Here is a 126,251-nt window from a genome sequence, read left to right on the forward strand (position 1 = left end):
TGAGATGGATTATAAACTAAATGTAAAACTCAAAACCATTGATGTGAAACCTAAAACCACTGAAATAAATCATAGACCATCTACGATTCACCATAGTCATAAAACCCCAAACCATAAAACTTCTGGAAGAAAATATGTTCTGTCAATAGTTTAGTGGTTGCCAGAGGGTAAGGGGGGCGGGGGGTGGGGGGTGGGAGATGAGGGTAAGGGGGATCGAATATATGGTGATGGAAGGAGAACTGACTCTGGGTGATGAACACACAATGGGATTTATAGATGATGTAATACAGAATTGTACACCTGAAATCTATGTAATTTTACTAACAATTGTCACCCCAATAAATTTAATAAAATAAAATTTAAAAAAAAAATATGTTCTGTATGACCTTGGGGGTCATAAAACCATAAGAGAAAATATTGATAAAGTGGACTTTATCAAAATAAAAATTTGTTTGTAAAAAGATCCCAGTAAGAAAGGAATAGATAAGCTACAGTCTACATAAATAAATAAATAAATAAATAAATAAATAAATAAATAAATAAAATATCACAGCATGTGTGTTTGTCAAAGGACTTGTATCCAGAATTCACAGAATAATAACCACAATAAAAAAGACAATCCAATTTTAAAGTGGGAAAAGACGTGAAAGACGCTTCATGAAAAAGACACAAATGTAAGATAGGCATGTGAAAAGTACTCAACATCGTCAGGGAAATGTAAATTAAAATCAGTTATTTCATATGCACAAAAATGACTAATATAAAAAACACTGACAACAGTAAATGTTGACAAAGACGTGGAGCTACTAGAACTCTCATACATCATTGGTGGGAGTACAAAATGGTAAAATCACTTTGGAGAGCAGGAAGGCGGTTTCTTCAAGTTAAATGTACACTTACCATAGAATTCAGCAATTTTCTACTCTTAGGTATTTATCCAAGAGAAATGAAAACATGTATCCACAAAACAAAATTTTATGTAAGAATTTATATAGCAGCCTTATTCATAACTGCACCAAACAGTAAATAACCTAAAAGTCTATGAATAGAATGGATTAATTGTGGTATATTAGAATAAAATACAGCTCAGCAATAAAGAATAATTTACTAATACATACAGTATGGATGTCTTTAAAGCATTATAAAGTGAAAGAAGCCAGATGCGAGAGAGTACATATTATATGAGTCCATTGATATGAAGTCCAAAAGCAGGCAAAATAAATCTTTAGTGATAAAAATCAGCAAATGATCATTGGTGTAGGGAGGGGAGCAGGGATGATTTGAAAGAGGCACAAGAGAACTCTCTGGGTTAATGTAATGTTCCATATCATCTTCTGAGTGGTTATCACCAGGTGTATACAATTATCAAAACATCAAACTGAACACTTTAAGAGGTGTGCATTTCATGATACATGTATTGATTTCTCTATCTCATCTTAAAACAAAGGTGGGTGGAGGATTTCTATTTCAGGTACATCTGTCCCAACCCTTTCCTGATCTGTTCTCCTCTGAGAGATCTTTGGGTTCTAATCTGTTCAGAGCTAGGAACTTGATTATGGAATTTATCTTAAAAAGTATACAATCCAGTGTTCCATCAAAGTAGTATTTAGAAATCTGTGAAGCCATTTTATTTCCATTGAATAGTGAGCAACACATGTGACCATTGTAAGGCACTGACTTGTAGTAATGTGATTTCAGCACGAATAGATTGTACAATACTTAACCTACTCTGTTGCAAGCTAGTCAAAATAATGGAGTAAAAATGAATTCTTCAAAGGCATATAGAACACTGTCACTCTTCATGAAACCCATTCTCTGGTATTTGCTGCCATGACCTTTACAATGCTTCAAAACAGTCGCAGGGTTTTTGGAGACAAAAATAATTTCCTATCCAAAGCTGGCATCTTTTCCAAAGCAGGTGGGCCCTTAAAGGGTCGTGCCTCCTCCTCTGTAGGAAACACTTTAGTATTTGCCCCAGTTATGTAGATATGGACAAGTCCATTGGGTCATATGGTAGGAATTTATTAACAAGCAAACAACCTTGTTCACACCAGAAGACTAGCAATTAGGTTACAAATGACCTGAGAGCAGGTGCAAGAACTTACAATTTGAGAGCATTCCATTAGAATGCCTACTGCCTAAGTGGGTCTGCAAGAGGTACTCCGTAAACGCTCCTTACCATTTTATGCCACACTCCCTCTGAGAAAATGATGTGACCTGCAAGGGGGGGGGGGTACACACAGGGAGCCCCCTGGAAAGGAAGCTGGGAAACCCAGTAAATAGGGGTGTTTTGGATAGGGCCCCTCAGAAGGCTGAGGATGAAATCCTGCTGTGTGCTCACTCCTCAGGAATCCCAACTTGACCAGTTGATTCCAGAGAGCCAGATCCTCACTGCACGAGCTCGAGTCCCAGTTCTAAAAAACAGCCATTTAAAGTGGCTTCTAGGACACCGCTTTGTTATTATGCACCCAGAGACCAATTTTAGCCGTCAAAAGGAAATAGAAAATCTATACAAGCAAGTTTTCACAACTTTCTGGAGAATTACCTATTACCGAGAATTCGTTTTCTATTTCTTTGATCACCTTTCAAATTCCCACCCAGAATATTCCGTGGTGAGAGGCAGGCAGCTTGAAAAGACCAAACTTTTACACAGGTGTAGTCAGTGAGGCGGGAGCTACAGGTGCCAAATAAGACACCAAGTCAGGAAATACTACTTTGTAACGTGAAGCCAAGTCATCAGCTCAAAATAGGTAGGACTGGCCTAGAGAGGATTTGGGAACACAGGGCTTACTTCTTAACTCTCATTAAAATGCTAGGGTAGCTCTCAAATGTGAGGGAAAAAGAGGCATTCACTGGGTCCTTTGCAGAGTATCTGAGGTCAACAACAAAAGGGACATGTTTTGAACAGAGAAGAGCCAAAAATAAAAACTAGTCATTGAGTCTCCAAGGCAACCTAAGGCTGGAAGTCTAATAATTTTAGCAGGTGCTGTTAGAAAGGCTGTTTGAGAAGCAGCTACAAATAATGCATAGTGGTGAACATGTGCCTCCAGCTATGCCATTAATGACTGGGTGACCTTGGCAGTCAATCCATGGTTGAGCGTCAGACAAAGCAACAGGCCCTTTTGATCACCGTTGTACCTCCTGCGTCCAGAGCGGTGCCTGCCGCTGTGGGTGTTGATTGAAGGAGCCTAGGTTTCAATCTTCATCCCACCACTTACACAGGATGACCTCGCGAACGTTACCCACCTTCTTTGAGCCTCTATTTTCTTATTTATAAAATGGAGATGGGAGCTGTCTCATAGGATTGTGAGTTTTAAAACGGTGGACATGAAGCATGTAGCAAAATTAGGTAAGTTAGCCATAATTATCTATTATATCATAATTCCTAACATTTATTTCATTTCAGTTTTGTCACAAGATACCTTTTGTGATTGCAGCCAGCGAACCACGATCTCCACGATCTGTCTCCCAACCCACAGGGGTAAGCCCCCCAGAACCACAATTGTACCAATGAGCTGCTCTCATGGCTGTTTGGTTCTCTCTGAACATGTCCGAACAGTTAACATGTAACACCTGGAGTTATGGGGCAGCTGTAGGAAAAGCGAAAGCTGTTAGAATGGTGTGGATAGACTGATGGCCTACAATGCCAGCTCCGAGTCCTGAACGGCTTTCTAGTTCCTGCTGCCGATCACGTCCTGTCTTTGGGAGTCTATGACACAGCGCTGTATCCTTATTTTTTGCCCAAATTTGTACTAGTGTACTTACTAGTTGTAACTAGGCTGTTTTCCCATTTTCTTTGCTCCTCACAATATTCCATATAATAGACAATATAGCAAGATAGAATGAACTCATGGGATCAGACAAGCACGACCCTACCACATACTCTCTGTAACTTCTGAGTTAGAACCAATGAACCTGTCTTTTCATTTATAAAGGAGAGCAATGCCGACTGCTTTAGGGCTGCTTAGAAGATACAGATAATATAAGTAAGGCATCTAACAAGAAGAACTCAACAAATTATAGCTGCTATTACTATCCCCATCTTACAAAAGGAAAACTATTGGTATTCTTTCCACTACATCACACTGGGAATGAAAAGAGAAAATTCCAGTCTTAACACATAAGAACATCACAAGAATGAAGTAACAGTGAGAAACTTGTGACTCTCAGGTGCTCTGAATTTAACTCGAAGTGGAATTGTGCACCAACTTGACAAAAATACATAATGACAGCTTTGCTCATAACCATTTAACTACCATGTCTCAGACTCTACACTAATTTCCTTTCCCAGATTTCTGTCCCTGGGGAAGAGAATCCATTGCCAGTTGATGTTGAGCATTCCATTCTGCTTGTCAGTCTTACAGTTGTTCTGGTTTTGGGAATTTCCTCCACTTACCATAAAACTGACAAAGCAGGCACTTCACACTAGACCCGGAGGCACCATGCCAGTCCCCATCAGCACTTTCCTGAGCCTGTGAATTTGCCCCAAGTCCTATTACCCAATGTCGCAGCATGCTCACCTTTACTCCCTTCGCAACTATGAAAGTGTCTTGATAAATGGCCTCAACTGTGTCTGCAGGCCTTAAACCACACTACAAACACCAGGGATGGGGATGGGGATGGGGACAGGGCTTTTCAAAAGTATTGATGCCCAGGCCACAGCCCAAATCAACTGAATCATCATCATCTCTACGGGGTGGGACTCAGGCATTAGTTTTTATGTTTTTGTTCTGTTGCAGCTTCTCAGTGATTCCACTGTGTGGCAGATGGGATAGTGACATTAAGTTGCAAGCCAAGACTAACACAAGTTGAAAAATGATCAGGCCCGAGTTTTCCTTTGACCCACATTTAATAATATGGCAAATTGTCAACATTTCAAAATTGAGAGAATTCACTTATCTCAGAGCCCACTTAACCCAGAGTAGTCTATTAAAATATTCACCTGGCTTTTGTAGACAGATCTGAGTTTGAGACTCCTGAACTACTGTAATAAAGTTGTTTTTGGCATTGTTAAAACTGCTACATATTAATGTGATTGATTTATATGCTAATTGGCGTGACTCTGAACACGCTTATCTATGGTTCATAGTCTGAAAACTGCTTTTCAAAAGAATCTCTTATTTTTCCCCACTGCTACTGACTGGAGAAAGATCAACAGTTGCCTTGAAAATTGGATTTAATTCCACAAAAATAAAAATTAAAGTTGAGAAGTAGTTTTACTTTGCTTACTCCTATAGTAGGCACAATTTGATTATTTCCAGTTGAGCATTTCCAAGTTAGCCACTTCACCTTAGGTAATTAGGTAGAGAAGCAAATTCCCTAAAATAAAGCTGAAATACACCAACTTTATCCCCAAAGAAATCTGAAAAAAAATCTGAGGGGCCCACACTTTTTCCTGAAGGAGCCAGGATTTCCCCATAATGCTCACCACGCATCTTCTTAAAGCCCCCTAAGTCATCCAGTTGCAAGAAATGCTGGGAACAGATGGATATCGGCTGTTCTGTTACCAGTTATAAAACAAATTCTGTAACATGTTCCAGACCACTATCTGAAATTGTTTACACTGGAAATTCATTTGAACAAAGAGCTAGACCAACAACTGCAAGCTGCTTGGTCATTATTGATCAAATCAAACGATGCAGAACCATTTAGTCTCAACTATTGCATATGGTGTTCTTCTTATAGGACTGTCCCAATCAACAAGACAGGAAGGGTTCTTCTATCCAGGCCTGGTTTCTGGATTAGGCAAACACAGCCACATTAGTTACACACTCTGCACTAGATTGAAGGTTAGAATAGTATAAATTAATAGTATTCCTCCAACAGTAGCAGCAACAGGCATTTATGTCTAGTCTTTGATGTGGTTTAGTACACCACCATAGCCAAGAACCACCTCTCCTGGTACTGAATGCTAGGTCATTCTGAGAACAGATTAAGAAAATATGACACAAAGAGGTAGTACAATGTTGATCGAGTCCCAGAGAAAAGAAAGTTTGAGTCCCAGATAGAAGAAATTGTAAAATCTTGGGCAAGTTACATTGAGCCTTCTCTTCTTCTGTAAAACAGACCAATTTCTACCCCCACTTGCTTTAGATGGTAATACAAGTTAAAGTGCTTTGAAGATAAATGAACTCTCATAATTTTGGATCCAAGTAAGACGAAGTTAAATTGTCCTAAAGTCTGGACTTGGCTAGACTATCAATGACAAAGATCTCCAACCTGGGACTTTCTTTAAAACAACTCTCCCTCCATCCCTATTGGAGATACCAGCTTCTAAAGAGGGAGCTAACGGGAAGTAACATGAATTTTGAAGTTGAGAATGACTTCTAAAACATTTTACCTTTAAAAAATTGACAAAGCATCTAATACTAAGCACATAATATGTATCACTGTTACAACACAAACAACCATCTAAATTCAATATTCAAGACACAGAAATCGGAAAGCTTTCAGAAAATGCTCTGAATGCTTCACTAACCAAGTTAATTGTTGGGGATGGTCTCATTCAGTTCCCTGCAAAGAAACTGAATCAAATCTTGACGTTTTATATTAAGTAGGAACAGTGAGTAAGGCACATAATACAGGTGACTGAGGTCACCTACTATAAAAATAAACATAAGTAACTAATGGAATAACAAAATAAAAGTTTATTTTATTAGAATTAGGAATGTTCTTTCCCTCTGGGCAACCTGAACAGTCCAGTTACAATGAAAATCTAAGAACAGTTATTTCCACAGCACAGGGTGCTCTATGCACAAAATTACAGGGTTAGGAGCATTTAATCAATTTTACGGATCTGATTGTCTCACCAACCCGCCCCCTCCCGTCCCCCAAGTGCTCTATACCGGGATTTGCAGCTAAAAGAATTTGTTACATCAAGTCCTTTTCTCTGTTGTACTGAATTTCAGTTCCTAATTATGGCTGAATCACATTTTACACTGAAGATTCAACCATGTCAAATCAAGTCAGTCAGTCTCGGATCTGTTATATATGTGTGTATGTATACACATGTGTATTTAATATATTTATTTAAACACACATAAAACACATACAATCTGGGTCTCAGCAAAGTACACAGAATTTAGTCTGATGTTATATGCTACTCAATTTTACCACTGTGGTTTGTGTCCTGAGCTTTGGATCAAAATTTCATGGTAAATAATTTAAAATCCATCTATTGCTCAATGAATTGTTCAAATGAAGCATACACTTTCCAAAAGACAATGTAACCTCCCTCAGGACAGGGAGACCCTGGCGCCTACCGTGAACAGAGCCCTCTTGACAGAAAGACTTAAGAAAGTGAAATGGGGAAGCTGTCTGTCATACAATATGGCTTGCCTATCCCAGCTGGAGTCACTGAAGCTACTAGCAGTGAAAGCAATTAACTCAAGGAAGTCCGGCAAATATGGAGATAGTCATTAAAAGCCCGGAAGTAGAAAAGGCCGGTTCACCTTGATCCATACAAATTAGGGAATGCACCCACAACTGCACTGCCCTCAGGTGATGAGCCACATGGAAACGAAAACCAGAAAGCATCTCTGAGAAGCACTGTACCTCCAGGGGCAGGGGCTGATGTTACGAAGTGCACAGTTTTTGGATACGCATTGTAAGGGGAGTATGTAAAGAGGATTTATGACACTCAAACTCAGACAATGCAGTTAACTGGTTAATATCTTTTTAAAAAAACACCACACATACACAAAACATTTCAAAGGAGCCACATATATCTAGATAGCAACTCTGGCTGCTTTACAAAGTTTCCAGGGAAAGGAACTTTTTCCAGCTTTCTTTTAAAAAAAAAAAAAACTCCTTAGTTTTGATAAATGCCTTTTAAGATTGATGCAGTTATTTAAAATGAAGTCAAATGGATGATGGGGGGAAAGAGAGAAGAGGATATGGAAGAAGCAGACACCAAGTTCAGATCTGCAGCTGAGCTGACAAAGGAGAGAGGGTAAAAGGGACAGGTAAAGTTGATCCTAAAGCAACAAGTGGTTTAAGGAAGCAGCATAATATACTCGGCAAACATTCACTGATTTTTGATGGGAAAAGAACAGTTGCAAGTACATCTCATGTAACAACCTTTTCTAAAAGGAAAAGTAGGGTGATTGAGCAAAGCCTAACTTAGGCAAAAGGCCAGAGGAAAGCAAACCTACTTCCCAATGGAGTAATAAGATGTACATTGCAAGGGCGGACAAAGTTGCCCCACAAACAGTAAACACCCCCTAGGCGCCAGACATTTAAAGGAAGACAAAGAGGTCATCAGCCCACACCGGTATTTGCTACTAAGACCTCTTAATATAGTTGCCTAGTTCACTCTGCACTCCTTTATAAAACTGAAAGATTTAGGGATGCTGACCTGTTGAAAAATACCACAGCTAGAATGGCCTAAACAGGTATATAGTTAATAAAACCACCACCATCCTTTACTTTTAACATAGCTCTTAGTAGAAATCTCATAAAAATGGACATCACAGCTAAAATGCATTATTAATCCTCCTATCTGCTGACACCAGAAAAGAAGCAAAGTCAGTGATTTCTGTTTAAATGCACTAGATGGGAGTACCATGTTCTAGGGGTGCTGGCCTTCAAACTGAACCCACAGCAACACACACAAGCAATTGCAGGATCTGCCATTTTAAATTCACAATCTGAAACTAAGTGAATGGCTATTTATTTATATTCATATTTATATTTAAAGCAACAATATTCTATTTGACACCCTAATGTAAAGAAGGGGTGAGAAAAGAGCCGTAACTAAAATCTTAAAAGGCTCAAAGCAGCAATTAAAGGAAAAAAGGAAAAATACTTGACATGTTTCCTCTGGATGGGATCGGGGGCCTAGGACGCCTTCACCTGTGCATGAATGGGCACAAGAGGCATAAGTAAATGCGTGAGGCCATGAGAGGAACGAGGCTGGGGGCCGGGTCCCCGTGGACCTGCAGCCCTGGGGCCACATTAGTCAGAGCCTGACCTCTCTGGCCCTGATCACACGCTGGGAATTCAAGGCATGAGGCCCACGGCCAGGAACAGACACCAAAACCAGAAAGGGAAAAGGAACCTCAGGAAAGGGAAATCAAAGAGCTCTAGTTATGTCTTCCAGAGGTGCTAAACCGACACACTTTTTATCCCAACCCTCAACCCTAGAAAGATAAAGAAAACTGAAAGAAAATGCACAGCAAATAGACATAATCTTGAAGATTTTTAAAGAATAAATATTTTTGTAATTAAACATTATGCAAACACGTGCCACGCTTGCTTTGTCCATGCATATGCGCTATATACAATTTTGAAAAATACTGTGTTGTCCTCTTGTTTTAAAAGTCATATACAAAGTTTTTTGTTCTTGTTTAATTCCTCTTGCTGCCTACCCCCTTCCCCGCCCCAAGAATTTTCTTTATAAGGAACTAATCATCATTCACTCATGACCTTGGGGTATGAGAGAGAGCGAGCCCATCTGTGTGTGTGGGTATATTTGTGTGTGGAGGGGAGGAGGGGAAGAGGTCCTCTACCAAAGTACAACAAAATGGCTGGTTTGGACATGAAAAGCAGTGTCAAGGACCTGTTTTAAATTTTAACTGTACTACACTCAGGAAAAAGAAAAAAAGGAGTCAGCTTTGAGAATGAAGCTACGTTACAAGTTAAAGTTGGAGGGCTTTTAGTGTGTCTGTCACACTTTTGTTGGCGGCCTAGAATACTGTTGTACAATGGTTTATCTACCTTTTTTTATTACAATATAATTTACTTAAACTTTCTGTTAACAAAACAGAATTCTGGTACTACAGACCAGCGGTGTCAGAACAGGCTTATTGCCTCCTCGTGTGTTTGTTTTGTTGTGTGTGTTTTAATTGCATGAGCACTCTAGATGGTCAAGTTTTCAGAGTTCATTTTATGCAGGGCCATTCTCAGTCCTCAATGTACTCCCACAGGTCTTTTTCATAGCCTTCATGCACATGCTGTAACAAAACCCTTCGCCGACTCTCACAGTATCTGCAATCAAAGAGGAAAAAATGTTGTCAGCCTCTAGTAATTAAAAAAAATAGGCATTTACTTCTTTTTTAAGGCCCTCCTAGATTTTATCCAGACTTGGAATTAAGCACCTATTTTTAGTAACACCAATTTTAAAAAGGTATTTTTCAAAAGCCTGATTCCCAGTGTGGGGAATTAATTTTAGAGCAATACAATGTTAGAAATTCTTAAGGGCCTTAGAAATCATATGATTCAATCCTGTGATTCTACATAGAAGTAAAGAGTTCCAGATAGAAGTAATTTCAAGGGTTGTTCATTAACATTTTTAAAATCTTTGTTAACTATGAAAGTACGATAAACACAATGTAGTAGCTATAGTTGGCTAAGGGAAGTTAAAATATTATTTAGGACGAAATCTCCAAGTCTCCCAAATTCCCAAAGATTTTTACTACTATTAAAAAGATATTTGCCAGGAAACAACTTTAGGGGAAAGAGCTCCATGCTGAGAAAACAAACCATTTGAATCTTTGGCTTAAGAATCTTTTATCTTGAAGTACCATCTACCCTAGGACAAAGTAAATCTCTCCTTAGGAAAAAACTAAATCTAAGAAAAACTCAAGCAAGGCTGGGTAGCTCGCCTGTCAATAGCCACGACCCCCGGGGGCTCTAAACTACAGCTGGCATCCTAATCTCACCCCTCATCCTAACAGCCACTTGCCCTTTTACACTTTTCCTTGCAGGGAAGCTACTGAGCAGATAAAGCTGAAAGGAAGCAACAGAATCAGCTGGCGGGATGCATGACTGATTTCCTTTGCTCTGCTTAACTGGCACTACTATCTGCAATTTGTGGCCCAAAGGACAAAAGTAATCTATGAGAAACATGGCAGCAGCTCAATTACTGGATATGATAAACCCAACTTTCACCATCACCTAACTTTACCACTAAGGCATGCTAGACCACCAAGGGTAGAAACTTTAGCTCAAAAACTATTAAAAAAAAAAATCTCACCTGTACTTATCTTGTACTTTCTGCTTTATATCCTGTAGAGAATCTTGGGAAATATCTCGTTCGAGGTAGCCCGAAAGCACCTCCGTGGCATTTTCTAGGTCTGCTTGGTTATTCTGCAAGAAGAGGAAGAAATACATAGTAAATTTTGGTTTCAAAAGAAAGCTAAAAGGTAAATGAACTTAGCTGCTTCCATGCTTATAGGCTGCTCTCAACACTGACTCTAATTTTCGCAGGTGGCTTTAACTGTACCTGTAAAGCTCTTTATTGCTTTTGCCTCTAACAACTTGTTCTCTCTTTTCCAGGACAATTTGTTAAATGTTAAAAGAACTAAAGATTTACCCACTAACCTCTGGAAAAACATCAAGGGGAATTTGAAAGGTCTTAACGAGTCTTTTTTAGAAATCTAGAGTTCTGAGAACTGCTATTTGCTAAAACTCGAGGGAAAAATTGAAGCCCACTCTTGCCTACATCTGGCTGTACCTACTTCTTATAAGAGAACACTGTATGGAAGATTAAAATTTTGTTATCTTTTACTACAATGGCTACTTCCAGACATTTACCCACCTAAATGCCCATCTGCTAGTCTGTTATGTCTAGTCATCTATCGACATCAATGTTTCATTTCATGCATCAATTTTAAATGAACATCCCTAGTTGAAAAAACCTTTACTGCTAAAAGTCCCCCCTTTAGTCATTACGCCCCCACGAAAAGTAACCACCACATTAACTTCTAATATATTACTTTTGCCTGAATAAAGGCTGTTACTGAGAACGACTGATGCTACAGAAGCAACATTCATGGACTGTCTCACTTAAAGCTCAGAACACCCTAGGAAAGTAGTACCTCCATTCTAAAACAGAGATGGAGACGAGGGTAAGTAATGTGCTCCAAGTCAACAGAGCTCAAAAGTGATGAAGTCAAGCTTCAAAGTCAGGGCTGACCCCAGCGCCTGCACATGTCATCACTTGGTGGCTGCACTACATGCATTTGAATACAGTTGAAGACAAGAAGTCTAAATTTCTTGTACCTTCCTCATACTACACTTTTAACCCACATTTTCTGAGCAGTTAGGAACTTTTGAAACATTGTGCATATATCATATGTATGAAAGACCTAGCAGTCCTAGGACAACACGAGGGTTTTCCCCACGCAGTCACTACTCCTACCTCAAAGATAATGGACTGGTTATTCTTTTTGAGGTAGAAAGCGAAGACATAAGTGTACATGAGTGTGGCACGACACTGGCAGAGGACATCGACTGCTTTCTTCAGGAACTGCACCTCGATCCAGGACATGTTGTGCTGCTGCATCTCCTCCATCTTCTGCTTCACCTGAGCATATAGCTTATGCTCAAAGCGCAGACTCTGCATGTGGTTCATGTAGCGATTACAGTAGAACAGGTACCTCTGCAGGGCTGCCCTAGATCGCTGTCCCAGGAAGAAAAATTAAAGTCACAAAATTATAACGAGTGTATTATATATACACAAAAGCTGATAACATACTTACTGATAAAACACTATAGGCATTTGGCTAAAATCAGGAAGAGACAGACATTTTCTGCTAGCTTTGTTATTTAACTGCTTTGTATGGCCTACAGATGTACTTCCCAATATGGCAGCCACTAGGAACACATGGTTATTAAACTAAAATGAAAACTTCAGTTCCTCAGTGCTCAATAGCCACATGTAGTCAGTAGCTACCAAATTGGACAGTGGTGATAAAGCCCATTTCCACCATTACAGAACATTCTATTAGATATCACTGTTCTACAGTAGGCACTAAGGTGTAAAACAAGCAGTATTTTAAAGAAGACAACAGAGAGGCAACCAGACATCATATAACTCCTGACATACTGCAACAGAAAGTATACTGTCCCACCAGCAAAGTGTCTTGTGTCCTTTCCACCCACTCCCCCTTAAACTGAGTTTGAATTCAAGTACCTAGAATTAACCACCAGTTTCAGGAAATATGGGGATAGAACCTATTAAATGACACCAGGGAGTTGCAACCATCAAAATCCAGAATGTGGAAGATTCTACAGGACAAAATGACTTAATTTCTTCAACAAATAAATGGCATAGAGGAATAAAAAAGAAAAGAAAGGAAGAACTTAAAGATCAGGAGACTGGTCTGTTATCAAGAGATAGCAATCAAATTTGTGGACCTGTGTGGATCCTGATATGAACCAACTATTAAAGAAAATTTGGGACAAATGGGGACATCTGAACACTGGCGAGTTGATGATATTAACAAAGTATTGCTTTCAAAATATACAGAGGGTGCCAAAAAATATATATACACATTTTAAGAAAGGAAAAAGGTAATAATATATACCAATAACAAGAATACATGTCATGTGTATACATTTTTTTGGCACCCGTGGTATATATAAACATAATAAAGGTATTATAGTTTTATATTAAAATACTCTTTTAAAGATACATGAAATATTACCAAAGAAACAATATGATATCTGGTCTAGATTTGTTTTATATTATTTATTACACTGCAAAAATAATCCACATAGGTCTTTTCCATTACACTGTAAATCTCTAGAAGAGATAGGCTTTGAAAAGAGTAATCTTATCTCTAGTACCTAATATGCAGAAAATAAATGCTTGCTAAATGCAACCACTATAAAAGTGTTTCTCAACGCATACATAGTTCTTTTCTTTTATTATCACCTCCTCTTCCTCTCTTCAAGTCTTAAAGCCAACGAACATCACAGACACTACTAGGCCCTATGGTTGGTCTCTTGCTTAGAAATATTAACTCTGAACCACAGAACTAGCTAATCACATGATCTACTATCTTATAACATTGAAGCATCTCAAAAAACTTACACAAGACATGTTATTTCAAATCAGGTAGGTAACAAAATAAATTCTTATACATTGGAAAATTATGCCAATTATATCTAATCATTATTAGGTTAAATATTATTATATTATATAAGTGAATAATCTAAAAATTATACCAATTATATCTAAAAATATAACACACGGAAAGTAATCTGCTTGGCATTCTATTCCCCCCCACAAAAAGCATTAGTATTTTCAAGCCTGTCATATTCCCAAGATGAAATGGAAAACCTAAATTACCATATTAAAATGTAAGATATTAGAGAACTTTATTTAATATAACCAACAATTCTGTCTAGAAGATAAGAAAATTCAAATATCCCCCACTGTCAGCACTGTAGCACAGTATATTAAATCAAAAACTTTCTACAACACAGGTATACCTTCCCAAGGCACTCAAAGTACCACCAATGCTCTTTCTGGACTGTGTGCCAACCTTCTAGTACTTTTTTAAGACTATAATTCTTAGTAAACACTAGGCCAGAGTATGGAAGTGAAGAAAGTAAGAAGAGGCCAGATGGGGTATGCAATGGTGTGCTCTATTCTAGAAGGCATGGTTCCCACTAAATAAACAAATAAAGGTACTCTTATATACACCCATAAGATCAGAAGATTCTAATTTAGTCGAATAGATGTGAACTACAAAAATAGTGCATTCTATGGGCAGGCTAGGTGGCTCAGGTGGTTGGAGTGCCGTGCTCCTAATAGTTGGTTCGATTCCCACATGGGCCAGCGAGCTGCGCCCTTTACAGCTAAGATTGAGAACAATGGCTCTCCCTGGAGCTGGGCTGCCTTGAGCAGCTAGAGGTTGGCGTAAACTGCCATGAGCTGCCATGAGCTGCCCTGGGCTGCTGTGTGCCCTGGGCTACCATGTTTTGCCGAGAGCTGCCGTCAGCTGCTATGAGCGGCCTACCAACGAATGGCTACCGACTACCTCAGCCAGGGAGGGAGCGCAAGGCTCCTAATACCAGCATGGGCCAGGGAGCTGTGTCCTACACAACTAGACTGAGAAACAATGGCTTGAGCTGGAGTCTGTGTGTGGGGGGAAGGCGAATAAAGGGGGGGAATAATAATGCAGTCTAGCAGCTAAAATCTAGGAATTAGAAACTGGCTTAGAAACTATGCACAATAATCCACCCTCCGCTCTGCAGATCCCAGAAAGGGATTCTACCAGTACCCAAGTGAAAACCACATGAGGCCAAAGATAATCCATACATTTCCTCTATTGGCAAATACTGTATCTGGCTAGATCTAGCCGAGACTACTCTTCAGGATTAAGTACAAACTAAAAGCTCACTACAGTAATCAGGAAAAATATAATGCAACGTAAGAGAAAAACATTTCTTTGTGGACTCGAAAGAATTATCAAAATTAGAAAACAGTTTTAGGAAAGTTTATGGTCTCTTCAGAATGATCTAAGACAACCGTGATTGCTTAAAATAGAAGTAGAAAACCATAAGGGACAAAAGGCTAAGATAAACAAAAACGAAAACAAAAACAAAAACACAACAGAAGGAAATGCAATGACAAACTGAGGTAAATAAAAAATGCAACAGTAGAATCAAGTCCAAATGGAAGGCTGGAAAAGCATGACTGTGATTGCAGAACTTTTGTATCAAAATGACATGGGGTGATGTACCTCAAATCAGAATCTAAGGATATTAGATGTGACTTGGGTAAGGGTGCCAAATGATCTGATTTAAAAAGACCATGGGATTTAAAAATCTGATGATGATAACCTAAAACAACACAAACACTCTGGATCCTCTGAATGAACTTATAACTGAGAACCAAAATTTTATTTCAGGTCTTAACATTTGTGAAATGGCTAAAATTGGCATCAAGCAGTATTACTTTAACTACCAGGCGAATGAGAAAATTAAGTGATAAGAGAATACATCAATAGTGAATTCTGATCAAATCAAATCATACTGTACTGTAGGAATGAAGGTTTGCTATACTGAGATATAGAAAACAGGTAGGAGGACAAGTTACCACATAGCACTTAGTAGTATAATTACACTAAATTAAAAAAAAAACAGCCATATAACAGTCTATCAATAGTAATTTAAATTCAGCAAACAACTTATCTGTCAATTAATTTTAACTTGAGTTTCATTGGTTTTAGCATAATAGTTTATAACTGGTTTTGTTTCAACAGTAATATTATAATGAATATAATTTAAATCAACACTGGAATTTATGGAGAGTTTTCCCTTTAAAAGAACTGTAAATATTGTGAAAGTCTGTGAAACACCACTCATTTACAAATACAAAATATAATTTTCCAGTCTCTTAAAAAAGTGAGACACAGAACTTTTACTTCTAAAAATATAACAGACTAGGTTTATATGCATTCTTTTGTGTCTATGGTATTTTTAATTATAAATAAATTTATGCTATTTTAGTTAGAAATAAATTTTAAAGGAATGCTTAAAAAATAAAATAAGAAGAAACAGATCGTATTTTGGATTGTATCCTGGTAAGAAAAGCCATTTGAAAATATTTTGGGGACAATTTTGATTTGGAATGAATTCCAGGAGTCTACAATGATAGAATCACCATCCTGAAAGGAACTCAAAGTGCTGTTGAATCTAATCCACACCAAGTATTTGAATTCCCTCTGTAACAGTGGTTGTTTCCCTATCAGGTAACAGGGAATTAATTCCCCACCTCCTGAGGCAGTCCATTCCAAATGAACCCACCCATAATCATTAGCATACTTGATGAACAATGAAGTTAAAAAACAATAAAGAATCAAAAATAAGTGAGGCTGGGGGTGGCCGGTTAGCTCAAATTGGTTAGAGCGCGGTGCTAGTAACACCAACGTCGCCAGTTCGATCCTCACATGGGCTACTGTGAGCTGCGCTCTCTTTTAAAAAAAAAGGATAATGAAAAAATAAATAAATAAAATAAGTGGGACTGCATATAAATAGCAGCAGAGCTATTTAGAAAATACTGTTCTCTAACCTCCTTGCTGGGGAGGGAAAATCTTGACACCCTAACTACTGAAACCTGGAATTATACTACATGACTAGATTAATAAAAAAGAAAGCAAACAAACCTATAAATAGGAATGCTTCTGATAGGCATTTTGGATAAAATTCCCCTTCTAAATCTACGTATATACCCAGTATTCACTGGAGTGTATTTCCATAAATCTTTCAGAATTGAAAACTTCTGCTAATCTATTCCCCAATAAACACACAATGCACACCCTGTTGGATTGTTACCCCAATAAATGCACCTACCTCCTGAGCGTCTCTTGCCGCCTTTGCATCATCCTCATTATAGCGATTACAGTTGTACCTTAAAGTAAAGTAAGAGGATTCCATAAAGCCATAAATCAATGAAAAGGGAATAAAGCACAGAATTTTAGCCCGGATTAATACCTAGAACCAATATTCTCCTTTACAGAGACACACTGAGGGGTTGAAATGCCCAGGGTTCCACCACTATGACAGTCAGCAGGCTGAAGGGCACTCAGTGTTGTTGCCTCTCATGCACACCTAGAGCTGGAAACCTCTCTAGCACAGTCTATTGGTTCTCTATCCAGTAAAGGAATTCCCCACCTCCTGAGGCAGTCCATTCCAAATCAGCTCACCTATAATCATTAGAAAACACTATCATTCTAGAACTTCCATTTACTGACTGCAGTTTGAACTTCTAACTCAAATTTTTGAAGAAAGAGATCATCTCATCTCCTAGGCTGACTAGTATTTAGGCCAAATACTCCCGATTTTTTCAGAGTTACTCACCTTCTCATCTTCTCTTTTATAAACCAGAACACCAACAGCTGACAGACTACTGTATGACAGATACCGCGTTATGTGCTCTACACACTAATACAGTTTATACGTCCCTGAAATCCGAATGAACCAGCAAATGAGGAGCAGGGGGAAGCCTGCCCAGAGAGGCAGCAGGGTGGGCACGTCCCTGTCCTGCTTACTTGACCTCTTCCTGGATGGGAGCCTACACCGTGGAAGCAGCCGATATTTACTGAGTACTTACTATATGCAATCCACTCAGTAAGAACTTGAAATGTACTATCACATTTAATCCCCGCAATCACCTTATAAAATTTGCATTATTATCCTCATTGAGCCCATGAAGAACTAGGTTTTGAGAAGATAAGTAACATTCTCAAGGTCACAAAACTAGAGTTTCCCAGCTGGGAATTAAACTCATGCATGTCTGCCAACTGAGCCCCAGGCTCCCAACCAGTGAACATATTGTTCACATGCTGTTATCATGTCTCCAGAATCTTTTAACAGTGATCTTTGTAGAACTAAAGAAAGAATTTTGATTTTAATTTAAACCTTATTAAATTGGATCCAGTATTCTAGCTTGTCAAGTCCTTCAGGATTTTAGTGGTCTGTATATTCAATGTCCTTATTTGATGTTACCTCAAAATGCATGCAAGATTCTCATATTATTAGTTCAAGAATGTCATTAATAAAACTGACCAGAAAAGCAGTCTAGATTATGTAAAGTTAAAAAAAAAAAAAAGAAAAGAAAAAAGAGGACAAAGCTTTTCAGTAAACCATTAAAGCATTCTACCAGGAAGACACAAATCCATTAGCCATACTCCAAGAAATGATCCTTCAATTAATCCCAAATATTTCTCTGTCTGCATTCATAGCCTAGGCCACAAACTTCTCAGTCCACACTGAAATATTTTGCTGAGATCTACAAAACATTCCCTAATTCATCATCCTAATAATACCATTGGATTCTGATTATATGGGTCATACGTAGCTTGTGGAATCCATCATAAAATCTGGAATTAACATTTTGTTTGCTTCCAGTCTTTGGTTCCTCTCTATTTTCCAAAATTATTCAGAAATAACCAACAATGATTCACTGATCTCATCTTCAACTTTTTAAAGTAACCCAGACCACACTTCACCTGGCTCAGGAGATTTATTCATTTCTCCCAGCCTGGGTTATAATCCTCTCTTACCAATAATTACTCTACTTCATTTAGCCCCAAGATCGCCTCTCCTTGCCCTCTACTGGTCAACTAACACCTCTTCCTATCTGATACATCCTTAAGTATTTTCCTCTTGATGCTTTTTTAGATATCTATAAGTCTCAAATCAGTCTGAGCTTTACTCTGCCACCATCATTAAGGATTTTTAGGCCAGATGACTGGTTATGTTACTTGGAAGGCTATTTTGAGGGTTCTGAGGCATTTTCAGATTTAGACAAGCAAGCATGACTGATTTGCAATGTTAGCCATGAGGAAAGGCAAAACACAGGCAACACTTCGGACACTCCCGGCCCAGGCCATTCTTTATTCTTCTGTACCCATTTGTTTTGTGCCCTTTTCAGTTTTCACTACAGCTCATTCAAAATTTAAGCTGTGATCAGAGATCATCTTACACACAAAAATATATCGCTTTAATAACTCTTCTGCCCCACTCCCTCTCCTTCACTTTGCTTGTTTAAATAGAGTGGATTTAATTTCTGGGAACCCTAATCCTCCAATTTGCCTCCGTAAAATCCAGAATACCTGTCTGGCTAAAATCCAAATACCCTTCCTTGACTCTGACAGTGGCAAAATCACTTTCTGTACTTCCACTTAACCAATTAGTTTTTACCTAGTTCAGAATTCATTTCAGACAAGTAATCTCTCAAATTATTCCTAACTAATGAAAGTTTCAATGAAACTAAAAGGGAAGACTTGCCCTTGTGTTAAGTACCCTCCTCATCCTGTCCTGAACCTGCAGTTTCTTCCCCTCCCATCCACTCTCTACAAAGCAGCCACAATTATGAGACAATGTACGTAAAGAACATAATACAGAGCCTTCAATCATGTCACTCCCTTAAAATCCTTCTGATAATGTCCAAACTACTTAGGTCCCAGTGCACGTTATCTTTTTTCCTATTTCCTACAACTTATGAGGGGCCACAAACTCAAATGCCAATAGGAAACAGGCTGGTAACTTAAATTAGTGAAACAGGCCTTTTGCATATTATAAGACTCAGAAATATTTCACTTTTACCAAGACATGTGCACGCTCCCGTTTTTCTCAAAATTCAAGGAACCCTCACTGTAACTTGCATTTTCCCAAATTGATGCATGGAGCAAAGGTATATATCGCTACTAAATGTGGTTAGTGTCAGCGTGATACATGCGAATACCATTCAATCTTGGAGAGACATATCAAACTAGAAAGTAAAGGCCCCACTGAAAAGACTAATCAAGTCCAGGTGATTTCTGCCAAGCAGAAACTGCAGGCCTGTTCCTATTTCAAAGAGAAGCTAAAAGTCTGGACTGTGTTGGGCAACTTTCCAATTTTCAAAGTTTGGGACAAATTTGTTGTCTGATAGTGGGCAGGGTAAGTAAAACACAACTGCACTCTGGGTTCTGTCAACAGTCTCTTTGTTTTCAACTATTGCGTAGGGAGACATATTAGACAATGCAACTCTCCTCTGAATAAGTCACGAACGTTCCGATCATCCCCCATTTGTTCATGCTGCTCCTTTTGACCTGAATGTTTTTCCTAACACTTTTTCAACAAATGAACTCTGAGTCCTCCTTAATTCATCTCAGTTATTACCTCCTCTGTGAAATATGCCCAATTAATCCCTCTCTCTGGATATCTTGTATCTACTTCTAACACTGATCACACAGTGTGTGTATTCATTTAGCTAGCACCCAAGTTAGATGGTGACTTCCATGAGGTAGAAACCTTATTCATGATACGCGGCATAGAGCACATACTTATGTGAACATATTCTTCCCTTCATTTCCCCAACCTACCAGGCAGATCCATGTGGTTCCCAAGGGCCAAGACACACCCAGCAAAACTCTGCTTTACAGTTCTGGTTACGACAGACCATGTGATTACAACCGCCATCCTTCTCAATTGTGACATGGCATTTGGGACATTCCTATGAAGAGAAACTATAAAGTTGGTGTCAATGCTACACTAGGTTGTATTACTACCACCGAGGAGAAGCCAGTTCTAGATTTGGTTTATTTTTAAATACCACATTTAATGGGATTAATACATGTAAAACACTTAGAACAGTGTCAAACACTTAATAAGTACTACTGAAAATGAGATGTTATCATCATTACTGGCTTTACTGGCTTTTAAGTTATACAACAACTTAAGGATTTGTTTTAGTGGGATTGGAGTACAAAAACATTTTAAGCGCTTTTAACCATACACATAGTAATAATAGTTTTTATGGGAGGTAAAATATTTTGTTCATGTAAATATATTCTCTAGTGTCATCTAGAAATAATTACGTACTTTCTGTATCTCACACTGTTCTCAGTGTTTTATATGCATTAACTCATAATCCTTACAGTGGTGCTACTCCTATTTCTACTGGTCAGATGAATAAACTAAGGGAGAGAAAAATAACAAAGTAACTACTAGTCCAAGGTCACACAGGTAGCAAATGGTAGAGTCAGGATTCAAACCTAAGCAATTTGGTCTCAAGAGTCAGGCAAGTGGGACTGGTAAATTCTTTTTGGGGTTATTGAATTTTTCAACTTTCTTCTGCCAAAACTCTTGTTTTAAATTCTTTTCATTGTGGTCCATTTACAACTGTGCTACAGAGATCACGTTTTTATCCCCCGCCTGTTTTCTTGGTTGCTAATGGTCAAAGTTATTACCCTGAAGGCCTACTGTTTTTTTCTTTCAAAAAAATCAAACTTATTATTTTTAATAAAATTATAAATAAGATATAAAGCTTATATTTTTGCTATATTTGTTTGATGTCTATAACTCCCACAAGGGGGGAGCAGCACCCATTATATTATTTGTACAATTCAGCCTTTGTGAAACAGACTGCAATGCCCATCAGCTACGGTCATTTTAAATAAGTCAACATGGGAATTTTTAATCACACATTTTGAATCAAATTTTTGAAATGACTCACATATGTTTTATGTTTCCCCAAAGAAGCAAGTTCAAGGCCTAAAATATCTGTTTCATTCCACATTTCTTGGTTATACCGTGTTTCCCCCAAAATTAGACCTAGCCAGGCAATCAGCTCTAATGCGCCTTTTAGAGCAAAAATAAATATAAAACCCGGTCTTATTTTACTGTATTGTATTGTATTGTACTGTACTGTACTATACTATAATATAATATACTACTGGGTGTTATATTAATTTTTGCTCCAAAAGACGCATTAGAGCTGATTGTCCAGCTAGGTCTAATTTTCGGGGAAACACGGTAATTAACCAAATAGTAGTAGCTCTCGGTATGTTAGGATACCATCGACAATCTGTAAATGTGTTTAAGGAGCTAATAATAATAAATAAAAGATTCTGACACCTCCCAAGAGAAAATCTCTTCAGTTTCACTTCAAAACTACCAAGTAGATAAATTAGTTATTACAAATTGCCATTCTTCCTCAACAATCTACCTTCTAAACAAAGTCAAATATATCCAAGCCTCCATACCCCCTATTAAACATCTTGGGGTTTAGAGTATTTGGGGACTTCTCTAGATGCAGAAAGAAGGCCAGAGTTTAATGAAACTACTTAGTGAAATACAGCCGCCCTGTTCTAAATACTAGGTTTAGCAAAGCATATTTAAGGATTCTGGGGCTTTAACTGGCAGGGAAATCTTCAATTTTCAAAAAAGATGGCTTGGTTGGAAATTTTTTAAGATAACAAAAGTAACCACTTTCTGACATTATAGTAAGGTTTTCATGAATGACATGACTAATGTTTATCATGATGGCTTTAGAGAGCACAAAAATATTACTTAATTTCAACCACACACTGCTCAAAGACGTGGGCATTTGTACTATGTGACAGGACTATGTGACTGTTTTACTGCTAATGCTTTCTGAAGAGAGAAATGAATACGTATTTTTTAATCTTTTAGGGTAGAGCAGGGTAGGAATGGTGTGAAACTGTGTGTTAGTCTTCATCATTTAAGCACTCCGTATTGTTACTGTCTTGTAATTGAATGATGGAATAGTACAAAGCTGTAACTAACACTGGTCAAACAACTCAGTATTATTTAAAGCACCATCTTCACATGTGAAAGACAATACTAAAAATGAATAGTCCATGAATAACCCTATCATTCATTACCCAAGTCACTTCCTATATGGATGAAATGTTAAGACTGAATTAAATAAAAATTGGATATTTATACAATTTCCTATTAAGAGATTGGCTAGTATATATCTGGGATTCAAATGCCTGCTTATTACTTAGTGATAGAAAACAAGGGTGCTCAAGATTATTTACATTTGTAAGATATTTGTCTAGTGTTAAAAAAGTCTTAATGGTCATAAAAAGTTTGAATTTTGAATCTAGTATCCTGAGCAATGCCCTTCAAAAAATTAAAAACAAAAAAACCAAGGGATACCCACATTACCCCCAAACTTCTATTTCTCAAGAGTCAAGTCTCTTAATAAATCATATTATAGAAGTTTAACATGTTCAAGATTTACATAATAAAGTTACTCAGTTATTCTGACTGAATGCTGCTCAAAAGAATGATTCCTTAAAAGTTAAACACTGGGGATTTTTAAAAGCAGAGATGCAAATTAGACTAGTAAAACCAAGCTAGGTGGCGTAAACTCTACATTTGTATGCTAAAAAGTAGCCAAGAACTGTATGAAAGGGCATTATTATATCAAATGCCAGGGTAGAAAAATTATCAGCCTTTTCTTCTATAGGAAACTGTTTTTCCAAAAAGGAAAACTTCCAGAGTACTGTGCATATTACAGTATAGTATTCAGTAAAATAAATTCAAACACTAAAATAAAGAAAATTCATTAATAGGCAATTATTCCGGGAAAAAAACCAAAACAAACCTTAATCATTTAAGGGAAAACAAGGTCCATAACCAGGTAAACTTACTGCTCTTGCTAATGCTGATGCACCTATCCTTATCAGCTCCTCATTACCAAGAGTTCACTGAAGGAAAATACCAACCTTTGTGTTGGCTGCAATCCAGTTAGAGGTTTCACTGTCATCATCACACTTTTTAATCCACTTCTTCAACCACTGTTTGAAAACAACAACTGTTAGGGTACAACAGAAGACTTAAGAAGGAGGACAGCAAATTACTTCAACACTTAAATGCAGTGAAGCTTAAATATAAAAGCCAAAGGACAGCATTATCACTGGGTTTACTTCCTTTTAAAATCAAGGAAATCCTGTAATTCTCATGTTCAGTTTATACAAAATCAACCAAAGGAGGACCTTCGCTGGCTGAAGCTGAACGGGGAACCTGGAGTTTGATGAGAAGCCCAGCTCCAAGGTGTGTCACTTCCCTTAGCTAATTACAAAGCCTGGCGAGGGAGCTGACTTAACCATGCTTGTTTATCCTGATTATGTCAGGAGCTGGCTTATTCCTAAGGAATCCTCCCTGAATACTTGTAATGATCACCTTGTGGGCTGTGGTTCTCAGTCACCAAGCCTTAGAAGTGCTCTACCACAATATTTACAAATGAAAATGCCAGACAAACTTACCTTACATTTAACTGGATCATGCCAATTTTCTCCACAGTTAAAGCTGTTAAGTGACACAAGAGTTAAAAGAATTAAGTCCTACTTACTGTAAGTATGTAAACAAACAAACAAACCGTTTCATGCTTTATAGTTCCTCAATATTTTCACCAGTTTTTGGTGACTGGCAAATATATGGGCAGGAACCATCTCTATTTTATTCTACAGTAAATCATTTAGAATTTAGTGTCAGGACCAGCGTGTACCGGTGTACGCGTGTGAATGCAGAATGACTGTAAGCATGAAGGCATGCTTTGATGACAATTTCGTAATAAATGACGATCTAAACAGCTACAAACTGTTAAGGAAAAAAAATCAGTTTAGTTACATCTGTATTTTTTCTGATCATTTTTAATATGTATGGTTCCTTGCTACAACCATTCTCTAACTGAAGCCAAATTAAAATCATTTTCACTAATTTGAACTTAAATTTCAACCACTCAGCATATGTTAAATCGTGCACTTAATGTCTCAAGTGTCTCACTTTGTGGGGTAATAATTTAGTACGAATGCACAGTACACAATTTGAGAAAAGCAAACAGGCCACATCTTTGCATGATACAGAAAAATGAACCTCAGTCTAATAGAGATAAACTGTACCAAATAAGGTATAAAACAAGAGTGTGACCAAATATTCTCTAAAAATACACTAATTGCTAATGCCTTTCTGTTTTCTAAGTACATGGTATACATATTTGTTTAAAAAGTATAAACTGAGAATAAACAAACACAAATGTTTATGAAAAAGTAACCATGGAATGGCTAATAAATTAGCTAATAAAGTAAGTTAGGAATGCCAAAAATTCTTTGCACATGAGAGGAACAAAGTGCTATCAATTTAAATGAAGTCAGGATAATGGCTACTTCTGGAAAAGAAGACGAGGAATGGGATGGATGGAGAAGGGAACCAAGGGGTTGCAAATGTATCTGTTTTATTTCTTAATAAAAGCAAACAAAATACTGATTTTGATTAAGCTGGGTTATAGCTACATAAGTACTCATTGCTGCTATTCTCTATGCTTTAGTCTGTATTCGAGTTATTTCACACCGGAAATACATTTAAAGGTAGGTATGGAATCAGACTCCACCCTCTGTCTACCTGGTAAACTCTGAAACAACAATGTATTGTTTAATAATTACCAAAACAGCATGTATTTTACACATATTTAATGTCTGTGAGTTTACCTGCTCTTTTTGGAAATATTAATACGAATGATGTGTAAGTCTAATTCTACAGCTATTTGGAGAAGATGGTACGGAATACCAATAAAATGTCTGTCTGCTAGTTCAGAGCCCCTTGGCTTGACTGGCTTCTCATTCCTAAAAGAGCCACAAAGGATTATCTTAACTTTCTAATATGTGAGATTATTGGAAATTCTCCGGTAAGTCGAAATCTAGAATTCAAAGGCTGAAGAATATGCAATAGAACTCCAAGAACCCAGGTTACCGAGAAAGCTGGGGCCAGAGGAGCCATAGGAAAACTGTTAGTTAAAAAACATATCTAATCAACCATGTTTTATCTTTCCAAATTTATCTGCACATTTTCTTTCTAGAAATAAGATTAAACTTGAACTAAGAAAGCTTAAAAAAAAAAAGGCCTCGTTTCAAGTAAGAGATAACTTGAAAACAGAGCAAGAGTCATAAAGGAACCAAATATAATTTGACAAAATAAGTCAATCAGAAATGAGAATAACTGAGTTCTCGGTCCCAGATCTCCAAGTTAGCTTCCATTTAAGTTCCACTGGCACACAACAAGAAAATGTGATTACAGCTGCACTCTTTCCCCTAAGAAAATATATCCAAAAGTTACAGCAACAAGGAAAGAAGAAAATTATTTCAGATGTGATTTCTAAATCCAATTCTTATTTAAAAGAAATACACAATACTTTATATCAATACCACCCACATCCCTACCTGAGGTAAAAAAAAATGTTTCTACTATTATTCTACCATGAATAAACATAAAAGCTCTGTGCACTATTCCAATGTTGGAAATCATTTGCTCACCAGAACTGGCGCCCACATTTGCAGCGAACTGGTTTCGCATCAGGATATTGGACTTTAACAACATGGTGGCAATCTGGGGCGGGACACCACTTTAACAGCCGATTGCACTGAAACACAAGTTAGAAAGTAAAAAATGACAGTAAATTAAATCACCATTCCAGATTTCCTAGCACACCAAGCAATTATTTATATTGCTTTCCCAGTGCAAGGGCCAAAGGGGGGTTGGTGACACAAGCACATAAAAACCTGCCATCATTACTTAGTCTTCTACAGCAATGCTTTTGGATGTACTGTTTTTCCAAGGTTATAGATCCCATGAAGACTTGGTTTTATATATAAAATATATAAGTGTTTCTTGTTCTATGCTCAAAATCCCACTGAGAAACTTTTTAAACAATTACCCATTATGTGATCATTAACAAATATCAATTTGTTTATGGCTCTATCTCAGGGCAATTTTCAAAGATGCAGGAAAACAAGATATGCTCCACAAGGAAGTAGAACTTTTAAAGCATTTTGTTATGGAAGGAAACATGGATCAACACTGTAGCAGAATTCAAGTTTACTGATCATTGAAAAAAACTACTATTCCTAAAATATACTACCTCTAATAGAAATGAAAATTACTTTCTAGAGTTAAAATATCACGTTACACTGACGCTCCCATGCAGGGGCTGGCAAACTTCCGTGAAGAGCCCGACAGTGAAGGTTTCTGGCTTTGCATGCTCACTGGCCTCTCTACCAACTACTCAGCTCTGCCGCTGTAGCACAAAGCAGGACAGAACAAAGGAGCATGTCCCAAGATAGCTTTATTTAGAAAGTCAGGCAGGCCATGGTTTGCAGATCTCTGTTCTGATAAAAGAAAGACATCTCCTAAAAACGTAATTATTGCATTCTTTATTAACAAAGTTTACTGGTAATGGAAGCTAAAACAAGCAGAGACCTAGTGGAGTTAGAGTGCCAAACATAATTAAATATGACATAATTAATAATCAGCTACAACACCTGAAATCTATGTAACTTTACTAACAACTGTCACCCCAATAAACTTTAAAAAAAAATAACAACCATCAGCTATAATTCTCTGCGAGGGATAAAGAAAGAAGACTATAAAAATAATTTTATTATCAAAGTTTAAGATTTATGAAGAGATATCTACTTATTGCTTTGTCACATTCCTGAGAATAAAGGTGTTTAGTATGCTTCATAAATAAAGTCCATCACCCACGTTTATAAAGGTGTAGCTTATTGTCAAGAGTATTTTAACATGACAAAAACTAATATTTTTATTAATAAACAATTCTTTTTATTAAAAGAAGGAAAACTTAAGAGAAATCACTTACCTCTACAAAGCTATTTGTTATTAAATGCTGATACTTTAATTTAACTTTTGAATCTGTGATCAGGCGCCTGAAAGCAAGAATAAAAATAGTTTCTTAGGAAGGTTTCAGCCAAGAGTATTTCCCACACTTATAAAATTTCAATGCTATAGCTAAAAAACTGCCCTAAATTAAAAATATTAAAATGCACATAGACTATCCACAAATGTAACTGTAGTAATCAAAACAGTAATTTCAAAGTTTCTATAGTTTCATTTTGGTAGGCATTTTCCCATATTTCTTACACTCTAAATATTCTATTTTTACACAGTTTGTATTATGATCTAATGACTTACCAACTATTGAAATTTTACACAGTTTGTATAATTATCTAATGACTTACCAACTATTGAAATTTTGGCCCCTCTGATATCAGATATCAGAGTCTTCTGATATCTTGCCTTAAGACCGTAAGTCTCAGCCAGCTTCCCTCAGACCCCTTCCCCAAAATCAGTGTGTGAAATAAGAGATCTTACAGATGTTAAAAAATGGATCCAGGTTTTGCTATATATAATTTTGAGGGCCCTCTTCTAAGCTCTCCTGAGATCTCTTGTTAATTTATAAGAAATGCTTACTAACTGCAACCTGGCTTCTCTTGTCCACCTAGAACACACTATAATTCACAACAATTTCTAGAAAACAGAGGAACCCGTGAAAATGAAGAACCCTGAAGCTCAAGTTTCATTAGTTTTAATGGTAAAGTGAGTATGTTTTAAGAAAATGGTGTTAAAGCAGAAAAAGATTAAGCAGTAACAAAGTCAGTAAGAACTGTATCAAACATGCACATAGTCCAACCTCATTAAAATCTTTAAAATGAACAAGAAAGTTTTGTACAATCTGGCCTCATCTAATTTTTGAGCTTATCACACGGTTCTCCTTCCACAAGACCACCCCAACCCCTCCGGCCTGTACCGCTTTCAGCGTACTCCTGTCACATCTGTATCCTTACAAAATAGTAAGCAGCACCCTTCCTTGGAGGCTTTTACTAGGAAAGGAAGGGGAAGAATGTCATGGTGGGGCTCTGAGGTAGGACAGCCTAGGTTTGAATACTGGCTTTACAACTTTCTCGCTATGAACTGAGGGTAAGTTCTTTGACTTCTCCATTTTTCAGCTTACTCATCTGTAAAATGGACAGTAGAAAGAGTTGGGAGACTAGACCGGTGCCTGGCAAATAGTAAGCACTCAATAAATATTAGATGCAATTACTATTATTATTATTTTATTTCATTCAATTAAAATGCAGTGGTACTCAAGGAGGCCGTTTCTGACAATTCTTCATCCCAGTCTAGATGTAGACACCCCTTTCTTAGTTCTCAGGGTACCTCATACACCTCTCCTTTAGAGAATTTGTCATAACTTGCATTAAAACATTATCTGTATAATCATTTGTTTAATATCTGTCTTCCTGCTCCCCTGTCTCCAACTAAGCAATAAGCTCCATGAATGGATCCCATGTGTCCGGCAGACTGCCTGGCCTGTAGAAAAGTGTTCAATAAGTATTTTTTAAATGAGTTAAACCTCCACATTTCACCAATGTTGGAACTGAGGTCTAAAAATAGTGTATTTGGCGATTCCTCAAAAAGTTAAACACAAAATTACCATATGATCCACCAATTCCGTTCCTAGGTACACATATCCAAGAGACGTAAAAACAAATGTTCAATAGAAAACTTGCCAACAAATGGTCATATAACAACATACGTTTCCACAAAAAGTGGAAATAACCCAAATATTCAAGAACTGATGAATGGAAAAACAAAATATGAAATATCCATATAATGGAATATTATTTAGCTACAAAAAAGAACAAAGTATTCTTTATTCATCCATGCTACAACATGGATGAACTGTGAAAATGTTATGTTAGGTGAAAGAAGCCAGAAGCAAAACATCACATATTGTATGACTCCATTTAAATGAAATATCCAGAATGAGCAAATCTGTGCAGACAGAAAACAGATGAGTGGTTGTCAGGGACTATGGGGAGGAGGGAATGGGAAGTGACTAATGGAGATGAGATTTCCTTTGGGAGTGGTGAGAATGTTCCGGAATTGGATAGTAGAGATGGTTGCACATTATGAACATACTAAAAGCCACTGAATTCTATACTTTAAAACAGTTAAAATGGTGAATATTACGTGAAATTTACATCAATTAGAAAAAAAGGAAAGAACCAGACCCCAAGTCAAATGCCCTGATTCCCAAACACATCTTACTTCTATTACCCATAATGTTTTTCCTGTGTGACAAACCCTAATGACTTCTTACATCTGACTCTAGCCTAAGTAGCCTAGTCTAACCCTTGCTTGGCCCACCAGGACTGGTGAGAACAAAGGTCAGCTATTAGGCCCAGGTTATTAGGTATTAGTTATTAGGCCATAGTTTATCTGGTGATACGGAAGAAAAAGAAAGTGATTTCCCATCCTTGAGAATTAAGCATTCTCAAGAAGGCAAATGTCATCCTGGCCATTAATAAGCTAATTGTCTTGACAAAGACCGTTGTCATCACTTATGCTGAAAACAGTTATTATGCCAACTCTCACAGGGAAGGCAGACAAAATGACTTCAACTGAAAGTCTATATACATTGCGAGCACCACATCAGATGCATTTAACCATCCCTGTGTTTTGGGATAATCCTCTGTTTTTACAAATGAAATAACTAGAGAGCTGTGATTTTTTTGATTTTTTTAAGTATGCCAGGTACTAAACCATGCCTTATGAACCTTGAGTATATCGACAATATTATGCTTCAATTTAAGAGTAATAAAATTTCTTTAAAAAGGTTTATTTTCTCTCAACATACCAAGTATACACAAGCATAAAAAAAGGAAATAAAAAACACCTGTAACTGTCACTTGGGAGGAATAGCCATTCAACATTTTTATAAATATGGACCTTTTCTCTCTCTGTATTTTTTTGGTAAATATATCATTTTAAGTAGAGGACTTACTACATATAATTTTATACCTTAGTTTTTTTCACTAACATTATTATAGGCATTTTTCAATGCATTTAAGTAATTCACAAATCTTTTAAATGGCTGTATTGCATCCCACCTTCTCCGACTGTTGGGCATTTGAATGGTAGGTTATGACAATGTGATGTTAACATCTTTTTTTTTTTTTTTTTTTTTCAGGACTTTTATTGGGGAACAATGGTCAAATTGTTGTCCTTTCAGTCTTAGTTGTGGAGGGTTCTGTTCAGCTTCAAGTTGTTCTTTCAGTCTTAGTTGTGGAGGGCGCAGCTCAGCTCCAGGTCCAGTTGCCGTTGCTAGTTGCAGGGGGCACAGCCCACCATCCCTTGCGGGAGTCGAACCGGCAACCTTGTGGTTGAGAGGACAGGCTCCAACCAACTGAGCCATCCGGGAGCTCAGCGGCAGCTCAGCTCAGGGTGCCGTGTTCAATTTTAGTTGCAGGGGGCGCTGCCCACCATCCCTTGCGGGAGTCGAGGAATTGAACTGGCAACCTTGTGGTTGAGAGCCTGCGCTCCAACCAACAACTGAGCCATCCGGGAGGCAGCTCAGCTCAAGGTGCCGTGTTCAATCTTAGTTGCAGGGGGCAGAGCCCACCATCCCTTGCGGGACTCGAGGAATTGAACTGGCAACCTTGTGGTTGAGAGCCCACTGGCCCATGTGGGAATCGAACCGGCAGCCTTCGGAGTTAGGAGCACGGAGCTCTAACCGCCTGAGCCACCGGGTCGGCCCGATGTTAACATCTTTATAATAAATCTTTGCCCAAACTTGTGGTCATTAAAAATAAATATAATATTCACTATCATTTGAATTCATCTAATCACAATGAAAGGTCAAAATGATCTCAGAATCATCTTTGGCCCATCTCTTTCTCTTCTACCCCATATATAATACATAATTCTGACTCTACCTTGAAAACACATCCAATCCAACCATGTCTCACTGCCTCCTCCACTACCATCCTGGAGCAAACGACCATCGCCTCGCACCAGGACTGTTGTAAGATTCCCAATCTCCCTGCTCCTACCTAGTCTCCTTTTAACACCAACAGTCAGAGCAAACCCCGCCTGACCATGTCACTGCTGTGCTCTAAATCCTCTCCTGGCTCTATCTTAAAATAAAAGCCAAAAACCTTACAATGGCCCATACGGCCCTACACCATCAGCTTCATACATCTTTCCCCCTCCCTCCTCTGCCCCCCACCATCTATAAGTGTACATTCACAGAGTTCAAAAACATTTTTTTAAGTTCAAATCAATAATTATCAGTAATTTACTCCTGTCTATTATATACTTTGCTTTATTAACTATCAAAACTTGACAAATCATTTCATTTTTCTTTTTAATGAGACTAGGAAATTATTTCAGTATGAACTTGAGCTCTGATCTCTTATGCGTTCAGTTTAAAACAGATCGTATTCTACAGCTTTTGTGTTCAATTTCCTACCTAGAATACTAAAGTAGTGCTTGCTTTTCTACTTCATCGTGGAGAAAGGATGGGGGCAGTCAATTTATTCACTAGGAGACACACAACATTCTCCAAAAATTCTCTGTGATCTGACTTAAAAATAAATACAACCTTGGGGTAAGAAAAGATTTCTTAAATAGCAATAATCATAAATGATTGAAAATGAAAAGGGAAATCACTGAACTCATTGAAAGTGAAAAGGGAAGCCAAACATTGGGGGAAATAGTTGTGATACATATACCTAACAAAAGACTCATATCAGAATATTTAAATAATTCTTACCAAGTTAATTAACAAACAACGTAACAAAATTTTAAGAACGGGCAAGTGTCTTGAATGGGTACTTCATAAAAAGGAATATCCATATGGCTAACAGAAAGGTGTTTGACATCATTACCCAGTAGAGAACTGCAAATTAAAACCACAATGAGATATTCCTACATACCCACCTAATGGCTAAAATTTAAAAAGATAGTGTTACAAGTGTGGGCAAGAACTAGAGCAGTCATACATAACTAGGAGGGATGGAGGGACAATTACTTTGGAAAACCACTTGGCTCTACCTATTATAAAAGCTAAAAATCTCACTTCTGAGTATATACCCAAAAGAAACAGTGCATGCCTACCAAAAGACACATACAGGAATATTCTTGGTAGCTTTTTCCACAGTAGCCAAAAACAAACAAATCAAAAAACTCTGAATGTCTATTATTAGGAGAGGAATGAAATACTGTATAGCAATAACAAAAACTAAACCTAAAAAACACAGATGTATTTGACAACATGCACTTATCTCAAAGACATTAAGCTAACTGAAGCAGATACTCATAAAAAGAATACATGTTACGTGATCCCATTTAAATAAAGTTCAAGAAGAGGCAAAACTAGTTGATGGTGACAGAAGTTACGACAGGTAACAGAGATGAGATGGACACTGTCTGGGAAGGGGCACAGGATGAACCTTCTGGGCACTGGCCAAGTCCTATGCCTTGACCTGGGTGGTTAGTAAAACAAACAGACCTTTAAAGCTAATGTACTTTACACATTTCACTGAATGCATTGTAGAACTTAATAAAAAAAAATGAAAATCGATACACAGCAAATTGAGTCTATTATAATTAAGTAGGAATAACAGGTTTTCCATTGTAAACGATGCTCTACTGTATTGCAATTAGCACACATATCAAGTTTAGTTTGTCTCTTGCCTCAGGTGGTACAAACCGTATGACTTCACGTGAGGGTCTAGGCAGCTTCACAGCCCTATTTCTGACTTTTAAGATACCAACAGAATGTAAAAAGTAATCAGCTGACTTGGATGTTTGGAATATTCTTCTTGGAACAGCACAAACTTAGAGGATTACATTTACTTCTCTCTGGATCCATTCAATTACTTGGTTTTATGCCATATTTACATAGTTATAATATTAAAAGCACTAGCTTACAATTTTGTGATTGGACCTGTTGACAAAACATGAAAGAATCTGTTCCAGAATAACAAAGAATAGCTATAAAGTTGACGACATAGAGTAAGTCTACGTCCACTAGAAATTAGGAGGTAGAAGAGATAAAGGTGAATGACAGCGTATAGGCACCAATCTCCTCACCTTATGTAGTAAGGAGCTAAGACACACTGCTTAAAGTTGATGGAACAGGAAAAAACTATTAAAGAATAGTACTTAAGTTATATATCTAATTTAAAACAATCTATTAAAACAAAAACATTTCTGCCCTTTTCATACAAGTGGAGAATTAGCCAGTAGAGGTTTCCATGATCTGTATACCATGAACTTAATTTAAGATTCATTTTTAAAAATATGATCTGTCATTTAAAGCTTTAAAAAAAGCATTTGGCATAATTTTGCTAGATATAAGTGACAATGAGTTCCTGTTGTCACCTCTGTTCCTAAAACCCCATAAAAATAAATCACACGTTTTTAGAACATCTCATAGGATGCTGAATCAGAACATTGCAATTACAGATGTTTAACACTATCAATGATTAGTCAAGACAAGACTAAGTATATACTACTTGAAGGTCTCTGAAGACTTAGTAGATACAGATTTATCTTTATCATCACTAAGATTACGAGACAGGCTATATATAGTAAAATAACTTTAGGCCCTAAACGCCTACATAAAAAAACTAACCAACTGCTAGGACGAACAGAAATAGATGAACATTTATTTGGTCTCAAGTGATAAACAATTTAGAGAAATAATTTTCATTAATCTCACGAAAGCATCGGGACAATTGGGACAAAGAAAAATTCTCAAAATAGATTTACTGTTACTTGCCTGATTTTGGAAGGTGTAACTGTATGAGGCTATTTGTGTAGGGGAGCCCCACTTAACCAATAGCCTTGATGGCATCACAGCACAAATCAACCACTGATGTTTGCAATGATGGCATATGCTTATGAAACAAGGGAGAATATATTTCCGCTTACTTATTCAAGGATACAAAGCTATTACATATCTGGTACTAAGGAATAAAAAGGTGAATCCATTGAATCACTAATCTTAAGAATTTTAAAGTCTAAGAAGCATTGAGAGTCAGTGAAAACAGACTTTCAGCGTAGTGTTTCCAAGGCCATATATCCTGAATGGAAGTAAGCAAAGAATTGAGTCAACATAAATAAGTACCTGGGGTCATACAGCTTAAAGCCTAAGAATATGAGCAATCACAAAAATGTGCGGTAAGAGAAATATGGGGCAGCTAAGGAGCACATAGTATGTCTGCCCAAACCAAATGAAAATCTAAACTAAGGCCTGAAGAAGGACTAAGAGGATGAGGAGGTTAAGAGAACTGAAGAATAAAACAGGAAGAGAATACTGCATGTAAGAAACTCAAGGAGCAGTGAAGAAGTAAACAAAATCAAACCAAACCCAATGCAAATAAAATGCACAGTACTTTCAAGAAACCAAGTTCTACGTGGCCAGAACAGAGAAAAGGCAAAACGTGAAGCTGCACTGGTGAGCACGAGGGACAATGGACGCCATGTGTGAAGAACTGGAAGGTGATGGAAGTGGGTCTAGGAAGTCACTTATCAGCCAGTTGCAGATTCACATCTAAAAGAAGACCTGGGGGCCGGCCCGGTGGCTCAGGCGGTTGGAGCTCCGTGCTTCTAACACCAAAGGCTGCCGGTTCGATTCCCACACGGGCCAGTGGGCTCTCAACCACAAAGCTGCCAGTTCGATTACTTGACTCCCTCAAGGGATGGTGGGCTGTGCTCCCTGCAACTAACAACGGCCAACTGGACCTGGAGCTGAGCTGTGCCCTCCACAACTAAGATTGAAAGGACAACAACTTGACTTGGGAAAAAGTCCTGGAAGTACACACTGTTCCCCAATAAAGAACTGTTCCCCTTCCCCAATAAAATCTTAAAAAAAAATAATAAAAGAAGAAGACCTGGATCAGCTTAACGGCAGTAGGAACAAAGAAACAGATGGATTTGAGGGTAATTAGGATGTAGAACTGAAAGAATTTGGTGCAAGGATGATTGGGAGATGCAAGAAAAAAATGAATCAGGGATATCATAAAGGTTTCTAATTTATGCAAGTCTTTAACACTTAATAGTGCCATTCTTTGATACTGAGAAACAAGAATGAGTGAGTTTGGTGATGGTGGAAGTAGCAGGAGGGTGAATCAACATTGCCTGAGGAATACACATATGAAGACGCCTATAGGTAGGGAGATATATGGGCCCCAAGCTCAAAAGAGAGTTGATCTGGAGATATGAATTTGGGAGTTTCCAATGTATGCCTAGGAATAGTGGATGAAGTGTATAGACTGAGAATAAATAGTGGGTTGGACAGAACCTGAGGAGCAGTATTTTACTAAGAGGCACAAAGTCAATTAGAGCAGATCTGCAGCAGGCCTAGCGTGGTGGGCTTAGGGGTAGGGGGCTGGGATGAAGGGGATTTTACCGGAAATGAGTAGATCAGGGAAATAAAAGGCTATAGCAGTGGTTCTCAAACTTAAGCGTGCATCAGAACCAACTAGGAGAGTTTGTTCAGACTGCTGAGCCCCGTCCCAGTTTCTGATTCAGTAAGTCTAGAATTGGGCCGGAGAACGTGCATTCTTAACAAGTTCCTTAGATCTGCTGCTGCTGGCCAGGGGACTACATTTTGAGAGCTACAGGGTTATCGCATAGAATGGACTATACATACGGGCACTGAGAAAGAAAAGACAGTGAGTGACGTGTGAGCACTATGAATAATTAAGTGGGAGTGACCAAGAAGTCAAGCAAACAAAAGCACAAAGGGCTGTGATACAGCAGGGTAACACATGGGTAACACAAGCCTCAAAGAATCTGTGGATTCTGTGAAGTAAAACAACAGGCTGAATACAGCATTTGGGACTGAAGAGGAAAATGACTTCACATCCTGACCGGAAAGTATAAAGGGAAAAATAGCTGGTTTCAACTTGAGAGGGTTATAGGGGAATATGTGTTCTGGAAAGAATTGGGTTTCAGTTTCAAATCGAGTTCCAAATAAGGTTAATTTAAATTAAAACAAGAAACCAGGTTTTAAGCTATTAAATTGGAAATTTAAAAAATAGTAACATCACGATTGGGATGGATTCAATTTCTTTCACACTAAAAACAATTTTTTTAAAGCACATTTCAGTTTCTGAACCTTATGATTAAACATTTAAAAAATGACATTATCTGGTTTAATTACTAACATTTTAAATTCTAAAATAAATTATTTAAAAGAAAATGGAAGATATATACCAATACTATACAGTTATATAAAGCGAAAAATAAAAATCCCTCTTCCTAACTCCCACCCGATATCACTATTAAAATTCTCTTAATAGTCTTAGTTTTCTGTGCATGTACCAGGCTGCATATCCAAAGAGCTCAAGAAACCCCAAAGAGGATAAACACAAAGAGAACCATATCTAGATATGTCATAGTCAAACTTGAAAGTCAAATCTTGAAAGCAGGGAACAGGAGACAACAGCTATGATTCATAGCTGACTTATTAGAAACAATGGAGGCAACATAGTCAAAGTGATGAAACCATTGGATGAAAGACCAAAGAACATATAAATTTGTAGAAATTTCCCAACTACATTACAAAAAAGTTGCAACTGCTTATATACTCTCTAATGAACTGTATTCTCATTCACATTGGGTATTACCAAATTCTTTAATCTTTACCAATATGAAATGTAAAAAGGACTTTTTAAAAAAAGCTGGAATCTATAACTTTGATTTACTCGTTCATTTATTTAACTAGGCATAATAGCTAACGCTTATGACCATTTAAATTTCTTGCACTGTGAACTGTTTGTTCATATCCTTTCCATAGGATTTTCTTACTGATTTGTAAGAGCCCTTATGGTATTAGCCACGTTTGTTTTAGGTGCTGGAAACATTTTAGCCATTTCCCATCTCGTTTCCCCCCAAACAAAATTTCATAGAACAGCCTTCTAACCACATCTCACTACCCAAATATCTCCCCACTTTAAACTATCCTTCACTATACCATCAAAGTTGTATTTCTAAAATGCAAATCTTATTATCACACTTTTTAATCTTCTATGGCAAAACTCATCATAAACTGTGAAACTCTTTTCATCCTCATCTCTAATAATCTGCTACTCTGTGGCTCTAGCTAAGACAGAATACTTAATAGAGAAATTCATGACCTACTTGGCACCCTTTCTTTAACCAAGATTATCCTCCCCATTCCCTCAACTCAAAATTTTACCCCTTTCATATTATTCCCTAGGTAAAGTCTCCCTAAACTCTTCAGGTAATTTGTTTCTAACTGTACTTTATATATACCTTTATATATAAAACATAAATTCTGCATTTTTGTTATTATTATGTACCTCTTGAGGGAAGGAAATATATCTTAATTTTTTTGTTCTCCTGTACATACTAGGTTCCCAGTAAATGCGGAATGGATGAAAAGATACAGAGACCTACACTGATGAAATGTATTGATGAAATTGATGTATTGATGAAAGAATACAAGGGATCAGAAAGTATCAGGGGACAACTGGAAGGACGGTGGTATTTTAAAATGACATGGCTTATTTCTGCGAACTTAAAACAATAATGAAAATAAGATTTACTGAATGATATAAACAGTATTAACATAGAGCTGACAACAGTAAATATGTTTTATGTAAATATGTTTTAGTAAACCAAAGTAGATTGCTGTTAAAGTGGGATCAGTGAGCTTTATAAACTGTGCTGGTGAGGTCAATTCATGGCTTTATTAGGTTAAGAAATGGGATCATTACAGCCCATGGCTACTTTTACTTTTACTACCTTCAAACCCTAGTGTTTAAACACAGATGCAACAGTCCAGGCCTAACTACATCATTTGTTTGTGGTTTGTTCAGGGCCTCAATCTGTTTATCCTCCTAGAGTGAAGTCAATTAGGCAGACAGGTTATGAAAACAGCACCACTCAGGAATTAAGTACCCTGGAATTTTACCCCAGGTTTAGGAACTAACTGTATTTGTTTCCTCAAGTTTCTTTCTCTCTTCAAAAGACAATCTTTCACAAGGAGAGTGCAGTGCCTCTGGGATATGCCAGCTGAGGCCACATACCCCTGGGCAGTACCCAGGGGATGACCAAGCATGGCAAGGGTACCAGGGCCTGGTCATTTCTGCTTATTGAGGCGTTCCTCTATGGTCAATCTATGTCGTGGAGCTCCCCACAAGGCTCTCACAGCTGCCTTCTCAGTCTGAGTCTCTTCGTACTGATTCCTCCTTCCTCTTTCTCTCCTCCAACCAGGTGTCAGACCTGCATTGAGGTCTGTCTGCTCCTGCTCCCCCTCCTCTTTATCCTGCCCAGAAGCTCTCCCATAATCAATCTCTGTCCCTTTTAACTCTATATTAGCATCTGCTTCCCAGGGGACCTCAACTGACACAGTGACATATCCTATTCTCCAATTCCAAGGTTCACTGAAATCTAGCTGTCATGCATTGCCAAGTTTACCAGAATAGTGATTAGGCATTGAACCAAATTACAAACGGGCTTTTGTACTACAAAGGAATGTAGATTAGAAAGTCTCTTCAGACTTTAAAAATTTCACCTCCTTTGAGGTGCTGAACAAAAATTAATTTGGTTGAACCGACTAACCAATATTCAACATGCAGAATCTATCAGAAATACTTACATAACTGTGTTGTCATCCACTAAGATATCACAACCATGAGCAGGACACGAAATAGTCTGAAAAAGATTGAAATTTAAACTATGTCTTCATTCAACAAATATTTACTGAATGCTTACCATCGCCAGGCACTGTGCTCGGTTCTGAGGATGCTGTAACATTTATAGGATCTTAATCGTTCCCTTTCTTTCTTTTTATTTTTTTTAATCGTTCCCTTTCTATTAAAGGAAATGTATGTGCATGAGCGTGTTTATCACCATAAGGTAACTAGAACTGCTGACCTGAATCATTGGTTTTTCAATATAAAACTTGAAAGGCAAAAGCAAGAGATCTGAAAAGATTGCTCAAAAAGTTTAGCCTGACATATACAAATGTTAATGCTCACTGAGAAAACATTATCTGAATTGGATCTTTAACTGGAATGTCACAATGTAAATAGAAAAAAGCCTCAATTATCATTTAGTTGTTTTAATCTAGATAAAAGTTCCCATGCAATCCATAATCCAGAATGCTTGCTTCACCTGTTTATATTTGTGCAAGGGTTAACAAGAAAAACTAAAATAATAATAATAATAAAAAAGGCATCTTTACCTGTCCCATGCCTTCCTCCATTATTTTGGTAGTTAAATATTCGCTCCAGCACTGCATACAAAACTTATGTCCACACTCAAGGCCAGTGAAATACTGCAACAAAAATACATGGTCTTGTAAGACATTATCAGAAAAATCACTATACACAATGCCTCAGTAAAGCTCTATTAGGTCACATTTTTCATAGTGGCTAAAATGTCCAATTTGACAAGACTAGATGTTCTCCTAAAATGAACTTCTAGGTGGCGAATGTAGACATGTGAACACATTGAACACAAAACATCTAATGAGAAATGCATCTATGGTACATATGTATATTTAGGAAAGACAGACAAATTTGTGTTAAATATAAAAATATGTCATATACCAATAAGCACATGAAAAGATGCTCAATATCCTTAGCCATCAGGATAAATCAAAATGACAATGTAAATCAAAATGACAATGAGACACCACTTCACACCCACTAGGACAGCTACAGTCAAAATGACAGATAACAACAGGTGTTGGCAAGCATGTGGAGAAATTAGAACCCTCACACACAATGCAAAATGCTGCAGGAACTATGGAAAACACCAGCAGTTTCTCAGAAAATTGAACACAGAGTTACCACATGATGTAGTAATACCACTCCTAGGTATACACCCAAAAGAAACGAAAATGTATGTACACAAAAACTTGTACATGTTCATAGCAGCATTATCCATAATAGCCGCAAGTGGAAGCAACCCAAATGTCCATCATCTGACAAATGGATAAACAAAATATGGAATATCCACAGAATGGAATATTATTCAGTCATAAAAAGGATACATACTATATAACGAGGATGAACCTTGAAAACATCATGCTAAGTGAAAGAAGCCAGTCACAAAAGACCACATATTTTTTGATTCCACTTATATGAAAAGTCCAGAATGGGCAAATTCATAGAGAAAGTAGAGTCATAGAAGTAGATTAGTGGTTGCTAGGGCTGGGGGATTGGGAAGAAATGGGAAGTGACTGTAAAAGGATACAGGGTTTCATTTTGTGGTTATGAAAATGTCCTAAAACTAACTGTGGTAATGGTTGCACAACTGTGACTATACCAAAAACAACATTAAATCAGTGAATTGTATGATACGTGAATTATATCTCAGTAAAGCTGTATAAAAAGTATCTCACATAAATACAGAATTTCATGGAGTTGCATGGAATGTGGCTAACCTAGAAAATAAAATCTTATGGAAACCAAAAGATATATTCAGATAGCTAACAGTAACATTTTGGTCTAATCTTATATTACTTATTTCATTTGAAATACTGTTCATTTGAGGGATGGTTAAATGAAGTATACTATATCCTTTAATGGGATATGAAGTAAGTACTTTAATATTAGAGTCTAGAGGACTATATTTTAAAAAGACAAATAAATACTGGTTACCATATTTTAATTTAAGAATATTTTATAGTATTTACTACTGAATTATTGTTAAGAGAATAAGTAATATAGGCTCGTGGTTAAAAACAATTGTTTAAGAGTAGTATAAGTTTATGTTCAAAAATAAGTCTCCCTCACCAGCCCCCCCCATCCTGGTCTTCTACTTCTCTGCCCAGAAGTAATCACTATCTCCAATATCTTACATATTCTTTCAGAGATGCTCTAACGTACACAGGTACACATTATAAGAGTACCACACACTCTATCCTGCATCTTGATTTTAAAAAATTGTTATTCAATAGATTTAATGGGCATTAAGATTATGTTTTGCCTACTTTGCTACTGCATTGACTATATATACATCTTTGTGATCATATAAATGTACCGCAAGACGAATTTGTACAAGTGAAGTTATAACAAGTATCCATTTACAATTTGATAGATTATCAATCTTTGTTCAAAGAGGTTCTGGCAATCGATACAGCTCAAGACAATTTGGTTTCTCACACCCATGTCAACATAGTATACTATCCAATTCTTTGATCTTTGCCAATGGAACAAGTGAAAATGAACCAATCTCATTAGTTTTGATTTTAATTTCTTTAATTATGAGTGAAGTTTAAACATCTCAAAAAAGACTTAAAGCTGTATTTTTTTTTCTGTGCATTCTCTTTACCTATTTTGCTCATTTTTTCAAGGGTTTTTCTCAATGATTTAGTGGGGATTTTTATTTATTTAGAAAATTGGCCATTTATAAGTGTGGAAAGTATTTTCTCCAGGTTTCAATTTTGAATGTTCACATTTTGTTGCCATACAGGTCTTTATTTTGTAGCAAAATGTATTAATTTTAAAATTTATGGCTTCTAAATTAATTAGCTTCGATATAAGGAGTGGGAATAAATCTCAAATATCACACCAGATTGATCCAACACCATTTACTGAATAATCCACCTTATCTGAAATGCCTCCTCTATCATCCTGTTCCACTGCACTGTCTACCCTTATATTTGGTAGGGCTAATTCTCCCCCAACCCGCATCAGTCTATTCTTCTTTTCCAATGTTTATTATTATTCTATCTTTTCAAATACTTAAGTTACCCTTTTATTTCCCTTACTATTTAAAGTTTTCTTCATATAGATCTTTCACATTTCTTGCCAAGTTTATTTCTAGCTTTTATTCTTTTTGTATTTTTTATTCCATTACATTTTCTAATTAGCTGTTATTTGAAATATACTTATGAAATTTCTGATGTTGCTTATGGTATAAGATGCAAATAGTCAAGATACAAATTCTATATTATAGCACTTTGATTACATAAAAAAATGCCTGAAAACGTGAAAGAAAATGAAAGAAAATGTGTCAAGAGTCCTGAGACTGGTTTTACAGATCAAATGAAATGGAAAATACTTATCAAGTTTAAAATATGGTGTTATTCAGATTGACAATGATTCTAACTCACTCACAAAACAAGTGAAGGTAAATATTTGGGAAATCAATAGTCTAAAAAAAGATCTGGGAAACAAAATCGATTCTCATTACTCCCCAACAGTGAAGATCTGGCACTAAATTGTTGCCAGATCACTAGTGGAGAGTATTTGATTTTTAAGGCTATAATGAGAAGGGGCATCAGTAGAGGACAAAATATAGTAGAGTAATACATCAACAATCGTAAAATGTTCTATTCATAATTTAAAAACATACGTATGTGCTTTATTCTTCTTTTAAATAAGAATCCTTAAGACTGAGAAATTAAAGGTCACAGTGGTTATTAAGTGATGACTACAAATCACATTTCTACCTTTGGGACTTCTATACCAGGACCCATATAAGATAAAAAGAAAGCTTTTTATTCTTTAAAGACTTCTTTTAAATAATTTTTCTAATTAAATAGGTAAGACTAAACAAGATGCATTAGAAAAATAAATCACAAATGCATGTCTAAAGATAAAGCAAAAACTAACGTGTGGTAAAAAAACATATTCATTGTGCTTGAATTGCATGTCATCATAAATAATGATACCTGGGTAGCTTCCTGTCTGTCTCATTCCCTTCTCCCTCCTTCTCCTTTGACATATTTGTTCCCTTACTTACTTGCGCTTACCTACTTGGTTCCCTGGGCCTTTCCCTGACTCAGGTGATTAGATTATCTACTCATCAAACTTATCTGTTTATATCATAAATAAATATGACCAAGAATACACTAAAGTGTATAAAATATTACCTACAACAGAAATTAACGGTCCTGGAGAAAAATACACACTCTTAAATGTTTCAATTATCTCCTCCATTTTACATACATAGCAACTAACATCAAAGAGCATTAAGGGCATTAAGAATTATCTTTCCTCCCTCAGAAGTTGTCCATATAATTTCCCTAAGCTGAAGCCCTTTTGTTTAGAAAAACTAAGCAAATAATCAGAACATTTGTTCCCTAGTCTGTGAAATGGAATGAGTTATAAAGGAAGATGAGGTTGGACTTAGATCAAATGTTTCAGTGTATTCAGGAGAAAAAAGATTCAGAGGTGCCTCAGGGGTGGGGGACGGAGGGTGGCCTATCCTCTCAATCTTCTACTTTGCCTGTATTTATTTAATAAAGGTTATTCTTCAAAAATACCAATTATTTATTTCATAAAAACGAAGATATTGTAGCCCAAGCTATATTTCCTGGTAGAGTGAGGGGTTAGAACAGCTAGATCTTACTGCTTTGATTCAAAGCAACATCATAAAGTGAGTAACTGTTGCTTAAAAAGTACTCCAAAGTCTCAGGTAATTGTTTTTTAAAAACAGATCACCCAGAGTAGTTAACTCTAACGTGTTATATAAACCTAGCTATTAGAAGCATTTAGTAAAAAAAAACAAACCTGTTTGCACGTGGCTTTGTATACAGCTAAAGATGCTTTCTAGAAATATAAAGTTATTAAAGATATACATTAATGAAAGGCAAGTATCAGTGTTTGAAGAGAGTAGTGGAAATGGAAACATGGGAGTTATAAGTAACGAAATCACCCATCCAACTAATAAAGCTTCAGTGAAGAATCTCAGGTGACATTCAGTTCCAAAACTGAAGAGGTTATATTAACCTTCTATAGTAGGCTAAGAGCTATAAGGAGTCTTAGTTTCATTATAATTATATTTTTCATAATGCTTGCCACAGTTTCCATAACTCTTTAACTTACTTCCCAACCCATGTTTGCTCTGTTTGCTTTCTTGTCCTGTCACATAGTTAAACTTTCTTCAAAAGAGTGATTTGTTTATATTTGTTGCCTTCACTTCCTTTCAAGACGATGACTCTTCAACCCATGCAGTGTAGTTTACATCTTACCACACTACTTAAAATAACTTTCCAAGATCATCAGCAAACTTCATGTTAATTCCAAATTCACTTTTCAATTATTTTCACCGAAGCTTTGAGCACTGTTTATCATTCTTGGCAGTGTACTCTCTTCCTATACCTTCTGTACTGCTACGTTTTCCTAACTACCACACCTTCAGAGGTTTGTTCAAATGTCATTTCTGTGGGAAGTTATCCCCGATCCAAAACTGAGTCAGGTATCTTTCCAACATGTTCCCATAGCATCATGCCCTAGCAAAGCACTTACCATTCTGAACATGGCATTTCACTTATCTGCCCAGTTAACCTATACATTATCTAAGGCAGGCATTATACCTTTATTCTCCATTGTGTTTCTAACACTTAGAATAGTGCCTGTTGTGTTGAATGAATGAATGAATGAATGAATGAATGAATGAATAGTAGGCTCTCCACCATCAGTTACAAGTGCAAGCAAAATTTACATTGTAAAACTCATCATGACTTTCAGTTCAAATCCACTGAGACTGTTAAGATAGTACCAAAGGCACTGAGAAAGTTACAGGGGATATTTGCAAGCAGCTAGTTTCACTACTCACATTACCTTTAAGACAAACTAAGGAGAAAAAGGCTATAATAGAACAGGAGGAGAAAGGCCAAAAAGAGGAAATCTTATAAACCCGAGACAAATTATTTGGGTCTTAGTATTACCTCACAGACATTTATAAACTGTAAACACTATATAAATGTCAACTGGCAAACAGAATCTGTTAAAGAAAAATAATAAAATGGTCAAAACATGAATTTAATGTATTTTTAATAGTGCTGATTGTTTTTTAAATAGTCAAGTTAGGATTGTGATTTAAGGAGAGGGAATAGATACAATTCCCAGGCTGAAGAATTTGAAAGAATATCTTATTCAACCCATATGAAAGAAAAAAAACAACCTGAGAGCCAGTGAGATTAAACGATTTACTACCCCAAGTCAAATAGCTAGTGTTAGAGCTGTGATCAAAACTTGAGAATCTGGAAATTCAATTCAGCGCTTTATCAACTAAGGTATTTTAGCTCACTGATTTTTCAGTTTCTCTGAGGACTTAACTTTATTTTTAAAAGGTTTTTCTAAGCCCTTGTACATGCAAACAAATTAGTTACCTTCAAATGGGCTTCATTAGAGATACAAATATAAAACTCTAAGATAAACAATGAAAAACAATATGTTAAAATACTTAATATGGTGACAACAATCTGGTATACAGTAATTACTAGAAAGAGCTGCTTAACTATAAAAAACCGGAGAATATGAACAAGATAGTTAAATTATTATAGAATTAAGTTATCTCTTAGATATCTTAAAAAATCTTTCCAAGTAACTAAATGTTATCTATGCCACAAACATTCCTATGGTTACTAATAAACTAAGGCCTTCATAGGAAGATTGTTTACTTAAACGCCTAACATTTCTTTACTAGACACGCTGAAGTAAATCATCTAAATACAACAGGTTTTAAGAGGGATACTTTTCCTTTAGTATCTGCTCCAACTGTCACCACCTGCTGTATTTAAAAATCTGTTAGAATGGATTTGTATAAGTAAAAATCTTTTTGTTTTTTTGAAGGTATAAAGAATCCTGAAAGCTCCTTAGTGAAATTGTATTAGTGACATTTTATAAGTGTTTTGGATATGTATTTTAAAAACTTAGTTTTGAATCTATTTTAATTTGGATGAAAAATAATTCCACTCACTGCCTACCTATCACACAATTCTCCCAAGGTGGTAAAATAAACTCAGAAAGATTTAGATGTGTAATGACAATTTGGACAAGTTGCTGCTTTAAAAAACAAATGGGGTAGGAGGAGGATAGAACAGGACCTTATTCTTTCTCTTCCTTTCCTTATCCTTAATATATTGATAAATTACTACAATCCCAGACTTCCATCCCAGACCTTCCTTTGTTTAAATAATGAAAGGTGATTGACCCTCTGAAACAGAGTCAGTGCTAGCCTTAAACTACCAGATACTCACCGAGTTAGGGTAGTTCAAGTAGCAGATCTGACAAGGCATATCCTGTGCTGATGACCTTGTATTCATCTGGCGTGTTCGAGACTTTTTACTTGGATTAATTACATGACACTCAGCAAAGAGCTTCTCCAGGTTTCCATCAAAGTACCTGCATTATTTAAACAGAAAGGATGAGAGCCCAGCAATAGCACACTGTTAGAGCTCTCGCAAAACCTGATTTTCTGTAGGGAAAAGCAATGAACTGAATTAAAATAAACCAAGATTATAACCTTTTTTGCTCAGAAGAAATGAGGTGTGTGGCTAAAACTGTAGCAAATGGAGGTATATACATATGAAGAAAACAGATCAAGTTTTGGTTGCTATTTTGATATTTCTTACTTCGTTTTTATCCTGGGAAGTCAAGCTACTAGTTTTTTAATAGTACTACAATTAAAACTTAAGGATGAAAGTTGTACTGTCTCTAGTGGTACCTTGGGAAGAGTAATGCTATTTTAAAAGGTTAGGCTATATTTTTTACAAAATAATTCCTTTTATTAATAATTTGTTATACCAGTTTAAATACACTAGCAAGTAAACCACCTACAAAGCATACCTCACCCCACAAATCATTTAAAAATGAAATTATTACATGACTTTCATTTTACAAAATAGACTTGCTTTCTAAATATTTATTTGAAATAATTTTTGATTTACTAGGAAAGGGGAGGAAGGAGAAAAAAGTTTATCTTGAAATGTTTCTATATCAAATATCTATATATTAGCTTTTCATTAAGTATATATCTAAACATACACAAGTAGTTCACTAGCTAAGATATCAAGAAGCATGGTATGCCAAGTACTACCTACAGTTTCAACTAAAGTGCAAACTTCTTGACAGAAGATAGTGGTAAATACTTAGCATAATATTTCCCATTAATCCACCTGAGACATGGTCACTGACCTCCTTAAATATCTTAATATTCTAAAGGGAAAAGCAAAAGATTAAAAAAAAACTTCCAATCTGTGACAATATAGCCAGCAAAAATATTAATGTGAAATCTGGCCAATTACTTTTTAACTTGTAAAGACCAGGTTTTACTAACTATAATGTTCTTTACAAACAAACAGAAGGTTCACAGGTTAAAAATTAACCAATGCTCAGAAGAGATTTCCAGTATTTTTAATGAAGGTCTTGTTCAGATTTTGTGTCAAGGCATTTACAGTATCTCCAGGAAAAAAAAAAAATCACTCAAATGAGAAAAACTCTCCTTAGACATATACATATCTTTCTATAAATAGGTATTTTGACTACTGTAATGATCAAATTATCAATGAAAATGTCAACACATTATGAAAAGGGAACTCATATAAAGTTAAAGCTTTCCTTGATGATTCAGCTAACAAAATACATGGAGCAGAAAATAAAATGTTTTTCTACAAATTTTATCTCTGAGAAAGTCTAAGATGCCAGGTTTTACCTGAAAAGTAGAAGCATATGAAGCTAACACTAAATATAAACAGGTAAGTGAATTAAACTCCTTTTTATATTAAAAAAAATCATGCTCACAAGACAAACTTGTCATTCAAAACTTGACTACACAAAATTTGTGACTCCTATTACTCTGGTGAACATTCTAGACAGTATTCTATGCATACACAGCAAAATAGACGTGTCTATATAATTTCATGAAAATACTGTACTCCAGATTTATAACCTGCTTTTTTCACTCAACAGGTAACAGATGTCTTTGTCAATGAACACAGGTCTACATTATCTTTCATTGCTGAGTAATATTCCACTGCAGCTATGTCGTACAATTTACCTAACCACCTTATACTGAGGGACATTTAGCTATCCCACATATAAACAATCCTAGATGAAAATCTTGGCCCATCTGATAGGAGAAAAATATCTAGAGTTAACTTGCATTTCTTTATAAGTGAGACGGAACACGTTTCTATTATTAAGATCTTACTATTATTTTATGAGTTCAGTATGGAAACAGGAAGAGTAATCCTTTGTCTCATGGATTGCTTTCATTCCCATTTCTAACTTGCCTTTCAAACTATCGTGGTTTTAATTGCCACTTTCAATTTTTATGTAGGCAAATTATCATGCAACCCCATTGTGATTTGTGGATTTCATATTGTTTTAAAAGATCTCTCTACCCAAATATTATAAAAATTCATCCATGATTTAGGCCTTTCCTTTAAACTATTTCCATTAAACTGTTGATTCATATGGAAACTATTTTTGTGTAATAAGGAATAAAGCATTTTAACCCAAATGGTTAACCATCTACTGAAGGCTGTTTCTTCTACCTTTATGTCTCAGCTTAAACCTCACTTACTCAAATCTTCTTTGGCAGTTTACCCAACCTCCCCCAACCAGGTAAGTTTCCGTAGGGTTGCATCCTCATGGTATTTTGTACTCTTGCCAACTCTTACCACATTACTAACTCTGTAATCACTGCATGTTTTGTTTTCTCTGCTAGTACGTAAAGCCCATGAGGACTATTTTATTATTGTTGTAGCCCTAGTGTCTAGAAGATTATAAGCATTCAATTTCTTTTTAAAGATGTATGACAGTGATAAATGTGAATTCCTCTGCTGTAGGTATATTTCTTAAAGATGGCCTATACTGGAGTTTATCGCTTTTTGATTCATGCTAGAAGCTACTGAGACAGCACAGGGAGTTGGGGCCAGGGCGAAAGGATGTCGGACGTCCCGGAGCAATGCTGGATTAGCTGACCACAAGAACGCCACCACTCCATTACCCCTTACATAAAAATGCAGAAATAGCTGATTCTCTCCCTCCTAACCGCTTACTTCCATACATATGTCCAAATCACTATTGCGCGCAGTTGATCAAGGTTTTACCCCTTATAACACCTTCCTGGGGTGGCGATGATGAGCTGTCCACCCTCTTGCCCCCAGAGCGCAGGCACAGAGTTACCAGGAAACATAGCCCAAATAGGAAGCCCGCCTTTTGCAAAAAGCCTGCCTTTTCAACCAGGCCCGCTGGTCCATTTATAAAAGCTGCCAAGCAGAGCCAGCCCCAGAATCAGTTCAGAGGTCCTTCCTTTCCTCTATGCTGCCTCCCTCGTGTTTGAACATAAGCTTAGTAAAATCTGTTTGGAAAATTTTCTGGGGTTCCCCCTCAATTTCTATCTTAGGGAGCCCCAAAACCCCAAAGCAAATAACACTATCAAAGAACTTTCAAATACTGCCCAGATGAACAGAATGAGGAGTTTAGGAACCCACCCATATTGCTGGGCATAGTAGGCCTAGATGTTTTTTTTCTTTTGTTAGGTTAAGTTCCATTTTATAAGAAATGTAACATTTTAAAATTTGTTTTTACTTTTATTACATGATCTGTCCAGCAATGGCTATGCAATGGTTATTTGGAAGGTACTGAAATCTAATTTATTTTTACTAACCATAACTTAAAATCAATACTTAAACCTATTTTTTAATTGTCAACTTTAAATAATATATTGATTGCCTTTATATGAAATGAATCTACACTTAACTCTCTAGTTTTGGTTGGTACTTGCTGGAGCTTTTCCCAGTTGATTATAATTTTTTTCGCTAATTACATTGTTTTTGCACTCTATAGCTTTTTTCAATAATGATAAAAACACTTAGTTTCCTAAACTTGATTATCCTAATTACCTAGACACAACTCAAACATTGAAATGTATTCTAATGCTCATTTTAGCCAAATCTGCCTCCCCCCACTCCCCGTTCTCCCCCAATATTTGCTATACTAACAGCATCCATTTTCTTCTGGTACCTGTTGTTACTGAAGTCTGTGGTCAAAATAATTTTTCTCATTTTCTAATTCAAATCCTTTTTCAACTGGTACATATACAGGTTTCATTCTTGAAATTTAATAGTTCTGTAGGGTTTATCTTAACCATTTAACTGTTTCTCTTTTGAAATGCCATTCAGGTCTTAAGCACTTCAAAATCCTTTAGTTACTAAGACTGTCCTCCTACCTGATTTGTATCCAACCCAATCTTTGTTAATTTGTCTTGTGTTTACCATCTGCTAATTCCTTCTTTGTTTTTTTTCCTGGCTCACATATCTCTATTTTCATAGTATCTGCACTATTTCGTGCTGTTGCTAATGTGGTTTTAAATGCTGCGAGTAATACCTTGTCCCTTCATTCTTTTTTTTTTTTTGTATTTTTTAAGACTTTTATTAAAATATAGCTAACATACAATATTATATTAGTTTCAGGTATACATCATCGTTATTCAACAGTATCCACCTAGCACTATACATTCTCTTTCTTAGTTCTGTGAGCTTTGTTTTCCATTGTGGTGGTGTTTTTATCAGTTCACTTTGACCCTTTATCTCACAGTCTTCATTTAATTTCCTTAAGAGAGCGAAGAAGCTCCCCACCCACCCACCCCCGCCACTGTCCCCAAATTATGACAGTTTTATTTAGGACTACAATGCTCAAGAACGTGAGTGGATTCTCAACTCCCCACACACTGTATACCTGGTCACTATTTGAAAGTTCCTTCAGTTTGCTGGCTTCTATGTACATCCTTATGAAAAACAGGCCCAAATGAAGAGACTGAGTCAGTGTGAATGAAGCACTGCAATTCAGGCACCTTGTTTAATGAGTTAACACACAGTAATCTCTCTGCTTCACTGACTTTGGTAAACAGCTGTGAAGTTATCCTGGGACACTGCTTCTCTCCATTCCTACAACCCTTACTCATCCTTTTGAAAAAATCATATTGATGAAAATAAAACCAGAATGGCACTGTGGTTTTACCTTCAATCCAGCCTTTCCTCAGTGGGAGAAGGGCACAGTTTTTTCACCCCATCTCTCAGCCTAGATTTCAAGGGCAATTTGAGAGGTTTCTCAATAGAGTATAAATCCTCTTCTCTCTCTAGTTTTCTTTCTGTTCAGCCAGCATTTACAGAAATATAGTTAGGCAAACTACCACTTAATCAGCCATCTTTGCAGAGTATCTAAACCTTAAGTTTTTATTTTATTTGACTGCTAGACAAGACAGAAACATAGGAAATAATATGAATTAAATTTCAAGGCAGGAAAGGTTACAGCCTAAAAACAATGGGTGTGGGGAGAGGGGACATGGCTGCTAAGCAACATCACTAGCCAGTGTTTCTTTTTGAATTCTAAATGACTGTAGAATCATTGTTTGCATCAAAATCAATATTTAATTTTGCCATTAGGAATTTACTTAAAAGCCACTAGGGCTTCATACTTCATAAAAAGACCACTGTTGAAGGAATCCTTATTTTCACAACAGAATCAGAAAAGCAAACATGTTAAACTAATTTAAAGTTATACAGTGGAAGTTTCTACTGTATGTTCTTAGGTTATCAGAGTTCAGTCCCCCTTACAGGTGTTTGATGCTCCCATTCCATATTTATAACACGTCCATAATCTAGTGCTATAAGCCTGAGGAGCAAACACGCAAACACACACACACACACACACACACACACACACAAACTTCTAAGAATATACATCATACACTATATATATTCGTGTATGAACATGCATATATACATACTTATACTTCTAAATAACAAAAGTTTTTATTTCAACATTCTCATGTGGCATTTTTATGGGTACCAGACTTCAATTTCAAAAGGCAACTAAACAGTTACAATTATTGTATGCCTTATAGTTCTGACAAAGCACTAAAAAACGATCTATGACACGATCTCTTCTACAGATTGCCATTCCAACTACCTTTTGTCCCCATTAACCTGCTTCTAATGGTGTAATTTTTTCCACTTTTAGAAAAGGTATATTTAAGCAAAAAAGGAGCATAGAAACGGATTAAGTTCATTTAAATCATACGAATAAGAATTGCCATCATATTTATAAAAAGCCAAAATAACACGAAATTAAAATGATAAGTCTTAAAACAGCAAAACAGAACAAGGGACCAGACACACTAAGAGAGGCTTTCCCCAGTAGACATTGGTTTCAGAGCTTAACTCTCTTTCTACAGAAATAAGCCAGCAGATAGATATAGTACAATATGGTAACATAAGCAAGTTCCTAAGAAATATTGAAGTAACATTTCCTTCTCTTCTTAAGAAGACTGGGAAATGTTTTTTGTTTCTCTTTTTTAACTTATAATGCTTGTAAAACTACTAGATTTTTAAAAACTATAAATTGTATGGCTTTGATAACAATTTTAAAAGGGCTCCTGAAGTAGAATGTAAATTTTCATACAAATTAAAAGATTCACTGCATCCTTTGTGGTTTTTAAAGCTATTCTTTTATTTTATTTAATTTTTAATTTTTTTTTAATTTTTTTTAAAGATTTTATTGGGGAAGGGGAACAGGACTTTATTGGGGAACAATGGTCAAATTGTTGTCCTTTCAATCTTAGTTGTGGAGGGTTCTGTTCGGCTTCAAGTTGTTGTTCTTTCAGTCTTAGTTGTGGAGGGCGCAGCTCAGCTCCAGGTCCAGTTGCCGTTGCTAGTTGCAGGGGGCACAGCCCACCATCCCTTGCGGGAGTCGAACCGGCAACCTTGTGGTTGAGAGCCCACTGGCGCATGTGGGAATCGAACCGGCAGCCTTCGGAGTTAGGAGCACGGAGCTCTAACTGCCTGAGCCACCGGGCCGGCCCTAAAGCTATTCTTTTAAAAGAAGGACTAAAATTATTTAAGATGACACATATAAACTCTATACAATTCCACAGAACTAAAACTTAAGATTTAGGAATAGAAACTCTTTTTATCTAAGGATGACTTTTGGTACTCATTTTAAAAAAGATCTAATGAGGACTTACACAAGTCTTATTAAGAACTTGCTTTAAAAGTTTTGGGGTTTTTAATGCTAATCTAAAAAATAAATTTAGTTCACATTTTAATATTAATGTATTATACATTTTATAGATAAACAAACATACTGATCATGCATTTTTAAGGAAAAGTAGAATACTTTTAGAGATTAAGATGTTTCCCCTATTGGGAAAAACTCAACCTAAAAAAAAAAAATTTAACAAAAAACATATAATTTCCTGTGCTTGCGTACTGTACTGCTCAGCAAAAGAGCACTTGACAAAGAAGCTACTAAGTAATACTACTTTCAAGTTGCAATACAAAAAATCTTATTCTGTAATTTTTGAGAAACTTTCTGCCATGTATTCCTCTGTACTTTATCCTTTTATTCTTTTGAGTTCTGAGCCGTGACGAAAGGAAGTGTATTAAGAAACTAACCACAATGAAACAGGTAAGATTAACTCCTTCTAAGCTTGAATTAGCAAAATCATGCCATCTTCCAAAAAGGTTCCCACCCCATTTATTACAGAAAGTTTTATATATAGTTGTCCCTCAGTATTAGTGGGGATTGGTCCCAGGACCCTCATGGATACCAAAATCCACAGATGCTCAAGTCCTTCATATAAAATGGCGTGGCACTGGCATGTAACCTACGCACATCTCACCATGCACGTTAAGTCATCTGTAGATTACTTATAGTACCCAATACAATGTAAATGCCATGGAAATAGCTGTTATACTGTATTGATTAGGGAATAATGACAAGAAAAGACTGTACATGTTCAGTACAGAGGCAACCATCATAGGCTTAATTACTAGTACACATGTCAGCAACAACATAACATCTTTTTTCTGAGTATTTTTTATCTGAGGTTGGTTGAATCTGTAGATGCAGCACTCTTGGATACACAGGGCTCAAACACACACACACACACACACACACTCTCTCTCTCTCTCTCTCTCTCTCTCTCTCTCTCTCTCTCTCTCTCTTCTGGCCCCCTCAGGAGAGCCAAACGAACAGTATACTGAATTCCCGTATACTCACCTAACATACAGCTACAACCATTATCAACATTTTGCGAATCAAAAGGCTTTTCTGAAGAATAAGATTTTATTTTGTATGTACTTTCAAGGTAGATCTGAAACTATGCCACACATTTTAAGAAGCTAATGACTACTCCCTTCGTAACAGAGACGAGAACTCCACACTAGAGGCTTCAGAAGACACAAATGCTGATTTCATAGGTTCCAGCCACACCTTTACTGGCATTTGTCCATGTTCTCTGGCTTGATCATGATTGAATCATGATTATTTCAATTTAACGAATTCTTCTAACCTGAAGCCCTTGGAACTTCACCAACTGTACAGTACCCCAAACATTGTAACTTATTTACACATGTTCATCCCCTCCTCGCCCCCGCTGCCACCACGAGAAGCTCCAAAGCTTTTAGTATTTCCCCAAGAGACGATAGTCCCAAAAATGACAAGAACCAATATCATTTTTTAAAACTATTTTTACTTCAAAGAAAATAAAGATAATGGCTTCTATGCCCTCCGTCCAAATTTGTGCATTCAACGGAGGTCCGCCCTCTGCCCTGCTCAATGGTCTTCTCTTTTGGCTGCACATGAGCAGCACAACTTAGTAAATAAAATGAAACAAACTACTTGTGATTCAACAGTGGGTTTGATTCCAATTAAAGAGAAAAATTGTTCCTTCTAGTATAGAAGAGAAGTATCCTTTTATTCTTGTGCTAATGGTGTTTCAATATATTTAATGGAAGTCCTCAGGTTGGAAATGCTGAGAGCCTTAAACCAAAGTATGTTTAAAATCTAGCTATGCTGAAACTAATAAGCAATCAAAATATAAGACAGTATAGAATTAAGATCCATTTTTACTTAGTTCCATCACAGATTAAGCAAATATATGTAGGAATTGTGCTAGTTAGTGGCAATGTTAATTGCTTTGAAGGAAAGACAAGGAAACTTATTTGCAATATGATATGCTAGGTATGCAAGAGGTAGGAGGAAAACGCTTGGGAAATAATAGAAAATAGCAAAAGTGATAAGAATTCAGAGAATAAGGAGATCCAGAAGGCATCACACAAGCTGTACAGAGATGTGACAATTAAGTTCACAAACTTCTTGTAACACTGTTGCTAACCTTTTGTGATATCAATGGAATTATTCATTACGAATTTGTACAAACTGGACACACAGTTAACCAAGTTTACTATTTGGAAGTGCTGAAAAGGCTGCCTGAAAAAGTTAGATGACCTGAACTTTTTGCCAACAATTCATGGCTCTTGCATCAGGACAATGCACCAGCTCACACAGCACTGTCTGTGAGGGAGTTTTTAGCCAGTAAACAAATCACTGTATTGGAACACCCTCCCTACTCACCTGATCTGGCCCCCAGTGACTTCCTTCTTTACCCGAAGATAAAGGAAATACTGAAAGGAAGACATTTTGATGACATTCAGGACATCAAGGGTAATACGCCAACAGCTGTGATGGCCATTCCAGAAAAAGAGTTCCAAAATTGCTTTGAAGGGTGGGCCAGGCACTGGCGTCAGTGCATAGCTTCCCAAGGGGAGTACTACCAAGGTGACCATAGTGATATTCAGCAGAGGTATGTAGAACTTTTTTTTCTCGGATGAGTTCGCAAACTTAATTGTCTGACCTCATATATTACGTACAGAATTGTAAATGATGTCTGTGAGCACAACCCCAGAATGAAATATTACTGATGCTCTCCACATGTGTGCAAAGATATACATAGCTCTTGAGGAGACTGGGGTCCAAATAGCTGAAGGCATCCCAACTGGGTACAAGTATAGAGGAATAACTACAAAGTAAAAGTATGAAAAGATTTCAAAAGTCAAATAGTATAGCTTTCAAGTGGTAGAAACTACAAAGGTAGTGAAGGCTGATAAAAAACAAACAAACATCATGTGGCTTCTTGATTCCCTCTACTGTATGTTTCTTTTCTATTTCATTAAATTCTAGTCTTTCTTCTTGTACTTTCTCTGCATTTACTTTGTAGTTCTTTCCCTATCTTGACACATCTAGCTCATTACTTGAAACTTTTAAGATGAATTCTTAGCTTATTACATTTTTTATATATGCATTTAAGGTAATAAACTCCACCCTTAAGCAACCTTAGCTTGCATTCCACAATTTCCCCCTTAATATCCAAATACTTCCTTAAATAATTTTGAGTCTTTAAAATTTCAACCAACATTGATAGAACTTAAAATGTTGGCTTAAAAAAATACCAAGGCTGTGTATAACATAAAGCCATTTATATTAAAAGATAGCACTGTTTGCGAATACACTTTCCTTGAACACAGTATTCTAATTTGGCATTTATTTTCTTTCAACCTATTGAGGTATCATTCTACTATCACTTTCAATTGCTGCTGTTGAACAGTCAGCTGTTCTGTAGAATATATGAGGTCTGACAATTAAGTGCGCAAACTCATCCCAGAAAGTGTGCTACATACCTCACTGCTGAATATCACTACAATCACCTTCGAAGTATGCCCTTGGGGAAGCTACACATGGACACCAGCGCCTAGTCCACCCTTCAAAGCAATTTTGGAACTCTTTTTCTGGAATGGCCATCACAGCTGTTGGCGTATTACCCTTGATGTCCTGAATGTCAACACAATGTCTTTCTTTCAGTATTTCCTTTATCTTCAGGTGAAGAAAGAAGTCATTGGGCAGATCAGCTGAGTAGGGAGAGTGTTCTAATACAGTTATTTGTTTACTGGCTAAAAACTCCCTCACAGACAGTGCTGTGTGAGCTGGTGCATTGTCGTGATGCAAGAGCCATGAATTGTTGGTGAAAAGTTCAGGTCGTCTAACTTTTCAAGCAGCCTGTTCAGCGCTTCCAAATAGTAAACTTGGTTAACTGTCCAATTGGTACAAATTCATAATGAACAATCCCTCTGATATCAAAAAAGGTTAGCAACATTGTTTTGACTCTTGATTTGGACTGACAGAATTTTTTTGGTCATGGAGAATTGGCTGACTTCCATTGCGCACTTTGATGTTTTGTTTCAGGGCTGTGTTGGTACACCCAGGTTTCATCATCAGTGATAACATGGCCCAAAACATCATCTTGCCTCTCCAAAAGGTCTTGGCAAACTTTGAATTTCCTTTGCTTTTGTTCATCGGTGAGCTCCTTCGAGATCATTTTTGCACACACCTCTCTCACGCCAAGATTTTCAGTTCAGATTTTCCTGTTTCTCTATCGATGTTTACTTGGTCTGCTATGCTTCTCACAGCCGACGATGTTGACACACAATTCGATGAATTTCTGCAATGTTTTCCTCAGTCCTGCTCATTACTGGCCGCCCTGACCTCTCTTCATCAGTGACGCATTCTCTCCCCTCAGAAAAACGTTTAATCCATTTGCACACTGCCGTTTTCTTCATGGCATTATCCCCTAAACTTGGACTAACATGTCCCTGATTTCACTTCCACTCTTGCTAAATTTAACAACAAATGTAATGTTTGTTCATTGCTCTAATTCAAGCTCAGACATTCTCACGATCACACACAAAAACACACAACAATAATGAATGCCACTCAGCAGGACACCGTCACACGTTGACACGAACACAGCTGTGAGACACGGATATACCAAGGTTATGAAACCTTACCGAGCTGCTTGTACAGTGCTGCCAATGTAAGTGCACAGTGACAAGCTTGCGAACTTAATTGTCAGACCTCGTATGTTCCTTAAATTTTCTCCACACCATTTGTTTTCCGAACCTGAAATGCCCAGGTTTCCATACCCTCCTGCCCTTCCAGTCCAATCAAATGCCATCTCATCAATAAACCCTTTCCCACCTAAGTAAGAAATAACCTTTAATATATTCCCGTAAAGCTTTATCTCTAAGTACCTTGGGGGTGCAAACTGTATGACACATTGTTGTGTGTACCTCTTCATCACCAAACCTGTGTTCAATGTCTTACATGTAGTTAACCTTCAAAAACATTCTTGAATTTATATAGTGAAGTAGCAGACAACAGAATAGATAAAAGAAAAATCACTTCACATGAGGTAACTAAATTACTCCAAGTTCAAGCAGCTACTAGGTGGGAGAGGAGAGATCTCTTGTTCTTAACCACTATAGTACAATTAGATGGTGCATTTGCCACTTTCCACGCACTGCTCTCCGATAATGCCTGAATCATTTAAACAGGAAAACCCCAGTATACTGTAGAATAGTGATGAATGCTATCACAAAAGGCAAGTTTCTGACAAACCAAATTTACTTTCATATACCAGACGATAATTGTGAAACAATGTATTATTACTAATGTGGCTATCACAGTGACATACAAGTGCTAACTCTACTATCACGAAAATTATATAAGATCAAATCCCAGATGAAAAAGTTGGCCTTAAAGAAGTGGGCCAGATACAGTTATTGCTGCAGTTCTGATTATCTGATTTGCTGTTTTGATTCATCTGAACGAGCATGGGAAGAATCTAATGAGTAAAGAAAATTGTTTAATTTGTAAAACAGAAGAGAAACTAATTGACAGAGTCAAAAAGCAGAAGGCTGGGTGAGAAAGAGAATGACAAAGGTCTGGAAATCTGCTGAGAGATAAGAGACCAAAAAGTTAAAATGTCCCATATGCTCCAGCCCTTCATCCCCCTCCCTTCACCAAAATTTATTTTTAAAAAGAATAAGTCACTCGTATTTAGGGTCAGGACAAATTTGCTTAAATTGTGGACTAAAAGTCTGGGGAATTATTGGCAGGAATCTACTTACAACTCTATTTCCCTCACTGGACAGTGACTATGGCTCACTAATAAATAAATAAATAAATAAATAAATAAATAAATAAATAAATAAATAAAAGAAACATATGCCTGGCGTGTGGAAATGAGGAAAGAGAGGAAAGTGGAGGAAATTTTAAATACTGCACAATTTTGAGTATGATAAGATTTATCTTCAAGTACGTCAAAATGAATAGAAATGATACTTGAATACATTCTGCATTACCAAATGGGAAGCAAGATATTTAATACTATGTAACAAAAACCATTGGCCATATTGTCTACCTTTCCTTTTCATTCCTGGGATTCTAAATAGTTATAAGATTTTTACACTTTATTATCCTTCATTTTTATACTCAAGAATTGGGAGGTGCACAGTGTCATTGAAACTAAGTAAGCCTCCTTACATTCGTTTTTTCATTTTCCAGGAGTATTAAGGTTTGGGGGGGGGGAGGAATGGAGAGGGGTGTGGGCACTGGATTATATGTTTTTTAAGTTCTCAGGTGAGTCTAATAAACGCTTTTTAACAGTTTATCAGTTGATTCTCTTGGGTTTCCTAGGTAAATGATTATATTGTCTAACATAAAATTTCCTTCTTTATCTTCATACCACTTTAATTTTCCAAGTATTATTTTATCAGAACTTTCAATACGTTTAAAATGGTGGTGACAGCCAGTAACCTTGTTTAATTTCATGGGCCTGCTCCTAATGTTTCAACATTAAGTATAATTTTGCTGTGGATTATTAGTTGATGCCCTTTGTTATGCTAGGAAATTACACTCTGTTTGCTAAAAACCATTTTTTCTCAATCATGAATAAACGCATGATATTAAATGCATCGTTGGCATTGTGATTGCCTTTCAGTTTCTTTTCGTTAACCTGTTAAAGGAGTAAATGCTCTAGATGAGCTTTTTCCCCCCAATGGTGACCTATTCTTCCATTCCTAGGAGAAATCCTACTAGGCCATAAATTCATTCAATAGTTATGTTTCTATATTGCCAAAAGTGGTACACGGTATATTCATTTATAATTTTGAAATATTTTTCCCATCTGCAATTATGCATTATTACCAATATTGTTTATCTGTGCCTTCCTGCCCTCCCATCACATTTGCCAGCAGTTTATTCCCCCCTTTCCATAACAGACTTTCCTTTTTTAGAGCAGTTTTAAGCTCACACCAAAACTGAGCAGAAAGGAGTGTCCCATATAACCCTGCCCAACCCCCCCCCACCCCTCCCCAACCTCCCTCACAATCCGCATCGCCCAACTGAGTGGTGCACTTGACCAACCAATGAACCTATGCTGACACGTCACTATCACCCGAAGCTCATTTACATTAGGGCCCACTTTTGGTGCTGTATATTGTATGTGTCTGGACAAATGTGTAGTGATATTTTCCCACTGTAACAATTTCAAACAGAATATTTTCACTGCCCCCAAAATCCTTTTGGCTCTGCATACACATTCCCTCCACCACCACCAACCCTTGGTAATGACTGATATATTTCTTACTACCTCATAGTTTTATCTTTTCCAGAATGCCATATAGGTGGAATCACACAATATGCAGCTTTTTCAGCATGGTTTCTTCGCACTTAGTAAGAGGCATTTAAGTTTCCTCTGTGTCTTTTTATGACTAGAGCTGAATAATATATTCTGTTGTCTGGAGGTACCAAATTTATTCATCCATTCACCTACTGAAGGACATCTTTTGCTCCAAGTTTTGGAAATTATGAATAAAGCTGCTATGAACACCTGTGTGCAGGTTTATGTGTGGACATAAGTTTTTAACTCACTTGGGTAAATACCAAGAAGGCTGACTGCTGGATTGTATGGATAAAGTATGTTAGTTTTGTAAGAAACTGCCAAACTGAAAGCAAATGGCTGTACAACTTTGGATTCCTCACCAGCAATGGAGAGTTTCTGTTGCTCCAACCCTCACCACTATTTGGTGGTGTCAATGTTTTGGAATTTGGTCATTCTAATAGATGTGCAGTGGGATCTCGTTGTAATCAACAATATCCTAACGCTGTAGGACGCTGAGTAACTCTTCATATGCTTGTTTGACATCTGTGTATCTTCTTTGGTGAGGCATCTAGTTCAGATTTGTGCCCATGTTTTAAATGGACTGTTTTCCTATTGTTGGGTTTTAAAGAGTTCTTTGTACATTTCAGATAAGTCTTTTATCAGATGCCTTTTGCAAATATTTTCTCCATCTGTGACTTGTCTTCTCATTCTTTTAATTCCTTTTTAAAATCCATTTCAAAGAACTATCTTTTTGTTTTATTTATTTAATTTTGCTCTCAATTCCATTAATGTTGCTTTATCTTAAGTACTTATTCTACTCTCTTGGGGTTTATTTTGTATTTCTCTAACTTCCTATTTCAAAGGCTTAGCTTGTTTTCTACATCTTTTTCTTTTTCTTATAAAAATTAAATATTAACGCTTCTTATAAAAATGTTAATACTGTATATTCCCCTGTACAGTATTCCTTATTTGTACATACTCTCAGCCACATTCCTTATTTGCACGTACTCTCATTAGTTTTAACTATTTTAGTAATTTCATTTTTGGTTTTTAAGAATTACTTGGAAGTATGAGAATAGAATGCATATCAATTTTCCTTGGAATTTACTATAGCCTAGAATGTGACCAATCTGAAAATGATATACTTGGAAGGGTACCAAATACTAATACATATTTTAAGTTCTGTTTATTTATTGATAAACAGTCTAAAAGAAAACAGTGTTAATAGTTACGTCATGAGCGATAATGGAGAGATAGCATCTACAAAACAAGAATAAAGTTACTAAAGTGAATAAATTGGATACTGTTGAAATAAAAAATTCAAGATGGCTAAATAGCAGAATGGATGCAGAAAATAAACGAACAAACAAAACAGAAACAGACTTATAGATACAGAGAACAAACTGACGGTTGCCAGAAAAGTGGGGGAGGGGTTGGGGAGCTGGGTGAAAAAGGTGAAGGGAGTAAGAAATACATGGGGATGTAAAGTACAGCATAGAGAATATAGTCAATAATGTTGCAACAACTATGTATAGTGTCAGGTGGGTACTAGACTAATCAGGCGGAATCACTGCATAAACTATATAAATGTCTAATCACTATGCTGTACACCTGAAACTAATATAAAGTAAAATTGAATGTCATCTGTAGCTGAAAAAACTTTAAAAAATTTCAGCAGAAGTTTTTGAATTTCTCTGTAAAATGATATATTCCTATCAGAATAAAATCCCTGATGAGTTGGAGGGGGGGGGGGGAAGGCAAGTTAGTGAATTAAAGGTAAACCTGAGGAACTTTCACAGACTAGAGTAGAAAAAGATAAGTACAGAAGAAATATTTTGAAAAAATCAGAAGACCTGAAAAAGAGATCCAGAAGTTTCAATATGTGACCAAAAGAAATTCCAGAAAGTATTAAGAGAATGGAGAGAAGGTAACACTGAAAAAGTAACAGCTGAGAATTTCCCCAAACCAAAAATATGGGCCCTCTGGACTTAAACGGCCCAAAGGCTATGTTTTCAAAACCAACCCCAAAAATCTCAAAATATTAAGGATTTCTCTTAGAATATGCAAAAATTTATCATTTATGAGACTTGACTTACGTGACTACGAACATAGCCTAGAAGAAAAAAAGGTAAATTTGGGGAAAACAGTGGGATGCAAGAAACAAATTAGAAAAAAAAAGCTAAACATACTGAGTGAAACTACTTAACATCAAATTAAAAATTCAAATACCAATTTAATCAAGCTGTGAGAAGAAATAACAGAGAAAGTATGCTACAATTTTTGTCTTGTGCAAGGCATGGATATAAACACTGCAATTAAATATTATTACATATGGATATAAACACTGCAATTAAATATTATTACAAACATAGTTTTAACTATGCAAATACAAATTTTAAGGATGGCCACTAGAAACACTAAAATAAAGTATACAACTGTGAAATTATTGGGGGGGGGGTGCCGAGAAACTTGATCAAGGCAACTAAACAACCAAAGGACAAACATGGTAAATATAAAGCACAACTTACAACAGCAGTAGTTAAATCTAAACATATTAGTAATCATAAAATAGAGTGTAGCAGGGCTAATATCAGACAACATAGGATATTATGTGAAACTCATTAAATGAGACAAAAATAGTGCATACACAAAGGTTTATGCGTACCCAATAACGTAGCTTCAGAATATATAAAACAAACCCTGAAATTAACAAGGGGAAACTGAAAAGTTCACACACTCACAGAAGTTTCCCAGAAGCTGCCGACTTTTTAATTCATCCTGACTACACTTAAGCACAAAATTTATTTGAAAAATGCTTTTAGTAGTGTCAATGGTATTACAGAATCCAGAATGTCTTTGGAGAAAAACATTAATAAGAAAAAAACTGTAAATAAGTCTAGTTCACTGAGAGTATCAAATACAAACAATGAAAACACCTTTTCCTAATAGAGGTGTCATAAAATAAGCACGAAAATAAATGTTACCAAACTTAAGAAATATCACTGACTTCAAGAGATGGTGAGATCCATGAGGGAAAAAGAATCCCACTAGTCAAGGAGCATTTTATTCTTCAGGAACCCTGGGAAAGCTGCATAGTTGGTATGTGTTTAAGAACATAAGCTTTCAAGTCCAACAAACCTGAGTTTGAGTGCTAACTCCTTGTGTTACAAACAGAGGTAAATACATTAAACTCTAAGCCTTAGTTTCCACATCAATTAAGTAGGTATAACAGTTTCTAGCCCCATAAAGTTATCAGAAAAATAAAATGAAATACTGCATGGCACAGAGGGCTCAAAAATTGATAGCTATTACTGTCACTATTAACTTGTAGCTGGGGTACAAGGTATGAGAAATGGGGCAACACTCTTGGTATTATCTAGTGTCTGCTTTACAAAGGGCTTTCAGTTGTAAAATCAAGTGAGAAATATTTTTCATTTATTTCTCACAATATCTGGGTTCTCAGTTCCCAATAACTAGTCATAATTCTTTATTAAAATGAGGACTGCTACTTTTAGGCTGATAGAATAAGGCTGAAAGAACCGAGGCTGTCACCCTACCACCTTAACAAGTATCCCCAATTTCCAATCTAAGGAAGAGGAAAGATTAAGAATGACATTAGTACTGTCATTTTCCAGTCCCAGTAATTTCTTCCCTTTTAGAACTAGAAACATTTCCAGAGAGAAAATACAAAAAATATCCATGGAATATAATCCTGCACCAAAAACAGAAAACCGGTTCAAACAGCTGTTTTGGTGGCCAGGATACCCTGATAAACTTCTTTACTTTGTTTTTATTGAATAAATGTGATTAATATGCTTAACAGATTTAAAGGTTTATGGGCAAGAAATTTTAAGTAATTAAAAGAACTTATTCACGTGCTACAAGAATGTTTCAAGCACTTTCAAAAAACCAACTTAGTTTACATATATATCAAAATGATACATATGGAAAAAGGGGGAAATAAAGGATATACAACAGGTAGAAGATAATGAAGTAGAGCCCCCAGGTCATCTCCACAATAAAATAAGAAACATTAAGCCTGAGTTCTCTTAACACTAAATTTATTGCAAAATTTATGGATGAGGACTATGAGATTAAAGCAGACACCACTTGCCCATTGGTTTGTTCACAGACTGCCATATAAAATAAACTAATAATTCCTTACTTGCTTCTTGTAAATTCTGTTTCCCGGGCTTTCTGTATTACTTCTAAATACAAAGCTGACATGATAGTTCCTTACCTTTCCATTAGCTTCTCTTTATCCCAATTGAAGTGGCTAAGGAGTATTCTTGTGATAGTTGCTGGATTCTAAAGAAGGGGGGAAAAAAAGTCACTTTAAAGTAAACAGCATTTCATTGACATTTACTGAATCTTTAGGTTGAATTTAAATTTCTGTAACACCCCACCCAAATTTCCTTTCCAAAGATATTTCTTTATTCCCCTAAGAAAATACAAAATTTCAATTATGAGAAGCAAGACTATTTAAAAACAGTAAGTCACACTAATATGGCAGGATTCTACAGGATTCTAAAGCAGAATTCAAAATAAGCCAAAAAGGAATTAAATGAAAAATTATTGTATTAAATCATGCACTAATTAACTTTTTTGCAATTAAGATTTGACAGCTGCTACATCCACACACTATTAATCAATAAGATTTCTAACATCTTAGGTACTGAATAGTTCAAACGACTCCAAACCACTAAGTTAGAAGACCCTTCAAAGATATTTAATGAAAAATGACAAATTATCTGTACTGTGTAATAATTTATGGACTATAATCTTAGGTTGTTACTTCATTTTGAGAAGGAAAAGCTAACATGAAATAAAAACTTTACTGCCCTATCATTCAATCCTGTCACAAATATTTCCATTTCCTATGAAACTAGTGAGTTTACTATTTGGGTCCAGAATTTTAACTTAAAATGCAATGGGGCCTAAGAGATGAGCTAAAACTGACTCGTTCAAAGATACCAGAGCTGGTTACAATATCAGACAGAGTTGGCTTATTTGGATTTCACATATAATGTAATTATATCAAGTAACATTTCAAGAAAGGTCTCTGTGCATAAACCACTCTTATTTTACCACAGTTAGACTATAGTATTAGTTAACTACTAATTTAGTTAAAATGTAATCCTACATAAAAATTATGTCATGAAAGAAATCTCTACCAGTTATTCTCAAAAATACCATTCGTCACAGGAAAATACACACATACCCATACACTCCCCAAAGCCTAAGATGCATACATTATGACGCCCATGCACCCACCACTCCAGGCACAATTGACTAATCCATTAGTATTCCTTCCTTCTTGGACCCGAACCTCCTTAAGAATTCTCCTTTAACACAGCACTCCAGACAGACACCAACAATCTACTAGAGTTATGTAATACGTGAAAAGAAACCTATTAACCGATCCTCAATTATGTGTTTATTTGTACTGAATATAGAGACATTAGTCATGCCCAACTCTTTCTTAGAAATGGGATTCAACAATTTTTTTTTTAAACTCAAGAGTTTGATAACAGGTATTCACAACAGGATTTACCTACAATTTAAATAAAGTTATTGATTTAGATTTAGTCATATGTAAAATAAGGACAATAATTCTATCAATTGGGAGAGTTAAGCCTAGTAGTATTCACTAGAATTGTGTGACTAACTTGGTGGCATCAAATACACTGTCTTCTCTGCCACTAGACAGAGTGCTTCAGGAAAAATAACTCAGGAATTAAGTCTTAACTTGCAAAGAGAAAAAAGGGAGAGGAGGGTAAAAGCCCTCTTTGACTGATGCTGGTGCCTTTCCTGCGTCTGAGTTCCAGTATCGAAAATTGGTCCCAGCCACAGGTTCCCAAACCTGCTATTGGTTCATCAAAAATTACTATGAAAAGTTGTTAAAACACAGATTCCTAGGTTCCACCACCATATTTTTATTTATTAGGTTTGGGGTAGGACCTCCCCAAATGTGCTCATCACCAAAGGGATTCAGAAAATCAGATCAGTGGTTCTCCAGGGTAAAAGAAACACGACTTTTCTATTTTTCACATCATCCTATAAAAATTTCTGTGTGTTTAATAACGTGTATACTATATTGGAGATATATGCTCAAAAGTTTTTCCCAATAGGATGTTACTGAAAAAATTTTATCTAAACCACAGTGGCATGATAATGCCAAAATATATTCTGCCAGGGCTCTATGCTACGCAGGGGGTGGAGGGTACTATTTCAGCACTGCTGGCTCAAATCATTTATGTGCATTGCATGAAGGAAAGGTGATGGGGGGAATATTTATTGTGCATCTACTGCTGTATGTCAGGCCCTGTACACGGTACTTTACACATCTCATTTAGTTCTCAAAGCACTCTTTAAGATATAAATATATCCATCCCATTTTAAATACGAGAAAACTGACTAGGTTCCAAAAGGTTACAAAAATTACCCAATGCCATGCAACTCATTAAGTGGAGTAGTTGTGAATTCTAGCTGAGGATAATCTGGGTCTAATAGTCCCTCAATTATTCCATGCAGTAGAACCTAAAGCAATATTAAAGATGCCATTGAACTACTAGTCATATGTCTAATTATCGTTTACATCCTCCACCAAAGGTAATTCAGGACAGGATGAGAAGAGGACAGCAGAACGCTAAGTGGCACAGGGAGCTTCTGAGGGACTGAAAATGTTCTATTTCTGAAATGTGACGGTTGATTATAGGAGGAAAAACATTTATCAAAACTCAAACTATACACTTAAAATGGGTACATTTAGTTATATAAAAATTATACATCAATAATGTTGATTATTTAAAAACAAAACGATCTGACTTCTGGTCCTGGCCAAGATGGAGTAATAAGCTCACTGTAGTATCTCTCTTCTACTGATTCTAACTAGCAATACGAGCCCTGGACAAAATACAACGGACAGAGTACTCTGAAAACTAAATAACAGCAGGCAAATTGTGGAGGGAAGTGAAGAACAACCAATAAGGTAGTGGTGAGTACACTGTTTTTTTTCTCCTTTATTTCCTGGCTTTGAAACAAGGCTGGGCCAAACAGGGACATGACGGCAGGCGTGATCAACAAAAACTAAGAACAGGGTATCTTTACTGGGGCAAAAGACTCCTGGAGGATGTGAGGAGAAGACGTTCACTTTTTCTCTTGTTTCTCCCTCCTGTGCTGAAGCCAGCCCAGCCATGAAGCCACACTGCTGCAGAGTGACTACTAAAAACCACAAGAGAAAAATCACTGCTCTGAGTAGAGGAAGCAGGAAGATGGCCCCAGGGGAAAAGAAGAGTATGGAGGAGTCCCTATTCTTTTTTTCCTCTTGCCACTTCATCTCAAGGCATGACAGACAGGAAACTAAAACCGAGAGAACTCCATACTTGTGGCTATAGGAATGAATAAAAAGGGCCCCTGAAGCCCGAGTGCAGGGGAAATCACGGAGAGCAAGGTGGAGAAGGAGACCCCTAACTCTGTGTATGAACCAAGTCCTGGGCTCTCCTGCAAGTTGCGCATGTGTGCAACACAGCCAGAAGTACAGGAGAGGCTTTCAGAACAGAATTACGCGTATATCATAAACAACTGCCCAAGGGCTGGACAACCTAGATGGGAATGGGAGGGGCAAATTCAACATAGCAAAGGCTCTGAAAAATGAACAGATAATGGAACCACTGCCTACATAAAGTGAGAAAGAACTTAACTGGGTTGGCTTGTTTACTAAAACAAAAAAATCCTCACCATTCTCTAAAGGATTTTAACAGGATGCAAATCATACAACATAATATTCCAAACGTCCAAGATAGATTTCAAAATTATCAGACATAGAAAGAACAAAAAAAACTGACCAATTCTCAAGGGAGAAGCCAATTAAGAAATAGACGCCTAGAGATGACTCGGACGTTAGAATTATCAAAGTCTTTTAAAGCAGCTATTAAAATCATGATCCATTAGATAAACACCTTTAAATGAATTAAAGAAATTCTTAGGAAAGAAACATAAATTCTAAAAAACAACCAAATAGAAATTTTAGAACTAAAAAAACATACAAGTTCACTGGATGGGCTCAAGAGCAGAACGGACATCTCAAAGGAGTCAGTGAACTTAGGAAATGTATCAATAATTAATTATCCAATCCTAAAATAGAAAAATAATTTTTGTTTAAAGAAGAGTATCTCAGGGCCCTGCGGGATAATATTAAATAGCTGTCAGCCTAGAATTCTATATTCAGCGAAAGTATAGTTCAGGAATGAAGATATAGTCTCAGATAACAGAAAATTATGAGAACTCATTGCCAGCAGATGTGCTCTAAAGGCAATGCTAAAAGAAGTTGCTGAGCTGGAAGAAAAATGATTCCAGAGGGAAACTTGGAACTTCAAGAATGGAGGAACAACAGAACTGGAAAATGGGTAAATATTATAGATTACTTTTCTCCTCGTAAGTTCTTAAAAACATACAAAATTGCTGAAACCAAAAAGTATAACATGTCATGGTGAGGGGTAAGGGTTAAATGTATACAGATGTAACACATATGACAACTATAATATAAAGGGACTGGGAGAAAAACCATCTATACAGCTGTAAAGCTTCTATGTTTTACTTGTAGTGAAATATTAACTCTAAACAGAATGTGAAGACTTAAAAATATTTGTATTATAATCCCTAGAGCAACAACCAAGAAAAAAAAGAAGACCAAGAGATATGACTAAAAAAGCCAATAGATCTATGAAGTGGACTATTTTTAAAATTTCAATCCAAAAGAAAGCAGAAATGGAAAAACAAACATAATTTAAAAAGGCCAAAATCCAACCACATCAATAATTATATTAAATGTAAATAGTAAAAAAAAGTTTAAGACAAAATACAAATATTAAAATCATTATGTTGCACCACCTGCAACTAATGTTATATTATCAATTAAACTTCAATTTAAAAATAGAAATGAAATGCCGCTAAGTAACAGACAGCTCAGTGTTTTTTAAAAAGGTGAAACTACATATTGTCCATAACAATCCATTTTTCAGTGTTATGATAGAGTTTAAACGTAAAAGGATGAAAAAAACATATATCATGCAAAACACTCGTCAAATTAAAGCCACAGTGGCTATATTCGTATCAAACAAAGTTAACTTCAGAACAAGAAAAATTACCAGGGATAAAAGAAAAACACATCATAATGGTAAAAGGTCAATTCACCAAGAAAACATAACAATCTTAAATGTCTGCACCTAACAACAAAGCCTAATAATAAATCAAGCAAAAACTGATAGATCTGAAAGAAAAACAGACCAAATCCACAATTATACTTGGAGATTTCAACACTACTTTCTCAGTAATCCATTGAACAAGCAGACAGACAATTTGGAAATTAAGTCATCTACTAATAACCAGGGGTCAAGGAAGAAGTCTTTTTTTTTTTTAAATTAAAGTTTATTGGGGTGACAATTGTTAAGGAAGAAGTCCTGAAGGAAATTAGAAAACATCTTCAACAACAAAAAAATGAAAATACAACATACCAAATTTGTGGGAGGTGGCTAACATTGTTTGGGGGAAAGTTACTGCATTAAATGGTTATATAAAAAAAAGAATTAGGGCCGGCCCGGTGGCTCAGGTGGTTGGAGCTCTGTGCTCCTAACTCTGAAGGCTGCCGGTTCGATTCCCACATGGACTAGTAGACTCTCAACCACAAGGGTGCCAGTTCGATTCTTCGAGTCCAGCAAGGGATGGTGGGCTGTGCCCCCTGGAACTAGCAACGGCAACTGGACCTGGAGATGAGCTGCACCCTCCACAACGAAGATTGAAAGGACAACTTGACTTGGAAAAAAGTCCTGGAAGTACACACTGTTCCCCAATAAAGTCCTGTTCCCCTTCCCCAATAAAATCTTTAAAAAAAAAGAATTAAAGTCACAAATGTTTTGTTTTTTTTAAAGGGCAAACTAAACCTACAGCAATCAGAAAAAGTAATAAGGAACAGAAGTCAATGAACCTGAAAACAGAAAAACAAGAAAAAATAAAACCAAAAGCTAGTAATAAAATCAACAGAACTCTAGCAAAGACTAACCAAGATAAAAAAAGACACAAATCACCAATATTAGGAATGACAGGGAAACATCCGTACAGATCCTAGAGACATTAAAAATGATAACAGAATACCGCAAACAACACTTTGCTCATTAATTTACAACTTAGATGAGGCAAATCAATTTCCTTAAAGACACTACTATTAAAATTCATTGAAGAAGAAATAACATCAATTTCCTACATCTGTAAGACAAACCAAATGCGTAGTTAAACCCTTTCCACAAAGAAAACTCAAGACCCAAATGGTTTCACTGGTAAAGTCTACCAATCCTCTAAGGAACAAAAAAATATGAATTCTACACAGTATCTTCCCCCAAAAAAACAGAAGAGAGAACACTTCCCAATTTTTATTATAAGACCAGCATCACCCTGATATAAAAATCAAAGACAAATACTCTATGAACAAAGATGTAAAAATTGCCAACAAAATACATACTAGGAAATCCAATCCAGCAATACATAAAAAGGATCATTTACACCACAACAAAGTGGGGTTTATCCTAGAATTGAAGGCCGGTTAAACCTTTTTTTAAAAACTCAACATTAATTGCCCATATTAACAGCCTAAAGAAAAAAACCCATAAGATCTTATCAAGAGGATGCAGGAAGTCTGCCAAAATTCAACATTCAGTACTCATAAAACTCTCAGCAAACTAGGAATAGAAGGGAAATTTCCTCAACTCGGTAATCTACAACAAAGTTACAGCTAACATCACACCTAGTGATGAAAGACTACGCTTTCCCCCTAAGATATGGAACAAGGCGAGGACGTTCATTTTCACCACTTCTATTCAACATCACATTGGAAATGTTACAAATGCAATAAGGCAGAAAAAGAAATAAAAGGCATACACACTAGAAAGGAAAAAAAGCTGTTTCCAGTCACAGATAACATGACTGTCTATGTAGAATATTCCATGGATCTACAAAAACCTCCAAGAACTACTGAGTTTCACAAGGTCTCAGAATACAAGACCAATAATCATTTTAAAACAACAGTATTTTTATATACTAGCAAGGAATAACTGGAAATCACACAAAAATTAAAGTCCCAAAAAGTTAAAGTACGCACCATTTACAATAGCACCAAAATATGAAATATTTTAGGTATAAATCTAACAAAACTTGTAAAGTACCTGTATGCTGCAAAATACTGATGAAGGAAATGTTTAAAAACCTAACTAAATGAAGAGCTACACCATCTTTGTGGGTGTGGGGACTCCCAGTATCCCTGGGGAACAGGTCCCAGGACCACCCACAGACACCAAGCTCTGAGGACACTCGTCGTTGGTGAAGGACGATGCACACAGCGGGCCTCCACATCCCACAGGTTCCCAACCACGGACTGAAAATACCGTTTTCAAACCTCGGTTGGTTGAACCTGCGGATGCAAACACCACGGATATGAAGGGCCAAATGTAGTTAAAATATTAATTCTTCCCAAATTGATCTATTTATTCAACTCAATACCAATCAAAATCTTACTGAGATTTTGAAAAGACTACCACCTAATTTTAAAACATACTATAAAGCTACAGTTTTGGCAAAAGGATGCACAGATCCATGGAATGGAAGCCAGAAGTAGATCCACATAAATATGTCAAAAGAGATTTATTAAAAGGTGCTAATTCAATGGGTTAATTCAAACAGTGCTGGAATAATTAAGACATCTATATTTTAAAAAAATCAACTTTGACCTATACCCAGACTTCATACAAAATTCATAATGGATCATACCTAAATGTAAAATCTAAGACTATAAAACTTGGAGAAAATCTTTGTGACCCTGGGTTAGGCAAATAGCTCTCAGAATGAAAAAACATCACAAACCGGCAGAAAATATTTGCAAATCACATATCTGACAAACGACTTGCATTTAGAATATATATTTTTAAATATATATATTCTTAAAATGTAACAAAAAAACAAAAACCCAATTTGAAAAATAAGCAAATGATTTCAAACTGATACTTCAAAGAAAATCTACACAGAGGCATAAACAAAAAGTACACGAACAGATGGAGTACGTGAACATCATGAGTTATTCAGGCCACACAAATTGAAGCCACCGTGGTACCGTAACGTGCCTATTAGAATGTGTGCGTGTGGGGCAGGGGGCGCAGGGGCAGTTGCCTAAGTGGTTAGAACGCAGTGCTCATAACACCAAGGTCGCTGGTTCGATTCCCACATGGGCCAGTGAGCTGTGCCCTCCACAACTAGATTGAAACCGACTTGACCTAGAGCTGAGCTGAATGTGGGGGGAGGAGCAAGGGGGGACCAATCTGACAATCCCAAGTGCTACAGAGTGTGTGGTGCAACTGGAACTCCTTTATACCACTGGTGGGAAGGCCAACAGGAAAAAGTTAAGCAGTTACTTATGAAGTTAAACATATACTTACTACAACCCCAGTATCTCACTAGTAGGAACTGGCCTAAGTGACATGAAAACTTATGTTCACCCCAAAACCTATACGTTAATGTTTAAAACAGCATTATTTTTACCTGGCAAAAATTGGAAACAATCCAAATGTTCCACAAGTGGGGTGTGGAAAAACAAACTGTGGTACATATCCATATATACAGCAGTAGGAATCGTCTCATGCAAACTTTCGGTGAAAGAAACCAGATTCAAAGGCTAGATACTCTATGATTCCATCTCTATGACATGGCAGAAAAGGCAAAACTGTAGGGATGCTGCACAAAGCCCCGGTTGCCAGGGAATAAGGGGGGAGGATGTGAACAAACCTGGAAGGGAATTTTATAAGGGTAACGATGGAACTATTCTGTAGCTTGATTGTGGTGGTAGTTACACAACTCTAGGCATTTGTCAAAACTCATGGAATTGTATACCGAAAAGTATACATTTTATTGCATGTAAATTAAAATATAAATTTAAAATATTAAATTATAAAAGCAATCTAACCCACACTGGAGCACCCATAATGGAGTTCTGACTGTTAAAAGTATGAGTGTCAAAGGGCAATGCTGAACGGAAGGAACATAGACGTGAAATTATTTAGTGCCAGGTACCTTACTTACATTCTGATTTCATTTAATCCTCACATCAATACTTAATGCAAGGTGGGCATTACTTACATTTTACAGGTGAGGTGAGGTTAAGTGACTTGACCCAAAATAAAATAGGTAAATAGGATCTGAATATTAGAGGAAATTTAAAAAAACTAATGCTTGTAGCACCATCTTCAAATATTCTGATTTAATTTCTTTAGGTTGGGGCCTGGTGAAAGGAATCCACCTATGTGTGCTACCAAAATTCAAAATGAGTTTAATGGAAAGTCAATTCAAGCTCTTGGTTAAACTAAATAAATAAATAAATAAATAAATAAATAAATAAATCCCTCTTCACCGTTTTTTATTGTTGTTTCTCATTTTTAAAGCTATAAACAAACCACACAAAAAGTTAATAAGCAAAATAACTATAATTAGAAAACTAATACTAGCAAGCAGTACGTTTAGGACAATAAAGCTACCTACAATCTCAAATTTTCTCTAGTTATAAGCTCTAAAACAATGGTTCCCCATTTTGGCTACATATTTGAATCTCCAGGGGAACTTTAAAAATTCCAATACTTGGACTTCGCCATCAGCAATTCTGATCAATTGTTTAGGGTGGGACGACATGAGTGTCTGTATTTTTCACCCACAGTTTTTACCTAAAGTTTCCCAAATAACAGTGATATGCAGCCAGAATCAGGAGCTACTACTTCTAAATAGTTTGCCCACTATGGGGGCTCTGCAAAGTAAAGCACATGTGAACTCCCGCATGAATACAGAAGTATATTATTATATTAATTTGAAGAAAATTACATTCTAGGGTTACAGGAGTAATGTTTGCTTTGAAAGTTCTGCTTTTGCATTTTTAAAAAGTGGGTCTGCATATGCCAACTGTCCCAGCTGAGGCTGTAATAATACTATCAATGTCCTATCAGCCTCTATCCTTTGAGCAAGTGGCTCTTAACCTCGGTAGTACATCAGAATCATCGAGGAGCTTTTAAAAAACTGATGTGCACGACACACCCCCAGCCAAATACTACTGTATCAGAATACTGAAGGGGGAGGGGATTTTTTTTAACCCAAATTAACATACTACAGAAAGGCCTCCAAAGCCTAGCTTTTTATTCATCTTAGTATTTGATCTAAAATATAATTAAATGGGTTACAGACTTCATCTCAAAACTCAGTTTGACAATTTCCTAGACAAGAATGGGCTCATGTTTCTACATTATGTTTCTATCTAGCTTAATCTAAGCCCCTGAAGAGAGCTGCAGATGGCCAAAATGTATAGACTATTGTTTTGTAATGCTTTCTTAAACAGTATTAGAACCCAAAAGCTGTAAAGTACAGAAACTTCTATGTAATTATTTGCAACACCAACAATAAAAAGAAATACATCTATAAAAGACAAATAATCCAGTAAAAAAATGGACTGTTTTATGAATTTACACAATACAACTGGCTGAAAAACAAGAAAATATCCAACTTCCTGAATACAACGAGTGTTTTAATCCACTGCAATGACTAAGATCTTAAAAACTGATAAGATCCAGTGATAAAAGTCGGGGAAATGGCCCATGTTAGAGAGATGGCAACTTCGGTAAAAACTTTTACGAGTGTAGTTTGGTAGAACTGATCAAAATTTAAAACGCATGTGATCTAAGACCTAGAGATTACACTTTTGGAACCTACCCCACAGAAATATACAAGTGCAGAAGGATAAGAATAAGAAATTTCACATGTAAATTATTTGGAAACACAATAAAGCAAAAATAACCTCCATTTTCCCAAGAAGAGTCTGCCTGAAACTCATGCTGCACCCATACTTAGTACAATACAGGCACACCCTGCTTTGCTGTGCCTTGCAGATACTGCATTTTTAAAAAAACAGATGGAAGGTTTGTGGCAAGCCTGTGCTGAGCACGTCAATCAACGCCATTTTTCCAACAGCATTTGCTCACTTTATGTCTCTACATCCCATTTTGGTAATTCTCACACTATTTCAAACTTTTCCACTAGCATATTTGCTATGGTGATCAGTGTGATCTTTGATGTTACTATTATAATTGTTTCTGACATGTCACAGACCGTGCCCATATAAGATGGTGAACATAATCAATAAATGTGTATGTTCTGACAAGCGGCCATTTCTCCCTCTGCTGCCTCCCCTTCCACTGGCTCTCTCCCTCTCCTCGGGCCTCCCTATTCCTCTGAGACACAACAATATTAAAATTCGACCAATTAATAATTCTGCAATGGCCTCTAAGTGTTCAAGTGAAAGAGCTGCAAGTCTTTCACTTTAAATCAAAGGCTAGAAATAATAAAGCTTAGTGAGGAAGGCATGTTGAAAGCCGAGAAAGACAAAAGCTAGGATTCTTGTACCAGTTAGCAAAGTTGTGAATGCAAAGGAAAAATTCTTAAAGAAATTAAAACTGCTACTCCAGTGAACACAAGAATAATAAGAAAGGGGCGGTTGGATGGCTCCATTGGTTAGAGCATAAGCTCTGAACAACTGGGTTGCCGGTTCGATTCCCACATGGGCCAGTGAGCTGCGCCCTCCACAACTAGATTGAAAGACAACGACTTGGAGCTGATGGGCCCTGGAAAAACACACTGTTCCCCAATAAAAAATTTAAAAAAAAAAAAGAAGAAAGCAAAACAGCCTTATTGCTGATATCCAGAAAGTTTTAGTCCAAACAGAACCTGCAACATTCCTTTAAGCCAAAGGCTTATCCAGAGCGGGGCTCTAAGTCTCTTCAATTCTATGAAGGCTGAGAGAGGTGAGGACACTGCAGGAATAAAGCTAGAAGTAGCAGGGTTGGTTCATGCGGTTTAAGGGGAAAAAACGATCTCCATAACAGAAGTGCAAGGTGAAGCAACATGTGCTGCAGCTAGTAATCCAGAAGATCTAGCCAAGATAATGAAGGCGGCTGTAGATGGAACAGCCTTATATTAGAACATGTCATCTGCAACTTCTATAGCTAAGGAGATAAAAGTCGATGCCGGGTGTCAAAGTTTCAAAGGAAAGGCTGACTCTCTTGTTAGGAACTAATGTAGCTGGTGACTTTCAGTTGAAATTAATGCTCACTTACCATTCTGAAAATCCTAGGGCCCATAAGACTTATGCTAAATCTACTCTGCCTGGGCTCTAAAAGGGAACAACAAAGCCTGGATGACAGTATATCTGTTTACAACATGCCTTACTAAATATTTTAAGTCCAATTTTAAAGTTGAGACCTATTGTTCAGAAAAAAAAGATTCCTTTCAAAATCTGACTGCATGGTGACAATGCGCCTGGTCACCCAAGAGCTCTGATGGAGACGGACAATGAGATTAATGTTTCCATGCCTGCTAACACAGCATCTATTCTATAGCCCATCAAGGAGTAATTTTGACTTTTCAAGTCTTATTATTGAAGAAATACATTTTGTAAGGCTATAGATAGCTGCCATAGATAGTGATTCCTCCGATGGATCTGGGCAAAGTAAATTTAAAAACTTTCTGGAAATTATTACCATTCTAGATGCCACTAAGAACATTTGTGATTCATGGGAAGAAGTCAAAATACCAACATTAACAGGAGTTTTGAAGTCAGTGGAGGAAGTAACTGCAGATGAGGTGGAAATAGCAGAAGAACTAGAATTAGAAGTGAAGCCTGAAGATGTGACTGAATTGCTGCAATCTCATAAGAAGAGATGCACTTTATGAGATGAGGAGTTGCTTCTTACGGATGAGCAAATAAAGTGGTTTCTTGAGATGGAATCTACTCCTGGTGAAGACTATTGAAAGACAACAAAGGATTTAAAATATTACACAAACTTAGTTCATAAAGCAGCAGTACGGTTTAAGAGGATTGACTCCAACTTTGAAAGAAGTTCTACTGTGGTAAAATGCTATCAAACAGCACTACATGCTACAGAGACACTGCTAAAGTGCTAGCCATCATCTAAGCCTTCAGCGAGTTGGAATCTTCATTTGGCAATAAAATATTTCTTAAGTAAGGTATGTACACCATTTTTTAGACACATGCCATTGCACACTTAATGTAATGTAATGTAAATCAAAAACATCCATGCGGCTCACTTTATTGAGATATTCATTTATCGCGATGGTCTATAACTGAAACCACAGTATCTCTGAGGTACCATGTATTACGCAGCAACTAAAAGTACAGACATGTATGTAGTGACGTTTAAGGATATCCATGAGATACTACTGAGTAAAAAAAAAAAAAAAAGCAAGTTACCGAGCACTGTACAATATTCCATTTATGTGTTAAAAAAAAAAAAGTAAATTTCCATGACATATTGTATATGAAATAAAAATAAAAAATTAGAAGGATATGAAAGCTGTCCCTGAGAGTTATCATCTCTGGGTACTGGTTTGGGAGTGGAGTGAAAAGATGTGGGTTTTCTTTTCTTCATAAACATATGAATAGAAATGTAAACTATTACTTCTATAAATTAATGATAAACAGCATAGGACTTGCTACTCAAAGTGTGGTTCACAAAATCACAATCAAATCAGTTTGTTAGAAATGCAGAATCCTAGGTCTCAACCCACATCTTCATTTCAATCAGACCATCAAGTTCCTGAGGTGATTTGTATCCACATTAAAGTTTGAGAAGCACTGATATATGCTATAGGAAGTGACATTCTGAGAGTTGGTTACACTAACTGTAAAAGATTTCATTTCCAAAAAAATACTTCATTTCCTTCTAAGAAGTTATCATGTGTAACTCAGGTATATTTTTCTTCCCTTTAAAGGTATATAAGTATGTTGAGAGCTTTACATTAAGAGTCACTAAAAGGCTGCAATATAATTAATGCTTAGTCAATGACATACAATAAATTATTTATGTATCCTAAGTTCATACAGTACCATATACAAAATGGAACAGCAGTATCTTGTCACCAAAACATGCTCTGGACTTTGATCAATCAGGATTCGGTGCAGGTGATGGAAAGCACTAACTAAATATTTTGAACACAGGGGGAGTTAATAAAAGGAAGGACCGAGAAGAGGAGCAGTAAAGCTATGTCTACAGGAAATGACACAGCATTACACAACTGAATCACCAGGAGCCCTCACCCCTTAAGTCACCAATGGAACTACTAAATTTAAGAAGAAATGGCAGATACCTATGATCCAAGGATTAGAAAGTTGGAATCAGGAAGCCACTACTGTCACAACAACCTAGATACCTGTGAAGCTAGGTGATGTACACAATATAACAGTCTAGCTGCTGCCTTTGTCACAAATGTCCCTTGATAACACAGAAAGATGAAGAATGAACAGTGCAATGCTGCATTTCTGCTACTGCAGAAATGGGGGGAGGCATAAAAGGGAAGAAAAAGGAACTCCTTTCAAATCTCACACACACATATATATTTAGATGACAGTTACTATTTCACATCCCAAACCCTAAATGCAAATAGTCTGAGGAATGAAGTTTTTGGCTTTCTAGCCCAGCAATACAGAGAGGTGCTTAGGAGGGCTGAGGAGAACAATCACAGAATTTCCAGATGATTCATAAGCTGTATGCATTTAAAAAGAATTTATAACTAAAGAACACTAATCCTCAAAGTCTCCAGCTTTTAATATTTCTAAGATACCCTCAAGAGAAGGAAGGTAAAAGACAAAGGAAAAACGTTGAGGGTAATATTCTTTTTTTTTTAGATTTTATTGGGGAAGGCGAACAGGACTTTATTGGGAAACAGTGTGTACTTCAGGACTTTTTTTTTTTTTTCAAGTCAAGTTGTTGTCCTTTCAATCTTAGTTGTGGAGGGTTCTATTCAGCTTCAAGTTGTTGTCCTTTCAGTCTTAGTTGTGGAGGGCGCAGCTCAGCTCCAGGTCCAGTTGCCGTTGCTAGTTGCAGGGGGCACAGCCCACCATCCCTTGCGGGAGTCGAGGAATTGAACTGGCAGCCTTGTGGTTGAGAGCCCACTGGCCCATGTGGGAATCGAACCAGCAGCCTTCAGAGTTAGGAGCACGGAGCTCTAACCTCCTGAGCCACCGAGCCAGCCCGAGGGTAATATTCTTGAGACTTTCCCATTAAAGATGCTGCCTGGAAGATTCAGCAAAGTTTCACACTTTCACTCACTACTCTTGGAGATTATTTAAAATACAATTTAACACTGACAAGTTTTGACCAACTACCTAGAATTCTGTAGATCGGCAATACATAATTTGAAATTTTGCTGAAGTAAACATTTGAATTACAAATGTAATTCTGATATACCAAAATTTGTTAATGAATACAGGGTATGATCAACAAATATGGTGAATGTTTAAATTAAAAAATGTATTACAAAGACACATTGCCATTAATCCCCCTCCAAACACTCCCCCTCACTTCGAACGCACTCATCCCATCGTTCTCGCCACTTTCTGAAGCAGTTCTGGACGTCCTCTTTCGTGTCATCATCCTCCATCATGACAACCCTGTGTGTCACATATCGCTTCTGGAACAGCAATTTCTGTCAAATACAAACATTACGGTGTGTCCTCATCCACCTTATTCACTGGATCTGGCACCATGCGACTTCTGGCTCTTCCCCAGTCAAGTCAATTCAGGACATGGAGGCAGCCACGACAGCGCAACTAAAGACACCCACGAAAGAGGACTTCCAGAACTGCTTCAGAACGCAGCAAGCACGATGGGACAAGTGTGTTCGAGGCAAGGGGGAGTGTTCTGAGGAGGATTAATGGCAATGTGTCTTTTACTGTAATAAATTTTTTTTATTCAAACATTCACCATTATTGTCTGATCACACCTCGTACTTTATATGTTTGCATGCTACACAAAATTTAGAATATAAACAAGTGAGATTATGTGAAAATAGTGCTTATTTTAAGAGCATGGAGGTGTACATAAATTTGCATCTCACAAATGTTTTCTAAGAAAAACCCTGTAAGAAAGCTATTGTAAATTTCTTTAACACTCAAATAGTAGTCATAAATCCAAACGATCTTGAAATAAACACAAACATACTCCTGTACCATTTAAGCAAAGTTGTATAACCACGCTGTAAAGGACACGTACATCTCCAGCACGTTCACTTGCCAATTATTCTCAAAATACACAGCTCAGGGGCCAGCCCGGTGGCTCAGGCGGTTAGATATCCATGCTCCTAACTCCGAAGGCTTGCCAGTTCGATTCCCACATAGGCCAGTGGGCTCTCAACCACAAGGTAGCCGGTTCGACTCCTGCAAGGGATGGTGGGCAGCGCCCCCTGCAACTAGCAACAGCAACTGGACCTGGAGCTGAGCTGCGCCCTCCACAACTAAGACTGAAAGGACAACAACTTGACTTGGAAAAAAGGCCTGGAAGTACACACAGTTTCCCAATAAAGTCCTGTTCCCCTTCCCCAATGAAATCTTAAAAAATATATATATATACAGCTCAGTGATTAAGAATCATGAAAGAGGAACACGTGGCATATACAACTGGAATCTTCCTTCATGAAGGTTTGGCTAAGAACACGTCTACATGTATTTGCTGAGGGAATTTTAGAGAATGAAGATATCACCTTTGATGATGGGATTGCACTGAATCACTGTTTAAATTTTTTTTTAAATTTAATGTATGTGCATAGTTTTAGAAATTAATAGTAACCTCCAGATTTAACAAACTTCTTTGCCACATCTCAGTCGCTAATTTCCAATTCTCTGAAGCCACCAATTTTAATTTATTTTTGCTGTTTCTTTTGTGTTTACTTTTATCAAAAATGTTTATGCTCAGAGAGATAATATCTAAAACGGAAAGAGAGCAACTATCGCCTTCCTAATGTGAAAGTGAAGATTTAGCACTCCCACATGCACCCTTCCCCCAATCTTGCTTGTATCATTTTATCATCATTTTTATTTAAGCCACTATCCATTGTTTTTTAACAATCAACTAACAGGAATTCCAGAAACAGAGGAGAGGGAAGGAAATTACCAATGCAGTACTAGAGGTTAATTTCCCAAAACTTTAAAAGGACACAGGTCTTCCAGTTAAGAGTCCAGTAAGGGCCCAACACAATTAATCAGAAGATTCACACACATCTCTCCAGAACACCAAGGACAAAGATAAAAGGCGGAAACTTAAAAAAATAAAAATGAAAAAGAAGAGTCATAAGAAAATGATAACCAGATTGGTATTACTTATTAATAATAGTCAATCTTTTATAAACATTCCAATCTAGTTTCCCAGCTAGCCATTCTAGCAACCAAATTTAAAGGCATATTAAAGACAGTATCAGGGCCACAATGGGTAATAGCCTAAGAAAAGTTATATACAAGTTAAATTGAGGATACAGTCCAGCAAAAAGAGATAAAACCACGAAACAGACATAAATCTAAGAAACAGAGGTTCTGACTAAGGAGAACAGTGATGCCAGGTTCACCGCTGTCGGCTACATGAGCAGCTCAGTGGGAAGAGCATCCTAATTAGAGAGAAGCAGGACAGAGGGCTCCAGGAGTATGAGCACAATCCAAATGACCTTGATACCGGAAGCACTGTTCTCAGCATTTGATATTAGGCCCATTAAAAAAAAGTAATAATAATAATCATTCTAATACACGACTTAGATATTATAATCACAAACACTGTTCAATAATGTCACTTTCAAATTTAAGCTATGAGCAAATTAAATTAACACTTGGCTGGCTTTATGAGCACAAGGCAAAAGGACTTTGATAACATAAAAATATAGCTGAGATAAAGTGGGATTCTCAAAGGTGAAGGAAGAAAGAGAGAAGAGATATCGAAAGATGAAAAAGCAAAGAAGTGTATTAAAGTTATAAATATACTCTCATTTAAAGAATTAATACCTTTTTCATTTTTACCACATACATGTATTACTATTTTTACAAAAGAGAATAGATTGCAGAGAAGAGCTACAATAACTACCATACATTAAAAACTGATTAAGAAATGGTACAAAGGATTTGAAAAGGCAATTCAGAGAAACGTTAAAACAACTGGTGATATATGCTATAACAGACTAATGAAAATTGTAGGATTCTTAATAGTGTCAGCAAGGGTGTAGAGAAAATGACAGTTCACACACTGTTGGTGTAAACTCAATAACCTTTTTTGAAAACGGTCTTAAATTTACAAAAATCGTAAATGTCTACCCAAAGTGCAGGAAGCCCACTTCCAAGGTGAGGTTAGGTCTAGAAAGGGAAAGGAACGGAAGGAGACACACAATATAGAATGAACAAAATGTCCAACAAGAGGGAAAATGATAAAACTGTTAAGGCTGTATGATAAAATACTTTAAATCCACAGTATACAGTTGAAGGAAAAAATACCAACTTGCAGAATAAAGTGGAAATGAATTAGGAAGTGGAAAAGAGCACAAATATAACTCATTTATTTTCTACATTCATTTCAGTTGTAGAATATTTATTGACATAAGAATGCATACTTAAAAAAAAAATCAAATCTTAACAAAGATTTAGATCCAGTTAAACAGTCCCCATCTTCAGCCCCTTACTAAGATTCCCCTTTCACAAAGATAAAGACTAACCAAATTTTGTAAAGGTACCACAAACATGCATTTTAAAAAGAAACTGAAAAGTTGAGGTCACTTTTGAAATGCTAATAGTGGCAGTCAGGATTAGAATAAATGTACATCTCTAAAATTCAGAACTATTTTGCTTTATATTGAGTTGGACTGCTAGATCTGATAATTTTAAATAATAGATTCATGACTAATATTCATTTTAATATTGTCACACTATAAAAGGTTAAAAAAATTTTATGATCTATTTGGACCATGAAATACCTAAAATACATTTGGAAGAAAGTACTAAATATGAAATATGAAAATTAAAAAAGCAATAATCAAAGGTTTCCAAGACAAAAAAAGTGGGGGCCATCTTAAAACACACCAAAACATCTTAACACTACTGAATCAAAATGATACACCATGAAACTTCACTTCAAAATCCATTTCCACATTCAAAAGATAGACCTCAATACAGTATAGTTTCTTAAAGTGTTAACTAACTACTGACATCAGCCTTTTGGGACAGAATTTAGGCTGTGAATGAATACTTAAGATCTTATTTGAAAACCCAGCAACCATTACTGAAAACCAAACACAAACTTTTATCTGCCTTTTCATTTGGGAAGCCTTATGAAACACTGTATTAACTTACTTGGAAAAACATAGCCTCTTCCAGAAGCTGATCAGCAAAGAAAGTGATGCAAACCTGTGCATCATTCAGCTAGCCCTACAATCCCTTACTTCACAAGCAATACTAAAGTAGTATAAATAAGCAACCTAGCACTTCACATTTTATATACAAGCTTTCCATTTCATTTTCTTGCATTGTATTGCCGAAATTTTTAAACCTGCCTGTGACTAGGTCTTAGGATTCAGCATAAAAATGCTATTATTGCTCTCATTCTAACCCAGCACTTTAAAAAGCCAGGGATTGCTATCATTTAACAAGTAAATGGATACAAATATTGAAGTAAATGGCACAAATGTTTAAATATAAATCCTCAAGTTACCTTGGAGAAGTTAATGAACAACCTTGAAATTTTAGTTTATAACCATCAAAATACTCCAGAATCGGATATATAAACATTAATATATAAATATATACACATGGGCACATCAATCTATCTTTTCTGCTTCTTCTCCCCCAGTTTTATACATGGGATCCTTTGTCACCACAGTTTCAACCAGGTCCATGAATCAGGAAAACACCATCAATATCCTAGATTTAAGCATTTCTTCTATTATTCAACATTTTATAAAAATATAGTGGCAAATGCCAATTTATTTTGTTGCCTAGGTGCCAAGTAAGCTTCTGGCTTAATAAATAATAAAACTTCGTCCTTTATAAATATTTATGTTAAATTTGTCATGTCAGAACAGGCTTCCCATAAACATTTACAGGATAAACAGTGTGAGCTTAAAGAATGAGGTACTTGCTGCCAATATGTACGCGTGCAGATGTGTGTTTAATGGTCCTTGAATGACTTGTCTTTGGAATGATTCTGTCCTACCTTTGCTGCGGCAGCCCGCCTGTCCTTTGCATCACTGAATTCATACTTCTGGAAGTACCCAATAAGCACTGTAACAGACAGATGGACAGATCAATGGGCCACAGCGGCAAAGGCCAGACAGACTTGATAAAAATTTAAATCAAGGTATATAAAGGGGCGGGGGAAACCAGAAGAAAAAATGTATCTTCCTATACTCTGTAGTAAAATACCTGAACTTCATGTCTGCAACCCTCCCATACATATACCCAAATAAACTATTCTTGATTTCCATATTATCCCCTTTCAAGTAGAAATGGTACCACTGCAATAAGCAAAATGATCAGTATTTTTAATACCATCAACAGTTACAGATATAGCAGGTACTTCTGTAACCATGCCAGATAATTTCTTCAAATAGTGGTTGCTCTTTTAACATACAAGAAACTATCACATCCAAAGGCTTTCTATGCCAAAATTAAAATGACAATTATTACACACAGAAATTTTCCACTGTAATGCCAAGGTCTACACGATTACAGTACATGTGAAATCACTGAATAAGAGTCGTATTTCAGCCTTTCACCATTCTACATCTTCCTGTCTCTATAAAAATGGTTGCTAACACCACATCTAGATAACTTTGGGGGCATAAAAGAATATAAAATAATGCCATTTAAGCCAATTATGGAGTCATGGTAAAACATTATATACAAAATTAGCGACAATAAAAGATATTGTCCTCCAGTTACCTCAAATCTATTCAAACAAGTATTCAAGTAGCTTCTCAAAGTTATTTTTTAAGAAACATATCTCAAAATGCTGGCTTGGCTTAAGCTGCACCCAAAGCTCACACCCATGTAAATGCCATTTTAATTTAATCAAATATTTTATTTTACATGCATCTAAAATAATATAGGTCCATGCTACATATTTAAGAAAGACTGAGGAAAAAATGTTTCCCCTTTTATTTCCAGGGGATCTAACCATTTATACATTTCTTACTATAACCCTTCAAAAACATGACTGGATAAACAGACATGATAATCAAATGCAATGCATGATCCCTGACTGAATTCTGGACTGGAAGAAGAAAAGCTCTAAAAGACATTACTGAACAAAATTGGGGAAATGTGAATGAGGTATGTGTATCAGATTTTTTTTCTACAACTTTATTCAGATATAACTCATATACCGTAAAATACTTTCAAAGTATATAATTCAGTGCTTTTGATTACATTCAGAGTTGTGACACAGAGTTGTGTCACATTTGAGAACACTCCATCACCCCAAAAGAAACCCCTACCCATTAGCAGTCACGCCCCATTCTCCCCTTACCCAGCCCAGCCTCTGACCACCACTGATGTACTTTTTGGCCCTATGATTTGCCTATTCTGGACATTTCACATAAATGCCATCATAGAGTATGAGGCCCATTGTCACTGGCTAATTTCATCATTTGATTTTACTTATCTAGGAAGGCCAACAAGCTGAGAGTTTGCCATGGACCTCAAATAGTCTGTTTTACTGAGGGAATGAAGAGGAACTATTAATCCAGGAAGTTAAATGAAGGCTGCTTAAAACTTCAACTACACTATAATACTTACTTTACAGATGAGGAAAAACAACATTACATAACTGATACACAGACATACAGCTGATAAAAGGCAAAGCTGAAATAACTTAGTTCTGTATGATGCCAAAGACTTAACCACTAAGCTATCTTGTCTCCTAATAATTCACCAATTCTCACTGATTCTACCTCCTAGTACCTTGAATCCCACTCCTTCCTCTCCATTTCAGCCTTGTTAACCTCTTCATATATTTCTTCCTAAGATTATAACGAATAGACTTCTCACTATTCTCCCTGCTTCCTAATCTCATCTATTCTCATCTATTTTCTATACTATCAGCAAAGTGGTCCATCTAAAAACTAATCCCATATTGATTTAAAAGTTTCAAGTTGTTTCACCTCGCCCAAGGAGCTAACTTCATCTCATTTAGCACTTTGCTGGCCTTTCATAAAATGTCTACCTGTCCAGCTCCACCTCCAACCACACTGCTTCCCAATAATTTTAGCGATATTCAATTCTTTATTGTTCATGAACATACCAGACCATCAATAGCTTCTGCCTTTGTACATTCTATTCTTCTTCCTCTGGAATGCCATCTCCAACCCTTAGTCGCCTAGTGAGCTACTATTCATTTTTCAAACTAGCTTCAGACGTACTTCCACCGGGAAGATTTATCAGTCCTTCCCAGAAAACAGTATTAAACATTCCTTCTCTGACCTTGTAATTCTACTGTTATACATATCACTGCACTGTAACTTATTTATACATGCTTCCTTAAAGAATTGTTCAGTATCTATATCCCCAGCACAGTACTGCAGCTAAAGAAATATTAGTTGGTTAAAAAAATAAAAATTAAAATATATATACATGTGTATATACATACATACATATATATATATGTGTATGTATGTATATATATATATATATATATGTATGTATGTATATACACACACACATATATACACATATGTAAAATCAAGTACTTTTCCCAGTTAAACTAAAGTATTATTTTTAGGAACCCATTAACCTCAGAAATCCATAAAATAATTATAACAATATTTAGGGTCTTGAAAGGAGGATCAAAATTGAGGTGGGGAAAGGTGGAGGTTCTCTACATTTAAGAGAAAAGTATTAAGAATGTATATATTAATAATAGTGGCTGCCTCTGAGACAGGGAACCAGGTAGTTAAGATACTACGGTAGGAGATTTTTTTGTTTTTCAATCTTTTGTAAAGTATTCAACAATGTTAGAATACTAAGCCTGTTTAAAACTCTTTTTTAAAATTAGAGGTTATTGAGGAGAGTTCAGTCATACTGGCCTCAGCAAGCAACTTATTTTTTGGTTACACAGAATAAGGATTCACAAAGATCAGAAGTTTGCATTGCAATTTCAGGATATTATTCACTTAATCTGATCCAGAAGCTGAATAAAGGTAGAAGAAAACATTACTCAGAGCTGTCTAGCAACTGCTTTTATTTTTATAAATGCAGAGTCAGAGGAAATATACAGAACTCAAAACCCCAAAACTATTAATACAGTAACATCAATATGAGTTACCTATTCACTTTTTACTGCAAAACCTGCCAGAGTCTGCACAGAGGGTATGAACGAACCGATCTGCCTTCCACTCGTCTGGCATTTATTTATTTACCTGAACAGGGTGCACGTGTGCTGCTGTAGCGTTATACCTTAGGTAACTCTGCTTGAGCAGACACGCACAGGTCTGAATCCAAAATACCTTCCTAATCAACAATCCATAAGTAAAGCAGAAGCTTTATTCTGAAGTGTGTGTGTGTGTGTGTGTGTGTGTGTGTGTGCATGCGAGTGCTCGCACGGGTGCTCTGTTAAACTATGCTCCGTTTAAACAAGTGCTAGTGTGGATACAGTTTAATGCATTGGTAGTCTCCGTAGGTTCAAGTAGAAAGCTACAGACAGATACAAATATACGGAAGAACTCCAAATCAGAGCTGTCCAAATATGAAATGCGCTCACTTCTACAAGCAGCCGTGGGGGTTACATCGCTGTACAGGTTTAAGGAAAGGCTCAGGGACCACGTAACAAGGAGCTAGTACTTGGTAAGCAGCAGGCCAGGGTAACCTTTAAGATCCCTTTCACCTTTGTTAATCTGACTATGTGAATCAAAAATTGTTTTGACACTGGTATGAAACAAAGATTAGACAAGTTTATTTCATCCTTAATTCCTCAGCTATTGTTTAAATGATTTACTTTCATTCCTAAGGATGACTAGAGGATTTCTGTGAATTTTAAAGTTCTATTTTCACCCCTTTAGCTTTACAGCTGGATAAAATGCAATATAAATCAAGCTTCAGACACGGGTCATATATTTCAAGGACCCAGCTATATGTTAATGCTATATAAATTGAGATTATAGAAAACAGATACAATGTTTAAAGCCAACGAAAAGGGGGCCGGCCCGGTGGCTCTGGCGGTTAGAGCTCCGTGCTCCTAACTTCCAAAGCTTCCAGTTCGATTCCCACATGGGCCAGTGGGCTCTCAACCACAAGGTTGCCAGTTCAATTCCTCAAGTCCCACAAGGGATGGTGGGCTGTGCCCCCTGCAACTAAGATTGAACACAGCACCTTGAGCTGAGCTGCCTCCCGGATGGCTCAGTCGGTTGGAGCGTGTCCTCTCAACCACAAGGTTGCCAGTTCGATTCCTCGAGTCCCGCAAGGGATGGTGGGCAGTGCCCCCTGCAACGAGCAACGGCAACTGGACCTGGAGCTGAGCTGCACCAACTTGACTTGGAAAAAAGTCCTGGAAGTACACACTGTTCCCCAATAAAGTCCTGTTCCCTTTCCCCAATTAAAAAAAAAAAAATCTTAAAAATAAAAAAGCCAAAAGAAAGGAATTTTTACATTTAAAAAGTCGAACTGGGAGTAAAATTATATATACTTTCTTTTCAAAGGAATATTATTTCCATATAATTATAAATAACAATACAGGCCCATTCTAAGTTTTTGCTCCATAAAAACTGAAGTGGGTTGAAAGGTAAAGACGTTTCCTTACATTTGATCTTAAATGGTATCAGTAGTAAGCTCCCCTGAAAACTTCATAGAAGAACGACTTTCTCCATATTTTGCAAAGTAAGCAAGCTATGCTCCGTTTAAACATATCAAGCGTTGGTTATCCAGCACCTCCGCAACAATCTCTGGTGTTTCTGTCAGGAGAACGGTGGGCTTTGTGGACCGCTGGTCTCAGTTTGTAATTTCATAAATAAATCATGAATTTTACAAAATATATATGCATATTATAACATAGGTCAAGGAGTGAAATTATTTTATGCTAAAACTATTGTTTTTAAATGTTTACATTGGACTAGAAAATAGTAAATGTTGTAACAGCAATTTTGACTTAAATTTTTCTTGAGGATGGTACATGTGTAGGCTGTCAAGTGTAAATGGCGCATGTATTAGACTTCTGACTCTACTCTTTTTGTTTATTTGGATTCATAGGTCACAGCAATGAAGTCACAAGTCAAAGCTCAGTAACTCAGTCTGTACAAACCCATCTCCTGGGCACGGAGCTAGATGGAGAAAGGTACAGTGGATCCAGAGAGACAAACAGAAAGACACAGCACAAAAGACAATAATACTGACATATGCTTTATTTATATTCAATGATATAAAATACTGAGTTCTGACCCCAGCTCTGAAAATCTGGGCAAGTTAATTCCTCTTACTCTCAATTTCCTTATCCATAAAATAGTAAAAATACTATCTACTTCAGCGAATAGTTGTGATGACTGATATTTCCTTAAATAACTGGTTAAGAGCAAAAAAAAAAAAAAAAAAGGATAGTATTCTACAGAATGAAAGAGGTTAATCAGTGAACTCAACAGACGAGGAATATGAACAATTCACACATGATAAAAATAGGGATAGTACTAAGACTTATTTTTTATAAATAATAAAAATCAGTAAGAAAACTCTCTCATATTTAATGTTGACTATTCAAAGTTTGTGTATCAGTTATGTTCCAGGAACTGTTCTGGTAAATGGGAATCCCAAAAACACATTGATCCTACCCTTAAGGATTCCAGGGTCTACTTAGTGGGAGAGTAAATAATAGAGATGAGCGTTATTTTTTTTTAAATAAAAGTATGTACAAAATTCTGAGCCTCACTCATAGGGAAGGATGAAAAAAAGAAGTGATTTTAAAGTGGATCTGAAGTATGAAAGAGTTTATCAGGGGAAAAGCATTTGAAGTACAGGAAAAGCCTTACAAAAGCACAGAGAAAAATTTCAGAGGAATACTCATTATTTTGCTATGCCGGGATAAGTGTGAAGAAATGGCAGATAAGCAGACAGGGGTTGAATTATGGAAACACTGACCTATCATGCTAAGGAATCTTTTATACAAATCTGCATCCTCTTACAGCCTAGTTATTGGGACCCCGAGGCTCAGAGCACCATTTCCTAGTTCACCCCACACACCACCGCTTATCACGAACGGTTCAAGATCTGGTAAACTCTCTCAGGCCACAAATTTAGACCAAGTATGAACATTTCTGACACCATCATAAACTGAATAGGATGAATCCTGTAAGAAAAGAAGACATTTCAGCATTCCCTGAAAAATCTGTGCTGACCATAATACTCACAAGGCCCCACTTTCCATCAATATCACCCTTTTCACGCTCTTTTGATTTTTCTGATTCTGCCTTCCAACAACTTCTAATAGCTTCTAACAAAACTCTACTTCTCTACACAAAGATCAATGTTTTCCTTCTTTCCTAAATACCAACTAGTGACTCTGGAAGGCAGGGCTTTCCTTAACCAAACATCAAAGAGGGATCAACACACAACAAAAGTGAAATACACCAGGGCTGACACTGTGTAAAAATAACACTTCAAACCACTTCAAAAGGTGGTGTGGGACTCTGTAAATGGCAACACATACACTAAGACCCACCACTTTGAAAACCTGGCGAGGGCAAGTCCAGAGACAGAAAATAACTGAGATCAGGCTACACATGGATAAAAGTGGGTATAATGGGTCCTGAATTACTGCCTTTATAATCGGGTATTTATTTACATGTCTACCCCTTCCTAGACTAGGAGCCCTGGAAAGGAATGTTCTCCTTTCATCTCTGTCTCCCACTGCCAAGCACATGTACCAAGGGGAGGCATATGGCTATAAAGGTTGAGGACAGATTTGGCAGAACATGGTGAGAGGAAGATGTACACTGATTTTAGGAATAGCAAAATCCAAAAGGACCAAGTTCAAGATAGTAGCATTAGATCAGATGGAAAGCAGACTTTGGTCTTTTAGCTTCTTATCTGGAAAGCATTCGCCTGAATTTCCTAACTGGAAAAAACTTTGAAAATCATCAAGTCCAAACCTTTACTTTTGCAAGGGCAGATTCAGAGTAGAGACTGATTCAGTCTGAGGTCACATTTAGTATTATAGATGGGACCAGACTCTCGACCTAGATTATAAAGTACAGAGTTTTATGAAATTGATAAAATGCGAATTAAATGGACAAGTAATCGTCATATACTTAAGAGCTTTATAAATACTTGTCCCACATATGGAAGAAATTTGTAAATACTGATTTAGGTGAAACCTACTGCACTATGCAAAAGGAGGCACCCTATACTCAGTTTGGAGGGCTTTCAAGTTGACTTTTTATTACTCACTAAGCATAACATCATTTTTTTAAAAAACCCTCATGACCGTGGAACTCACATCTAGCCTTCCCACCATACCCCTGTATCTCACCCTTCCTTTACATGGCACCTGTGGGTAGCCAGCCTCCAACGTGGCCCCAGCGATCCCTACCTCCTGGTACTTGTATAGTCACCTCCCACAGTGAATAGAGCTGACTTGAGCAGCCAACAGGACATTGCCAAAATCACAAAATATGCCTTCCAAAGTCTAGGTCACAAAAAACATTATGGAATCTGTCTTGCTCTCTTTGATTACTTGCTTTGGGCGAAGCCAGCTAACATCTAGTGATAAAGACCTGATGAGGCCGCCTACTAACAGCCATATGAGTGAGGCATCTTGAAGGCAGCTCTTCCACCCAAACCAAGCCGGCAGATAAATGCAGCCTCAGTCGACAGGATGACTACAAGCTCCTCAAAGACCCTGGGAGCCAGAAGCACCTAGCTAAGCCACTCAAACTATGAGATAATAAATGTGTGTTATTTTAAATCCCAACAAGCCACTTGGGGTAATTTGTTACAGAGCAACAAATAACTAACCTAAAGGGACTCATCTAAAATCAGAGTCAATTAGCTACAATGAAAGATTATTTTACTACTGTTTTCAGTATACAGAGAAAACTTAAGTACAAGAATTTGGTTTAGTCAAAAAGCCCAACTAAAGTCTGAAAAAAACTGATATAGCAGAAAAAGCCTGTACTTCTAAAAGTCAAAAAGACCCGGTGTTTCAATTTCCTCCACCAGTCTCTAACAGAGAAACTCGAAGTTTCTCTGAGAAACCTATTTCTCAGCCTCTCTAATTTCAATTTACTTATCTATATAATGGAGATAATGCTATTTCCTTGAGATTTCATAACAAATGAATACACAAACACCTAACATATTCCATAAATGTCAGCTATTATTAACACTTCTGTCTGACATAAAAATGAGTAAATTACATCTTTTTTCCCCCTCCAACCTGTTATTTTCCTGCGTCTCAGACAGATCCTTACTCCAATCTTTAAAATGACATACTTTCTAGCTGCACTCCAAGTTCAAAATTGCATGCTCAGTCCACAAAGTGGTTGCTTGCTCCTACAGAATGCAAGCTTCAAAAATTCCCAAGCCATAACCCATAAACTAAGGGTATCCAATGATTTTAAAAATATTTATCGCCCCCTTCCAGGTGGGTCAGAGTAGCTAACAGGTAAGGCAGCATTCCCATCTAGAACTAAAAAAGCCAGATAACATCCAGAAATCATCTGTCTGAAGGCAGCAGAGAGCAGCTGAGCCAACAAGAACTAGAGGAGCTGGTGACCCAACAACAGAAGTGGCTTTCACTCTGGGGTCACTTGCAAATTCTGACAGCAAGTAGGAGACTGAAGATAATCCACCACAGAGGGTGCTAGTGGGAGACAGAACAGTGAGCCCCACCAACAATGATCACATCCTAGTACTTGGAACCTGTGAATGTTATGTTCATGGTAAGAGGGAATTAATGTTGCCGCTTTATCAGCTGACCTTAAAAATAAACATTGTCCTGATTACCTAGGTCACCCCAATGTAATCAAAGGGTCCTTTAAAGTGGAGGAAGAGAGAGAAAGTGGAGGTCAGAGTCAGGGAGATTTGAAGCTGCTATACTGCTGACTTTGAAGATGGAGTGAAAAACCGTAAGCCAAGGAACGCAGGCAGCCCCTTGAAGACAAAAAGGGAACAGATTCTTCCCTAGAGCCTCCAGAAGGAACACAGCCTGCCAACACCTTGATTTTAGCCCAGTGAATTCACTTTGGACTTCTAACTTTCAGAACTGTAAGATAATAAATTTGTATAGTTTTAAGTCAGTAAATTTGAGATAACTTATGGCAACAAAAGGAAACTAATACTGAGACTTGAAGGGGTATCTCAAAGAATGGTCAGTCTTCCCCTTCAGGACATCTGCTGAAACCTGGGATTGTGCGGGCCAAGATGAAAAATCTAAAGGTAAAAAAGCCTCTGAAAGAAAAGCAGAGTGGTGAGTCCAGCAGTCTAGGAAACAAAGGTTAAGGTTTGAGACCCCCTAAAGGAGGGGCTGCTGAGAATACATCAGGTTCTTACCGTGTTTCCCCGAAAATAAGACCTAGCCGGACAATCAGCTCTAATGCGTCTTTTGGAGCAAAAACTAACATAAGACCCAGTCTTATTTTAAGGGTATTATATTATACAATACAATACAATACCGGGTGTAAGTAACATGATATAATATAATATAATACCAGGTCTTATATTAATTTTTGTTCCAAAAGACGCATTAGAGCTGATTATCCAGCTAGGTCTTACTTTCGGGGAAACACAGTAGTTGAAGAATCTGAAGAATCTAAAGAACCGGTGGCAGATTATAGATACGATGAAAATGAACAGGGCTATAACTCAGCCTTATTAGATCAAGGTGACCATTTACCACCAATCAGAAAATGAAAATCCTCTTTGGAGGAATCTATCATTATCCAGAATCTCTAAAATATTTTATACACAATGTATGGTATTGCAATCAAAAGTAAGCCAAATGACAGGAACACAGGACTGAAAACAGAAAGAAAAAAAGGTATGAAGAGACTAACGTAATTTGAATACTGCAGTTAGTTGATAAACTTTTAAGAACATATGATTAACATGCTGGAGAAATAGAGCAAAAGATGGAAAACATAAAAAAGAAATCACCAGAATATTAGCATCTATAAAAAAAGAATTAAATGGAAACTCTAGAATTGAAATATACAACATCTGAAATTGTGAACTAATGAAGAGGTATTCAACAGCAGATGAGACACAGAGAAGACAGATCTGGAGATCCAGCAGATAAATCAACAAAAAATATGCACACTGAACGACAGAGGAAAGAGGATGTAAGAGAAACAAAAAAGTATGGACACATGAAACGTAATAAGCTCTAATAGAGGCATAACGAGAGTCTCGAAAGGAATGGAGATAAAGAAGGCAGAACTGAGGATTTCCAAAACTGATAAAAAAGACATCAGCCCCACATATTCAAAAGGATCTGAAAATCCAGAACAAGATAAACACAAAGAAAATCACTAGACACATTAATAATTTTCTATCAGTCTTTCAAAGACAAAGTAAAACATCTCACAGGCACCCAGACTGAAGACTCATTAGCTTCGTCCCACCACAAACAATGGAATCCAGAAAACCAAAGTATCTTTAAAGTGCTGAAAGAAAACTAACAACCTAAATTTATATACATGATAAAAATATTCTTCAAAAAAGGTGAAATAAAAATATTTATACAAAAACTGTTTACTAATCGCCTTCTAGGTGCCAGGGGTTGCTCTGGGCACTGGGAATACAGCGATACATAAAACAAAGCCGCTGCTCTCATAGAGCTTTCGTCTTTTTCCTTTTTAGTTGGACACAGAGTTTTCACCTTAATGTAAGAACTCTGAATATGAACAAAATGGAGTATATGTCAGGTGGTATCTCTGCTAGCTCCTCCTTGAAAAAATTAAGCTTCCATTCATCGCTCCCCAATTAGTCATATCTTATGATTCATATTTCCTAGTGTTTATTTAAGTACAGAGCTTAATATTTCGGCTAACACCCCCAAAGCATCTAATACAGCTTATATATAAACGTTTCTGATTAATCAGTAACACTTCTTAATTTGTAGTTTATAACCCTTTGCTGATTTATAGTAAACTCATATAGTGTGGTTAGTCACATCTGCTTGCAAGACTACATTATATTTTCTTAACGATTCAAACCATCAGAGCAGTGATTCTCTAACTATTTGGTCTCAGAACCCCTTTTCATCGTAAAAATTATTGAGGATGACAAAGAGTTTTGTTTATGTGAACTATAACTATCAATATTTACGTTAGATATTAAAACTGAGAATTTTAAAAATATTTAAATTCATTAAAAACAATAGTAATAAACTCCATTAATACAAAAACATTTTTATAAAAATAAAGTATACATTCTAAAACAAAAATTTAAAGAGATGAGTGTACTATTTTACATTATTTGAAAAGTCTTTGATACCTAACTAACTAGAAACAGGATTCTCATATCTGTTTCTGCATTAAATCTCTTGGATATGTTGTTTTGTTTAAAGAATAAAGAAAATATGGCCTCACAAAGATACATAGTTGGAAAAAGAAGTACTTCCATAGCCTTTTCAAATAATTAGGGATTCTTTTTGATATTACACCAAAATTCAAAAAGCAGCAGTTTCTTAAAGGCTAGTTACAAGGCAGAATCTGAAACGATATCAAAGAACTTTTCATACTCCTGTTATATTAAAATTCAATGGTTTATATCTTGTGCTTTGAATGGATAATTACCAATGCATGATTGTAAAATATCACAACTGGTCACTGGAAAATTGGTCATTTGGAAAATATTGGTTCATTATATTATGCAGATCGTCTAAATATTAATATAGCTTATTATACAATATCTCATCAGAAGTTTTTAAGTACTAGGAAGCTATACGTTTTCCAAAATTCTAATTTTCATTTAGAAACTTTATAAATTTTATTATTGGCACCAAATATTGTAAGCAGTTTTCCTTGAAATGCCAGGTGTATTTCATTCATTTGAAGAAACATTTACCATATTTATTTGCCATTTGTCGAAATAAGGTTTGTCATTCTTTCATTCATAAAAATGGTGTTCTACCCAACAAGCAGCTTGTTCAGCTCACAAATCACACCACTGTACAAATGCTTTTTTCTGTAACAACCGCTATCCTTGAGTATGCAGCAGTGCTTTATGCATACCTCCAATTTTGCCACATAAGCTATTAAGATATGTACTTAATGGAAAGGATATAAAACTAGTAATTTTTACTGCTTCATCCAGGACAATAAATAAAACTGGTGTTTTTTCGTGTGTGGCAGTGAAGAATACAGTGAATGACTACCAGTATAGTTGGTGCTACTGTTTGATCTGTGCTAAGGTTCCACCCATTGCTTCTGTACCATCAGGACAAATGTCAGCACATTAAAAAAGACAAATAATGTCCTAGTATTGTAAAACAGTTTTACTTTCATGGACCATACTTTGAAAACTACTGTCTTAGAGTGGCTCAATTGTTTTTAACATCACTGTTAGTTTATGTAAAGTGCCAGGGAATACCACGTAGCACATTATAAATGAAGTTTATTACTAACAGGGCCCCCCGCATAAGAGAGGCGGGAGCCTGGGCAGTGAGCTGCTGGCAGTCCCTGTGGCTGCAGCGGTCGGGCCCGGGGACGCGCACGGCCGGGGTCACAGGAGCAACCTCCACATCTCCCGGCCAGGGCTGCGGTCACTCGGCTGGCCCTTCGGCGGCCTCCCGAGTGGCCTCCCTAACCCGGCCTTCCCACCCGGGGCAGACGGCCCCAAGCTCCCGCGGCCAGGATCCCGCGCCACCAGGAGCTGCCCAGGCGGAAGCACCGCATTTCAGTTCCCTGTAAAAGGAAACACAAGCTAAAGCAGGAGGATGACCGTCCAGTAAGAAAAGGCCAACTGAAGCAGGGCTCTGTGCTGGTGCTAATGACTGGACTCCTTATGCACACATATCAGGAGATAGAGGGTCATGGGTAAATCTATGTACTAATGGCCTTTCTGCACCTGGCATGTTAGCTGTCAAGAAATGGATCAGACAACGGTAGAACCACAGTGAGAAGCTGCCAGGAGGCTTCAGGAAATTGAGGACAGGATAACTGATGAAGACGAAGATGAAGCTGACAGAAGTAATAACCATGTCCCCAGTCTTGACCTTTCTGATACCATGAAAACAGGTTTGGAGAGGGAATGTGATAAATCTTTACGAAGGAAATGATGGTGTCCATCAGCCGTGGCGCTTCCATGGAGCTTGTGCCCTGGGAACCTCTCCCTGAACTCCTTTCTGATAAGCCAAAGCCACCACCTAATGGTAAGAGCGACACAGGAGACAGCCAAGCTAAGCATGCCACTGCTGGCACAGCCTTCCCTAGGAGAACTGAGCTGTTCTTGGAACCTCAGCAAACAGGGATACCTATTTACAATAGCTGGGAGACAGGTACTTGCAAACAAATGGGACTCTAGAAACCTGTTTTTATACTAAAGGTATTAAATTTTGGAAGGCTCATGTGTTTAGTTGTGGGCATGCTTATATAGTAGAGGTACTTGAATGTAACGGGTGTAATATTAATAATATCTCTGCCTGCTATGGGGGAATGGCAGACTCTCATTTTGGGTAGCCATGTCTTGTATTCAACTTTCTGCCAAGGAAGCTTTTCTCAAGGGAAAAGCTGTTTTCTAGAGGGATTATTAATGTGAGATTACAGCCTGCAAAGGCAAGTATAGAAGCTTTATGTGTAAGGATGACAAATAATCTGTCACATTGTCTAAACCATTCATATATTTTGGTGAATACTCAGACACTTGAGTTGAAAACCACACATTAAGAAAGGATTCTCCTACTACAACCTTTCCTTGACAGTTGAGTCATAACTTCATCTGTAGCTATGAGCTCTGTTTACAGTGGTAAGTATTTATGATTGGGGACAAGGAGGGAAGAAAGCAGTAGCTTAAGCCTATTGCTAAGAAATTTAAGAGGCTCTGAAACTTGCATATTATCAATTCAGTGTAGTCATACTGATTAAATAGCCAGTAGCATTGCGGCTCACCTCTCTGCCTCTGAAAATGCAATGAAAATACAAAGAAAAGCGTTTTCCTTTGAGGCTTTTCTTGCCTTGTGCTACTGTTGCTCCTTTGTTTCCCTTGCATAATTGATAAGCCCAGGTACTCTAATGTTTATAACTTAATTAACTGTGAGTGACATTTTAAAAGATTCTGAGGTGACCCACATGCATCCATTAGGTAATCCCGAGGAAGTGCCGTCAGCTAAGCCCAGCATCGATAACTTCTGTAGTTACAAAAAGGTTGTACCTGTATCAGGTACAAGTTGAGTTTTTAATGTTAATTTAGAAAGCAATGACGGAATAATTAACTGAGAACACATGAGCAGGCGACATTGAGATTTACTGAAATAGCCAATTTATTTGCCTGGTGCTTCAACTGTTGTGTAGTAGCCTAAAGTTAGTAGAGAATAGCTTCCTGCTAGCAGGATATCTTCATTGAGGACCTAAACCAGCTGAAGGTGTCATTTGGGGAGCACCAGGATTGAAGTTTTTATTTCTCAGGAAGAACTCTTCTGTGTGGCAAGGACTCGGCAGTGCAAAGTAAAATGACAATTCTTTAGTGCTACAGAACATCCCCTGTAACTTATTAAATGAGTGTAATAGTGTAATACCGGCCTTTTCATCACACAACAAGAGACCATCCCAGTTCTTTTTGTTTTCTGGGTTTCCTCCCCCTTTGTAGGAATCAGATAGATACCTTGCGTAGGGGGGGAAAAATGGTTTATGTCAAGTAGAGGTAACTTTTTAGAAACTAACTGCCAAGCATTTTCTAGACCTAGGCTGAAATCCCTCCCCATTACAGATGGCATAGAAGTCACAAGTCTGTTAACTGGGCTGTTTCTGCTCTTGCCTTTCGTTCCTGCTTTCTCTATTTCTGTCTGGATAGTCAGGAAAAGATTTAATTGTTTAATATTTAAACAAAATATTTAATGTCTACACAGTAAAATTATTCGAACTTCAAACCAGTATTAAAACCAGTTGGAAACCAGTTAAGTTTCTTAATCTCAGATTCAGAGATGAGTAAACTGTATTCTGTTGAAATCTGCAAGTGTTTGCTTCATGCCATTTTAGAAACTCCTGCCTTTAGATCATTTTTAATGAGACCAACTCTCAAAGTTTGTAGCCTTGAAGAAATCTTCATGCTAAAAAATTTGTTCTAGTATAACAAAAAAACATGAAGTGACTGCCCAGAATTTAGAGTTAGTCCTAGTGTTCGGGTGGAAGGGGAGGTGACAGCTTTCCCAAGAACCCAGACACAATGATTGTCTCCTATAGGAATTGTTGGGCAGGCCTCTGATCAAAGGTCTGTACAATGAAAAGGAAAGACAAGCCCCCAAATACGGCTCTGATACCATTGGTAAAGAGGAGAGAATTAGGATCCTGTTGACTAAAATCCAAACAGAACTTGTTTTGTAAAGCTTCCTGACATGACAATTATTTCTAAAGGAAAATGGTATTTAATGCTCTTTTTAAACTTCTTGCATATGTTTGTACAAAAACTGTCTTCTTCATCCCTGTGCTGCGTATCCACGTGCGCCGACTCCAGTCCCCACATCTCGGCTTTGTTTTTCATTTGTAGCTAAGGCTTTGTGCTTTTGCCTTAAGGTTTCCCTAGAGGAATAATAGGTCTTTTCAGTTTGTACAGCTTTTGCAGCATGGATCAAACACTGACTGGCTTTCTATGCTAAGTATGAAGAGAAAAAATTATCTAAAGCAGGTGAGCTTTAATGAACAAATACATATTTCCTCTGAGTTTGAGCTGGTTTTTTGTTGTTAAAATGAAGAAAGGAAGTCCACGTCTCATAAATACCAATCAGTCAACTTTTAAAACAAAACGAAACTACTCATTCTAGAAAAGGTGCAAATGTAAATTTTAAAAAAATAACTAGAACCATGAGAAGAATGTTTACTGGCAAATTCATTAATTATTTTGGATCTGGACCTTGGTTTTGTTTTCAATAGTGATAAGAATGGTGCAGTACTAGGAAAGTTCTGGAAAATGCTGTCAATTTTACTCTAAAATGAGAATGTGGTGTTTCTGTATTTTATTGTTTTCAGTAAAACTTCATAACTGAAAATAAACAAACAGGTCACAATTACGTTCAAAGGCCTTAAAAAGTTTGTCCTCTTGAAATTTAAACACTTTTCTGTTGTCATCTTCTTATACTATTACTGTGGCATTGTCTAGAAATAAAATAATTTATTAGTGCCAGAGGAAAATTTTGTCCGCCTCCCTTTAGTTTACAGATAAGGAAAACAAAGCGGCAAGCATTTACTAGACAAGGACAAACTTCAGCAAGTATTTACTGACTCTCTACTATGTCAGGCAGTTCGGGTGCCACGTGCTGTGGATGAAGACTCCGCTCTCACCCCTCACAGCCCTCATGTCCAGCTAGCGAGAGACATTTAGGCACTGGGATGGCTACAGTACAACCTCAAACACTGTATGAAATACTATGCAAACATAGATAAGGAAGCATTGGAAAGGTAGAGGAGAGGGACCTAGAAAAAGACATGGTAATATCTGAGCAGGGTCTGCATAGGAGTACATGAGCAGTTAGAAAGAGAATATTACAAGAAGGGCCAGCTTGAACAAAAATTGGAAAACATAAAGGTGTATTATATATGAAGGAATTATAAGTAGTGCAATGAGGGTGGTGGGAGAACTCCGAATAGCAGCAAATAAAACTGAAAACATTAGCTAACATCAAGATGGGGAAGCCATGAATGCCCTGTTAAGGAATCTGGACTAGACTTAATAATAGTTTCAAAGGAGATAACAAAGCAAGCCTGGGGAGAAGTGCCTGGGATTATAGCTATTCTTAGCATTGTCTAAACAAATGTTTTAGTACTAAGGAAATGTTACCTAATACTTCATTATCTGCTGTACTTTCTGCCAAAATGTATTAAGTGTCAGGTCAATTGTGACACTTCTTTTAAGTGGAACACAGCGAAAAGGAAAAATGCTACTGAACAATGTTTATAGCTTTTTAAAAATTACATGGGAAAACTCCCAGCACAGTATTTGGCATTTCTCGTTTAAATCCTCACAACCTATTGGCCTTAATACCAGCATTCTCATTTTTAAAAATTAAAATAAGTCGGGCTCTAAAAAGTTAACCTGCCACAGCAATGAGGATCAGTGAGATCAATCAGAATTTTTAAGCTGCCTCTGGGACACCAAACTACCACTCAGGCATCTACTATGTACCACAATACATCAAAAAATGTGACATTATTCAAGATCAAACCCATGACCACGTATCACTGGGTGAATGAGAATTTGGGAAGACAGCAAAAATTTAGGAAGAAACTTAAATTATATATGACTATAGAAATCTATGGACTCTATAAAATGTGTTGTTCTTTTGGAATTGAAGATTCAACATTGGCCCACATTTTAATTAGTTTTGGCAGTTTTGTTTTGCTTCATTTTAAATACATTCAGCTTTTTAAAACACTGAAAACAAGGCAAGGACTTCCACCACTATCTCTATGGGCCCCAAAGGAGCTGGTCATCCCAGATTAGAAGTCTGATTATAGATCATTCTCTCACCTAGTAAGTGATTTTCAAATGTCACCCTAAATAAATTTTCATCCTTCTGCTTATCCCACTATTTAAAGGGAATAATGAAGCTATTTATAAAAGTACATGGTAACATAATGTCAAGATCAAAGGATGACATGTGTGTGTATAGTTAAAGTCCAAGCAAAGTTAAGGGCCTGTGATAAGATGCCTATTAAAAGACAATACCTAATGTTAAACAGAGAACTAGGCATCGTGCATAATTAAAGATATAGGTTCATTGTCATGAAAGAAATGGAGAAAGGGGGACTGATGATTAACTTCAGGAAGAAAAGTTTTCATTCAAGCTTCCAAAACAATAATTACGTTTTTAAAAAAGTGTTTTTTTCATCCAAAGGGCCACCCTAGGAACAATGTGTATAAGTGAACATACAAGCATTTTTAATTCCATTTAAAAAAAAAATCAAGAGTTAAACATTAGAATGAGCAATATTACAAAACAGCTCACTGTTATTTATTTTTAGTTAAGCAGAGAGTGGAATGTTACACAAAGGATTCTTTAGAGACATTAGGCAAGAACAGGGCTGTGCATTAAAATAATCCAAGGAAGGGAAGATTTTCGTTCAATGACTGCCTGGTCCAATCTCCCAGGGACCATTTTTAGTTTGGGGTGGGACCAATGTGCCTGTATCTTTAAAAATCCTCAGGTAAAGTAATCTGAATAAGAAGACTGTGTCAACTGAACATATTGGTTGTGATATTATGCTCTAGTTTTGCAAGACGTTACCACTGCAGAAAAATCAGTCAAGGATATGTGGGACCTCTCTGCATTATTTCTTGCAACTGCATGTCAATCTCTAATTATTTCAAAGCAAAAAGTTTGATGAAAAAAATCCCCAGGTAATTCTGCTATGTAGCTAAAGTTAAAAAAAAAAAAAAAAAAAAAAAATCAGTGGACTGAAGAATCTCAAATTTCTGCCAAATCTAACAGACTGCAAGCTATTGTTTAATCTGAGCCACTGAAAGGTAATTAGGAATGCTTATCATTTAAAGGGATAATAGTGCTTTGCAAAGCCAAATACAAATAATTTATGGTTAATCCAAAATAAAAAATCCAAACTACTATGCCCTCCCATTAGTATAGAAATTGACTGGATAGATAAGCATCACACAATAGTTGTCATTCATCTCTCGACTGAGCCAGGTATACATATATTAAGGTGGCACCAAGAACTCCTCCCTCCAGGTCTTCACACTTTTGAGTAATCCCCTCCTCTTGAGTATGAGCTGGATTCAGTTACTCACGACAAGTACAATATGGCAAAGTGATGGGATGTCACTTCTGAGATGAGGTTATAAAAAGACTGTTGCTTCCATCTCGGGGGCTCTTAAGACTCCTTGCTCTGAAGGAAATAAGCTACTGTGTTATAAGTCACTTTATGGAGAAGCCCTCATGGCAAAGACCTGATGTCTCTGGCCAACAACCAGCCAGTGAAAAACTGAGGCCTGCCAACAGCCACAGAAGTGATCTTGGAAGGGGATCCTCCCCCAGTCAAGCCTTGAGAACTGCAATCCTCCTTGATACCTTGGTTGTAGCCTCATATGAAGAGACCCTGAGTCAGAGGCATCCAGCTAAGCTGCACCCAGAATCATGACCCATAGAAACTGTGAACAATGTTTGTTGTTTTTAAGCCACTAAATTGTGGGGTAATACAGGGCTAGAGAACTCATTCATGTATCTACCACAGGTCAAACTCAAAAAAAGGAACATAATCTGATGACTTCTGCCTACCTTTCTTCACAGTATCAAACGTCCAAGCTTCTACAACATCGTCAGCAACCATTAACCAGCGCTTTTGCTTTAGCTGACCTCACCATTAGCCAGTCACTTTCATTCTCGCTTCATTCAATTTCTTAGCATGGCTTCCTATTCCTCTTTTCTATCCATCCAAATCCTAGCCATCTTCCAGATCTGAATACCTATTACTATCCACTTAGCATCTGGCTAAACTACTTAGTGACCTAATAACTCTTGAGTGTCTAAATTCAAAGAGATCATGAACTACTTCAGAACAAATCTTCTCCTATTCTCATCACTACCGAGTGCAGTACTGAGCACTGTTTACAGTATTCAGGACTTAATACGCCTTCCAGTGTACTAAATAAACACCTGCTTTTGTTTTTTTAAAAAAACAAACAAACAAAAAAAACAAGGAGTGGGGAAGACTGGAAGGAAAATAAAAGCTTTCCAATAGAGAATGCGAGATGTCACTAGTTTGGTTTGCACATTTGAAATAACTGAGTAAAGACCACCTTATCTGAAGGATAGCAGCAATGATGATAAATCCCTTTCAACTCCATGATTAACCTAGTAAATGTTGTCCAGGACTCTTGAAATTTTTTATTAGTTTCTTAAACAACTTGCCTTCCACCATGAATCCACCTCTATAGTAATTTGCAACTAGTTATAACACGTGGAGAAATACTGCTGCTAAATTTTAACTATATCAGTGGTTCTCAAACTTTAGGTTGCATCAGCAGACTGCTGGACCCCACCCCGAGTTTCCGATTCCTAGGACTGCTGCATGAAGCTTACAGCTTAAGGAGATCAGCTGGGAAAAGATAAAACTTCAAGAGGAGTAAACCGTACCAAAACCTTAACAGCTTCAAAACACACATTGCCATTCTCAGTCTCTCTCTCTCCCCTTCCTCTCCCTCTCCCTCTCTCATCCACCCCCCACACTCCACCCAAACAATTGTTCATCTTGATATGCACACTAAAATTCAATTTCTTGGAAACAATGAGCACTCCAATTAAGGATGTTAAACAAACAAGGCATTAATGTAAAAGCATCTATCTTGCCAGTTAGAGGAAAAACCAGGACTAGAACTGACTCCCACCCAGTGCGCAATAAGCTGGAATACACTGCCTCTCAATTTATGCTTGAAACCTCACCTTAGAAGTTCTTTAAATGTTTTAATTAAACAAATAGGTGAAATAAAAGTAAAAATTTCAAATCAACAGCCAACAGAAAATGTCCCCCACTAAGGGTTAGATACTACTGTGGTCTTTAAAACAGGTTACTTAGCATAGCCAATCTTGTAATAGCACCACACGCACCTCTCTGTACCTCCTCTGACCGTTGACATCCAACAGCCCCATGGCCCCTCCCTCAGCACACCCTTTAAACGAAGTACTCCTAAAAGTTACTTGCCCTCACTCTACCTACCCATTCTCCCTGAGAGTCAAAAATCATGACAGTGCATGAACTATGAGTATTCTAGTGGTTCAGAACTATCACTGGAGTGGCTAAAAATATACAAATGTTCAGGCTCCAACCCAGACTTAACTAACGAATAACAATCTCTGGGAATGGAGCCCAAGAACCTCTATATGCTCCTAAGGCAAAAACTATGCCTTCTATTTAACAGGGTAACTGGAACACAAGGCAGTGCTCGCTTCGGCAGCACATACACTAACTGGAACAGAAGGCACAACCAACATTTGCTGAAAGGTGTTGTGGAAACACAAAATGGCAAGTTTGAACATCCCTCAATTGCAGAATTGCCTAGTGTTTAATAAATTACCTAACTATTTAGGCAATTATATTAGAAAACTACTTTTAATGTTAGCAACACGAGCTAAGTAAATATAGTTGGTTGAGTAAGTTAAGGGCTTTAAGCACTTCTCTATCATTGGTATAGGTTAAAGCTAAAGAAAATCCCTGCTCTTTTCTTAAAAGTTCAAAAGATAAGCTAGGGTAGCCACAGAGGATTAAAATAAAACAAGACCAATTTAAACTATAACAAGAAAGTTACAGAAAACCAAGAGTTTTCTAAAAGAAAAAGTGCTGACTTATTTGACTGAAGACTAGAACATGCAGATACCATATTTCCCCCAAAATAAGACCGGATCTTAAATTAATTTTTGCTCCAAAAGACGGATTAGGGCTTATGTTCAGGGGATGTCATCCTTAAAAATCATGCTAGGGCTTATTTTCCGGTTATGTCTTATTTTCAGGGAAACACGGTATCTACAAATAACTGTATTTATCTGTTGTTGCCCAGAACTACTCTCTGAGAAAAGTGTAATCAAATTCCCAAGGGAAGATCAACTTGGAGATCTTTTTACATTTCAATCTTTTTCTCCTGCAAATTTATTTTCAAATTCACTAATAACGTACCTGATTTCATGTTGAAACGTAGCACTGGGGAGCAGGGGATTAATTTTTTAAGATTTAACAGTGAGCTGTCTATTGTGAACTAAGTAAAACAACAGTTTTTCACTTGACAAACTTAAAACTTATTCTCACATTAAACATGAGTTTTTTTAATTGAAAAATCTAGACTGATATTTAAAGCCTCTGAATACAAAGAGGTCCTATAAACCAATAAAAGGTAAATATCCCCAAAGGGGATAATGTGAGCAAATGTAAAGGGCAATTTACAAAAGAAATCTCAATGCGCAATAAACATGTTGAAACTTCAACCTCATTTTTTTTTTTAAACAAATTATAATTTACACCAATCAAGCACCAACTGGTGGGAGAAAACTAGGGTAACCTTTCTGAAAGCAATGTGGTAATGTTTTGCCTTGAAAATAAGCAAATCCTCTGACTCAGCAATTCAATTTATCCTAAGAAAATAAAGTAAGAAAACATTCAAAGATTTATCTATGAGTGTACTCCGAATGAGGTTTATAAAAGCCAGAAACTGGAAAAAAAGGTCAATAATAAGAGATTGATTAAATAATTTAGTTTAGATCTGCGATCACGTAAGCACCTAAAAAATATTTACTGAAAGGAGAAAGTTGTTGAGATTCCTCTGCTTTTTTCCTACTGAAAACATAAACAGAACCCACAGTATAAATCTGTTATTAAAAATATGTATAGCTTACAAAGAGAGTCTAGAAAGAACTACAGATCAAATTTTGGCATACCTCTCTAAGTGGCAGACTTATTTTGTCTCTTTTTTCCTGGCCTAATCAGTTTTTTCTTACCTGTGTAACTTTCTATGTTTAAATCTATTAACATAAATAACCAATAATGTTACCAGAGCCTAGTTTAGATAAGTATACCATTTGGAGAAAAGGTCTGGGATAAATCCTATCCTTTGATTTACTGATATTCCTAAATATGAACTTTTATCAAGGGATAGAAATTTATATATTCAGGAATTCTATTTAGAAAGCATCCTTAACAAAGACTAGAAAAATATGTTTTCAAAAATCAGGCGTGGAAACATGGTCAAAGTAGGACACCCCAAAAAAATCCCTAGTATTTTGTAGGTCTTTTTAGTTCAGTTCATCCATGCTTATTTTCTCTTCCCCAAACTAAGAAAGAATGATGTCATATGCATTAGCTACATCTCTGTTCTAGAAGTGACATAAAGAACTTGTAAGGTTTAGCCTCAGTAATCAAAACACACCGAAGAGCTGAGGAAGTTGGTTGAGATTTAACTACATGAAAACAGGCCATAAAAGATTAAAAAAAAAAGAACAAATGAAGAAACAAAGAAAAAAAAAGACCGTAAGTTAAAAAGTTAAATAATAAATATTCATGAGTTTTTTTGAAGCTAATTGAAATGTCAACAAGCTGGGTAATAAGTTTGAAAATACCAGATTTTATACAGTTGCAAATAAATGGAAAGAATTCAACATTTTACTGTGAATTCTTTTAATGAAGTTTCCTCCAAAAAAGAAAATTTTCTCAATTTAGTGGCCTAAAAAGTCAACTGTCATATTTTGGGGATCAGAAAAACAACAGTAAAACTTATCTTTCTTCTACAACTCTTCAATATCCTCCTTAGACTGCACTACCTATATGAAAGTTTGATATTTCCACTGTTTACCACCAGATAGCACAGATTTTTTTTGTTTACTATTATTAAAACACTGGCTTCAAATGGGCCTAAATATATGCTTTAATTTTCAAAACAAAGTTTTGCTTGCTGGCCAATACTGTAAAAATCTGTTAATCGTGCAAACTCAATGACTAGGCAGTGACATACTGCTAATTTGCCAATAAATATCAGTCAACCAATTTTAACAAAAAAATGTAATGACTGACATACAAAACAGCAATCGTAACTTGCTGCTCATGTCTATTAGTTGCCTTCCAAGTAACTACTGTTATCTAAAGTTGCAGTGAATTGACTTTATTTTTATTCCATCGTATACCTGACCCCTCATAACTGTTTTTTCCAGATAAAAACTTTTTTATTTCCTAAAGCTCAAACATGCAAAATCTGACCCACAAGAAGGTTAAATAAAATGCGGTTTATCAACTTAAACCAAGTCTAATTTACTGACCACAAAATAGAAATAACCAGAGAAAGGAGTCCAGAAGCAAAAAGTCTCCTTTCTCACAATAGAGTCTTCTCCAGTATTAGTCAATTAACACTGCGTTTTGTTGTTTTAGCTGCACGGATGGGTATACAATCTGCAGTAACTCTTCCAACAGCTTCAAGTCATATGCTACTACTGGGAAAAGTATCAGTTAGGTCCCAAACAGCAAAGATGCAGGCAGAAGCCTCACCATCGGAAAAGAAGGCCCATCAGCACCTCTTCCGAGAAATAGTTCCCTTCCCCCACCTTTAAGTAGGCACTTAAGACTGCCAAGCAGATCCATTTCTTTATTAACGGGTGCCCACTTGGGGCAACCGTACACCAAGCTGCTCTTAGGCCTACTCTAACCCCTTCCAAAAGTGCTCAAGTGAGACTGAACGCGGGGTAACCCTCTTAGGAGCCCACTTCTTCCTGCTCTTCTCCAACCGCCCCCCCTTCGCTCCGCCCCGCCCATGTAGGCGCTCCGCCGGCCAGAGGAAGGACACCGAGCCCAGGGACAGGCAGGAATTGCCCGCAAGAGAAGTCTCAGGCGGCCGGAGGCCCCCGCCATAGCAGGACTTGGAAAGCACCGCCCCCGGCGCACCTCCCCACAGCCGGCTAACCGGCGAATGTCTGCTTTCGACACCCTCTACATCCAGCAGAGGCAGCGGAGGAGACAGGGCCGGGAGGCACCGGGCTGGGCTGCGCACCAGGCCCAGGCCTGCCCCTCGGGGCCGCCCGAATCTGCTCCCCGGTCAGGCCCGGTCAAGCCAGCACAGCGGCCACCCTCACCTGGATGACCTCGTTGACCTCCCGAATACATTCCACCATGTGCTGCAGAATCTGCTCGGCCGTGAGCACCTCGTAGCGGTAATCCTCGTCCTGCTCGTGTCCCTGCCCGCCGCCGCCGCCACCGCCGCCGCCGCCGCCGGGCCCCAGAGCGCTGCCGCCGCCGCCACCCGTCTCCACGCACAGCAGTCCGTCCCGCTCCCCGCCGACGCCCAGCCCGGGCTCCACCAGCTCCACCTCGCCCAGATCCAGGTTATCATCGTCCGGCTCGTCCTCGTCCTCGTCCTCCTCCGCGCCGCTGTCCTCCTCGCTGCACTCTTCGTCCTCGTCGAACTCGTAGTTGTAGCCCTCGTCCGAGTCCATGGTGCGACGCACGGGGGCCCGGCGGACGCTGGCCCTGAGGCGGGGAGAGGGCGGGGACGCCGAGGCCCCGGCTCTCGCTCCGGCTCCGGCTGATGTCCGGACGCAGGCCTGGCTCCGGCCCCGTGGGCCGCGGCTCCTCCCCGGGCGCGGCGGTTGGCAGTTGGCGGCTGGCGGCGGCGGGGAGGGCACGGAGGAGGGAGGGAGGGAGCGAGGGGGCCGCTCGCCGCCCGCCTCAGTCAGACGCGGCTTCGCTCCGGCCTCCAAGAGAAAACAGTCCCCAGCGCCACCTCCACCGCCGCGGCTACCGCTACTGAGCCAACAAAGGGGCGTGCGTCACCGCGTCGCGCTGCGTCGCGCGTCACTCCTCTTGGCGTCACCGCGCCCCGCCCCGCCCCGCCGCCCCTGCGTGGAGTTCGGGGAGACCCCACGGCCCGGCCTGGCCTTGGGAGCGGGGCACCGCCGGGGTCGGCCTGTTGGTTCCGACTGTGGTGTCTCTGTGGGCCGAGACCAGGGCTCCTCGTCCCCACGAGAGGGGCCTCGGGACCGCCCAGGTGGTGGTTTTTGCCGCAGGCCGTAGGGATCCAGCCCCCCCTCAATCCGGTCAGGAAGCGGCCTTCCCGCCCGCCCTAAAGTAATTCTGGGAAGACGTCCGCTGTTGAGCTAAAATTCCTGTTTCCCAGGCTACTCAAGGAAAATCCGTTTTATGCGGAACCTCCAAACTGTGTGACGGGTGAACCTCATTTTGAGTACTAGTTCGATTCTGTGTGCTGGTACAGACGTGCAGTGGTTTTTAAGTCGCCCATAGTGACGTCATTTAAAGAAGCTTTTCCTGAACTCAGCTCAAGGAGCACCAATTGAGCTCTCTAAGGGCGTTACATATATTAGTTCTCATCTTCACGGAGCCACAGTACCCATTTTATACCTTTGGAAACACCACAGAACACGCCCTATTTTAGCCACTGGATGACCTAAAATACCATAAAAATGCTTCATAATGCATATTATGCATTACATACTACAGAGTATATAAAATGCATTTTAATACAACACAATGCAGGCAATAATAGAAACATCTACAAGGACCAAATATAACAGAAAGTGCTTGTCTCTTATCTGGAAATGTGTGAACTGACCATTGCCCTATGTGTTAGGAGTTTAACAGAGAAGGTAGGGAAGCTGGTCTAGTCTCAGGGAATAACAGAAAGTGAGCACAGTAGCAGTTAAGTAGTTTAGTTTGGGGAGCTTAAAGTGTAAGGAGGGTAAATGGCAAGATACTGGGCAAGTTAGAGGCCAGGACGGTAGGACTATTTTATGCCATTCTAAGAGTGGACTTTTAAGTCTTTGTAAGTGGGACAAGAGAGCCAAAAAAATGTTCTGAAGGAAGAAGAGGCATGAGAAAGCTCCCTCTTGGGATAACTAGAAGGATTGGTCAGATTGAAAATCTTTTCAAATCTGAATCCCTAACGTATTGATAAATCTTACTCTTCAACCTACAGGTTCTCTTTGGAAATTGATTTTGAAAAGTTAAAAATTTCTTTCTAATGTAAATACACCTCTAATTTACCCATTTTGTGAGTTTTTAAATAATCCCATTTCCTAAAATAATTTCAGGGTTTGCAAATTAAAGCTTTTAACACCGATGCTGGGACATCGATGCTGGGACATCTCGGTCCTTCGATTCTGTTTCTACTTAGCAATTCTAGGTTGTTGCCACAACTGGGGCAAGCTAAGGACACTAGCAAGCCTTGTCTCCATCCCATCCCCATTGTTATATACCTACAGAAAAAATCAGTAGCACTGATCCGTACCCTAAATTCATGCCCCATCTTTTTTTCATCGTACCCCTACCTTGAATGAACCCTACCATTCATATCCTCCCCTTTCATACTGGAGCTGCTGATCACTATTGGAGAAATTTGTATAACAGCATGCATTCTATTACTAAGTCCCAATCACCAAGCACAACTGAATTCCCAACATCACCCGGTAATCCTGTTAAATTTGTCTGAATTATTCTTCCACTCTAGGCAACTTTCAAACCTTCACCAGTTTTCTCAAACCCCCAACCTTGCTTATCCAAATTCTCTCAAAGTAGATAGCTTTATATCCCAGAGAAAGCGGGAATCGTAAGGACCAATGTGACTGAAGCATGCTAAGCAAAGAGAGTGTTAAGGAATGTAGTCAGAGAAGGCAGATCAAAGCAGGAAAACAGTAGGGCCTTGTAGGCCCTCTTAAGTTTGCATCGTTGCAACGGGAAGCATTAAAGTGTTTTTAGCAGAAGAATGAAATATGTTCTCTGTTTTTTAAAAAAATAACTATGCGTGCTTTGTGGAGAACGGACTGAAAGCAGGGACCAATTATGAGGCTATTCAGCCATCCAAGTGAATGATGATAATGGCTTGGGCTAAGGTTGTGACAGTGGGCATGATAAGAAGTGGTCAGATTTGTGTATAGTTTGAAAGTAGAGCCAACAGCCAGATTTGCTGATGGTTTGACTGTGGGGTTGATAGAAGAATCAAAGTTACCAACTAGATGTGGGGCTTGTCTGACTGGGAGCATGGTGGTGCCATTTACTGAAACATGTTACATTTGAGAAGCGTTTTGGACATGGAGGTAGAGGTGTTGAATAGGCAGTCCCATGTACTAATATCCAAGACTGAAAGTCAGGAGACATTGGGGCTGGAGATAGACTGTCACCAGAGTTGATGTCAACAATGCTGAGAAGCAGCAGAGGCTGAAGGCTGAGAGCTTAATATCTAGAGAAGACCGAGCGGCCTTGGCCTCTGCTGCTCCAGTTGCTGTCCATAGTCCTGAGCAAAGTACCGAACCTCTCTGAGCTTCACTTTGGAGGATTCTAATTCCCATTCTCGGTGGATTCTTTGTGAGCATCGAGTGAAAGAATGTATTTAAAGCACTTGACACAGTGTCTGGCACATAGCTCACAAAACTAGAACTTTAAAAAAAGTGTCATATCACCTTGCATCTAGAAAACTATAGCCAATTGGATTTATAACCTTTTAATTGATTTTATTTTAATTATGCCCATATGTATACGGCCTGTGCCATCCCCATTTTCTAGGGAACAAAATTGGTCTGCTTCATTCTTAGATACTTTTCCATTGTCTCCTGACTTCTTTTTCGGTCAGTATCATGGGAAATATCATAGTGCTTCTGAATTTTGGGGTCTCCTATTCATGGATAAACCTTCATAACCAGATTTTTTTTCCAGCAACACTCATTCCATTGATATTTTGGATATTGTCTTAGAATCAGGTTAGGTTATAGTGCTATTTAAGGAAACCAGTATGACAACTTCTCTGGCCCCAAATTGGCCAAGGGATGACCCACATACAATGTTTTTCTAAATGACTTGATTGTAAAGGTATCAGCTATGGTGATTACGGGGTAGAACTACTGTAAACAAAAGGTAGTAGTCTGTAAACAACAACAGGACAGGGTCCTTGAAAAACAGAATAGGCAATGTTTCCTTGGTGCCAAAAGAATCTGTGCTGGTAATTAGGTACACCCACTGTCCCCATGTCCTAATAAAGGCAAAAAGTATGAGTACCCGTTTATTAAATATCTACTCATTGAGCAAAACTCCATAAATATGTATATGCTCACCAAATGGTTATGAATGAAATTCCAGCAGGGAGAATATGCAAGTGCTTTTCAGATAAATAGAAATTAAAATAGCACTGGAATTTTTCTGAGGGCAGATAATAGAGCTGTAAGTTATGGAAAAGCCTCTTGTAATGGCAGGGCGCGGAGTGACCAACCATCACCGTTGGCACAGAACAGGGGTTTCCTAGGAATTTTCAGTGCTAAAACGGAAATTGCAGGCAAACTGGGACAACTGGTCACCTTGCAGGGCACCCCACCAGAATTCCTGAATGACGTACTTAAAACACTTTCCAAAACTAAGTGGAAAGAAATTGCTTTTTGTCATTTTGATTATAAAGTTTGTTTCAATGCAGCATGTTTTGCTTTTTTAAAAAATGTTTTTGTTATTCCTGTGTTTTACCCCACAGAAGGTAAGAAGTTTTAATTTTAACATAAATTCAATTTACAATTAAATTTTACAAAAGTGTAAAGAGAGATTCTGATAAGCTAATTGAGTACTTTGCATTTCTTTAAAAACATCCATCTGTGTATTTCTAATTTTGTTACAAACAACAATTAAGTGTTACACCATTGTTCAGAGGTAGATCTTATCACACCAGTTCTATGTGGTAAATAATAATAAGGCTTAGAGGAACTGCGGTTATATACCTCATTAGAAGTCTGGTAGAAATAGTAATAACCAAAAATACAACCCAAGATTCCTGACTGCAGCCCTTTCTCTAAGGCAGGGGTGTCCAAACTTTTTTCAACGTTTTTTACCAAGGGCCATATGCAGTAAAATACACAAACAGCCGGGCCACTCACTCGAGGTGAAGTACGTATTGCCTCACCTGGTTTATTTAAGTAAACTAAATATATTTTTGAAATTTGCTGTGGGCCAATAAAAAATGGATTGCGAGCTGCACTTGGCCCACGGGCCGCAGTTTGGACACCCATGGTCTAAGATATCCTCTACTGTCTTTCTTCTAGTAAATAAGATCTATAGACTTTATTATTAAATCTGAGATGTTATACAAGTAATTATCTATAGCATTTGGTAAGATAATGCTGAAGCTAGAAGTAGAGTACATGCCCTCATATAATTAGACAAATGTACAAAACTGTAGTGTCTCTGTTCTCCACAAATTACAAGGCACATTTATTTGGCCTAAATGTGTACTTATGCCCCAAACAAAAAACTGGCAAATTATCACCCCACCAAAAGTGAACATATGTTTGTCTTAATAACTTAGCCACTTGAAAAAAAATATTTTTTTCAACAAAAGTTTGCAAAAGAAACACTTCTCTGTAGTTCACAGTATCTCTAGTTTATCATGTTGCCTTTTGGATGTACTTGAATGAATGGTCAGAAAGTGAGCAAATGTATTATCGAGTCTCTACTCTATGCCAGAGTAGGTGAGTGTATGTTTAATTTACTCCTTCTGATCTTGTGAAGTTGGAATTCTTAACCTCATCTTATAGATGAGGAAAAAGGCTCAAAGATGCAAAGTAATTTGCGAAAGTCCACAACAGGTGACAGAGCTTAGATTCAAATCCAGGTTTTTAGAGTTCAACCTCACTGTTTTTACCTCACCATTCTCAGAAATTGTAATAAGATCTTATTCCTATTTTAATGTTCCTTTGTATTTGTTATCACGGAGTAATTGCTATCAAGCCTACTGTTGTCCAGATTGGCAGCATAAACACTGACTGCAATGTTTGTTCCTCCTGGAAATAGGTAATAAAAATAGAATAGTGAATAAATAGATGTGTTATCCTCTACTCACATTGCCCTACTTTATTCTTGTAGGTACAATCTTAGCCTTTTTCATGAAAAAATACGTAAGTCACGATTCTTGTTGACCAACCAATCAATAGTTATTTATTCGTGTCTACTTAGGGCAAAGCCCCTTTCTAGGCATTTTGGAGAGAGAAAAAAGAAGAACCTTGCCATCTCAGAAATCCTAATTTATTCAAGAGGAAGAGACTGAAAGTAAAAGTAACTATAAAAAGTAACTGAAAGTAACTATAAAAACTGTACGTTGAAGAGTGTCACAAACCAAGAAGAATGGCCGTCCTTTAAAGGACACAGGTCACTAGCCTGGGTGTTGTAAGAAAGCTGTATATGCTGGACTTTCTCACACCGCCATGCCTTTGCATCTGCCTGACGTCCTTCCCAACCACTCTTTACCCCGAACTATTTCATATGCTCATGACTACTGTTTTTTTAAGCCATTCCAAACCTGGCACTTGAGGCCTAGAAAAATGAATCGTCTGTATCTTCCATTCCTAACAAAATTCTAAGATTTGATAATGTTGGAATGAATTAATATAAACCTAAAGATGTAAATCAATGGTCATTTATTGTCTTCTCACCTCAGAGTGTGTTGAATCTTGCCAACCTTATATGAACACTGGTGTTCTTACCTCTTAATTCTTCTAGGTCTCCACAAAAACTTGAAGGTTGTGTGGAGGAGGAGGAAGGGGCCTCCCTCCAAACAGCGGAGTTGATCTCTAAAAACCTGTGTGTTTGAATCTAAGCTCTGTCACCTGTTGTGGACTTTGGCAAATTACTTTTCATCTTTGAGCCTTTTTCCTCACCTGTAAGATGAGGTTAAGAATTGCAGCTTCACAAGATCAGAAGGTGTAAATTAAATATACACTCACTGCCAATCTGGACAACAGCTGCATGTCCTCCATGGCACCCCTTAGCTAGGGTTTCTGTAAGGCCAGTGCCCAGCTCACCTCCCAAATCCCCAGTGGTACCTCAGCTTTTAATACTTCATGGCAAGAAAGGATTGATGTTGGAATTCAATGGGTTGGACATAACTGATACAATGCAGCCTGGTTATGAATGTGTAAAGGATTGCAGCAAGGAGCAAAAAAGAAATAAATCCCTTAAGGGCCTGGAGATCAGAGTAACCAAGGGGACCCAGAAACAGCAGCACTGACAGATCCACCAAGCCCCAAAGTTTTCAGAAATGAAAATCTTTTCATTTTTAAAAATTTTCTCCTCTCTCTCTCTCTCTCTCTCTCTCTCTCTCTCTCTCTCTCTCTCTCTCTCTCTCTCTCTCTCTCTCTCGTCTATTTTGTTTGAGACAATACCGTGAATTAAAAGGCATGAATTAAAAGGCATCGTCACCTTTTCCAGCTCCAGGAACCAGATGCCACTCCTTACAGTTATTTTGCAATGTGGCAAGAACCGGTTTTTCAATTGTGTCTTTCCAACTATACTTTCAGAGAGACGTCATCAGTAAAGTAATAATGGAGGACTTGTGATGCATGACTTCTTGTCCAGAATTGTTTATGAGCTGTTTCACATGTTGCTTTCATGAAAAGATAATGTAACATGTTGGATGTGTAATATGACAGATTCAAATGCTATAGCACTGAACAGAATTCCCATGTTAAAGAGTTTAAATGGAATTTAAAAATAATTAATTGAAATCACTACATTGTATCTAAATGTTATTAAAATGGAACAGTCCCAAAGGGTTATACATTAGTTATCGATTGGCATATTTTTTTGCATAAAGCAAAGCCAGGTATATGCAGATATATTTTTCATGAACAATGATAAACTGCATGTATGACCTATGAGAGGTGTTGTTTTCTTCTAGGGGAGTGTATGTGGGAGGTTGCAGGTGGAGAGGGTCAGACAGAGGGATGTTGTATAAAAGTGAACAGTCTTACTTGCTCAGCTAACTTTGAGAGGCACTGAGGTGTGTCAGCACCAAAAGTTCCAGAGATAGAAGCCCCACTTACTAAGTATAATATTATATGACCTTAAGCAAATTACCTAACCTCTTAAGAGCCTGCTTCCCACTCTAAAAAAAAAAAAACACACCACGGAATAATAATAGTATTTTCCTCATTGGATTGTAACAATTAATGGACTTAATGTAAAGGACTCACTACATTATCATTATTGGACACAGAAAATGTACACTGTTTTGTTTTAGACCTGAGAATATACAAAGATGATTATTCAGTCCCTTTTAAAGCAGTGGCCATTTGAAGGGTACAGACCATTATTCATTTGTCAAATAGTTGAAAATGTTGCTATGCTCTTCTTATATGCCTGAATTTCTATTAGTTAATTCAACAAGTTGATTATTCACCAGGAGTATGTCAGGCACTGTGCTAGATGTTGAGAATAAGATAAATAAAACCATTTCAGCTCTCAAGATGCTCAGAAACTAATGAGGGAAACATATCTAACCATGAACTACATTATAATATAATACATGCTGTTATATAATGAAGTATGATCGGAATGTTAGGGGAGCAAGACGATAGGAATCTCAGTGTGGGAGGCAAACAAGGGTATCATGGAGGGCTCCTAGGGGAGGTGTGGCCGAAGCTGAGTATTGAAGGAAAAATAAACGACGTTCTGGAAAGAGAGAGTATGTATGAAAGAATATGGCATATTTGAACCATGGCCTGTTTGGGGAACATGCCTGAAATTTAGGGTGTATCTGAGACTATTAGAAATGCCCTTGTCCCTTCTCTGTACACTTCCCATTCTTTTCCTTTTTCCCAATCTTTTTTAGCCCCTCTCCCCTTCCTCATCAGGTAACTTGGCTAAAGGTTCCAGATCTTGCAAATGGTAGAGTTAAAAATCAAAGTCCTGATTCATTTCTCTGTCTCCAGAGTCTGTGCTTCTCCTGCTATGTTACTTTGAAGATTTTAGACTCTTTTCAATAAAGTTTGTCATTATTTTCCTAGGATTTTTGTGAGCGAGACTATGTCAGGTTACTTGCTTTACTAAACTCATTTTGATGATTGCGTTTGGATTATATAGGACTATAGGATATGTGCAAGGAGGGGAAGATGTGTTCTCCATTAATTCAATTAAGTATACATTTACTGAATGCAATTGGACAGAAGCCATTGTAATAGGTATTATTGAAAATACAAAGCAGGTTAGATTTCCAATCCTTAAGAAGCATACAGTCTAATACAGAAAATGATACAGGAAAAACTCAAATGCAAGACAGCTCATCTAACAGCTGTCTGTTAAGCTTCACACTAGGGTAGCGGTTCTCAAATGTTTTCATTATCAGGCTCTAAGGAAACTTTTTAGAGCTTTGAATCCTACTCACTTCCCCCCATGAAATTTTAATACCACAGATATACTGTCTATCTACTTATGTCCTATATGTAGATTTGTGCTTTATACATAAAAAAGAGTACATTTTTTTCCACACACACCCCCAAGAACCAATTTTTGCCCCTTCGGGGGCAGTGTTGCCCATGTTGAGAATGCATACACTAGGCTAAGCTATCACTTTCAAAGTCTAAGATTGGCAGTCAAATTCTAGCTTCAGAATTTTGGCAAATATCTACCAAAGATGAAATATAATTTAAAAATTAAATTTCCTAAGTTAAAAATCAAACCCAGTATACAAAATAATTATGTACACTCATACCTGTGTGGCTCAGCTCAGGGTTGCCACATTGTGTATATTCACAATATAGTCTGTGTGATGGGAAGGGGAGGATGGAAAATAATTTGAAGCAATAACCACGATGTGGTTGAAAGAGAAACTCAGGTTCATAATTTATTTCAACTTCAGTCCACTCTAATCATCTTAAACTTTTCCTGACATTCCTATCCTGTACAGAATAATGTGATTGTCCTTTGCAATATGTGATTAATACTCTGTGAATGCTTAATACACTCACATATTAATTGATATACAGAAGTATATACCAACCAGAAAATTCACAGGGTATACACATTTATTTTAGTCCTCAATCTAGAATTAAGATTACAAACACTATGCTAATTTTCACTCCATATAGACATTCTTCAAAAATCACTTTATCAAAGCTGAAGTACCCTCACAAGGAGGAAGGTGAATTCTCCTGGCCTATAGGCCAAGGAACTGATGGGGGCAGGGGGGCCCAGCCAACAGCCTTGAATCCTTAGCAAGGAACTGAAAGCCGTGGTTCAAAGCCATGAGGAACTAAGTCCTGCCAACAAGCACGTGAGTAAGCTTAGAAGTGAAGCTACCTGTGGTTAAGCACGCAGGTGAGATTGCATCCCTGGCCAACCCCTGAGATCCCAAGACACGGATTCTTAAGCCACATCCAGATTCTGATCCACAGAAACTCTGAGATAATAAATGTTTGTTGTTGTATAAAATGGCACTCTCCTACACTCCAACCAAAATATCTCCTTTTAAGTGATCAACTGTTCAATAGGTGCTAAAATAATTGGTCAGATTCCGCCTACTCTACACACTACCTCAGAACTCAGCACTTCTTCATAGCATTCGTCAGACTTGTGTAATATCTGTCTCCTCTCTGAGTTGGTAAATTACATGAGGGAGGAGACTATTCCTGTCATGTTCGTTACTATAGACTACATATATTGCAGCTTTCAGTACGCAGAAGGCATGCAATAAATAAGGTAAAGACAGAGCTTAACTTGTTTCCTTTATTCTTTTTACCAAATTAGATCCGTACGCAGAGTTAGTTCTCTTTCCATCACCATATATTTGACCCCCTTTACTCTCTTCTACCATTCCCCGTCCCCCCTTACCTTCTGGTAACCACTAAACTGTTGTCTGTGTCTATGAGTTTTTATTTGTTTGTACACCGTAAACCTATGTAATTTTACTAACCATTGTCACCCCAATAAATTTAAAAAGAAAAAAATTAGATCCTTACCCTATTTCATAAATCAAAATAAAATCAAAAAAGTATTTAAGTATAAAGAAAACATAAAATTAGTAAAAGAAATATCGGTGAATAATTATATGTGAGTGGGAAAAGCCTTATCAAGGATAGTACCAATGGCAATAGCTATTAAGCAAAAGATTAATAGTTTTGAGTACATAATTTGAAGCTCTCTTTTGTGAAAGCATCATAAATTAAAAAAGACAAATGGAAAAATATTTGCATATAAAAAAGCGTTTATTTTTAATGTATAAAAATCTTACATGAACATATATGTACATATACATATGTATACGGGTAACCCCCCGTATCACACGGTTGTTAGCGTCCTTAAAAAATCCATATTATGCGAATCCATGTTATACGAAACAAAGAACTAGTACGAAAAAGGGGGTTAGTTTCCAAAAATTAAAAAAACAAAGTATTATATTTTTATAATTAAGAGAAATATCTTTATTAAAGCAATTTTCACCAAAAGTATAACATTAATATAATAATAATATATATTAATTAATATTATATAATAATATTATATAATAGTATATAATGTTTTCTTCATCATCCCTACTAAGCTTTTATTACATTCCGTGTTGTTCGGGGATTTCCCTAATTTCGAATGAGATATCTTTTGCTCTTAAAAGCTCTTATTACGCTCTGTGTTGTTGAGGGATTTCTCTAATTCTCAAACCATGTTAGAGTGAAACCATGCTCTAGCATGTCGTGTTGTACAGGGGTTTCCCCAGTTCTCAAAACCATGTTATAGAAGTGCCGTGTTATATGGGAATTACATGTACTAGTGTATTTGGGAGACGGGCAGATACATAAACTGAAATACAAATGTCCAATAAGTGACCAAAAAGGTCAATTTATTAGTAATCAAAATGGAAATTAATAAGATTCTACTTTCACCTGTCAAAATGATAAGGACTTTATAAAATGCTAATACTAATGGAAAAGAAGCAAAAACAGAATGACAACTTCTAGGAGTACAAATTGGTACAGCATTTCTAGAGTAAGAAAAATCTTAACATCAGCATACCCTTTGATCCAGAATTAATTCTTCTAGGGAATTAACCTAAGGAAATTTGTACCAAAATCTAGTTGCAAAATGTTCAAGGAATGAAATGGTTAAACAAATATAATATAAAAATCAAAAATTAAGCTACAATTTAAAATGATACTGTAGAAAAAAATGAATTAGTCTGAAAAGATGGTCATAATCTGTGGTTAAATGGGGGGGAAAAGTCAGTCACAAAGCAGTGTCAGAGGATGGTCCTCTGTTAAGGGGATTTTTAAAACTTTATTAAGTTTAAATTTACATATCATAAGATTCATTCATCTTAAGTGTACAATTTGATGATTTTAAATAAGCTTACAGAATTGTGCAATTGTCATATTTCAGTTAAAGGGATTTTTTTCTTATTTAGCTATATTTTCTTACACTTCTACAACAGGTGTATATAACTGGTAATTTTTCCCCCTTTTATTAATTTTTAATTAAATTTTCTTACACTTCTACAACAGGTGTATATAACTGGTAATTTTTCCCCCTTTTATTAATTTTTACTAACATTGGTTAGTAAAATTATATAGCTTTCAAGTGTACATTTCTATAATACATCATCTATATATTGCATTACACCACCCAGAGTCAGTTCACCTTCCATATATTTGACCCCCTTTTCCCTCCTACCACCTCCCTCTCCCCTTACCCTCTGGTAACCACTAAACTGTTGTCCCTATTTATGAGTTTTTGTTTGTTTGTTTATCTTATTCATTTGTTGCTTTCAGTTTTATATCCCACATATCAGTGAAATCATGTAGTTCTCGACTTCTCCTGTCTGACTTATTTAGCTTAGCACAATAATCTCAGGATCCATCTGTGTTGTCATAAATGGCAGTATGTCATCTTTTCTTATGGCCGAGCAATATTTCACTGTATATATATATATATATATATATATATATATATATATATATATATATATATATATATACCATATCTTCTTTATCCAATCATGTATCGAAGGACACTGGTTATTTCCATAACGTGGCCACCATGAATATTGCTGCAGTGAAGATAGGGGTATCTTTATGGATAAATGTTTTCAGATTTTTGGGATAGAAACCCAGAAGAGGGATTCCTGGGTGGCATGGTAATTCTATTCTTAATTTTTTGAGGAAACTCCATACTGCTTTCCATAGTGGCTGTACCAATTTACATTCCCACCAGCAATGTATGAATGTTCCTTTTTCTCCACAACCTCGCCAACACTTGTTATTACTTGTCTTGTTGATAGTAACTATTCTAACAGGTGTGAAGTGGTATCTCATTGTGAGATTGATTTGCATTTCCCTAATAGCAAGTGAAGTTGAGCGTTTTTTCATCTACCTGTTAGCCATTTGTACATTTTCCTGGGAGAAGTGTCTTCTGCCCACTTTTTAAATAGATTGTTTTTTTATTGTTGAGTTTTATGAGTTCTTTATATATTTTGGATATTAGCCCCTTATCAGAGGTGTTGTTTGCAAATATCTTCTCCCATATGGTTGGTTGCCTCTTTGTTTTGTTGACAGTTACTTTTGCTGTGCAGAAGCTTTTTAGTTTGATATAGTCCCTTTCATTTATTTTTACTTTTACTTCCCTTGACTTTGAGATCAAATTCGTAAGATTCTCTGTAAACCTGAGGTCCATAAGTTTAGTATAAGCTTTCTTCTATGCAATTTATTGTTTCAGGGCTTGTATTTAAGTCTTGATCCTTTTTCAGTTAATTTTGGTATGTGGTGAAAGATAGCAGTCTAATTTCATTCTTTAGCACATGGCTATCCAATTTTCCCAGCACCATTAATTGAAGAGGCTTTCTTTTCTCCATTGTATGTGTTTGGTTCCTTTGTTGAAAATTATCTGCCCGTATACACATGGGTTTATTTCTGAGTTCTCATTTTTATTCCATTGGTCTGTGTATCTGTTTTTCTGCCAATACCATGCTGTTTTGATTATTGTTGTTTTCTAGTATAAATTGAAGTCAGGGAGTGTGATACCTCTGGCCTTATTTTTTCTCAGGATTGCTTTGGCTATTCAGGGTCTTTTGTGATTCCAAACAAAATCTGATGATATTTTTGTTCTATTTCCTTAAAAAATGCCATTGAGATTTTGATTGGGATTGCATTAAATCTGTATATTGCTTTGGGTCATATGGCCATTTTAACTATGTTGATTCTTCCAATCCATGAGCACAGAATATCTCCCCATTTCTTTGTATCTTCTTCTATTTCTTTTAATAATGTCTTACAATTTTCAGTGTATAGGTCCTTCACATCCTTTGCTAAGTTTATTCCTAGGTATTTTATTCTTTTTGTTACAACTGCAAAAGGAATTTTTTTTAAATTTCTTTTTCTGAATTTTTATTATTAGTAGATAGTAACACAATGTATTTTTGTAGATTGATTTTGTATCCTGCAACTTTACTGTATTTGTTTATTGTTTCTAATAGTTTTTTAGTGGAGTCTTTAGGGTTTTACATATAAAGAATCATGTCATCGGCAAAACGTGACAATTTAACTTCTTCATTCCCAATTTCAATGTCTTTTATTTCTTTGTCTTTCCTGATTGCTCTGGCGAAGACTTCCAACACTATGTTGAGTAACAGTGGTGACAGGGGGTATCCCCTTCTTGTTCCTGATCTTAGAGGAAAAGCTTTCAGTTTTCCGCCATTAAGTATGAAATTAGCTGAGGGTTTGTCACATATGGCCTTTATTATGTTGAGATACTTTCCTTCTATGCACATTTTATTAAGTGTTTTAATCATAAAGGATGTTTCATCTTGTTAAATGCTTTTTCTGCCTCTGTTGACATGATCATATGATTTTTATCCTTTATTTGGCTTATGTGATGTATCACATTGATAGATTTGCGGATGTTGAACCATCCTTGTGCCCCGGGGATGAACCCCACTTGGTCGTGATGAATAATCTTTTTAATGCATTGTTGTATTCAATTTGCTAGTATTTTGTTTAGGATTTTTCCATCTGTATTCATCAGAGATATTGGTCTGTAGTTTTCTTTTTTTGTGTTGTCCTTACCAGGTTTTGGTATCAGGGTAATGTTGGCCTCATAAAATGAGTTAGGGAATATTGTCTCTTCTTTAATTTGTTTGGAAGAGTTTGAGAAGGACAGGTATTAAAATCATTTTTGAATGTTTGGTAGAATTCATTAGTGAAGCTATCTGGTCCTGGACTTTTGCTTTTGGGGAGGTTTTGCATGATTGTTTTAATTTCCTTACTGTTGATTGGTCTATTTAGATTATCCAGTTATTTGTGATTCAGTCTAGGAAGGTTATATATTTTTAAGAATTTGTCCATTTCTTCTAGGTTATTGAATTTGGTGGCATATATTTTTTCATGGTATTCTTGTATGGTCCTTTGTATTTCTATGTTATCCATCATAATTTCTCCTCTTTATTTCTGATTTTGTTTATTTGTGTCTTTTCTCTTTTTTCCCTAATGAGTCTCACCAGGGGTTTGGCAATTTCATTAGTCTTTTCAAAGAACCAGCTCTTTGTTGCATTATTTTTTTTCTGTTGTCTTTTTGTTCTCTATTTCATTTAATTCTATTCTAATTTCTGTTATTTCCTTCCATCTGCTGACTTTGGGTTTCATTTGTTCTTCTTTCTCTAGTTCTTTAAGATGTAATGTTAGATTGCTTATTTGAGACTTTTCTTATTTCTTGAGATAGGCCTGAAATGATATAAATTTCCCTCTTATTACTGCTTTCACAGCAGCCCAATAATTTTGATATGTTGTATTTTCATTTTCATTTGTTTCTATGTATCTTTTGCTCTCTCCTTTTATTTCTTCTTTGACCCAGTCTGTAACTGGTTGTCATGCGGGGCGTCCGGCGGGGTCTCTGCTCCCGCTCCCCACATAAGAACGCAGGACATGGTGAGGCCCAAAAGGAACACCCACGGAGCCATAGGCAGGGGAGTTATACCACTATACTCTTGCTGGTGGCTGGGTTGGAGACACAGAAAACAGGAGCCACGCAATTCTCAACCCTCACTGCGCCGCTTGCAGGCTCAGCCACCATCTTCTTGCTAGCCCCCATTTTTCTGCTAGCGTAGCCACAGCAGTTACATTAGTGGCCAATGGCTCACTGGTTACAGCTGACGGCCAACTAGCCACAGCTGATGGCCATCCAATCACAGTTGATGGCCATTTACTACCTGAGCCAGCACCTTTCTATGTGAGGCTGAGAGCCTGGAAACTGCTTTCTGGGGCTCTGTCCCCACACTGGTAATTTTTAAAGTTAAATTTCTCTTTTATTACTGACTTCTAAAAAAAAAAAAGAGGCAAAATATAAAATGCCAAAATAATTATAATAGTAGTTAAAGGTTTTCCAAAGACCGAAAATGGTAGCAGGCTAATGTGCGTTAATTCTTGTAGAGGGATTGAAAGCTCACAGAGATTGAAGGACCTGCTTTCCGTTTGTATGTGTGCCCTTTTGCAAAAGGGCTTTACCGTTTTATCCCCACCTGCCCTCTTTCTCTCGACCTCGCTGATCCTCTCAACATATTTCAGCTTAAAGGAATAAGGAGTTTTAGTTCTGGAGCCATGAACATTTCTAATTCAACCTTAATTCTTAAAAGTAAATGGAATTAGTCTTGACAAACAAGGAAAAATGAATTCAAGAAATAATAGAAACATGGAATCAGAAAAAATAATGGGATAGATTGCTTTCTGAAAGATCAACATGTAATAACCAGTTGTTACAGCTATGGAAACTATGGGCTATGTACCAAGTAAACACTGATTTTTTGGGGCAAGACCACAAACATTTTCCACTTTTAAACATCTTCTGACATCATTTAGAGATCATATCTTAAAAAGCCCTAAAAATAGGGATGAGATTTGAAATTTTCTAAAGTCTTATCCCACCCAAACACATTTTACTTTACAGAAATAGAAATAGAACCGTGCCTTAAGTATATAAGCCAGTGCTAGAATAATTATGAAAATATGGGAGAGGAGGGTGAAATGCCAAAGCCTTTCATGTCAGGAAACAATAAAACCCAAAGATACATTTTTCACACAATAGGATCACAGAATATTGCAAAATGAGATACTAGTTATCTCTACTTCAATCTCTTTATTTTATGAATGAGAACATTAGAAGGAATATGGTTTGCCTGTGGTAGTATTATTAGCTAGTTAGTGTCAAAATGC

At 37.1% G+C, this 126,251-nt stretch overlaps 1 protein-coding gene and 1 pseudogene across 2 annotated transcripts; one reads left to right on the forward strand and one right to left on the reverse strand.

Moving 5' to 3' along the window:
- Positions 1-6,632: 6,632 nt before the first annotated feature.
- Positions 6,633-110,064, reverse strand: ARIH1 (ariadne RBR E3 ubiquitin protein ligase 1). 2 transcript variants are annotated; one of them, XM_088796849.1, is made up of 15 exons: positions 109,383-109,871; positions 84,852-84,919; positions 64,985-65,052; positions 46,655-46,799; positions 39,899-39,991; positions 39,311-39,366; positions 27,689-27,755; positions 26,346-26,452; positions 24,303-24,345; positions 23,763-23,834; positions 20,607-20,737; positions 17,089-17,146; positions 12,143-12,403; positions 10,976-11,088; positions 6,633-9,987 (listed from the first exon to the last, which is right to left on the reverse strand). In XM_088796849.1, exons 1-15 carry the CDS (start codon positions 109,411-109,413, stop codon positions 9,903-9,905), a joined length of 1,398 nt encoding a protein of 465 aa, XP_088652975.1. In that variant the 5' UTR covers positions 109,414-109,871; the 3' UTR covers positions 6,633-9,902. The 2 variants fall into 2 exon arrangements, with proteins under 2 accessions (XP_088652975.1, XP_019591518.1); XM_019735959.3 differs by lacking the exon at positions 84,852-84,919 and having other exon boundaries at positions 109,383-110,064.
- Positions 97,707-98,364, forward strand: LOC109449554 (coiled-coil domain-containing protein 117 pseudogene; annotated as a pseudogene).
- Positions 110,065-126,251: the final 16,187 nt, after the last annotated feature.

The sequence above is a fragment of the Rhinolophus sinicus genome, chromosome 3 (genome assembly GCF_057876585.1).
Source record: "Rhinolophus sinicus isolate RSI-liver-muscle chromosome 3, RSI-T2T, whole genome shotgun sequence".
NCBI classification, from domain to species: domain Eukaryota; kingdom Metazoa; phylum Chordata; class Mammalia; order Chiroptera; family Rhinolophidae; genus Rhinolophus; species Rhinolophus sinicus.

Coding starts and splice junctions, on each gene's coding strand:
- ARIH1 (XM_019735959.3), bottom strand. CDS start 109,742: ATGGACTCGGACGAGGGCTACAACTACGAGTTCGACGAGGACGAAGAG. Junction 46,800..64,984: donor AAAGAGAAGCTAATGGAAAG/GTAAGGAACTAT, acceptor TAAATAATGCAG/GTACTTTGATGGAAACCTGG. Junction 23,835..24,302: donor ATGATCCAGTTAAATGTAAG/GTAAGTTTGTCT, acceptor GTTTTCAAACAG/TGGTTGAAGAAGTGGATTAA.